Source organism: Heptranchias perlo, chromosome 11 (genome assembly GCF_035084215.1).
Source record: "Heptranchias perlo isolate sHepPer1 chromosome 11, sHepPer1.hap1, whole genome shotgun sequence".
NCBI lineage: Eukaryota > Metazoa > Chordata > Chondrichthyes > Hexanchiformes > Hexanchidae > Heptranchias > Heptranchias perlo.
In genome coordinates this window covers 39,357,262-39,501,440 of record NC_090335.1, presented here as the reverse complement: position 1 = coordinate 39,501,440, position 144,179 = coordinate 39,357,262, and the positions used below count along the sequence as shown (strand labels likewise).

General features: G+C 44.3%; 2 protein-coding genes across 2 annotated transcripts; both read left to right on the top strand.

Annotated features, from left to right (window-relative positions):
• Window positions 1-30,535: 30,535 nt before the first annotated feature.
• LOC137326833 (trans-Golgi network integral membrane protein 2-like) lies at window positions 30,536-31,279 on the top strand. The gene has a single exon (XM_067992213.1). It carries the CDS (start codon window positions 30,536-30,538, stop codon window positions 31,277-31,279), a length of 744 nt encoding a protein of 247 aa, XP_067848314.1.
• Window positions 31,280-48,516: 17,237 nt separating this feature from the next.
• On the top strand, window positions 48,517-102,427 carry si:ch211-213a13.1 (uncharacterized). The gene is made up of 6 exons (XM_067992316.1): window positions 48,517-48,589; window positions 55,782-56,126; window positions 73,981-74,046; window positions 75,432-75,524; window positions 82,496-82,571; window positions 102,126-102,427. Coding segments are annotated over exons 1-6 (630 nt in total). The 5' UTR covers window positions 48,517-48,540; the 3' UTR covers window positions 102,127-102,427.
• Window positions 102,428-144,179: the final 41,752 nt, after the last annotated feature.

The following is a 144,179-nucleotide window of genomic DNA, read 5'->3' as shown; positions in this document are numbered from 1 at the left end:
GTCTGTCTCCTGTTTGGAAGAGGTCTGGAATGTTGGACTGGCACAAAATTAACTCATCAGGACAGCTGACAGGGAATCTTGTGCACACCTGCAGGTATCTCGTCTTATAGTCGCATACCAGCTGTGCAATGATGGAGTGATTGCCCTTTTGGTTTATGAGGACTCCTGGCTCATGTGGTGGTCCTCAAATTGCCATGTATGTGCAATTGATTGCGCCTTGCACCCGTGGGAAGCCAGCCAGAGAGGCGTAACCCAATGCCCGCTCATTCTGGCTGTTGTGTCGCGGGAGAAGTTCGCATAATTGGACGCCCTGGCAGACAATCCATCAGTCACCTGCCTTATACACTTATGTGCAGACGATTAACACACCCTGGAGATGTCACCGGTAGCACCCTGGAAGGACGCAGGGGCAAAGAAACTGAGGGCAGTAGTTACTTTTACTGCGATGGGCAATGTGTGGCCACCAGATCCAGCAGGGAGCAGCTCTTCGTGAAGGAGACTGCAGATGTCTGCGACCACCAGCCAACTCAATCTGAGCCTGCGTAGGCACTGCTCCTCAGAGAGGCCCAGGAAACTCAGCTTCTGCCTGTTTACCCTCTCACATGGGTAGTGCCGCCTGCGACCTCGGCCCCTCTGTTGTTCTCCAGATCCTTGTTGCACACCTCTCTCTTGTGCACCTGCAGATTCTAACATAGCACGACGTGGCTGGTCATTTTCATCCTCCTCAGATGTCTTCTGGAATTCATCCATCGCGCACTCCCCCCCCCATCCTGATCTTGTCAGTTTGAGAGGCTTCAAAGTTTTGCTAAAGATGTTTCAACACAAAAACACTCAACCTCAACACAAGAACTCTCAGCCAAACGTTTGTCTGAGGGAACTGAGAGACCAGCTGCTATACCTGAGTTTTTATTGAGCTGTGTCAATCACAGGTTTAAAAGCCCAAAAGCTCCGTTTCGCTGGCAAGATTCAAAAGCCCCGGGAAACCCGTGCAGGAGAAGTTAAATTTGTTTCAGTTTCAGAATCAATTAAAAAATACCCATCTGAAGTACCTCAATGATCTTAATTGACACGCTAAGTGCCCACCCGCCGGCAATAATTGGGGACGCAGTTTCAGAATTGACTGCGCTCGCACATTCAAATGTATCCACGTTTAACCCGGAAGTGGGCGCGTTGGAGTTAGGTTGTAATCCCACTACAAAAAACAATGATTTTCACTACCTACCCGCCCCCAACCCACCCGTTCTTGGAGGTTAAAATTATCCACAAAGTTCCATAGTCATTGCCAGGTAGCTGAGCCAAGCCTGTAAATATAATGGATAACATAATGGCAGGTGCAGAAAGTACACCTCTGGTGCAATCTAACATCTTAGCCAGCCCTTTTCTGCTCCTCCTCATTCTTGTCTCAGTTGCCACTGATACGATGCTGTATACCAACAGCAATTTCTAGGCTTTGGTGACCAGAAAGCTTGATTGAATAACACGTTAAAAAGAAAATCTACCCTGACATAATGTTGTTGCATGTATGGACCACATCCATAATTCATAATATAAAATATGGAATATTAATAGCTCCATACAAAAAACACTAAAATGTTACACCCAAGAACTCCCCCGACGATAAACAAACTGTAAATATCTATAACTGCTGCGCCCTAACTTTCAGTGGTTACATTGAGGGCAGCAGTGTAATTGTCAAAGGATTCTCAATTGTGCTACTTACAACCAGTGAGAGTTCTTACACCTCTCTCCGTCTGAGAATCCAGCCACAAATATCCAATCATTTAAATACAACAGTTGCCTTGATTCCCAATATTGGAGGGCCTGGATAACCTTTACCACCTATTTCAAATAGTTTAGCGCAGTGCACTGTAAGAATGATGTGTTATGACTGTAATTTAGTGTGCTCTCCCCTCAAGTATGAATGGATTTGCATTGCAGGTAACCGCCCTCAGAGTCTGTGGGTGAAAGCACATCACCAGCTGAAAAACCCAGCAGGAATTTTCTGACCAGCGCTCAGCAGGTGCTTGTGTGAAACTCCAAGCTCTGAAAATTGTTGTCCAATACCCCTCAGTTGTTGCTGACATAATGCTTTACTCTGTCATCAATTCCCAGGTATGTGGAAGAAAGAGTAAGAAAAAAGACAGACTTGTATTTATATATCACCTTATTGCTTCTCTCAGAAATGTCTCAAAGTGCTTTACATATGATAATTTACTTATTATTGTTAAGTAGGCAAATGTGACAGCATGTTTTCCACACGAGATCTCACTAACAGTAATCAGGCAGATAACGAGTTAGTTTTGATGATGTTGGTCGAAGTAGAAATACCGTTTCATCATGCGAGGAGAATTCTCTGCTCTTTGAATAGTTCCATGGGATCGTTAACATCTCACCTAAAGGAATGTACCTCCAATAATGCACTGAACTGCACTGAGGTGTCAGCTTAGATTATGTGCTGAAGTCACAGAATGGGGCTTCAACCCACGACTTTCCAACTCCGAGGCGAGAGTGTTACTAGCTGAGCCACGCTGACACCATAAGGAGGTGGATTTCCGATGTAAGCATGTGCCTATGTTCATTAGAACTTCAAAATAAGATCATAAGTGCATGCGCGACCGATGCTTATGACTCATATTATAATTTTTAACCTACTTATATTTTCCACCATCAAATCTATGTTTAAATAGTAAATGTAATTCTCATTCAATTGAGTTTTTGTTTATACTTGTATTCCAAAAGCAATTCCATTCTAGTTTAATATAAATCTTTCTGATGGAGTTCTGATGAAAGGTCATCGACCTGAAATGTTAACTCTGTTTCTCTCTCCACAGATGCTGCCAGACCTACTGAATATTCCCAGCATTTTCACTTTTTATTTCAGATTTCCAGCATCTGCAGTATTTTGCTTTTGCGTTAATATGAATCTTAGTAATTATTGTAAAATTACATCATATCTAAAAGAACCTTTACCATGGACCCTTAAGACAGCAAAGCATTCTACTGAAGGTCTAACTAATATTCACCATGAACCATGTATCCTTTGCAGACAGAGGATAGGATAGGGAAGGAAGAAGTGGGGGGAGGGGGTGTACTAATTAGAGATAACATAATGGCAGCATAAAAAAGGGACGTAACTAACATAAGGATAGAAGCAGAATCCATATGGATTGAAATAAAAAAGAATGGGTGGATCACGCTAATAGGGGTATATTACAGACCATCTGATAGTGGAAAGGAGATGGAGGAAGAAATATGTAAAAGGAGTAAAGGACATAGATTAATAATAATGGGAGATTTTAACTATCCCCAAATAAACTGGCAAGAAGAGGTGGGTAAAGGGGTATAGGGAATAGAGTTTTTACAATGTGTGCAGGGCTCTTTTCTCACCCAGTATGTAAAAAGCCCAACAAGAGACAAAGCACTGCTGGATCTAGTAATGGGAAATGAACAGATCAGATAAGAGAAGTAAGCATTGGGGATCATCTGGGCAATAGCGATCACAACATAAGATTTAAGCTAACGATTAAGAAGGACATAAATAAGACAAAGACTAAAGTAATAAATTGGAAAAAAAGCTGATTTTCAGGGGATGAGAATGGAACTAGGGAAAATAAACTGGAAAAATTACTGATAAACAAAGAAATAGAACAGCAGTGGGAAACATTTAAAATGGTGATCAATAGAGTCCAGGAGAAATATATCCCAATAAAAAGCAAGAACAAGTTAGCCAGTAATGATACACCATGGATGAATAAAGAAATAAGGGCAAAATTGAAACTAAAGCAGAAGGCATATACTAAGTACAAAGACAACAAAGGAAAGGATGACAAATGGGAATATGAAAAGGCTAGGAAAGAAGTTTAAAAAAAAACATTTAGGAAGGCAAAGAGAAAGTATGAAATTAAACCAAGGAATATAAAAAAAGAAATAGTAAAGTGTTCTACAGACACATAAATAAGAAAAAAGAAAAAATCAGGATAAAGATAGGGCCACTAAGGGATACACATGATAAACTCACAGATAATGACAGCGAAATGGCAGAAATATTAAATGATTACTTTGCCTCAGTATTTACCAGGGAGATTAATATAGTGGGCATGACATTAGAAGAAGAGATCAAAAAAGATATACATTTAAGATAGAAAGGGGGAAGATAATTGATAAACTAATCAAACATAGAGAGGATAAAACACCTGGTCCAGATGGATTGCACTCATGCATATTAAAGAAGTTAGGGAAGAGATAGCAGAGGCACTGTTACACATATATAAAAATTCATTAGAAAAGGGAATAGTGTCAGAGGACTGGCGGACAGCTGATGTGATTCCCAGGTTTAAAAATGGAGATAGAACCAGTCCAGGGAACTATAATTCAATTAGCTTAATGTCGGTGGTAGGAAAGATAATTGAATCCTTATTCAAAGATGTAATAGAAAAACATCTAGAAACTGAAAATATAAGAATAGCCAGCACGGATTTCAAAAGGGAAGGAAATGCTTGACCAACCTTATTGCATTCTTTGAAGAAGTAACAGAAAGGGTAGATAAGGGTAATATAGTAGATGTAATATGTTTGGATTTTCAAAAGGTCTTTCATAAGATACCATATTGTAGACTCATGACTAAGGTCAGAGCATGTGGAGTAAAGGGATAAGTAGCAGAACAGATAGCAAGCTGGCTACAAAACAGAAAACAGAGAGTAGGGGTTAAAGGTCAGACTGGCAAAAGATGGGTAGTGGTGTTCCACAAGGATTGGTGCTGGGACCACTGTTGTTCACCATTTGCATAAATGATTTAGACTTGGGAATTGGAAGTACAATTTCAAAATTTGAGGACGACACCAAACTGGGGGGTGTAGTTAATACTGAGGAGGACTGCGACAAAATACAGGAAGACAGTAATAAACTTGCAGAATGGGTGTGTAATTGGCAAATGAATTTCAATATAAGTAAGTAAGAGGTATTTTGGTAGGAAGAATAGAATTGAAAAGCAAAGCAGTTATGTTAAACTTGTATAGAACCTTGGTTAGACCATACTTGGAGTACTATGAAGAGTTCTGGTCTCCATATTATAAAAAGGATAGAGAGGCACTGGGGAAGGTGCAAAAAAGATTGACTAGGATGATACCAGAACTGAGAGGTCCATATTTTTCAGGAAAGATTGAGCAGGCTGGGGCTCTTTTCTCTAGAAAGGAGAAAACTGTGGGGTTACCCAAAAGGTCTTTAAGATTATGAAAGGGTTTGATAGGGTAGACATAGAGAAGGTGTTTCCCCTTGTGGGAGAGACCAGAATTAGTGGCCATAAATATAAGATAGTTACTAATAAATCCAATAGGGAATTCAGGACACACATCTTTACTCAGAGTGGTTAGAATGTGGAACTGTCTACCACAAGGAGTAGCTGAGGTGACTAGCATAGATGCATTTAAGGGGAAGCTAGATAAATACATGAGGGAGAAAGGAATAAAAGGAATATGCTGATCGGGTTAGATGAAGTAGGGAGGAAGGAGGCTTGTGTAGAGCATAAGCACCAGCATGGACCAGTTGGGCCAAATGGCATGTTTTTGTGCTGTACATTCTATGTAATTCTATGTAATGTAAAGCTGCTGTTTCCACAGAACAATTAGTAGCTTCTTGGTGATGCCTTAGAGTACTTTTACTTAAGTCGGTTTGAGTTTCTGACCACATCAAAAAGCAACCTTTTGTTTTTTTGCTTGAAAGGAAATATTTACCCATAAAAGGGATCAATGAAGAAGTCTATTCTGTAACTGTTTTAAGTGAAGACCAAATGACGTGTGACTAGAACAATGAGAGAGAAATTCCATTTGTATCAGTGCTGGGTGAAATTAATACTTCAATGTGTGCTTAATTGGGACAAAGGGTCAAATAGCTATGAAGCTAAAGACCAATCCTGATTCCAGCAGGCTTCTTCATTAGACTTGAAACTGTCAGGAAACACAGACATATCACCAATAATGTACGGCTATAAAATATGGGGCCAGAAACCCAATGCTAGACTTCCAGAAAATGAACTAAGCTTGTAAATGTAAAATAAACTAAGCTCTGTTGTTGCTGCAGCTGCAGCCATTGGCAGTATCCCTTGCCTGCCAGCTGCCACAGTGGTAAAGAAATTTGTGGCAGTCAGATAAAATGGTGGTACACAAGCACAGAGACACATTGAAGTTGAACTTGTGGGGGGTTTCTGCCGATCGTCCGCCATGAATTCGGCGGAAGATCCGCAGAAACCCCCAAGAAACAGCATAAACATATGAAGGTTGTCCGTTTTGGTTTAGGTACTACAGGGCATCTGTTCCCATAATGCCATACCCCAGTAGGAATTAATGGCTGCGGAAAAGGAGAAAAGACATTGGAGCAGGAGAAAACAAAATCCCTTCCTCTTAGTGACAATATAATTTGGGCATCTCATCTGTGATTAAATTAATTCTTAGCTGCTCATCTATTTTCTCTCTCCAAACGCCCTCCTCCCCACTCCCTAAAAAAAAAGGATGGACAAACACTTTTTTCATGAAAGTGGAACTCTTCAATGTCAAAATCTTAAATGGATTTGAAGAAAATGTCGACAGAGAAGGCATTTGTTTGAAGATGAGATATGAGAAAACATTTCTCTGCATGCTGGTTGTAGTGAAATTATAAACCCAGTTACAAAGAATGACTTTATGATTTCACTACACTCTGCACACAGAGGAAATCTTTCCCTATTCAGCAATAGTATCACATCAATGCTGCAGTGGAAATTACTGCTACCCTCTGATGGCCAGATTCTTCTACTGCATTTGACATTAGTTTTACTGGTATCTTAAAATTGTTTTTGGATATGCATAGAAGGCTGACTTTGGATTCAATACAATCAAATGTAAAGATTAGGATTCTGACTTTGAAGTTTGCAAAAAAATCTGAATTTTCTACACATTTATTTCACTGTCCAAGTGCATTTTAATTGTTCCCGGACAAATCTATCTACCTGTTTCCTGGGTTGTCCTTTCCATCTGGTGGATCTTCAGGAGGGTTGACCCCGATGTCTGAGCAGCTGCAGGGCCTGAATTGGCTGAAGAACCTAGAAAAAAGGACTGAAGAACAAGGGTTTGCATGTAATGGCGTTTAAATCACACAGCAGGCCGAAGAGGCCGCCAGAGGTAGGTGGGACCCTCATGCAAATCGGGGTCCTATAATGCAATTAGGACCTCGACGCCATTTTAACGCAAATTCACAGATTCCAGCGCCCAACACAGCAGTAAAACCTAGTGGGATTGGTCTCTCTGAGCCGCTGAAGCAGTATTTAAAAGGGGCTCTCACCTACAGTAATAGGATCACAGGATCTTGGTGCCTTTATGCTGTTTGGATTGCCAAGAAAGTTTTCAGCTTCCGGATTGCTTCTTTCTGATATCTTTTGGCCTTACTTAACTCCAATAGGCTCTATCTGCTTATCATGGGTGCTATTACTACCAATCTTTGCAGAGGAGCACCCATGCCCCCTCTGGCCCCACAAAAAACAAACAAATTGGAGGCCCTTTTCTGGAGCAGCCACCATCAATCCCTTAAGAGGCAGCTGGTTAGACATGCTCATTGTCTTGTACATATGGGCTTTGCACGATTGTACTTCAGAGTTGTAATCGGGGCCTTACAATGGCATAGGACACTAATTTGCATATTTGAACAGCTTCCTGCCCAAAACAGGTGGACATGCTGTGTGCCCAAATTGCATCTGGTGGGCCTTGGGTTTCCAAGGTGGCCGAGATCATTCCATTCCCCCCACCAATTTTCAACTGTCAGATACCTATTTTTCAGGTGAGAAACCAACAGCTAGCAGTTGAAAATCACACCTTGGGGTAAATTTTAACATACTGGTGGGATCTCAGCGATGGTGGGGGTGGCGGGGGGGGGGGGAGTCAATATATGTATGGGAAACCCGGAAAAAATGTTCATGCGTTTTCTCGAGTGATCGCGCCTCAATTGAAGGCCCTTAATGTGACTTCCAGGTTTCGCGTCTCCAAGCTGCACAGCGGGTGTACTGCGCACCTGAATGATGTGCTGGGACCTGGATTATTTAAAGGGCCATTGCAAACATGGATTTTGAGGGAGAAAGGAGAAATCTTAAAATATAGAATCATAGAAGTTTACAACATGGAAACAGGCCCTTCGGCCCAACATGTCCATGTCGCCCAGTTTATACCACTAAGCTAGTCCCAATTGCCTGCACTTGGCCCATATCCCTCTATACCCATCTTACCCATGTAACTGTCCAAATGCTTCTTAAAAGACAAAATTGTACCCGCCTCTACTACTGCCTCTGGCAGCTCGTTCCAGACACTCACCACCCTTTGAGTGAAAAAACTGCCCCTCTGGACCCTTTTGTATCTCTCCCCTCTCACCTTAAATCTATGTCCCCTCGTTATAGACTCCCCGACCTTTGGGAAAAGATTTTGACTATCTACCTTATCTATGCCCCTCATTATTTTATAGACTTCTATAAGATCACCCCTTAACCTCCTACTCTCCAGGGAAAAAAGTCCCAATCTATCCAACCTCTCCCTATAAGTCAAACCATCAAGTCCTGGTAGCGTCCTAGTAAATCTTTTCTGCACTCTTTCTAGTTTAATAATATCCTTTCTATAATAGGGTGACCAGAACTGTACACAGTACTCCAAGTGTGGCCTTACTAATGTCTTGTACAACTTCAACAAAACATCCCAACTCCTGTATTCAATGTTCTGACCAATGAAACCAAGCATGCTGAATGCCTTCTTCACCACCCTATCCACCTGTGACATATGGTGCAGCAAAGGACGAGGCCAGCACTCCGGTTCAGTGATTCTTCACTGAAGTTGCTATTAGCTGGTGTGAGGAGCAAGAGGGAAACATTGTACCCGGCTGACAAGAAGAAGCGCTCTGCCTCTGCCACCAGGAAGGCCTGGCTCGGGGTGGCAGAGGAGGTGACCAGCAGGACCAACGTCTCAAGGGCCTGGTTGCAATGCCGGAAGCGCTTCAATGACCTAACTAGGTCAGGAAAAGTGAATACAGTTACTGATTCATCTACATTCTGTGTTGCACATTACCCCTCCTCAAACTCTGCCCTGCCAAGCTTACTCCATCACATCACTCCTCACACCCACTTAAGGTTCGGTGTCAAGTTACCTTCACTTTCTGTGTACTTCCTCACCTTCCCATTTATGAACCCACCACTCACCCCAATCCTGATGCAATGTGATAACTCTGTCTGATACTCACCCTCTAATGCATCTGTTTCATTGTCAGCCTGACCCAGAGCAATGCATCCATCGGGTGATCCCGTCACCCTCACTCACTCACGCATCTGTACTTTCTCCCCTTGTAGGAGAAGGGAGCGCAAAATGTGAGGGAGGAGAGTTGGACTGGAGGGGTCCACCACAAAAGTGGCCCTGACAGAGGTGGAGGAGGAGACTTTGGAGCTCAGCTGAACGGTCGAATGCCTGGCTGTTGGAGATTCTGAGACTGGCATCCCGCAAACGTCTGGTGATAGAACTTTAACATCCCTCACACACATGAATTAATGTTATCAATGATTAACCTGTTACACACCTCAGAATGCTTATCGCAACATTACTTCTATGATGATTCTTAATATTGCTCTATGTTTTCTTCTAGGGCCTTCAAGGATTGCTGAAGGACCACACGATCTGGACGAGGGCGATTCCTCAGGAGGAGCTCTATAACTCTGAGGGCATATCATAGCGAGCCATGCACCAGCGCAGATACTCACACCTCGGTGGGTCCTATTAGACAGTTAGTTGGGTTGTCACCTGATGATTCACCACTCACGAGTGAGCACGAGCAGACCCTGGTGGCAGGGGCAGCTGTGGAGAGTTCACGTTGGTAGGCGTACTCCTCTCCAAGCTCTGCTCAGCTGGACGTAGATGCAGAACCCCAGGGGTCATCCTTGAGAAAGAGAATAATCGAGGTAGAGATGCACCTTTGAGAGGTACTGGAAGACGTGCCATGCGCAGTCTCCACAACAGTGGAGAGGATGGAGGAGTTCATCTCCAGCATTAGTGGAATGGTGGCGCAGGTAAGTGTGGGAATGTGTGCGATAGAAAGAATGGCAGCCTCCATTGAGCTCCAAGCACGGTTCACAAATGAGTCCATTCAGGCCCTGACAATGGCCGTGTGGGAATCAGGGTGCTCAATATTCTGCCATCTTAAACAGACAGATACTTTAGCAGTGGCCTTACAAGACATCACACATGTCCTCCAAGCTGTTGTCTAGCAGAGGGTTAGAGTGATATGATGACGAAAGGGGACATGGAAGTGGGAACTCAACTCAATGCGCTCCCACGTCTCACCCATTGCCTCTCCCCCGCCCAACCAATACCTGCAGTCTTGCCTCCTCTCCAATGACAAGCCTGCTCCTGACTGAAACCATCTTTGGCGGGACCCTCGCGGGCTCCAAAACCCAGAGGGCGTAGGCTGAGAGTATCTCAGCAGTCAGGGTAGGGATCTGAATAACCTGCCACTACCTCTACTGAAGCTATAAGGAATGCACTCTGTATAAATAGTAGGAAGAGGAAGGCAAAGATTCTGTGATCACCAGGGTGTCTGATGTAATGTCATGTTTTTCTTTTATATCTGTCTTTTCTTACATGCACATTAAACCTTATAATTTTCACCACCACTGCCACGGCTTGTCCATTCTCGAGTCCCTTTCACGAAAGCGCCTTTGCACGTGCCTCATCATGAATGGCAAAACTGGATGCCACCCATTGGGCGCATTTACAACGGGTGTACGTCTGGTTGTAGGGTAGGATGCTAGTGTTGGTGGTCATTCCAGGCGGTTTGAGTACTTCACTATCTCCACTTTGCAGATCTCTATGAGAATCTCATATGAGTGACTCCCTGGCATCAGGAGCAGCCATATGTGCCGCTACTCTGCCGATGAGTTAGCAGTCGTCGTCTTCGTCGCCCGTCGCCTTCTTCAATGTTGCTGGCAGATGCTTCATGAGCATATGGTGAGAATCCCTACGTGGTCAGTTTTCGGTAAAATATTAAGATGCCTACGTGGCAAAGAAGCAGAATGCAAAATGGTTAGAAAGGGTTAATTAGTTAGTAACTGAGATTGGTACAGGTGGCCTGGCCTCCTGCTGGGCCATATGTTTGCATAGTCAGCAGGTTTGCATTGTCTTATCAATGTAGAGTCTTTGATGTGATTCAAGGACTGGTCTGAATGTCTCCATGTTTATGGAAGATCAATATAGGTAACGAGCTTAGCCAAAGTTGAAAGACATTCCAAGTTGGGAGATAAGGAACAGAAGGAACAGGAAAGAACATTCCAGGTTGAAAGGTGAGGAAGTATCCCCTTTGATGTCTAACAGCAGCATGATCAGCACATGGACGATCTATGATTGGCCGGCAATAATGTAACCTCGCATGGCAACCTATGCCCGGCTTATGATTGGTGTTGACCCTCGTTAAGTATGTTCCAACCCCTATTCATCTGTATAAAAACGTGTGGATTTCTGTATGTTTCTTGTTCTTGCTCTGCCAGCATAGAGGGACTCTATCAGGAGTCCAAATCAATGCTGCAGACTAAGAACCCTGCTATTAAAGTTGTGATGAACTTTAAAATGTATTCGACTTCAGTTTTTACTGAACCAGACTGAGGGGAAAGAATCCGGATCGTCAATGGGACCATCTCTGAGCGATGTTGTGCAGGATGCAACACATGACTATTATTCTGCACACCCTCACTGAAGGGATCCCCAGTTTGATCCAGGCAACTGAAGTGCATCTTGAACATTCCTAGGGCTTGTCCATTGACAGACCTGGTGGTGATGTGACTGTCATCGTACCGCTGCTGTGCCTCGTTGGTTGGGTTTCTCACAGGTGTCATGAACCACTTTTCCTGACCTAGTTAGGTCATTGAAGCGCTTCCGGCATTGCAACCAGGCCCTTGAGACGTTGGTTCTGCTGGTCACCTCCTCTGCCACCCCGAGCCAGGCCTTCCTGGTGGCAGAGGCAGAGCGCTTCCTCCTGTCAGCCGGGTACAATGTTTCCCTCTTGCTCCTCACACCGGCTAATAGCAACTTCAGTGAAGAATCACTGAACCGGAGTGCTGGCCTTGTCCTTTGCTGCACCATATTTTAAGATTTCTCCTTTCTCCCTCAAAAATCCATGGTTGCAATGGTCCTTTAAATAATCCAGGTCTCCAAGCAGCCATCCCTTGTGCGTGGAGGAGGACTGGGATGCTGGACTTATGTAAAGTGAAGGAATCATGGGAGCTGCCAGGGAATTTGGCACACACCTGCAGAAATCTCTTCCAGTGGTCACAAATCAGCTGCACATTGATGGAGTGATATCCCTTTCGGTTGATGAACAGTCCTGGCTCATGTGCAGGTCCTCAGATTGCTACGTCAATCAATTGCACCCTGTACCCATGGGAAGCCAGTCAGAGAATGGAAACCCACTGCCCTCTCATGTCATCACAGAGGAAGTTGGCATAGTCAGATGCCCTGGCAAACAAGCCATCCCTTACCTGTCGTATACACTTATGTGCAGACGACTGAGTGATCCTGGTGATGTCATCGGTGACGCCCTGGAAGGATCTGGAGGTGAAGAAATTGAGGGCAATGGTGACTTTAACTGTGAAGGGGAATCCGTGCCCACCAGGCCAAGCTGAGAGCAGCTCTGCAATGTCTGCGACTGCCTGGCGACTCAATCTGAGCCTTCGTAGGCACGTTCCTTTTTAAAAAGCGACAGATGAACCCAAACCTGAACTGAATACAAAGCTGGAGCCAAACCCAATATGATTTGAATTGTGTGAAACCCAGCCAATTGTGGATGAACTCTAAATGATCCAGTTAAAGTCACTTCAGGTCGTGAATTAGGTTCAGCTCTAAATGCAACACTACGATGTATTATAATGCAACTGCAAGAATGTTCAGCAGCCTTGCTTTATTTGTGACCGTGCTGATGTGCATTGAGAGAGCTCTAACATTTAACTCAACTGCAGCATTTGCAAAGAAACCAATATCACACAACATTGTTATATTGCGATACAAAGTTACCCAATAGACCATGGGTAATTGTAACCGACTGGCAAAGCTGCCCACACACAGCTTTGTTTCAAATTACAGCTATGTGTGTGGAGGAGGGACACTACAGGTAATTTCTTTTCTATACAATTTATTCTTAACCTTTGCCTGTTTATTAATGAGTGAAGAGACAACGTTAGCACAACAACTGGAACCTGTAAGCAGTGAGTGGACTGGTGTGTGAATGTATAAACAACAGATGGACTAGTGATAGGAGATGCAACGTGAAATCTGCCTCATGATTTGTTTGTTTTGGCATGTTTGCTTTGGTAATGCTGTGGAGGTCAAACAGAAATTTTGTGATGAGTACTGCTAGTCAATTAAGATTCTGAGCAAATGTATAGGGGTATTGGAGTTGAGGGTTGATGTGCACAGGCAGATTAATGAATGTTGACAATGTACTGATGACATATTACTGTTGTTGGACACAGTAGGTAAGACAAATGAAGGGGTGTACCAGCAAACAGTGCCTGTTAGAGAACTTATACAGGAGACAGAAGGGAAGTGGGTGCAAAAAAAGGGAAGTGATCAGAAAGATGAGAAAGTCAATAGATAATGCAAAGAATAGAAGTACTGAACAACCTCCAGGCACAAGCTGGAGGAGGTGACTGAGAGGGGGGGCTGAAGTTAATGAGGAGATAGTGCAGCCTACAATAATATTTTACATTATGTAGTACTCCTCAAGTAACAGAAAATGTCTCAAAACACTTAAAGCATAAAGGTGGACATCAACCAGGAAAGTGGAGGTAAAAGATTAACTGGGGGCAGAGAATGAAGCACAACCAAAAATGAGTTTTTAAATGAGGCTTTTGAAGGGAGGAGGGGAAGGAATTCCAGAAAACAGGAACATAGAGACTGAAGGGAAAATCTTTATTCATGGAGCCTAAGGGAATAAGGGAGAAATTATTAATGTGAGAAAGGAAGTAATGGAAGTAGTAAATTTACAGGTGTGATATAGGGACAGTTCTTTCTCAAGTAAAGAAATGGCTAGCAATTTACCTGCCAGGGTGAAGGTTAGGGACATTGAGAACCCAGTGGATAAGTTAGTACAAGGAACAGTGAGTGAATCAGTTGTAATTGTGCATATGTTAATTAGCATAAGGGTGATAACTAACCCAGGTTAAAAAGGCCCATTAGTCTAACATCAATAAAAAGGTAAAATAATGGCCAAATTAAGGAGCAACTGAAGAAATACCTGTGTAGTAAATAACTTAAGAAATAGCCAGCATGGATTTGAGAGGGGATGAACCTATCTGGCAAATTTCTTTGATAGATGCTGAGCCATATATCATGTAAACAAGATATAAATGCAAAACTAGGCAACACAATTTTAAAATTAACAACCTTCAAGTAAGGCTATAAGTTAGGAGGATTGCTTTCCCCCCTATGGGATAGTCGATATATGGTGCTGACTCAACAAAAATAGTTGATAGTTGTAACCAGCTGATGCAGGCCCAGGACCCAGTGGTCAAATAGACACACTGGATTCTAAAACGAGCGAGGTTTATTCACCCATGTTGTGTCTTTACTCACAGCAATGCACAACAGGTATTACTTTCCAGCCTACCATTTATTCCACTCCGTTCCTTCCTCTCCAAACTCCCCTCTTTAACGGAACTATTTCCCAGTCTTTTGTTCTATCAGGCTGGGAGTCATTTAAGAAATCATAGACCTTAATTGCCATCCCTATCTCAGATACAGAACTCTCAACATCCTAGGCCTTGCATATCATCCCTCTGACTCTTACATATCCCCCTCGCCAGCAAAGAGCCAGGAGCTTGAGCAATTCCTGTCGTAGGGCGCGACATTCAAGAGAAGTCATCCATATTTCCATGTGAAAAATCTGGTGTTCAGCTCCTTAGACTTCTATATTAAGGCTTTCTTCTGGGCCTTGTTGTACTGGTGCACCTGGAGATCCTGCCCGTCGCTCCTGGGGTCTGCCCTTCTCATATTCTGCTTTTCTCATCAACGCCTTGCTGTGCATGTTAAGGGACTCCGATCGTTTGTACGTTGCCACCTCCCTGGCCATCTGTTTGTCTCTAGAGACTGGGATGCTTTGGTTCTTTCCTAGGGGAGCCTTTGGCTTCTAACATTTCCTGAGCTTTCCTTTCCTTGTCAGCTGTCGAATCTGTCCCTATGGACAGGTCAGATGACCCTCCGTTTGCACGCCTCTTAAATGTTCCCACGCCCATGCCTATTTTTTGTTACCTTAGTAGAGGTTCATTCATCCAAGAACTCTGGATGCAACATCTGTGGCCCTAAGGAATGGTGCTTTGCCTGACCAAAACTCATTTAGATCCCAGACACACTCTGGCTGACTCGTCACCATGAATAGACATTGTTGGCCATCCATCTCTCCTCATTCACCTTGTAAGCTCATCACCTCTCAGTTTGGTCTACATCACAATTATCATTTTGTTTTCTTTTTCACTTATTCTTTCCTCCATCAGCCATAGCAACTTGCCACCTTTCTCAACTTCTTGGTACACATCAATAATCTGCAGGATGTTGTGATTGGCACTAAGTTCCAACGCTCTAATGTTGTATCTAGTTGTGCTTCTATTTGCACAGGTAGTATGCACCACTGCTCTCTGCAAATCCAATCTGCCTTGGCAAGAAGCTCATTTAGAAAAAGGTAGTAAGTAAACTTGCAATGTTCTCTCCCTCCAGAAGGGGGAAGCATCCGGGTTTGTCGATATAATAGTTTGCACCACTGTCAACTGAGTCACTGCATTCAATTGCCTTCATGTTTAAGCCTCGAGATGACGTCTGCTGAACCTTTAGAAGCTTTGCTCCAGAGGTAGTTGAGTTAGCCACTTGTACCTGCATTATGCATCTTTAACAGCAGCTTCTTCTCACGGTAAGGCTCCAGTTCCTGAAGCTTTAGTGCACCAATACCATTTGCCCTATCCACCTTCAGTTGTCTTATTTCTTCTAGACTGTAAGGTGTTTGCTTCTGCTTCGTCAGGGTACTAAAAGTCAGAGAAAGTTTGATAATGTCCTTCCATGGCTGCCGTCCCATACATCTCCTTGGCACTCCAATGCAGCTGTGGTGTGCTTACAAGGCCATAGTCTTGGCAAGATCCTCCCGAGGCACTCACCCCATCAACAGCTTGGGCAAGCTTTGTTTCACACTCTTACCCCTTCACTTAATAGCACTGGAGCGCAAACTGCATTAAAATTCGCTGCACCTCCCATAGCCTCTCCTCCTTGGAGAAGTCCTTCATGCCAGCCTGCAGGTCCCTGCGCAAGCAATTCAACAGAAATTCCTGCTGCTGAATTTCTTCCTCAATGCTCTCCTGTATCGCATCATTGGCTGGCATCATTGCCACACTAGACTAGAGAAGAGACTTCACTACTGACTTCAGCTTGATCTGCCCAAACAGCTCTCTGCAATGAGTAGAAAACAGGCACAGTACACGATTACTGATCTGAACAGAAGGGCTAAGGACCATGGAAATATTTTGGACTTTCATTTTTGTTTCACTTTCTCTCCCAATGACAGGGTCCATATGGATGATAAGCCTAGAAAAAAAAAAGAGGTGGTAATTGGATACAGGCAGTTCCTTTAGTAGGCACTGGCATTCCTGGACTTTTTCACATGCATCCTCAAACTGCAACACGAGTTCCTTGGTAAGAACATTTTCAAGCAGCTCACGGAGGTATTGTTTCAATAGGCTGGCCATCGTGATTGCCTCATAATTCTCCAAATTGGGAGACTCTTCACAATCATACACAACTTTCAGCTCATCAACTTTTGATTTGGTACCTGAGACCCATCAAATGCCTTCACACTTCATGCCATAATTCTCCATGTAATCAATGCACTCTTGAAAAACTGCAGGCAGCTGGATCTCATCATACAGCACAGTCCTCAGCAGCCTCAGCCAATAGACCAAAGATAGGCCTGATAGAACAAGGAATATCTACCTGAACTGCTTCCTGGTCTGGTGCAGGAGTCGTCTTTTTCAACTGCTTAACAACCTCTGTTGCTGTTATATCTCTAGGCTTTTTCTGTTTTTCTTCATTGGCTTCTCTTTGACCTTAAAGTCTGTCTTTCTTCCTGCGGGCGGATCTTCACCTTCCTGCTCCTAGTCTTTGGCCTCGATGGGCATCTCCTTATGGTCAAGCTCTATTTCCTCCAGCTCTTCCTCTTGGGGTATGCTTGGTGGCTCATCTTGCCCAGCTTCTCCAGGAACACCTTCCTCCTGGAGCCCGTTTAGCTGCTCCAAATTTCCATCGATTGCCTCTTGGTCCTTTGATTTCCCATGGATTCCTGAAATCTGGTCATTCTTCTAAACAGGCTTGTCGTGTGCCCCCCTCCGTGTGCTGCCTTTCCTGATCACACATGTCTAATGCTGGCTAGCTCTGCCATGTGTCTTCAAAGTCATCTCTCTCGATTTTCTTCCACTGTCTGAATGTCCAGGATTTCAGCAGCTTTATGTGAAGTGGAAGCCTGCTCTATAGTTGAAGGCTGTGCTTTAGCTCCATGGTCAAACAACTCACTGTTAGCAGCTCCAGTGGTATTGACCTGCTTCCCACTTTCTTTCTGCTCTCCACTTGCTTTGGTCTTGTTCTCGATGACAAACAGCTCAACTTTGGCCTTCTTGAAACTCAGCTTCCTTTTCAAATCCAAATTTAAAAAAAAATCTTAGAGGAGAATCCATAGTGGGCTTTTTACAGGACTGACCGCAGACTTCACCGGCATCTCCGTAGCTGTTGGTTTCGTTTCTGCCCAGCCAGTGCACTCTTCCACTTTTGCCCTCATGATCTGATTCATTTCAGGTTGGAGTCCCTGAATTTTGTTCATCCACTCCGGTTGTTCCAATGTGGACTGCGTGAATGCTCTCAGCAGTCCCTCCATGATAGTGGGTGTTGGCCCCTCAGAGTGCCAAGATCCCAACTTCTGACACCATGTGTAACCAGTTGATGCAGGCCTAGGACCAAGTGATCAATTAGACACACAGACTAGATTCTAAAACAAGTGAGGTTTATTCACCCACATTGTGTCTTTACTTACAGTACAAGACAGTGATAGGTATTACTTTCCAACCTACCATTTATCTCACTCAGTTCCTTCCTCTGAACTCCCCTCCAACCTCCTTCCTCTCTGAACTCCCCTACAAACGCCTCCTTAAAAACATAACAAATAGGAGAAGGATTAGGTCATAAGGCCCCTTGAGCCTGCTCCGCCATTCAGTCAGATCATGGCTGATCTCCAACCTCAACTCCACTTTCCTGCCCAATCCCATAACCCTTGATTCCCCTAGATTCCAGAAATCTATTTCTCAGTCTTGAATATACTCAATGACTCAGCATCATCAGCCCTCTGCACAGAGAATTCCAAAGATTCACAACCCTCTGAGTGAAGAAATTCCTCCTCATCTCAGACCTAAATGGCCGATCTATTATCCTGCAACTATGCCCTCTAGCTCTAGACTCTCCAGCCAGGGGAAACAACCTCTCAGCTTCGACCCTGTCAACCACCATCAGAATCATACATGGTTCAATGAGATCACCTATCTTTCTTCGAAATTCCAGAGAGTATAGGCCCATTCTACTCAATCTCTCCTCATAGGTCAACCCTCATCACAGGAATTAATCTAGTGGACCTTTGTTGCACCACCTCTAAGGCAAGTATATCCTTCCTTAGATAAGGAGACCAAAACTGTATGCAGAACTCCAGGTGAGGTCTCACCAAAACCCTGTACAATTGTAATAAGACTTCCTTACTCTTGTACTCCAACCCCCTTGCAATCAAGGCCAACATGTCATTTGCTTTCCTAATTGCTGGCTGTACTTGGATGCTAACTTTGTGTTTCTTGTACCAGGACACAAACATTTAATAGTTTCTCACCATTTAAAAAATATTCTGTTTTTCTATTCTTCCTACCAAAGTGAATAACCTCACATTTCCCCACATTATACTCCATCTACCACCTTTCAACCCACTCACTTAACCTGTCCATATCCCTTTGCAGACACTGTCCTCCTCACAGCTTACTTTCCCACCTAACATTGTATTGTCAGCAAACTTGGATACATTACACACGGTCCCTTCATCCAAGTCATTAACATAGATTGTAAATAGCTGAGGCCCAAGCAACGATCCTTGCGGTATCCCACTAGTTACAGCCTGCCAACCTGAAAATGACCCATTTATCCCCACTCTGTTTTCTGTCCGTTAGCCAATCCTCGATCCATGATAATATGTTACCCCCAACCCCATGAGCCCTTATCTTGTGTAACAATCTTTTATATGGCACCTTATCAAATGTCTTTTGAAAATCCAAATATTACATCCACTGGTTCCCCTTTATCTACCCTGCTAGTTACATCCTCAAAAAACACTAATACATTTGTCAAAAACAATTTCCCTTTCATAAAACCATGTTGACTCTGCATACCCATATTGTGATGTTCCAAGTGTCTTGTTACCACTTCCTTAATAATGGATTCTGGCATTTTCCCGATGGCTGATGTCAGGCTAACTGGCCTGTAGTTCCCTGTTTTCTCTCCCTCCTTTCTTGAATAGTAGAGTTACATTTGCTACCTTCCAATCCACTGGGACCCTTCCAGAATCTAGGGAATTTTGGAAGGTCATAACCAATGCATCCATTATCTCTGCAGCCACCTCTTTTAGAACCCTTGGATATAGGCCATCAGGTCCCAGGGGATTTATTGGCTTTTAGTCCCATTAGTTTCTCAAGTACTTTTTCACTACTGATAATTATTTTAAGTGCCTCACTCATTAACCCCTTGGTTCCCACTATTTCTGGTATACTTTTTATGTCTTCTACTGTGAAGACAAACAAATATTTTACTTGTAACAAATATGCCATTTCCAGATTCCCCATTATAATTTCTCCTGTCTCAGCCTTTAGGAGACCAACGTTTACTTTTGCTACTCTCTTACTTTTTACATACTTGTAGAAGCTCTGACAATTTGTTTTTATATTCCTTGTTAGTTTACTTCTATATTCTATTTTCTCCCTTTTTATCAAGTTTTTGGTTATCCTTTGACAGTTTCTAAAACTCTCCCAATCCTCAGGCTTACTACTCTTCCTGGCAACATTATAGGTCTCTTCTTTTAATCTAATACTATCCTTAACTTCTCTAGATTAGCCATGGACAGATTATTTTTCCCATGGAGTTTTTATTTCTCAATAGAATATTTGTTGAGAATATTGAAATATTTCTTTAAATGTTTGCCATTGCTTTTCAACCAAGATACACTTAAATTTAATTTCCCAATCTACTTTAGCCAACTCACCCCTCATAGCTATGTAATTGGCTTTATTTACATTTAAGACTCTAGTTTCAGACTTAAGTATGTCACTCTCAAACTCAATGTGAAATTCTATCATTATGATCACTCTTCCCCAGAGGATCCTTTACCGTGAGATTACTAATTAACTCTGTCATTACACAATACAAGATCTAAAATTGTCTGCTCCCTGGTTGGTTCCATGATGTATTGCTCTAGGAAACCATCTCGAATGCATTCCATGAACTTATCCTCCAAACTACCTTTGCCAATTTGATTTGCCCAGTGTATATGAAGATTAAAGTACCCCATGATTACTGCATTACCTTTGTTGCAAGCTCCTATTATTTCATGCTTAATACTCTGTCCAACAGTATAGCTACTATTAGGGGACCTATGAACTACTCCCATCTGTGTTTTCTGCCCCTTGTTATTTCTTATTTCCACCCATACTGATTCTACTTCCTGATCTTTCGAGCCAAGATCCTGTCTTACCACTGTACTTATGTCATCCTTTATTATGAGGGCTACAATCCCTCCTTTTCCATTTTGTCTGTCTTTTCAAAACTTCATATAACCTGGCCTATTTAGTTCCCAGTCTTGGTCATTTTGCAACCGTGTCTCTAATGGCTATTAGATCAAACCCATTTATCTCTATTTGTTCTTCTGTCCTTCCTCGACAAACTCCGAGCACCTTCCTCTCCAAGCTCCCCCTAGCGCCTTCCATAAGAGATAGGAGCAGGAGTAGTCCATTTGGCCCTTTGAGCCTGCTCCGCCATTTAATGAGATCATGGCTGATCTGATTTTTACCTCAACTCCACTGTCCCGCCTTTTCCCCATATTCTTTGACTCCCTTGCTGATCAAAAATGTGTCTAACTCAGCCTTGAATGTATTCAATGACTCAGCCTCCACAGCTTTGAGGTAAAGAATTCCAAAGATTCACAATCCTCTGGGAGAAGAAATTTCTCCTTATTTCCATCTTAAATGGGCGACCCCTTATTCTGAGATTATGCCCCCTAGTTTTAGATTCCCCCAAGAGGGGACACATCCTCTTAATATCTACCCTATCGAGTACCCTGAGAATCTTCTGTTTCAATAAGATCTCTTCATTCTTCTAAACTCTAATGAGTATTGACCCAACCTGTTCAATCTTTCCTCATAAGACAACCCTTCCATACCCAGAATCAACCTAGTGAACCTTCTCTGAACTGCCTCCAATGCAAGTATGTCCTTCCATAAATAAGGGCACCAGAACTGTACACAGTACTCCAGGTGTGGTCTCACCAGCACCCTGTACAGTTGCAGCATGACTTCCCTGCTTTTATACTCCATCCCCCTAGAAATAAAGACCAATATTCCGTTTGTTATCCAGGTTACCTGCTGCACCTGTATGTTGACTTTTGTGTAATGTACGAGGACACCCAGATCCCTCTGTACCGCAGCATTTTGTAGTATTTCTCCATTCAAATAATATTTTGCTTTTTTATTTTTCCTCCCAAAGTGGATGCCTTCATATTTTCCCACATTATATTCCATCTGCCAAATTTTTGCCCATTCGCTTAACCTGTCAATATCCCTTTGCAGACACTTTGTGTCCTCATCGCAACTTGCTTTTCCACCTATCGTTGTATCAGCAGCAAATTTGGCCACAATACATTCTGTTCCTTCATCCAAGTCATTGATATATATTGTAAATAGTTGAGGCCCCAGCACTGAGCCCTGTGGCAGCCTCTAGTTACAGATTGCTATTTTGAATATGATCCTTTTATCCAGACTCTGTTTTCTTAGTTAGCCAATCCTCTATCCATCCCAGTATATTACCCCAACATCATGAGCTCTTATCGTATGCAGTAACCTTTTATGTGGCATCTTATCAAATGCCTTTTGGAAATCCAAATATAATGCTTCCATTGGTTCCCCTTTATCCACCCTGCCCGTTACTTCCTCAAAGAACTCTAATAAATTTGTCAGACACAATTTCCCCTTCATAAAACCATGTTGACTCTCCTTGATTGTGTTATGAATCTCCAAATGTCCTGCTACTACTTCTTTAATAATGGATTCTAGCATTTTCCCAATGACAGATGTTAGGCTAACTGGTCTATAGTTACCTGCTTTCTATCTCACACCCTTCTTGAATAGGTATGTTACGTTTGCAGTTTTCCAATCCGCTGGGACCTTTCCAGAATCTATTGAATTCTGGAAGATTACAACCAATGCATCCACTATCCCTGTAGCCAATTCCTTTAAGGCCCTCAGAAGCAAGCCAGCAGGTCCAGGGGACTTGTCAGCCTTTAGACCCATTAGTTTACCTAGTACTTTTTTTTTCTAGTGATAGTGATTGTTTTTAGTTCCTCCCTCCCCTTTTCCCCTTGATTTTCTACTATTATTGGTATATTACTAGTGTCTTCTACTGTGAAGACAGATACAAAATATCTGTTCAATTTGTCTGTCAGTTCCTTGTTTTCCATTATTATTTCCCCAGTCTCATCCTCTAAGGGACCAATGTTTACTTTAGCTACCCTCTTTTTTATATACTTGTAGAAGCTTTTACTGTCAGTTTTTATATTTCTTGCTAGTTTACTCAATTTATTTTCTCCCTCTATTGTTCTTTTAGTCATCTTTGCTGGATTTTAAAGTTCTCCCAATCTTCAGTCTTACCAGTAATCTTTGCCACATTGAATGCTTTTTCTTTTAACCTGTGCCATCCTTAACTTCCTTAGTCAGTCATGGTTGGGTCACCCTTTTTGTGGAGTCTTTCTTCCTCACAGGGATATATTTTTATTGCAAGTCATAAAATATATTTTTAACTGTTTACCACTGCTTATCCACCATACCATTTAATCTGTTTACCCAGTTCACTTTAGCCAATTCCACCCTCATTTCTTTATAATTGCCCTTATTTAAGTTTAATGCAGTAGTTTCAGACCCAAGATCCTCACTCTCAAACTGGATGTGAAATTCTATCATGTTATGATCACTGCTTCCCAAGGGATCCTTTACTTTGAAATCATTAATTAATCCTGTTTCTTTACCCATTACCAGATCTAAAGTGGCCTGTTGCCTGGTTGGTTCCCTGACATATTTGTCTAAGAAACAGTCCCTAATACACTCTATGAACTCCTCTTCATGGCTACTTTTGCTAATTTGATTTGATTTGCCCAATCTATGTGAAAGTTAAAATCACCCATGATTATTGCATTACCTTTTTTACTAGCCCTCCTTATTTCCTGATTTATATTTTGCCCTACAGTGTGGCTACTGTTAGGGGGCCTATATACTACTCCCACCAGTGATTTCTTTCCCTTGCTATTTCTTACCTCCACCCAAATTGATGCAACATCTTGATCTTCTGAGCCAAGATCATTTTTCACTATTATACCAATTTCATCCTTTATTAAAAGAGCTACCCCACCACCTTTACCTTTTTTCTTGTCTTTCCAAAATGTTAAATAACCCTGAATATTTAGCTCCCAACCTTGGTCACCTTGCAGCCACATCTCTGTAATGCCCACAAGATCATACCCATTTGTTTCTATTTGTGCCATCAATTCATCTATCTTATTAGAAATGCTGTGCACATTCAGATAAAGAACCTTTGATTTTCTCTTTTAACCATTCTTTCCTACCCCAGCCCCATTTGCTAGTGCGCTCTTATGTTGGTACACTCTGTCTCTGTTTATCATTACCCCCATCACTTTCCTGTACTACTTCCTTGGGCTCTATTTTAGCACCCGCTATCGGGTGCGTTTCCCGCGGGGGGGCTCCGAAAATCGGAGAATCCCGGCGCGGTACCGGAGCCCGCCCCGAACCCGCGCACTTCCGGGTTCCCCGCTGACGCGCCGGCGTGCGTGCGCAGCCCCCACTGGTGGGAATCCCGCAGGCAATTAAAGCCAGCGGGATGCCACTTGACAGTATTTAGTTAGGTATTTCAGGTCATTAACTGACCTGATTAAGGGACTATGTGGGATTTTAGAACAAAATGGGACTGTTTCCCACACTGGGGGAACCACTCCCAGGTCGAATGGACGTGTTGCAGCTGTCAGCCTGTGGCAGCTGCAAAGGTCCATTTGACAGGTGGGTGGAGGGGGGGAGACCCTCACCCATTGCAGGAGGCCACTCCGTCACTTGGGACAAAGTTTGGCCTCCACCACCCTCCTCCTGACAGTCAAAGTCACCAACCTGCACACTTACCCCGGGGTCCGGAGACATGTACCTTCCTTGCAGACCCCCTCAGATGTACATCTTGCGGATGGGGGCCGCCTTAGCTGCAGTCATGACCCCCTCGGAGGGCGAACAGCATCACCAGCCTCACCAACCTCGCCATCCACGCCATACACCTCTGATACGTGGAGCTCCACAGCAGAGTGCTGTGACACATCCACCTGTACAGCAGGAGGGAGGGCTACCGCAGAGAGAGATGCGTCGCAGCGGGCACTACCCTCGCCACAGGGTCCACAGACCGTGGCTCAGCCTCCTGGACCTCTCTGAGCAGCAGTGCACACGGAGGCTCAGAGTCACTCGACATGTAGCTGTGGACATCTGCAGCCTCTTTCATGCCAAGCTGCTCCTGGCTGGCCCGAGCACCATCTTCTTACCTGCCGCTGTCGCTGTCACAGTCACCACTGCCCTCCACAACTTCTCCTCCGCATCCTTCCAGGGTGCAACCGGGGACATCGCCGATGTCTCTCAGTCGTCTGCACAGAAGAGCCCTGCAAATACACCTCCACCCACTCTGCAGTGACACAATGGGTGGCATCAGTGGTGGGTCCTCATAGTGATCCTCAGGAGCGGGCATTATTGCACAAACCAGACAGGATTCGCGAAGACATGGCAGTAGTGGTGCCAATATAATGTGTAATGTGAGTTGTTCTGAAATTCAATTTAAGTAACACCCATGACGAACCCTCAAACACCCTTGTGCATCCCCTTCATGCTCACGACACGTTTGCCTTACGCTGCCTACTGCACATATGTGATGCATGCCCTGTGGCTGCAGCACAGGTAGTGGCAGGTTGAGTGAGGCTGGCCGTGAACGAGATGCACGAGAGGGTGAGTATGAGATAGAGCCATGAGATTGTATGAGGATTGGGTTGCGTGGTAGTGGCAGGATGAGTACTGGCGAGGTGAGTAGGTGCAGGTAAGATGAGGATGGGGTTTGAGTGGGTATGAGGGGTGATGTGACAGAGTAGTGTTGGCAGTGCCGAAGGTGATGTGGGGTGGGGGCAGTGATGTGGCAGACGGAGTGTAGGGGAAAGACTACGTTTACTCACTTTGGCTGACCTACTAAGGTCATTGCAGCGCCTCCTGCACTGTATGCAGATGGGCGATATGTTGGTGGTGCTGGTGACCTCCTCTGCCACCTCGAGCCAAGCCTTCCTGGTGGCAGAGGCGGGCCGCTTCCTCCCGCCCGCCGGGTGGAAGATCTCTGTCCTCCTCCTCCTCCTCACCCTATGTATTGATACCTGGAGTGAGGCATCCTTAAACTCGGAGCAGCCTTCCCTCTGGGCTGCTCCATGCTGTCATTTTTGCTATTTGTTGCAGCATCTGTCAGTGGAGGACTGCCCCTTTAAATAGAGCGCCTCCAGCTGACAGATCTTACTGCGCATGCGCAGCCCGCCCGACGCGCAGATCAGCAGTGGGGAACCCGGAGGAGCAGGTAAGTGGCTCCAATTAGTGGATTGTCTGCTACGATCGCGCGGGAAACCCACTAATTTCACCGGGCGTGTTACCCACGCGCCCGATAACCCCCCCGCCAAGAACCCGCAGCCCTGCTAACATCGGGCCCCTTGTCTTTTCTCTATCGATCTAAACTTCACCCCATCCAAGCACCTTCCTCTCCAAACTCCACTCATTAACTGAACCATTTCAGGCTTATAGGCTGGAAGTCATTAAAGGCAATTAAAGTATATGATTTCTTAAAGTGGTATCCCTGTCTGAGATGTAGAGTTCTCAACATCCTAGGGCTTACATATCGTCCCTCTCTGTTACATGGTATATCAAATAACTTTTTCAAAAAGGAGTTGGATAAATATCTGGTTGAGAGCCCATGATCGTATAAATTGCACATGGTATATGCATCTGATTGGTCAAACTGCCTATTCTTGTTTCATGCTTACTTATGTTCTTAGCAAGAGGTCTGCAGGAGCAATTGCCACCAGATAACTTAAAAAGTGCAGATGAAATTCACTGATAGCATTCCTCTCAGATTCAAGGCATCATGGATAAAACATCAGAAATAATTATTTCCCTTAAATAGTCCTATTATGTCGAGTGTGTAAAGGAAGCTTAAAACAGCAGAGAAGTGTTTTTTTTACCTTATATAGTTCTGTATTATGTAGAATGCTTGGAGGTTTTCATCTCCCTCTGTAAGAAGCAGAAGAGCAGCATGAACTTTACTATCAACATAGAACAACCAAGTAAGTTGAGGAATGGAGCAATCCAAATTGGATAAGGACTCGGAGTTACGACTAAACTCAGATGTAAAGACTTGAGGAGGATGTGGAAAAACTATTAAAGATAACTGTAGGAAAGGAACTGGTTCTAAAAAATAGCAGAAAATCTTGATGAATAAGTCACTGGGTCTAATTCCATTGCACCTTAGGCTGTCAAAGGAAGTCAGAGAGGCGATAACAGATACTCTGATCACAATTTTCCAATCTTCCTTGGATATGCAAATTGTACCAGGGGACTAGAGGGTAGATAATATAACATCTCTTATCAAGAAGGAAGAGAAACTGAATTATTATAGACTGATTACTCTGATGCCAGCGTGAGCAAAGTTTTATAATCCAGAATTTGAGATCAAAGTAGTAAGCATTTGGAAATGTATAGGTTAGTCAAGGATAGCTGTGTTTGACAAATTGAATAGATTTTTTGAAGAAGTGACTCATTGATTAGACAAAGGGAATGCAGTAGATGGAAAGAACTGCATTTTTTTAAGTGACTTTCACACCTTCAGGGCATCCTAAAGCTCTTTATAGCCAATGAGTTACTTTTGAAGTGTAGTCACTGTAGTTTTGTAGGCAGACAGGACAGCTAATTTGCACACAGCAAGGTCTCACAAACAGCAATGAGACAAATAGCCAGTTAATGGTTTTGGTGATGTTAGTTGAAGGATGGATATTGGCCAGGACACCTCCCCTGCTGTTCTTCGCTTAGTGCCATGCGACCTTTTACGTCCACCTGGTAGGTTCTCGGTTTGACATCGCATATGAAAAATGGGATCTCCAACAAAGAAGTACTCCACTGAAGTGCCATCTTAGGTTATGTACTCAAGTCCTGTTTGTGGAGCTTGAACCCATGACTTTCTGACTCAGAGGCGATAGTGCCAGCACTGTGCCAAGACTGCCACTTACCATGTAGTGAATATAGATTTTCAGAAGGCGCTCAATAAGGTGTCTCACAAAAGACTTGTTAAAAAAATTTAGTCATATGGTACAAGAGGAAATGTAGCAGTACATATAGAAAGTTTGTTAATGGATAGGAAATAAGGGGTTAGGGCTAATGTGTGTTGCTTAGATTGGAAAAATATTGGAATTGGTGTGCTGCATGAGTCAGTCCTGGGTTCACTTTTGTTCTCAATCTTTATAGATGATTTAGATTTGGGCATAGAAAACACAGTATCATAGAATCATAGAATGGTCACAGTACAGATGGAGGCCATTCAGCCCATCGAGCCCATGCTGGCTCTTTGTAAATTTCTATGATTCTATACATTCGGGGCTGTAAACTTTTACAGTTCTAAGCCAGATGTAGTGGAAGGAATCAGAGTAAAACATGAGGCAGAGATGGCCCAGAATTTCCTCAGAGCTGCTCTCGTTCCACAGCTGCAATTTCGCCAGAGGTGCGGCAGATGTGGTTTGGGGTAAATGTTTTTTTTCCACTGCACTTCTGGTGAAGCTACAGTGGCAGAGCAGGAAACCCTGGGCTGGCTAATCAGAAGCAGGACATACATGGGAATCTGGAACAAATTCATGAGGGATTACAAATAGGACAATGATGTAATTGAGGGAAGAAATTATAGGTGGTGGAGAAGGGAGAACAATTATGAATCAACATTATTGCCTATTATTAATTTTCCCCAATAAGTTAAATCCCAGAGTTCAAATGCTGCCTCTTTCTGAAGTGCCACAGAGAGGTACATACACTGCGGTCCTATACTGAACGCTACTTCTGGCCCAACTAAAATCAGATTTTAAAAAACTGACTGTTACATTTTCCAAGCGGCCTCCTTCGATCTTTTTATGAGCCACTAGTCTGACCCTTTACATTCAGTTCCACTGGACGGGATTTGTGCAGCACACACCCCAACCAGTGGAAGCCCAAAATTATATCGGGGTCCTAAATACGTGCCAGAACCCCTGTTTAGATTACCTGAATTGGAATCAGAGTATTTCCAATTTCAGAAACAGAAGAGGAAAACGATTTGAAACAATTTGAATGCAGGATACTGCTTTGCATGACTGACATAATCCTCTAGATGGCACTACAACCGTAAACTATATTTGAACAATGGGATTTAATTGGAAAATGTAGAATAAATAATTGTGTTAATGCATACATTTCTGCAGGTAAAGCATTTTGGACAAGTATTCATAAAGCTAACATTGGGCCCTGGCAAGCAGCAAGGTATTTCCTCTAAAGCAACTATTTGTCCAAGCTGTTTCAATAAAAGCTTCAATTAGCAGTGAGTTTATTCAACTGACAAGTGCGTTTGTTCATCTTGTTTAAAGAATGGGGTTGTTTTGCATTCTACTGCTTCACTTTACACATTACAGATTCTGCAAACCGTAAACTACAGAAGACAAGCAGTCAAAGACTGTCTTATCTGTACTATTTTCTTTTAAAGGGAAGGTTAAATTGTAAATTAATGGAATTATTTCCATAAAACAAATAACCATTAATATAACTAGTCTTCTAACATCATGTCAATCATATTTTCCATAGTAACAGAAATTACAGAATAGAATATAAAGTCTATGAGCAACAGTGTTGAATCGTACTAGTAGATGCACAATAGGTACACTCAGTAGTGCAACAACGTGAATGAAGCAAGTCCTAAAGAAAGAAATTCTTTACCTCACAATCTCAGGATGTCCCAAAGCCCTTTACAGCCAGTGAAGTACTTTTGAAATGTGGTCACTGTTGCAATGTAGGGAAATATGGAAGCCAATTTGTGCACAGCAGTGTCCCACAAACAGCAATGAAATAATGACCAAATAATCTGTTTTTTAGTCATGTTAGTTAAGGGATACACTGAGAGAGCTCCCCTGCTTTTCTTTGAATAGTGCCATGGGATCTTTTACATCCACCTGAGAGGGCAAACAGGACCTCAATTTAACATCTCAGCTCTGGCATTGCAGGACTACCTCAGCACTGGACTGAAGCATCAGCCTAGATTGTGTGCTCAAATCTCTGGAGTGGGGTGTGAATCCATGATCTTCTGATTCAGAGGCACAACTGCTACTACTGGGCCAAGTCTTAAACATACAAAAAATATTGGAAGATAAAATCAACTGCCTATAATATCTCTACATCATTAATTTTTTTGATATGTGGTTGACGCAGTGCAGCAAAACGTTTACATACATGCAGACAACTGCAACTACACCTTAAATGCCACTTCCATCCCTTGTTCACTTCCTGTTCAATGTGGTTTCTTTGATCTAAAGATGCCTAGATTTAAAGGGGCCGATATTCATTTCGAGTGTACATTGGATGAGTGGTGCAAACTCAGCTTCAGCTATGCCCAGGCAGCCAAGAGCAAGACCGCGGAGGAGGAGGGGGCAACAAGCAAAGTTGCTCCAAAGAAGGCCAAGAACCCTCGCCCCACTGTGACCCCCTCTGAGGAGACCCCGAGCCAGAAAGACGAGGAGAGGGAAAAGGGTCAAGCATAAAAATGCCAGACCCTGACATCCAGCTTCAAGCCTTCCCACCAGCCGACAGAGTCCATGGAAGAGGAGGCAGCAGAGGAACAATGGCAGGTGGTGACCAGGAAGAACGGAAAGAGGAAGCCAGAGGAAAGAAAATGGGCTCCTGCCAAAACTGCAACCAAGGGAAAAAGAGCGCTCGAGTCACAGTCAGATTACAGTGACTACCCCGCGTCTGACGAGGAGGGGCGACAGGAGCGAAGCAGTCAGGCTTGCCAATGAAAGCGGCAAAACGTCGAAGGCGACAGCGAGGCAAATGACACTGCCTCCAGTACCCTCCAGCTCTGGCACGCCGGGTGCAGAGAAGTGCCCAGTGCACACCAGCTCTGGGACACCAGGAGCAGCACCGCAGAGAGCGAAGACCAGCTCTGGGACACCAGGAGCAGCAGCGCAGAGAGCGAAGACCAGCTCCGGGACATCGGGAACAGCACCGCAGAGAGCGAAGACCAGCTCCGGGACACCAGGAGCAGCACCGCAGAGAGCGAAGACCACCTCCGGGACACCGGGAACAGCAGCGCAGAGAGCGAAGACCAGCTCCGGGACACCGGGAACAGCAGCGCAGAGAGTGAAGACCAGCTCCGGGACACCAGGAGTAGCAGCGCAGAGAGCGAAGACCAGCTCCGGGACACCAGGAGCAGCAGCGCAGAGAGCGAAGACCACCTCCGGGACACCGGGAACAGCAGCGCAGAGAGCGAAGACCAGCTCCGGGACACCGGGAGCAGCAGCGCAGAGAGCGAAGACCAGCTCTGGGACGTCGGGAGCAGCACCGCAGAGAGCGAAGACCAACTCCGGGAAACATGGAGCAGCAGCGCAGAGAGCGAAGACCAGCTCCAGAAAACTGGGAGCAGAAGCGCAGAGAGCGAAGACCAGCTCCGGGACGTTGGGAACAGCACCGCAGAGTGCGAAGACCAGTTCTGGGAAACTGGGAGCAGCAACAACGAGGAGCCCCAACCGATCGAGGATCGCACGGACCCTCCCCCCGACACCATGCCTCCGATGACACCTCGGTGGAACAACGACCTCCCCCTCCGCCCGGGAGGCAGAACAGGACTCGTACCTCAGCTTAGGGAGTGTGGAACAGTTTGCACAGATCACCTGGATGCAGGGACACGCCCAAGAGCTGGAAACAGCAAATGGACTGTCAGGTGAGACTTTAAACTGTTGTTAAAATGGGTCTGAAAGTCACATCTATTAACTTGCCTAGTGTTAAATGCACTATGTGATGTGTGTCGACCTTGGACTACCTGGCCAAGGTCAAGAGCGACCTGCTGTTCTTGCAGGAATGTGCACCTCAGCAATTACCGGCAATGGTCGCAGAGGTGGGCCCACGATCTGGTCGGGGGGCAACGATTGCCGCGCCTCCGGCCTGGGGGTTCTGCTGCGAGGAGGCAACTTCACCATCACCGAAGTGAAGGAGGTGGTGGGGGGTCGCCTCCTCGTAGCAGATGTACTGTACAAAAATGCTCCGCTCCGGCTGATCAACGTGTACGCCCCGACTCTAAACAGTGAGCGGCTGGCCGTCTTCCAGCAGCTCCCACTGCTGCCGGCGATGTCCAGGCCGATCATTCTTGGCGGTGACTTCAACTGCATCATCGATGCGGCTGGACCATCTGGCAGAGCCGACAGCAAACTGGACGCCACGTCCAAACTCCTGATGGAAGCGGTGAAAGACGCCAAGCTGTGCGACGTCTTCAGCAACCCTGCAGACGGAGCGGCGCGTCAATACACCTGGTCCAGACCAGATGGGTCCATCAGTTCCAGGATAGACTTCCTGTTTGTGTCCCCGAAGCTCAAGGTCAGATCCACCAAGGTCACACCTGTGTTCTTCTCTGACCATTGCTTCCTACTGGCCGACTGTCACCTACAGGACGATCAAAAAGTGGGCAGGGGGACATGGAAGCTGAACATGAAACCGTTGACCCCGGGAAACATTGAGGAACTAAAAAGCGATTACAAGGTTGGAGAACCTTAAAACCCCTCTTTGATTCCCCAGTGCACTGGTGGGAAGCCATCAAGGCGAACATCAAGAGGTTCTTCATCCTCAAAAGTGTTCGGAAGGTGAGGGAGAGACAGAGGGAAACGTCCCGACTCTAGAAAAGCATGCAGAATCTGCTCCGACTGCAATCAATAGGGGTCGATGTCGGGGAGGAACTCAGAGAGGTGAAGGACCAGCAAGCCTCGCTCTTTGCCTCCGAGCTTCCAAGATCATCTTCCGGTCCAGAGTCCACTCAATGGAGCAGGGCGAGAAGTGCTTGTGTTTCTTCTCCCAAAAGGTGCACAGAGAGTGCTCTGTGATCAGGAGCCTGAAGGAAGAGGACGGCTCGGTCACATCCTCACAGCCTGACATACTGGCGATCTGCAAATTCTTTTATGCCAGACTGTACGACGCAAAGCCCACAGACAGCACGGCCTCCCAGTCCTTCTTGTCGTCTATCACAGAGGTTTTAGATGACAGCAAGCGGGAGAATCTGGATCACCCGTTAACTCTGGATGAATTAACAAAGGCCATCCGGTCCGTCGAGACGAGTAAAACTCCTGGACACAATGGTTTACCGGTGGAGCTGTACTCAGCTCTGTGGGACTGGATAGGACCAGACCTGCTGGAAGTGTACGGGGGTATGCTTCTCCAGGCAGCATATCAGACTCCATGAGGAAAGGCATCATCACCCTCATCTACAAGCAGAAGGGTGAACGGAAGAAATCAAAAATTGGCGACCCATCTGACTACTTAACGTGGACTACAAGATTCTGACCAAGGTCACCGCCAATCGGGTCAAGTCAGCCCTGGAGGTGGTGATCCACCCCGATCAGACCTGCACTGTACCCGGCAGGAAGATCTCTGATGGCTTGGTGCTACTCAGGGATTTAATCGCCTACATACAGGACAGAGGTTGAACACCTGCCTGATCAGAATGGACCAGGAGAATATCGCACATGTACATGATATATGTGGTCTCCAAAATGGGGTTTGGAGAGGGAATCAGCAATAGGATCCAACTGCTCTACACAGACATCAGTATTTTCAATCAATGGGTGGGAATCGGAAAGCTCTCCGATCAAATCTGGAATCAGGCAGGGCTGTCCTCTCTCCTCTGTCTTGTTCGTGTGTTGCATCGAACCCTTTGCCGAGTCCATCAGGAGGGATGCGGGCATAAAAGGGGTTACGATCCCAGGCAGCGGAGGCACTCAGGTCAAGGCCTCCTTGTACATGGACGACGTCGCTGTCTTTTGCTCGGATCAGCTGATTGATGAGCATCTGCGACCATTTCGAACTGGCCTTGGGGGCCAGCGTAAATCGCAGCAAGAGTGGGGCCATGTTCTTTGGGAACTGGACCTACCGATCCTTTGTCCCCTTCACGGTCAGGTCAGATTACCTAAAGGTGCTGGGGATCTGGTTCGGGGAGGCCGGGACGTGCACCAAGAACTGGAAGGAGCGTATTGCTAAAGTCAAGCAGAAACTGGGACTGTGGGATCGACGATCCCTCTCGATCGTGGGTAAGAACCTGGTCATCAGGTGCGAGGTGCGCTCGGTGTTGCTGTACGTGGCGCAGGTCTGGCCCATACCTCGCTCCTGGGCCGCAACAGTCACCCGAGCCATTTTCCACTTTAACTGGAGATCAAAAATGGACTGTGTCCACAGGGACACGATGTACAAATCTCCAGAGAAAGGGGGGAAGAAACGTGCCCAACGTCGCCCTCATCCTGATGGCCACCTTTGTGTGCGGCTGTATCAAGCTGTGCATAGACCCTCAGTACACAAACACAAACACATGTGCTGAGGTTCTATCGGTCCCCGGTGTTGCGAAGGATGGGCCTGGCCACGCTGCACAGTACGCTCCATCCAGTTGGACCATTCCACCCCACCTGTCCTTCGTAGAAAAGTTTGTACAGAAAAACACCTTTGACCACAAGGCGATCAGCAAGTGGTCTGCACGTAACGTCCTGTGGGAAAAGGAGATGGTGGATCCTTTCAGTTAGTTCCCTGAGCAGACTATCAAAGTCATTTGGCAGAACGCCTCATCGCCAGAGCTTTCAAACAAGCATCGAGACGTAGCTTGGCTGGTGGTGAGAAGGGCCCTTCTCGTCAGATCCTTCATGCACTCCCGACGTCTCAGTGCCACCGCCCGCTGTCCCCGAGGAGGCTGCGGTGGGGATGAGACTGTCACCCATCTCCTTCTGGAATGTGCCTTTGCAAAGAAGGTCTGGAGAGAGATGCAGTGGTATCTGTCCAGGTTCGTCCTGAGCAGTTCCATAGCACAGGACTCTGTGCTCTATGGCCTGTTCCTGGGGACGCACACTGAGACAGACGTCAACTGCTGCTGGAAGACCATCAACTCGGTGAAAGACGCCCTTTGGTCTGCCTGAAACTTGCTGGTCTTCCAGTGCAAGGAGCTGTCCTTGACTGAGTGTTGCAGATTGGCACATTCCAAGGTCCAGGACTACGTGCTCAGGGACGCAATGAAGCTAGGTGCGGCCGCCGCAAAGGCTCGGTGGGGAAAGGCAACCGTTTAGAGCCCTCCCACCATTGTATACCGAGGGGCTGGAATGAGGGAAAAACCCCCTCGGGCAGAATGTAAAATACAAATGCATGTAATGAAATGCAATGTGCTTGTAATGAATCTGTAATCAATAAGCTGTATTGATTGTAATGCAATGGGACACCCTAGAGTGTCATGAACTGTAATTATCATGTACGATATGTAATTGTATTGTTGCAATCATTTTTGAACTGTACTTTATGTATCTTGCATTTTGTATAAACTGTATTATGTACATTTGATATGTGATATGACAACTGTATTGTATGCATTGTTGCAAATTTTATGAATAAAGTATATTTTTTGAAAAAAAAATTGCACTGCCCACACCATGGCCCCGATATTAGTGGGGAGGCGGGACGCCCTATAAAATCTGTCCGTTTCCCACGCTATCACAGGTCAATTGGAGCCTCTTAACGTGGCTTAACGTGTCTGTACTTTCTCCCCTTATAGGAGAAGAGAGCTCAGAATGCACAGGAGAGGGCGAGGACCCAGGGGGGCAGCAACAGATCGTCATCCTCACAGATGCCGAGCAGGAGGCACTGGAGGCTGAGCTGAGCAGCACCCTTGAATGCCTGTCCGTCAGGCACCCGACAAATGTCTGGTGACAGATCTTTAACATTCAGCACACACAATATGAATTGATGTTAACATGCCTTGCCATCTTCAGCACCTCAGTATGCTCATTGCAACATGACACATCTGTGATCATGCTTAATAATACCTTCTGTTCTCTTACAGGGCTGTCAGCGACCGCTGTGACATCAGAGGACGATTCCTCAGAGGACCTTTCGGCCTCTGAGGGGGCACCGTCACATCTGAGCGAGCCATCCACCAGCGCAGATACACACACCTCGGTGGGTCCTAGTCTGTAGTTAGTTGGGATCGCACATGGTGAGTTACCACACACATGTGAGCACGAGCAGACACTGGTGGCTGGGGCAGCTGTGGAGACCCGCTTCGGTGGGAGAACTCCTCTCCAGGATATGCTCAGCTGGACACAGATACTGAACCCTGGAGGCCATCCTTTAAAAGAAGAATGATCGAGGAGCAGCAGCAGATTTGTGAGGTGCTGGAACAGGTGCCATGCGCACTCTCCACAATCGCGCAGATGATGGAGGAGTCCAACTCCTGTATGAGTGGAATGGTGGCACAGGTACGGGAGGGAATCTCTGAGATAATGTCACGGGTAAATGCGGGGATGTCTACGATGGAGGGAAGGCTAGCCTCTATGGAGCTTCAAGCACGGTTCACAAATGAGACCAGTCAGTCCCTGACAACGGCCGTTCAAACTCAGGGTGAACAACATTCTGCCGCCTTAAATAGGCAGGCAGATACACTAGCACTGGCCTTACAAGGCTTTACACATGTCCTCCAAACTGTCGTCCAGCAGAGTGGTAGGAGGGGAGGGATGATGGCAAAAGGGGACACGGAAGTGGGGATGCCACTCAAAGCGCTCCCACATCTCATCCGTTGCCCCCCTCTCACCCAGTACCCGCAATGCTGCCTCCTCTCCAGGTGGCCGAGTCTGCCTTGCACAGGTGCAGGTGGAGCAATCTTTGGAGGGGCCCTCACGGGCACCGAAACCCAGAGGGCAAAGCCCAAAGCATCTAATTGGTCAGGGCATGAACAAGAACAACCTGCCACTGCCTTAGCTGCAACCACAGGGGATGCAACACACACATGTAGTTGGAAGCGTAAGGCAAAGGTTTTAATCAGCACAAAGGGGATGCACAAGGGTGTTTGACGGTTGGTCATGTTTTTTATTTATATTAGCTTTTTGTTAAACTCACATTAAATATTATTATTGTCACCACTACTGCCACGTCCTGGCCATTCTTGACTGGCTTCTGTAATAAGGCCCTTTCATGAGATTCACCATGAACACCAACACTTGATGCCACCCATTGGTTCACTCTACAGTGGGTGTATGTGTGGTTGCAGGACTGTTTTATGAGGGGGTGGGGGGTGGGGTGGGTTGGGGTCTGGTGTGGGCGCTGCTCTATCCAGGTGGTGTGAGGACTGGACACTTCACACTGTCTGGTGTTAGGAGAACCGTTCACATATCAGTGACTCCCTGGCCTCACGAGCAGCCAGGTGACCTGCTGTTCGGCCCATGGGTTGCTCCTGCTCCACCTGCTCCTCCTCCTCCGCCTCCCCAATGTGGGTGGCAGATGTGGATGGGGCCTCCTGTTGTGCCATGTTGTGCAGGGTACAACACACAACTATAATACGTCCCACTCTGTTTGGTGCATATTGAAGCGCTCCCCCAGAACGATCAAGGCACCTGAAGCGCATCTTGAGCAGCCCTATAGCCTGCTCAATTGTAGACCTGCTAGCGATGTGGCTGTCGTTATATCGACGCTGTTACTCAGTGATGGGGTTCTTCAGAGCCATGTGTGCAGGGGGTATCCCTTGTCCCCAAGGAGCCAGCCCTTATGGGTGTTCGGTGCTTGGAAGAGGGGCAGGATGTCGGACTCCCGGAGGATGAAGGAATCGTGGCAGCTGCCAGGGTATCTGGCGCACACGTGAAGGAATCTTTTACAGTGGTCACAAACGAGCTGAGTGTTGATGGAGTGATATCCCTTCCTGTTGATGAACAGTCCTGGCTCGTGTGGAGGTACTCGTATTGCTATATGGATGCAATCGATTACACCCTGCACCCGTGGGAAGCCAGCCACAGCGTGGAATCCCACTGCCCTCTCCATCTGGCTGAAATCATCCATGGGGAAGTTGACGTAGTGCAAGGCCCTGCGAAACAAGCTGTCGGTGACCTACCTTATGGACTTGTGTGCAGACGGCTGAGAGACCCCGGCGATGTCCCCGGTGGCACCCTGTAATTATCTGGAGGCGAAGAAGTTGAGGGCAGTGGTGACCTTGACAGCGACAGGTAAGGAGATGCTGCTCGGCCAAGCCTGGAGCAGCTTGGCATGAAGGAGGCTGCAGATGTCTGCGGCAACCTGGCGACTGACTCTGAGTCTCCGTGTGCACTGTTCCTCAGTGAGGTCCTGGAAACTGAGCCTCGTCTGTAGACCCTGTGGTGAGGGTAGTGCCTCCTGCGATGTCATTGTTGCCCTCTGTGCTCTTGTGCAGGTGCCTTTGGCGCAGCACCGTGTTGTGGAGCTCCACATGGCGGAGATGGACGTTGTGCCTGGCGAGGCTGGTGATGTTGCTCGTCCTCAGATGTAGTGATGAATGCAGCCATGGCGCCGCCCATCCTGACGGTGTGAGTTTGAGGGGGTCCGCAAAGTAGTTAAATATGTTTGAACAGCAGAGTTTTGGGTGGAAAGTAAGAATTTTGAGTGAAAACACAAAGGTTTTGCAGCCAAAACTTTGCCTGAAGTGACAGAGTGCCCTGCTGCAATAAATGACGTTTTCTCCCCACTTGTCAAATTAGCATTTGCATCTCCCACTGGCTGCTGCTGAAACACTTCTGTTGCAACAGTGAGTGTTTCCCACAGCACGGGAAACACGCTGAAGATGCTTCAAGATCGCACCCTTGCCAAAATGTCAAGTCAATCAAGTAGTTCAAGTACTTCAATGATCTGACAAACTATGCACATGATCATCTCACCAGCTTTAATTGCCGTGGGACTTCCGTATTTGGGAGGTGCGTGTGCACCCGGACGCGTCACTGGGGAACCCGGAAGTCGGCGGGTTGGAGCCGGGCTCCGAACCCTCTCGGGGTTTCAGAGATTTTCGGAGACCCCCGTCCCCAACGCACCCGCTCCTTCACCCGAAAATCGAGCCCCATGTCACCAATGAGAGACCTGTTCGATTTTAGTGATTGGGTCTCATTTAAGTAAAATCGTCAAGGTGCCAGTGTTAAACGAGCAATGACAGGCAGCTCACCGACTGAGGTGGATGCTCCTCCTGGCCCCACAAAAAACAAATTTTAAAAAATTGACTGTCACTTTTTCCAAGCGGTCTCCTTTGATCTTTTTAGGAACCACTGGTTTGACCACTTTACTTTCAGTTCCACTGGATGGGACTTGTGCAGCACGCACTCCACCCAGTGGAAGGCCAAAATTATATCGGGTACTAAATACGTCACAGGAGCCCTATTTCCAGTAGCACATCTAAATGGAGACCTGCTCAAAAATTGCAATGAGAGGGCCTCGGGTAGAAACTTGGCAGTAAGTCTTTTTCCCCAAATTTTGGTTTGCTACCACCCTGAGCACACTGAAAAACAGAGCGTCAGTGAGACAAAACTTGATGGAAAGACATAACATTAACAGGCCTTAAAATAGTTATTTTTTATGTTCATAACTTATTTTTCCTCATGACTCTTAGTGAGAGTACCAATTTAATACCAATTAGTTCTGGACTCTGGGTAGGTTATGTTGTAGATTGGGTTTTAACTGCCCAAATTCATTTCATATACAACCCTTACACCTGAGAGAGAGGGAGGACACCTCCATCTATCTGGACTGGATTTGAATCCGTGTCTCACAGGTAAGAGGATGTACCACTTGGTCCTCATGCATACTATTAAAGAAAATAATTAGAGGAATATATGACATACACACAAGCATTACAATATAAAATTAATACTTAAGGTATGTACCTCCTTCATGGGATAATAAATGGATATTGTAATAAATGGATATTAAAAAGCTGGTATAGCCCAGCCTTGGATAAGGACCTCTTTACATAAATACCCATCGTGGACACTACTTCAGGCTGCTCACTCTGTCATGGAGTCCTGCTTTATGGGAGCGCAGATCAGAGAATTAGATGCAGAGGTCAGGATGGCCAGAAATCGCGAGTGCCGTGAATTCGGGCTGTCGATTTCCATGCCTGATTTTCTGATTTGTGCTTTCGTTAAACGAGACTCCATACTGGGAGCAGAGACTTACAATTTTTGAGCTTATAACTGATGCTTGCCAATGTCCTAATATTATGATCTGTTCTTTGCCATAAACAAATGATTTAATTTCCTATAGTTCCCTGACAGTTTGACTTTTGTCTTTTCCACTGCACTCACAGGAAGGAAAATGCATAAAGGCCTTATTAACTAGTAAAGATACGCAATAGTTACACATAGTTAAGACACAGTAAATATATAAATGCAACTTCCAAGCATTGAAAATTGTTGGTTTAGTGTTACCAAATTACATTCTTGCCTGTTTTATTCCTCACGCCTATATAATGCTCTTAAAGTCATAACATCGTAACGATTTATTGATGGTATATCAAGACACAACTCTGTCTGTATCTCACTTTCAGGCATTATTGCAATTCCCTTTCATGTTCAACATCATGAGGCCTGGAAGATTAATTACTGTTGAGACCAGTTTACAGCCACATCTGAATGGTGGTTTGAATGCAGATTTCATATTCATCAAATACTTTTGCTACAGAATGTAAACGAGGCCCGGCCGTTAATATCAGTCGGGCCTCCCATGGAGACTTCCGAGCAGACGGCCCGTGAGCCTTGCTGACTTCTCGTCTGGGAGTTAAATTTCCCCTTTAGTATTTTAAAGGGTGGGGATCATGGTGTTATTCTTATCCACCCTATGTTGTGTGCTTGCCCACCCCAAAACAACTTAAAATCAGGCGTAAAAATGTTGTAAAGTCAAGGCCCAACAATCGATGAAACAGCAAGTGTGCTGTAAGAAACACACCAAAACAAACCAGGTCTGTTTCTCTGTGATTTGCCCATTTTATATACATGAGGTGTGTGCTGGGGCAGAGCCACGCTAAAGCCATGAAATTCTTCATGGGATCTGATCTGCATCAAATTCCCTGCCATGTGGCCACCTCGCTTGTCCTAAAATCACCGCCTACACTCTCCGCCAGCGTAGTGCCACACCACTGGCAGAACCTCAGAAAACTGGGTCTTTAGTGCACAGAGGAAATCTTCACCTCGGATTTTAATCTTGTTAGCACCATAGGACTGTCATCTGATAAATGCAGGCTGTCAAGGCCATATAATGTACACTGTAATATTAGTTTGATATCCTGTTGTTCTTGCTCAATTACTTTTATTTCACATCGTTTTCTCAGAAGTTTTACCTGTGGTTAGTCACCTCCTCTATGAATTAAATAGACGGACGGCAGATCCTGACAGCGAAAATTGTACAAAGCCATTGGAAGGAAGCACTGTTCCAAATTTATTCAGTTCAAACTGGGCAACAAACTCCTTTCTGCAGAGAGAAGCATAAGCTAGCGTCTCGAACTTGCCAATAATCTTGTTTGTCCCACATTCTTTTTCGATGATGTTAAGATTATCTTTTGCCCTGCGCTAGTTATTTCACAAAAAGAAAATAAATGCATTTAAAGTACAATGTTATAGAATAATATTAAACATTAGAAGAGAACAAAATCCATCTTCAAGTTTCTTAAATCAAACAGTTTACCTTACTAACCAACTTAGCCAACATTTTTAAAGTTGGCAACTTCGGTAACTATTCAACATCAATGCATCAGTCTCTGTGGAGAACCTTCATTAGCAAAACAAGTTTGCCGATACCTCCATTTAGTCACAATTTGTAGACACTGTTGTTCAAGCAAATTTTTTAAAACGATGATCTCCTGTGAGGCTGTTCACGGGCAGAAGTTTTAAAAAATGGTGTCGCTCTTCCTGTAACTTTCTATTTACTTCCCTTCCACTTTCTAATTCTTTCTGCCTCCCTCTCTGTGTCTTTCTGTTTGTCATACACTCTTACATTGTTTTTGTTATCTTCTTCTCTCTCTAGCCCTGTATGGCTCTCACATACCTTCTTTTGTCATCCCTACCATCTCTGACTGTTTCTCTATAGGTCTCACCTCTCTCAGTATGCCTATTGGACATGTTTTCTACTTCTCCGTGTATGTCTATGTTTTCCTTCATCTCTCTCTCTCTCTCTCTCTTTCTTTCATTTGTCTTACTTTATCATTCCTCAATTGATGCCTTATAAAAAAATAAACGGGTACGTGAAACTCAGAAATAGGAATGCAAAATCATTTTTGTATAGGTGGCGGGTGTCAGTTTGGTTCAGCTAGTAACAAAACATAAATTCCCTTACTTGTCTGCCACCAAATACCATCAAGTCAGCAGGGAACCCAAGTGCCCTCCCAACCTCCCAGCTGATTTGCACAACTTTGCTGATTTACACATGCACAAATAACATTTCAGAGCAGACTTGGGCAACTTGTAAGAAGTTCCAAAATCTTAATTTGTGAGGGCTGCTTCTGACATGCTGAGATGGCTAAAGATATGCTGACAGTCAGCGTGAATCGCTGATAGTTGTCGCTGTGACATTATTGTTATTTACCTTTTTTTGACAGAGCGTGTCACATCAATGACTGACAGATGGCATCTACAATAAAATCATGTAATTTAAATTGTGATTTATTCACTGCATGTAACAAGAAAATATCACAGGTAGCATATATTATATACAGGACACTAGAGTCCAAAATACATTACAAGTCTTTAACATATCCAGAGATTAAAGGTGATAGAACCAAGAGTTGAAATATAGCAATTTATCTTTTAAAGTTTGTCTCTGTGAAGCATCTTGGGACTTTTTTTCTACCTTAAAGGCACTATATAAATGCAAGCTGTTGCTGTTGCTTTACTGTTTGTGATCAAAGCCCTGAAGCGTAATTCCCCGACTTGCTTGCAGTGTTGCTGAACTGCTGCCGGGCCAGCTCAGGACCTGTGTGTTCACAACTTTGCAGTTTTATAGCTGCACTGATTCACACATACTGAAAATCAGCAGAGTTCTGTGCATATATGAGTGCCGACAGTTTGTGTGGGGTTTCCCTCATGCACGTTGGCTGTCAACGTTTACACGTGTGCAGACGTCACAGATTCACACTTGCGCACAACAGTATTTCATGGCATTTTGGAGTAATTTGTAAAGATTCTGATTTTAAAGAGGCATCCCAGCATGCTGACAGGGCTGAACATTGCTGACTGTCGGTGTGAAAGACGGAAGTCAGAAGCCGGGAATCAGTGAAGCAAGAGGAGGCAATGAAGTTAAATGGATTAGCACCTCCATTCAAATAGAGGAGGGAGGAATTTTTGAAAACATTCATACAGTAACATCGCTATTAGTAATTTCTACCCTAAGATGTTAATATATCCCAGGGAGAAACTATGGTGACAGTTTTCATATGTAGCGTTAATCGGGCAGGCGGCAGGCAAGGTGTGCACTCCACCCACCCGAAGGAATTGGATTTGGGCCCATGCCACTTTCATGGACAGACCTAATTTAAATTGAATCAGTGAGCTGTTAGCGCTAATCGTGCTCTCCATTGGCAGCGTGCTGTTTGGGAAGATAGGAAATATGGCGGGGTGGCCATTACTTAAAGGCAGCCTGCAGCCCCTTGAAGGGGCGGGGCATTTTTCGATGATGGCTAGTGCACAGCGATTGTGTGGAGCAGCAGGCAGGATGACTTTGACCAGCACACCCAGGTTCTCGGATGCAGCAGTGGAGGTGAACATAGACCAAGTGAGCACCAGGGAGGAAGTTCTCTTTTCCAATGATGGGCAACCGGCATCGAGACAAATTAGTCAGTGGTGGCAAAGAATGTGAATGTCATCGGCATTGTCCCCAGGATCTGACTACAGTGCAGGAAAAAAATCGAAGGATCTGACCAGGACTACCAAAGTAAGATCCACTTTCACATCTATTGTATTCTCTGCTCAGGCCTGCACAACCCTACTTTAGCCCCAGCACCCATCAATCCTTCCATTCCCCGCTTCCCATGCCTCTCTTCAAGTCAGCATGAAGACTTCACTGTACCTCCTTTATGTTGCACTCACACCCTCAGCAGCAGGTGCTGCACTCATAACTATTTCTCCCTTTTGCAACTGGGACTCACAGGCCCGAGATACTGTAGGATACTGGCCACGAGCATCTCAAGCGCCCTTAACTGAGCCACAGCAGCCTTCCACTTCCCATTCTGAAGCCACTGGGGAAGCGCCTTGTGGGAGCACTAAAACAGGTAAGAAAGCACAAGATAGGCATTATGGGCTCATACCTGGGTGATTGCTAGTGATTATGCATTTGTTTAAGCCAGTAAAATGATAACCCTTATTGAAATCTTTGTGTGCAGAGTGTGCATCAGTAGCTGATGACCCTGCAATATTTGTTGATATGTATATCAATGTTAGCCTTTATTGAATTCAGTTTATTTGAGGTTGGAAAGACTGAGACAGATGTTGAACATGACTGATAATGATATTGAAACACTCTTCAGTGAGCTGCTGCCAAAAGCTCTGGCTGCAAGCAACTGTTGGAGCTCGGCCACTTCCTTACCATCCTCTATGTCATCAGTGCCTTCTTCCTCATCATGCTGAAGGTCTTTGCCCAGTGGTGGCTCTATGTGTTGCCCCCATTGCAGAGCGAAGTTATGCAACACACAGCAAACTACAATCATTTGGGACAATCTTTGTGGGCTGTATTGCAGGAAGACACTAGATCTGTCCAAGCATCAGAATCATTGCTTTAGGACTCCATTGGTCTGCTCAGTGATGGCTCTAGTAGATCCATGGATCAGATTCTTCTTTAGTTGGGCTGCCAAGCATGTGTTCCTGAGAGGAGTAATAAGCTAAGTGTGCAGAGGATAGCTTTTGTCCCCAAGCAACCATCCTCTCACTTGCTGTGCGGGGGCAAAGAGTCAGGGGTGGAGAATATAAAAGTACATTAATAGAGTGGAAGGCCTTGTGATTCACAAAGGTTATGTGAAGGAGCCAACGGGGTAACATGGATGCAGTCAGTGTTTCCCTGGACTTGAGAACAAGCCAGCAATGTGTGCAAACTCCAGATTCCTATCCTGCTCTTTCTAGATGTCCATGGGGAAAGTGATGCTTTAGCCAACATGGCATTTAATCTTGTGTCTGTGGCCCCTTGTTCTTGACCCCTCAACTACTGGAAACAATCTACCCCATCCCTTCCTTTCATAATTTGAAACACGTTATTGATATCCCCCGTGGTAGCCTGGAAAGGGCCAGAGGCAAAGAGGTGCTGGGCTGCAGCGACGTTGACCTTAACAGGCAATGCAGTGCTAGCTGTGGTTACTGGTTGTAGGTCTTGTTGTCGGAGGTGACACAATTCTGTTACAGCCTCCTTGGAGAAGCACAGCTGCCTTATACACTTTCAGAGAACTGTAGGTATGTGCTCCTGGGCCTAAACATTCTGTTGAGAGTGTGTAAGTGATCTTTTAAATGGTTCAGTCTTTAATGAAAAAGTCTAGGAGGTGTTTTAGTTCTTATAACGTTACAATGCTTCTCTTACATTGGGTAAGGATTCCTGTGAGCAGGCTTCCTTCTATTTGCTCTCCCTGCAGTACAGTCCAGTTTTCCCCTTCCTTCTGCTGTTCTCCCTCCTCCTCCTCCTTTGGCCTGAATGACCTCAATGAAGAAAAAGATGCGATGCTAGAATCCCTTTTAAGGTTCAGAACATCCTACAGCAACTACAAACACTTTGAAATCCCCTATGTACCAAAAGTCTACTACTTAACACAGCAAGAAGTCTCCCTTCTATCGTTTTACCAAAGAGCAACTGTGAATCCCTTTAAATGTCTCAGGAAATAGCAACCTCCCGATTTATACTGCCCACAGTTGTGCGTGGGATCAGGAGCTAACGGTAGCAATGGAGGCAGAGACACAAATGGCACTGGGGGTTGTAACTACGTTGTGTATTTATTAATGAGTCCTCTGGCTGTTTCCGGCAGGAGCTCCGGTCACCTACATCAACATCCGCCCCAAAATCAGAACAGGTGGACAATAAGTTGTAAGTCAGTGCCTCAATCCTACTTGCGATTTTGATTTGACTACCGCCTATTTTTAAGCAAAAGGGGCAGTGCTAACACAAAAAACATTCCCTAAGACTGCCAGCAGTAAAGTACTTGTGAGGTAACTGAGGTAACCAGTCTTACACATTAACATATCTAAATTATCAGATAAGAAATGCTCACATTGTGAAAAATGTCAAAAAATAAATGGTATGGGGCTTTCATTTTGCGACTATAATGGGTAATTATTTTCAAATGAATGGAAAAAGCAGTAACTTTGGTGGTGCATTGAGGTTATTCACAGTTATTATTTTGAAGAAGTTCCCAGTTGATAAAACAATACAACGAGGTACTTTCTTCATTTCTTCGCCATTAAAATGATTCACAATATTACACCTATGCTTGTGGTTGCTTAGCAACTAGTTTGTTGCTAAGTGAATAACTTAATTAGTGGTAGGAAGTGGATTGCTTTGTGGTTGGAACTTATGATAGGCTCATCCAGCAGCATTTAGGGTGGAACTCCCCAATATAACTTTAAGTAAGGTAATACCTACAGAATGTGCAAGCTATTAAGTTTTTCTTAATATAGCTATACAATAATAAAAATCAAAGTTTAATCATTATGTCAATACAACTTGGGAATTAAAAAAATACTAAGGATGGCCACCAAAACAATAATCAGCTGAAACGTGTCTTTTTAGTGGCCTAATTATCTCTCTCTCTTTTTTTAAATACTTTCCTTTCAATTTCTTGCTTCAGTTGCTGTTAAATTCTAGAAACCTTTACTCACCCTGCCATGAATTTGCTAAATTTCAACATGCCAAAATTCAGCCATAATGACTCAACATACTTTTTAAAACTTTCAAATAAATTCCTTTGTATTAGGGCTCATGGGATTGGGGGATTGGGCATAATATATTAGCATGGATTGAGGATTGGTTAACGGACAGAATGCAGAGGGTAGGAATAAACGGGTCATTTTCGGTTTGTAAGTAGTGGGGTGCCGCAAGGATCAGTGCTTGGGCCTCAGCTATTTACAATCTATATCAATGACTTGGATGAGGGGACCGAGTGTAACGTATCCAATATTGCTGATGATACAAAGCTAAGTGGGAAAGTAAGCTGTGAGGAGGTTGCAAAGAGGCTGCTAAGGGATATAGACAGGTTAAGTGATTGGACAAGAAGGTGGCAGATGGCGTATAAAGTGAGGAAATGTGAAATTATCCACTTTGGTAGGAAGAATAAAAAAGCACAATATTTTTTAAAAGGTGAGAGACTAGTAAATGTTGGTATTCAGAGGGATTTGGGTGTCCTTGTACATGAATCACAGAAACTTAACCTGCAGGTACAGCAAGCAATTAGGAAAACAAATGGTATGTTAGCCTTTATCGCAAGGGGGTTGGGTATTAGAGTAAGGAAGTCTTGCTGCAATTATATAGGGCTTTGGTGAGACCACACCTAGAGTACTGTGTACAGTTTTGGTCTCTTTACCTAAGGAAAGATATACTTGCCTTAGTGGGGATGCAACAAAGGTTCACTGGATTGATTCCTTGGATGAGAGAGTTGTCCTACGAGGAAATATTGAGTAGAATGGGCCTAAATTCTCTGGTGTTTATGATAATGAGAGGTGATCTCACTGAAATGTATAAAATTCTTAGAGGGTTTGACAGGGTAGACGCTGAGAGGTTCTTTTCCCTGGCTGGAGAGTCTAGAACGAGGGGTCATTGTCTCAGGATAAGAGGTCGGCCATTTAGGACTGAGATGAGGAGAAATTTCTTCACTCAGAGGCTTGTGAATCTTTAGAATTCTCTACTCCACTGTGGATGTTCAGTCGTTGAGTATATTCAAAACTAAGATTGATAGATTTTTGGACACTAAGGGAATCAAGGAATATGGGGATTGGGCGGGAAAGTGGAGTTGAGGTACAAGATCAGCTATGAACTTATTGAATGGCAAAGCAGGCTCGAGGGGCCGTACGGCCTACTCCTGCTCCTACTTTTTATGTTCTTATTTTGTATATATTTGCGTCTTTTGTTTAAATGTAAACCATATTTTTTTTAAAAATGAAATGATCATTTTAGCATTATCCATGATACCCGCCCCTACCAGTGGATAACAGAAATTGGTGAATAATTGAAGGTTCCTGAATTACATAAGAACATTTAGAAACGCTGGTTTCTAAAACTCTCCCAATCCTCAGGCTTACTACTCTTCTTGGCAACATTATAAGCCTCTTCTTATAACCTAATACTATCCTTAACTTCTTTGGTTAGCCACTAATGGATCACTTTTCCCATGGGGTTTTTATTTCTCAATGGAATGTATATTCGTTGAGAATTATGAAATATTTCTTTAAATGTTCACCATTGCTTATCTACCATCATATCTTTAAATCTAATTTCCCAATCAACCTTAGCCAACTCGCCCCTCATACCTGTGCAATTGGCTTTGTTTAAGTTTGTGACTCTAGTTGCAGACTTAAGTACGTCACTCTCAAACTCAATGTGAATTTAAGTCTTACACGCTACATCAGCAATACTGTGGGCAGGACAAGTAATGTAAAAATAGCATTAATTCAGTTTAATCCTTCTTGAGCAGTGAGGTCGATTTGGTATTAGACAAGAGGAAATTCATATTAGTGGGTTGTGCAATGAAGCAGCCACTTGTGCAAGGCTTTATTCTTTGAAATTTTGGTGGATAATCCAGAAGATGAACAACTGAAGCTTTGAAACTGGATGGATAGAAATAAGATGTAAAATGGTTAACATTTGTGAAAGTTGTACTTCAATTTGAAGTAAATATCATCTAAAAGGTGTAAATTAGGATAAGTGCGTGGGTGGTTTGGTGGTTAGCAGCAGATGTAATGATGACACCGGAGGTAACACCCATTTTATACTACCTTTCTGTAACATAACACTTACATTTGTAAAATTTACATAAAGTATAATGAGTCAAACAACGCTATGAAATACAACCGGTAGATACTGTCAAGATGGGTTTTATTCAGCATGCAACTGCTCTTTTGATTTTTTACATGAATGGTAAGTGTTTTATACGATTGGTTATATGTGTTTCCTATATTAAAATCACTAAGTAAAAGTAGAGAAAGATGCAAAAGTAAAACAATAATATATAGATAGTGCAAAAACTCTTGTCAAGGCTACATTGAGCAGAAATTGGAAAGGCACAATTATACTATTATCTTCTCATTATTGCAAAGTGGTTTCAGGTATGCATGAAGGTATAAGTGACAGGTCCCGATCTGACTCCCAAGTGCACTACAGAAGTGCTGTGGGATCATTTCCAATAGATATTGTCTCACATCAGACGTAATGCAAGTTCAGCACAGTGCAAAGCTACATTCTAAAAGTGCCCAGGCAGTCCATTGGACCACTTGGGTCATTTATAAACTGAGGGGTCATTTGGAAAGATAGGCCAGGTGGACCGAAGGTCTTCTCCTGCCCAAGACAACAACAACTTGCATTTATTTAGCACCTTAACATAGAAAAATATCCCAAGGCGCTTTACAGAGAAAATTAATGCCAGGTCAGAGAAGGAGATTAGGAGGGATGGCTAAAAGCTTGGTCAAGAGATGGGTTTTAATGAGGGTCTTAAAGGAAGAGGGGGAGGTGGAAGCACAAAGAAGCCTAGGGAGGGAATTCCAAAGATTGGGACCATAGTACTGAAGGCACAGCCACCAAATGGTGGGGTGAAGGCAGGGGAGATGCACTATTTATTCTAACATTATGCCACTATGTGCGTATGTTAGTGTTAACTGGTTGACGCTGACTCCTATACTCTTCTAATATTAAAAACTAGCTGCCCAGAGAATGGAGCTCTGCATATGCCTTCAAGCGCACATGCACAATGTGAGGTTCAGCCGGCAGTTTTGCTTGGGTCTTCCAGCTGAACATCACACTCTACAGATACTGGTCTGAGACCGGTATCTGGAATATAACTAGCAAAAGAATGGATGTGTGAGAAATATACAGAGAGAGTTGCTCTCATTGTGATAATCTTTTCATCAATCAGATCAGCTTTTAATCTCTATAAACCCATACATGCTGTTTTTTGTGTTGTAGGATGATGCTTTCTAGGGCTGGAAAATATACCTGAATAAATGCATTGCACAAATTCTATAGTATTTAATGCAAAATGGCTGCATGCACTGGAGTGATTTAAGGACGGTAATCTTCTCTGGGGTTCAAATGAAAGCTGTAATCTGCTCATACTTTATGACATTATCTGAGCCCCTCAAGTAGATTAGTCTCTGGAAATAAACCCCAGTACCCGTCATTCTCTTTACAGTTGCAATTATAAAGTGATTTCGTATCATGATATGTGATAGAATCAAATGACCACCTACAAACTAATTCTTCTAAAAATAAATTCATTATTGTCAAATAAAGAATGATAAATTCCACTGTGAGCCTGTGTAAATAATCTGAAGAATGTGACGTTATAAAACAAGTTACTGCAAAGCTAACACGTACCAGGCATTGAAGAGGAAGAGGCCCCTGAAAGGTAAGTGAAACATTATTTTTTTGTCGGCTGTCCGGGCGCCATAAGAATAACGAGAGTTGTTTCATTCTGAGCTACACCCCACCCTCCAACCCTCCATGATTGGTCCCCCCCGGACCTACCATCTTGCTGACCGGGTTAACCTTTGACTACCCAATATTGTGCGCCCAGAGCTGCTGAGTTGCAGTACACCGCCTGTTTGATGCATGCAGCTCGCCTGCAGCATGGCAATGAGGCCCAAACTAGATTTGGTTTGGGTCTCACGCCGGCACGAAAGGGCAGGTAGAGGAGCCACATTACCGACTTTGCTCCTGTTTTGGGTGGAAGTCGAATTTCTCCCCCTATGTTTAATGCCTCCACATTGGGTATTCTGCCTCTTCAGTCTCATCCATCACTTCTTCTCTACCCACCCCGTACAGCCTCTGCAAAGGCTGGAAATGTTTTACAATCATTTTTGGGGCATTAAAAAGGTTGTCACACGTTTTATCCTCACATGCGGCCACTTCCCTTTAAGTGGCCGCATTCTATTTAATTTTGAGCTGCAGCCCTTTAGGTGCTATGCGCGTGCATGATTCCCACCCCTCTCACATAGAATCAGTGGCACTGGAAGCTTACTAAAATGCTATTCATGGGCAATATCCATTCAGTCTAGCTCCCCGTTGTTCTAGCATGTATAATGGCCTGAACAATGGGATCTTGGCAGCTTTTTAGCTGGGATTCTGAAGCAGTTGAGGGTAGCTGGAAAGAGACATTGCCCATGAGGTTCCGTGATTACACCAATGCAGATGGAACCTGGTGAGATGAGGCCCTGTATTGGCTTTGCCACCATCTTTTCTCTCACTAGTTCCAGCAGCAGCAGTTTTGCATCTGAACAGATTGTGAAACCTTGTGCCTTTAAGAATACGAGCACATTGGCTTTTTATCCTTTTGTTATTACTAAGAGCTGTGCAATTAATGAATTTAATTCATTTTTCTTGGGATTGAGCTTTCTTGGCTTTAAAAGAGTCCTTAAAATCTGCTAAATTAAAATCCTCATAAAATGGCAGGATTTATAACATTGTACAGATGTTTGCTGCCAGTCAGTGTTGAATCTGAAAAGCTTTTGAATGAGTGCTAAAGCCTGATACAGTGTTAGTTCTAGTCTGGATTTTAATTAGTCAAATGTTCACATGTACTGGCAGAGTTCTGATTGCCATCACAACTGAAGCATTTTCACCCTTTCTGGTCAGATACAAAGGAACAATGGTAGTGTAGTGGTCAATGACAAAGTTGCCCAATTTATTTTATCAGTTAAGGAAGTCACCCACCCTGTATCAAGTCCTAGCTGTATTTATTTCAACTTTCTAACATAAGAGTTCCCTTAAGATCTTTCAGCAATAACATCAAATCCTACTAAAGACATTTTAGATCAGCATTTCAGTCCTTTGTTATTTAAAATTAGTACTCTGCTAAATTATTAATTATATATATTTTTAAAAGTCTAAGGCATTATTTTAGAATTTTATGACTGGCAAACTAACAAGTAAAATTGTGCAATTTTCTAAAACTGACTTCTAATTTCACTTATAATTAGATATATTTTTGCTCTGGTTAAACCCCAAGCTACCATTTTGTGTAAGTAGACTAACATGATGCAACTGTGGACTCTTACCTGCTTATAGCCCAAGATGTTCCCCAGGCAACATTTTGTACTGTCACAGGTGTGAGAAACTCGCCAGGGTTGATAATGAAATGCTTGGTACCATAGTGTTGATCTGCATTGGACACAGGCAACCTGCATCATCAGGCACCGAGGCCTGTGATCTGCTGTACACCCGTTATGCATAGAGTGGGATAATGCAATGAGGAAGTGCCGGTAGCACTGAGGGCTTGTACTCGGCTCATTAAGCCCTTAGAATAATGTTATTACAGTTCTCGTCCCATAATACATTCTTATCACCTGAACAGCACTGCTGGAGCCCAGCTCCCAAATAAAATGGGAGCTGGAAGATTTTTTTTTATTCGTTCATGGGATGTGGGCGTCGCTGGTGAGGCCAGCATTTATTGCCCATCCCTAATTGCCCTCGAGAAGGTGGTGGTGAGCCGCCTTCTTGAACCGCTGCAGTCCGTGTGGTGACGGTTCTCCCACAGTGCTGTTAGGAAGGGAGTTCCAGGATTTTGACCCAGCGACAATGAAGGAACGGCGATATATTTCCAAGTCGGGATGGTGTGTGACTTGAAGGGGAACGTGCAGGTGGTGTTGTTCCCATGTGCCTGCTGCTCTTGTCCTTCCAGGTGGTAGAGGTCGCGGGTTTGGGAGGTGCTGTCGAAGAAGCCTTGGCGAGTTGCTGCAGTGCATCCTGTGGATGGTACACATTGCAGCCACAGTGCGCCGGTGGTGAAGGGAGTGAATGTTTAGGGTGGTGGATGGGGTGCCAATCAAGCGGGCTGCTTTATCCCATTGATTAGCCCATTGAGCCTTGTTGGTTCCTGTTAATGAAAGAGGAGCTTTCTTGGTAGTTGGAACTAGCTGCATGTTGATCTAATAATTATTTATTTCATTGTGTCCTTGGGTTTCACTACTACAGCTAGTCACAAGTTTGTAAAGCTGCACCCCATTTGCCATCTGTAGGTCCTGAGCAGAACCTATGGGTATTTGGCTGGCCATCCCTTTCTATCTGGTGCTTTTGGGGGAAGAAAGGCATGTTCATTGGAGTCATACAGCACAAGCCAGCTTAGGTGTCCAAGTTGATTATAAACTGGTGCACTTTAACAACCTTCCCTGCAAAGTGCCATAAAACAAATGGGGAAAAAGTAAACCTGCCTCTACCAGTGGCAAAAGAGGACTGGCAACTTATGTGAGTTTGTGAACACACGTTCTCCCTACTTCACTCCTGAGTGCAACTTGCTGATAGAAGTGGGAGTTGCATTCCCAGCCCACTCACTAATATCCTCTAGCCCTACAACCTTCCAAGAACTCTATATTCCTGCAACTCAGGCATCTTGTGCACCCTCCACTTCCTTCACCCCACCATTGACAGCCGTGCCTTCAGCCATCTGGAATTCCATCCCTGAATGTCTCCGCCTCTCCACCTCTCCCTCCTCCTTTAAGACCCTCCTTAGAACCTACCTCTTTAACCAAGCTTTTGGTCACCCATCCTAATGTCTCCTTCTTTATCTGGATGGCAATTTTTGTCTGATTATGCTCCTGTGAAGCACCTTGGGACATTTTCCTACTTTAAAGGCACTATAGAAATGCAAATTGTTGTTGTTGTTGGAACATGCTAATGAGCTGATATGTGAATTACAGCAGGGTCAGTGATGCACCTGGTGCTGTCCCGCCCTGCCATTGTAAAAATGGTTCTGCAGGCCCCAAGTAAAATTAAGGGCCAATTATTCTCTATACAGAAATCTTTCCTCATTGTGTGACAGGATGGGTAAAATTCAACTTCAGTAGGGATCAGCCACTTGTGCACACCACCCAATTTTCCTTTGTATTGAAAATCGTGTGGGGTGTATGACAAGCGGATGATCCATTACCACTCGTTTTGTGCCCCACTGAAGTTGAATTTTGCCCCCAATATCTCAATTTCTTTGTTTTGTAAATGAACTTTGAAAGGTTTTATTGCTAAAGGGTCAGTCAGAAAGACTATGGGCCCGATATTAGGAGGGAGGCGGGTTGCCAGTGGGGGGGTCGACTGGGCGCGTGGGTAACCTGCCCAGTAAAATCGGTGGGTTCCCCACGTGATCGTAAGTAAATTGAAGCCACTTACCTTGGCTTCCGGGTTTCGTGCTGGAAAGCTGCGCAGCGGGCGGACTGCGCACCCGCATCATAGGCTGTCAGCTGGAGGAGCCCTATTTAAAGGGGCAGTCCCCCACTGACTGATGTTGCGGAAAGGAGCCAAAATTACAGCATTGAGCAGCCCCTGGGGAAGGCTGCTCCCAGGTTTAATGATGCCTCACTCCAGGTCTTACTGGATAGGGTGTGGAGGAGGGTGAGCAGGAGGGGGAGGACATAGATCTTCTCCCCAGCAGACGGGAGGAAGTGGCCTGCCTCTGCCACCACGAAGGCCTGGCTCGCGGTGGCAGAGGAGGTCACCAGCACCACCAACATATCACGCACCTGCATACAGTGCAGGAGGCACTTCAATGACCTAAGTAGGTCAGCCGAAGTGAGTACACTTACTCATTCCCCTACACTCCGTCTGCCACACCACCGCCCCCACCCCACATCTCCTTCTGCACTGCCAACACTACTCTGTCACATCACTCCTCACACCCACTCAAAGCTCATCCTCATCTTACCTGCACTTACTCACCTCGCCAGTACTCATCCCACCACTACCACTTAACCCAATCCTCATACAATCTCATGGCTCTGTCTCATACTCACCCTCTCGTGCATCTCTTTCACAGTCAGCCTCACCCCACCTGCCACTACCTGTGCTGAAGCCACAGGGCATGCATCACATATGTGTAGTAGGAAGCGTAAGGCAAACATGTCGTGAGCATGAAGGGGATGCACGAGGATGTTTGATGGTTTGTCATGGTTTTTAAATATATTTGATTTCTGATCAACTCACATTACATATTATATTGTCACCACTACTGCCACGTCTTGGCCATTCTTGACTGGCTTGTGCAATAATGCCCTTTCATGAAGTTCTCCATGAACACCCTTGATGCCACCCATTGGGTCACTCTACAGTGGGTGTATGTGTAGTTGCACGACTACTTTGTGCAGGTGCCTGTTGCGCAGCACTGTGTTGTGTAGCTCCACGTGGCGGAGGTGGACGGCATACCTGGCGAGGCTGGTGATGTTGCTCATCCTCCAATGGAGTGATGAATGCAGCAATGGACCCTCCCCCCCCCCATCCTGACTGTGTGAATGTGAGGGGGTCCACAAAGTAGGTAAATGTGTTTGGACAGCAGAGTTTAGGGTATGATTTAATAATTTTGGGTGTGGAGACAACGGTGTGGCAGGTAAAACTTTGTCTGAGGTGACAGAGTGCCCTGCTGCAATGAATGAGGGTTTACCCTGCACTTGTTAAATGGACCTTTGCAGCTGCCACTGGCTGCTGGCTGCAACATATCTGTTTAAACAGGAAGTGTTCCCCCAGCATGGGAAACATGCTCTGCGTAGTCCAAATTCCGAATCCTCCTAAAATCTCCAACTAATGAGGTCTGTAAATGATCTTAAGTGGGAACTCGCCGGGGGCTGCGCGCGCACCGACTCGCGTCATTGGGGAACCCGGACGTGGGCGGGTTGGAGCCGGGCTCTGGACCCGTTCCGGCAATCCCCAATTTTAGGAGCCCCCCCCGCCACAAATGCACCCGCTCGGCCATCCGAAAATTGATCCCTATACCTCAGAGATACACACAAAGGTGCGATTAACAAAATCTATGCTTTGTTTATAGTTAAAATTCCAAAACAATCACTGTTTCCAGGTCAGATGCTGTATGGATTAAATACAGAGTAAATCTCCCTGCCCAAACAGTTCACTTATGTTAATCTCAGAACAACACCAACTACTGCACCAGGATGAATGTTTCCAGTGCCCATGGACGCCATTTTGGTGGCCTTTTTGAGATTGCCAATTTGTTGCAAGTTATGGATATTTTTGCACTGTGGAGCAACAAGTACTAAGGAGGTGGTGGAAATGACTCAATTCACATGTGGTCCTTAACTCTGAATCCAACAATACCTAATTATTGCTGTTATGTTTGATCCAGGTTTACTCACTGTTCTTTCATGTGTGAACGAGTCAAGCAGAAATGCAACTCTTGGAGAAGACATCGTCCTGAATCCAAACTACACAGATTGTGAAACATGTTCAGTTGAATGGACATTTTCTTTGAACTCAACGAATCGCCGCATTTCTTCTTATATCAAAGCCAAAGAGTCGACTTCTGAAGCTATCTTTGGTGTATTTAAACGCAGTGTGATTATTCAAAAGAATGGCCTTTATTTACGGCTTCCATCTGTTCAGTTTAATGACACAGGAAAATATACCCGAACTTTGATAGCATTGAATGGAATGGAAACTTGTGTAAGCATACTTCTAAATGTACATGGAGGTAAGAACTGAGTACTGTGCTGGAAACTCTGAATCTACATAATATTTAAGGGCTTATTTTCACAAAGTAACAGTTGTTTTTATAATCAGCGCTTGTTTGGCAAATTGAGGTCTATGAAAATAACTGTGAAGCTAAAGGATTGCTCTGTCTAAAAAATATTTAGGGGGCAAATTTTCTCAGGGCTTCTCCTGTTCTGCCACCAGTAAGTTTGGTTCTGCTAAACTTCCACCAAAGTTATAGTCGCGAAACGGAAGAAGCCCCAAGGAAATTCATTCCCCTAAGCGTATTATTATTAGTCCATTCTGTAACTTACTCACTCTCCTTCTTTAGGTCATTTCCAAACCATATGCTATTTCCTGGCTAAGAAGGTCGCCAGTTGATCTGTCCCTGGACCTTTCACATTGCTGCTCCCCCATCACTTGTTAGAAGGTGCATGAGAGCAGTGCAGGTTGACTCATCTTCCAAAATATCTTTGCCTTCTGCGTACATTGGGAACTCCCCACATAGAAAATCTAGGTCACAATGCATAAGCATACTAGGCTACAAGTGTTTGATAGAGACATGAAGACTAACACTTTGACAGTGGTTAAAATGGTTTGTAATGATCTAGTGCAGCATCTAGCCATTAACAACATTAACAACCAAGTCTGTTGTATCTGAGTCCTTGTTTGCTGCTTCTTTTCACAGCTGCCCTGAATCTTGCTTATCTCTCCCTGACTGCCCCATTGTCCAAGTCTTACACTTCTCTCCCTGCATATTAGGTCCTGTGTTTCTCTCTCCACCCTTAGTGCCTCTGTCCCCATCAACCTTGTGCTCGCTGCCAGAGTTCCTGATTTTGCGTAACTTTGTAAGGCTCGATGCAGTGATTTTTAGTTTTGGTCCACTAATACACTTGTAACAATACCACTCAACATTCTGAAAAGAAGTTAAGTGGGAAAATTTCCTCAGGGCTTCTCCTGCTCCACTGCTGTAACTTTGGTGGAAGTTCAGCAGAATCCCCACATTATGTGTGTAAACAGAGTCCCACCCAACTTCCGTCAGTAATACAGTGGTGGAATGTGGGATATGCCCTGAGAAAACTCCCCCCCACCAATCTAGTAATGTATCTTCAGAGATGAAAATGGAGCTTTCTCTAAATTTCATCCAAGCACTTGAGTCCCCAATGTTGCTTGTTTGAAAAATAAATATGCATTTTTTAGAAAAAGCTGTGTTAATGCTTGTTAGGGTACATATTTATGTATTTTCAGGGATACAGTCTCTGTGACCATGGTGAATTATCCCTCCTCTTAAAACTTACTCTTGGCTGCAAACCTTTTCTTTTTCATTTTCTTTGGAAAAAGCATTTAGTGATATTTTTACAACATGATCATTACATTTATTCAAACAACCAACATTGCACATTAGAATTTGAAAACGATTGCTAACCTGTCTGTCTCTGATGTCATCCACAGAATTTTTACAGCATTGGGCCGGAATTTGCTGTCAAAATAATGGTGAGGCTAACGGCACTCACCGTTATTTATGCACAAATCACACAGCAACTTCAGGTGAGGGCAGATGCGCAGTTAAACGCGGAAATCCAAAAGTTGCTGTCCGAGATGCACTGCTCCGCCGTTAGATTCACGAAAATGGCATCTCGCCATCTGATTCACCATTCGAATGCATTGAACAGTGTGAAGTTGCTGTATTTGGTAGATATGAACTAAACTCACCACTGAAAGTTAGGACTTGCCCATTTCTGTCTAAGTACCCTTTTAACAGCGTGATAAGACTTAATTACTGCCAGTCAACCTCTCTGGCATTGAAAATTAACTATTACAAGTATGGAGTCTCATTCCTTCAAGTTTTAATTGTTGTTGGACATTTAAAAAAAAGTTAAAATTAATTTTTATTTACTTTTTCTTTCTGTCGCTTTATCTCTCTCTCTCTCTTAATCCAACCTTTCTTTCTCTCTCTTTCTTTCTCTTTCTGTACCTGATTTGACATTGAATTCACCCATTGTAACTTACACTTCCTTGTTCAGCCCTTAAGGTGTTCATTTAACAATCCTTTAATCTGATTGGTTAAGGAGATACACAGTTGCTTGCCCTGATCACTCAGATCCCAGATGCCCTGTAGAGGGCGTCGCACCGTTTCCCTCACCCACTTACAGCAACTTGCAGTGCAAAATATCATGGCGATTAAACGAGCAAGGGTAAGTCTAACTAACGGTGGGCGCTGTTCGTTGTCCGGGTACAGCAAATTCTGGGCCCATAAATTTTTGTGTCTTAAACAAAAGCAAAATACTGCAGATGCTGGAAATCTGAAATAAAAATAGAAAATTCTGGAAATACTCAGCAAATCAGGCAGCATCTGTGGAGAGAGAAACAGAGTTAACGTTTCAGGTCAAAGACCTTTTGTCAGAACTGGAAGAAGAAAAGATTTAACAGTTTTTAAGCAAGTACAAAGCCAGGAAAAGGGAGGGGGTAAGGGGAGGGATGGAAAGAACAAAAGGGAAGGTCTGTGATAGGGTGGAGAGCAGGATTAAATAACAAAAGGGATGATGGTGCAAGGCAAGGAGGGTGATAACGGGACAAGTAAAAAAACAAAAGATGGGTCTAGAGGAGCTGTAAATGGAACATCAGGACCATTACTTGCATCTGCTGTCCGAAGAAATGGGAGCAGTGGTTATATCTGAAGTTATTGAAATCAATGTTGAGTCCAGAAGGTTGTAAAGTGCCTAATCAAAAGATGAGGTGATGTTCCTTGAGCTTCTGTTGAGCTTCATTGGAACAGTGTAAGAGGCCGAGGGCAGAGCGGTCAGAGTGCGAGCGGGACGGAGAATTAAAATGACAAGTGACCGGAAGCTCAGGGTCACCGCTTGCCGACTGAACGGAACTGTTCAGCAAAGTGATCACCTATCTCCCTTTGAACGTGCAGCACTCCATTCTCTCAGGTCCAACCCTGACATTGTCATTAAACTCGCTGACAAAGGCAGTGCTGTTGTTGATTGGCGAACAGACCTCTACCTTGTGGAGGCTGAACATCAACTCTCTGACACCTTCTTCTAGCTTCCCGTGAACCATGACCCCACCACCAAACATCAAGCCATCATTTCCCAGCCTGTCACTGACCTCATCTCCTCTGGAGATCTTCCCCCATGGCCTCCAACTTTATAGTCTCCCAACCCTGCAGAGCCCGCTTCTACCTCCTTCCCAAGATCCACAAACCCGGTAGACCCATTGCTTCAGCCTGTTCTTGCTCCACGGAACTTATTTATTCCTATCTTGACTCTATCTTTTCTCCCCTTGTCCAGTATCTTCCGACTTACATCCGCGACTCTTCCGACGCCATCCACCACTTTAACAGTTTCCCGCTTCCTGGTCCTAACTGTCTTTTTTTCACCATGGACGTCCTATCTCTCTACACCTCCATCCCCCATCAGGATGGTCTGCTTCTTCCTTGATCGGAGGCTCAATCAGTCCCCATCCACCACCAACCTCCTCCACCTGGCTGAACTTATTCTTACATTGAACAACGTCTCCTTTTACTCCACTCACTTCCTCCAAATAAAAGTTGTTGCTATGGGAATCCGTATGGGTCCTAGCTTTGCCTGCCTTTTCATGGTCCATCTCCGACTCTTCCCTTCCCTTCCTCGACTTCTCTATCTCCACTCCTGGGGATAGGCTGTCAACCAATATCTATTATAAGCCCATCGACTCCCACATCTACCTTGATTACACTTGCTCTCATCCCGTTTCCTGTAAGGATTCTATTCCATTCTCCCAGTTTCTCTGTCTCCATTGAATCTGTTCTGACGATGCCACCTTCCACACCAGTGCTTCTGATATGTCTTCATTTTTCCTCAACCGAGGATTCCCCCCACTGTACTGGACAGGGCCCTTGACTGTGTCCATCCCATTTCCTGCACTTTGCCCTCATTCCTTCCCCTCCTTCCCAGAACCACGATAGGGTTCTCACCTTGTCCTCACCTTCCACCTCACCAGCCTTCACATTCAACAGATCATCCTCCGCCATTTCTGCCACCTCCAGCACGATGCCACCACCAAACACACAAGAACTTAAGAACGTTAGAACCAGAAGCAGGAGTAGGCCATGCAGCCCCTCAAGCCTGCTGCGCCATTCAATCAGATCATGGCTGATCTTTTACCTCAACTCCACTTTCCCGCCCTATCCCCATATCCCTTGATTCCCTTAGTGTCCAAAAATTTCCATTCTCCTCCCTTTTCAGCATTCCGAAGGGACCATTCCCTCCATGATACCTTGGCCACTCTTCCATCACCCTCAACACCCATTCCCCTTCCCACACCACCTTCTTGTGCAAGCGCAGGAGATGCAATCCCTGTCCTTTCACCTCTTCCCTTCTTACCATCCAGGGCCCCAAACTCTACTACCAGGTGAAATAGTGATTTACTTGTACTTCTTTCAATTTAAAATACTGTATTCGCTGCTCATGATGCAGTGTCCTCTACATTGGGGAGACCAAATGCAGATTGGGCGATCGCTTTGCTGAACACCTCCGTTCAATCCGCAAGTGTGACCCTGAGCTTCCGGTCGCTTGCCATTTTAATTCCCCGTCCCACTCCCACTCTGACCACTCAGCCTCTTACACTGTTCCAATGAAGCTCACGTAAGCTCGAGGAACAGCACCACATCTTTCGTTTAGACACTTTACAACCTTCCGCACACAACACTGATTTTAATAACTTCAGATCATAACCACTGCTCCCATTTTTTCAGACAGCAGGAGTTGGTAATGGATCTGCTGCTGCCATTTACAGCTCCTCTTGATCTATCTTTTGTTTCTTTACTTGTCCCATTACCACCCTCCTTGCCTTGCACCATCTTCTTTTTGTTCTTTCCTCCCCTCCTCTTTCCACCCCCCACCCCCCCTTTCCCGGGCTCTGTACCTGCTTAAAAACTGTTAAATCTTTTCTTCTTCCACTTCTGATGAAAGGTCATCGACCTGAAATGTTAACTTTATTCCTCTCTCCACAGATGCTGCCTGACCTGCTGAGTATTTCCAGCATTTTCTGTTTTTATTTTTGTGTCTTATTTGTTTCAAAATTTCTCCTGAACTACATGCACTATTAAACAAAACAAAGTCACTATTGGACAGCTCAAACTGTGCAGCACAATGTCGCTTTTCACTGCTTTTCTCTGTTATTTAAAATTTCAGATATATGTGCATTGAATAAAGTAAACAGCCTTTCTCACTGATCTTACAGCTCTCGGCATCATTAGCAAGATAGACTGATCTTTGTTTTCAGCATTCTAATTGTGGCATTTGGAAAAAAAATAATCTGATCTAATACACGTTGGAGGCTTAATTCCCTTATAATATGATGTTATTTTCTGGTAATCAACAGCAAATTATCGTTCCATAAACTGCAGTAATTATTTCATGATCATTCATTCTTCATTCTTCAATGAGGATCTCATCACACATCAATTGCACAGAGCGAATCCACCAGCACCAGAATAAAAAACAAAAATGAAATTAAACTGCTCTCACAAGTACCTCTCCTAATGCGTCCGTCGGGTAAATATATCATGCATCCTAAATATCCATATCTGGCCAGCTTCAGGAAAAAGAGAGGAAGCATCACACAAGCTTGGAAAGTTCCAGATTCCCTCTCCAGTCTGTTCTGGGATATCTCATCATCCATCCGGTCAATGCTGGGGCAACTCCATTGGCCTGAGTGTCCTTGAGGAGGGATGAGGAAATAAAAATAGCCACAGGGGTATAAATTCATGATATGCAGTTATGCAAAATGGGCGATAGCAAAACAGCAGCTCGTTTTTCCATTAGAAAAGAAAATGGGGCGGAGCGCAAAATAGGCTACCGACTCTCTGTCACCCATTTTGCGCTCCCGATCAAGACAAATTTATATCCCATAGTTCCCACTCGACCCGCTACAGAGATCCCCCCTGGGAATACATTAGGTGGGCATTAGAGTGCTAATTGTATCCATGTTATTTATATCAATTAGTGTTAATTGTATTCAGGTGGTGCGTATCAATTGGGAACTCTCTTGTATCCATTTATATGAGAGCTTATCTAGGGGGTGCACAGTGGGTAATGTGGATCTCTGTGAATAAAGGCTTGGAAGCAACTGAAGACCAGACTCTAGTATTCTATCATTCATCGCCTGACTATCCAATTTATTACATAAAGGAGATAAGATCAAGCTTGAAGGAGATCTACAGTCATATAATCTACTGACACTCATCTTGGGCTTTAGATGACAGTTATGAACTGCCTGAATTTCACTCTTGTAGTTAATGATTTCATCAGAACTCATCAGTGAGATCCCTGTCTGCTGACCACACCCGATTATCCTTTATTCTGTATTTAATACTGCTTTAGAATTGCAGATTATTTGACCTGGTGTGAATCATATTGTTCCGTACTGTCCTCTATCAAAATGGCTTCTCAGAGTCTTCAACCAAAGTGATTGCACTTTGATCGCTCCATTAACTTTCTAAATGGTAAAAAGTTAAAAACAGTGGATGTCCAAAGGGACCTAGGGGTTCAGGTACATAGATCATTGAAGTGTCCTGAACAGGTGCAGAAAATAATCAAGAAGGCAAATGGAATGCTGGCCTTTATATCTAGAGGACTAGAGTACAAGGGGGCAGAAGTTACACTGCAGCTACACAAAACCCTGGTTAGACCGCACCTGGAGTACTGTGAGCAGTTCTGGGCCCCGCACCTTCGGAAGGACATATCCTCCTTGGAGGGAGTGCAGCGTAGGTTTACTAGAATGATACCCGGACTTCAAGGGTTAAGTCACGAGGAGAGATTACACAAATTGGGATTGTATTCTCTAGAGTTTCGAAGGTTAAGGGGTGATCTGATCGAAGTTTATAAGATATTAAGGGGAATACATAGGGTGGATAGAGAGAAACTATTTCCGCTGGTTGGGGATTTTAGGAGTAGGGGGCACAGTCTAAAAATTAGAGCCAGACCTTTCAGGAGCGAGATTAGAAAACATTTCTACACACAAAGGGTGGTAGAAGTTTGGAACTCTCTTCCGCAAACGGCAATTGATATTAGCTCAATTGCTAAATTTAAATCTGAGATAGATAGCTTTTTGGCAATCAAAGGTATTAAGGGATATGGGCCAAAGGTGGGTATATGGAGTTAGATCACATTTCAGCCATGATCTTATCAAATGGCGGAGCAGGCACGAGGGGCTGAATGGCCTACTCCTGTTCCTATGTTCCTATGTTCCTAACACTGGCTTAATTTTAATAAGACTTTCTATTATATGTTAAAAATGCTCAGTGGATTACGGTGGCTCAGTGGTTTTGAAGAATAGAGAGACATGAATGTAAGTTCACAGAATATTAAACGCAGCACCTCAGGTTGATAAGACTAAAAAAAGCTAACAGAATTTTGGGTTTTATCTCAAGAGATGTAGAATATAAAAGCTAAGAGGTAATGATGAGCCTATATTAAACCTTATTAGGACCTCAGTTAGAGTACTGTGTGCAGCATTGGGCTCCACACTATAGGAAGGATATTGAGGTTTTGGAGAGGGAACAATGTAGATTCACTAGGATGCTGTCTGGTATGAGGAAATACTCGAAAAACTGGGGCTTTTTTCATTAGAACAATGCAGATTTTGGGGTGATATAATAGAAGTGTTTAATATTAAGAAGGGATGGGACAGGATAGATAGAAGCAAACTACTTCCAGTAGTTGAGGGGTCAAGAACAAGGGGCCATAACCAGAAGATTAAATGTAAAAGATTTAGAATAGAGTAGCTTTCCTCATTTTAATTTGATTTTTTTTTAAATCAAGTAAGTTGAGTTTTCAACGCAAATAAAGCCTCTTGGAGGGAAGCAAATTAGAAGTGAGGGTTGGAGAGGGGAGAGGAGAGAAATTGATTGCAAGTGAGGAGCTCTATGGCCTCTCACCACCCACCCTTGGGAGGAGCGAGTGGGAGTGGAGCAATCACTGGAGGGTTAGGGGCAAGGTGTTTGACAGTGAGTGTGGAGAGGATACCGGGTTGAGTTAAAACAAAAGGTAAAAGAGAGACCGTATTCTTTGACTTTCCATGTGCAATGCCACAGGAGATTGACTAGTATATATTATAAATATTGAGGGTAAAGAATAAGTGTAAAGCTTTAATTTAGCTTAAGGCTTTATACAATATCCACAAACTTTGCTTTTTTGGTCAAATTAATTACAGTCTAATTGCTGTCAATCATCCATAATTCTAAATATTGTGGCCCAAAATAGTTTAGAAGCAAATTTTAAGCAAATAAGTAAAAATTGGATTTGTGTCTCCTAATTAAAAATGATATATTTTGCTGTAGATATTCTTTATCCACTAATATACAATGCACACCATTTTAAAGACATTCAATATAATGCTTTCAGGTATGGTTCAGAATTCTTAATGCTTAAAGGTTTTTAGAACATGCAAGACTGTTATTGATTATGTTCTTAGTGTGAATAACTTTTCAGCATGCATCAAAATATCTGATCAGAAAAATCCCGTTTAAGTGTTATAATTCTCCAGTTGATGCAGTATGGACTTCTTTCCATCGTTCTCTGTGTGTCTTCCTGCATGAGGTGTGCTTCTCCGTGGTGAGGTGGGTGGACAGCCCACTTTTCTTTAGGCCCAGTTAGCAATGCCCACCAACTCTACAGTTATTCAAATTACAAAACTCTGCTAAAACATTGTGCATGTTCATAGAGTAGAGGGGCTGCAGCCAAGAGGGAGTTAGAAGCAGGTAGACATGGAGCTGCATGTGCAGTGGAATGTCCTAATCTTTGAGTTAATTAAAAACTCCATATTTGTGTTTGATTAAAAGAATCCATAACACCAACTGTAGATTAATATTTCCTAAATTGGCATGCAGATTGAGCCACTGAACTCCTGCAGTGCCTGAAACCACACCGGTGTAAAGGCAAGTTGCTTTGGAGTTAGATAAGTATATAATTAATTTTGAAAGGATGTGGAACTGCAGCAATAGGATTTTATAGGGGAAAAAACAGCTTGGAAAAGTGGAGCAGCCATGTGCAATTGATTAGTAGCAATCTATTTCATTTAAACATGCAATGCTGTAGTTTTTCATAATTTTCTTCCTATTTATTTTTATGTCCCCTGTTAACTAAATCTAATAAGACCCATTTTAGCCTGATGATATAGACAAGAGCCTATTATATACAAATTATTTTTAGCTAATACTAATCTGTGTTAAAGAAAATTATGGTGAGAAGCAGGTTTTAAAAATACTGGTACATTTCATGGACACTGTGTGCAAGTTTCTCCTGTAATAAGATTAAATGCTTCAGGTGAAAGATAGCATTGGAGGGATGTCAAACAGCTGGTGTAACAGATCAGCTGGTATTACCCTGAGGAAGGACTTTAAAGCTTCTGCATACATGTAATTCCCGTTCGGAAAGATGGAAACACATTTGTAAGATACAGAGTTAGTGAAGCCCTTAACTACATTGCAGTGTGAAGGGTAACTTATGCAGCTAATAATTTTAGAGAGTAAACAGTGTGTTCGTGTTCGAGGCACTCAAGGAAGGAAAGGGAGAGTGGCCAGTCTGCTACTTTTCCTGAACTCATCGGGATATTGAATTTTTCCAAGCACACCGGTTTGTAGTTTTAAGGGCAAGAAAGGTGGCACTCAGTGCCATTTTCCTTCACATGGGATGTGATATACTTCTCTGAGGTGTCTTCCCATGAGCATGGTGAGAAAAAATACAGTAACTGAAAGCAAGACAAAAAATGATTGATAAAGAAAAATGACCAGTGAGCTATTCAATGGTTAAAAGGAGGGCAGAGGAAACAATGGACCCTAAATTTTCATAGGGCATTTTGCACTGATATTACACTGCTGAGCCAGGACTTCCTGGGTTTTGGTAGCACTGGGAGATGGATTGTCTCCAGTGCTACTAAAGCGCAGAACTGCCCCCCATAGTTTTGCCCACCACCACCAGCCCCCTCACCCCGCCCCATCCCATTAAATAAAAATAGAATTTGACTTATTCAACAACAATAATATTCAGTCACTATAAATCAGTGGTGCTGATGTTATCCCCTACATAACAGTCCTATTGTCATAAAAGATCAAATCTTCCGATTCACCATGAGATCTCTGCAAATAGGTTATTTTATATATTCACCACTTACAAGCTTTAAGTACAGTCATTATTTTCTTTTCACCCCAGGTGGCAGTATAACTGTTCTTAGCTTAGTTTCTCCATATATCCATCCTGTTCAAAGTTACCGCTTGGGATTAAAATATATTCCTCCAGGTGGCAGTATGTCTGTTTTGATGGTTCAGAGATGTGGAAAGGTTGTGAAAATGTTTTAAACTCTGTTTATCTGTATTTACCTTTGAAAAAACTTGCTTATCCACTTGATTTGTATTTTCTGGGCTCTCAGTCATTTGTACTTTTTCTTTCTCTGTTAATTGGATTGGATGATACTGGTTGTAGCTCCCTGTTGCCATCGATTGGGGTTTATTGAGAAGATTAAAGCTGTAGCTTTGTAAGAGAGTCATGGATTCCATTATTCTAGTTTCTTTTTGCAAAAGATTTAATGGAGAGCCATTGAAAAAAAGTGCTCTAAATAGTAATTTTCTTACTTTGGTTACATTTCTGCATTTTCAGCGAACCTGCTGGACCCTTTTCCCCATTCAATGAGGTCCAATGTGGGCCTGCCAAGCCCCAATGCATCCTTCCTTCCTGCTCCCAGTACAGAGCCAGAGATGAGTGAGGTGAGCACTCTTAATGAAAAGAGCTCACTTTAAAAAAAAACAGCCAGCAGAGGCAGCAGATCTGCCAGTCAGAAGTAATATAAATAAACAAGTAGCCCTGCCAAGTTTGTCAGCTGAAATGTGTCTTTTGCTTCCAACAACTCCTGCCTTCAACAACCCTCTATTTTGGTCCCCATCAGATATCTACACCACTGCTAAATCTACCCTTAGCAACAACTGACTCCTGTCAATTAGAAAAATGTATCACACTTTTTTTTAAAAATGGATGCAAATAAAAAGATATTGGGGTCAATTTTAACTCCCTCCAGTTGGTGGAAGCAAGGCAGAGGGCAATTAAAATGAAGCGGGTGACTTATGCATTCCTTTCCCATCCTGAGCTGGCTGACTGCTGCCTCATGTTGCTTGCAATGTTCTCCTGTAAGAAAGAAGGGAGTGTGTTAGTGACAGCCTTGTGAGCTGTTTTGAAACTGTGCATGTGATGGTCTAATAGTGCAGATGTTCTGCAAAATGTGAGGTATGGGGAAGTGAGGGTTTCAATAGTGCTGAGAGTAGGAGATGCAGCATGGTATGACTAGGAGAAGAAGGATGTAGAGTGAAGTTTGGTGCAGTGATTGTAGGAGAGGGGAAGAGAAGCGGGGGAGGGGAATCTTGTGAGTTGTGAGGTTGCAGGTGTGAGGAGAGAGTAGTTAAGCTGAGGGATAGGATTCTTATCTTGACAACTCTGGTGAGGTCATTAAATATGTCCTGGCAGCTGATTTCCTGGCAATCTCCTCAGCCACCTCTTCTGCCTAGTAGCAGAGGCATTGCCCAGAGGACTTTCTGCCCCCTGGGGGGGAAGGATCCCCCTCCTCCTGTGCACCGCCTGTACCAGGGCCTCCAAAGCGATATTTGAACCTAGGAACTCGATCTACAGGTCCTGCAGCAATTTCTCTCTTCACAAGCATTTCCTCCTGTCTGGAGCCAGAGTGCACCTCCCCTTTAAGAGGTGCATCACCTTTAAGAAGTGGCATCAGAGAAGCCCGATTTCTCACCCACCCCCCAAAACAGATGCACACCCAATAAGCAGCATGGGTAGTGCTGGTGCGATGTCTGTTTATGGATGTGACTGGTGATGCTGAACCAGAGAGAATATCTAATGCAGACACATGATATTTGTAACAGTAGTTTGTCCAGTAGGGCATGCCGTTTGCTGGCATAATATTAAATTATAGCACCTGACCAAGCAACATGGTCACTTTGATTTGTGTTTTTTGTACTTAGCTAGCCGAGAGATGTCAGCGGTGGAAGTCGAACACCTTTCAATTTTAGACATCAAGTACCTCCATGTCAGGTATAACATGATCCAATACAGGTTAATGGTCCCTCTTTGCTGCCTCTGTAATTTGCCTTATCCTAACTCCAAAAGACTACTTCCTCCTGCGCCGGTGTGATTTTAAAAAATATTTCCTTAAATGGCCATTCTTAGCGAGATTGCTGATTTCATGCCTGTTTGTGTTGAATTGTAAGTAGTTTTATGGTGTGGGCACGTGCCTACTAACAATTATGTTGAGACTGTTCAAATTCATTCCCACCTATACCCTTACAGCCAGCAGACAGAGGAGTCTTTTGACTCATTAGTTTAGACTGGCTCAAAACTAAGTCTAAAGGTGAATGGACAGAACCTAAACCAGTTCTCATGTTTCCTTTTTCCCAATGTTAGGCTCTTATTCTAGCTTAATGATGATCTCCTGCTTCATATCCGGGATAAGCACAAGGTCACGTGTGCTACTATTGTTTTGAAATATGATTAAGTAATTCTGGACCCTTTATATTTGCCAGAAATTTTGACTCAAGTGTGAATTTGATATAAACTCGACTTTGTACTTGCACGGTTATTCTTGGTAACTTGGTACTGTTGCTAACCACAGTTTGAATGCACTAAACTTCAGTTTCATTCTGCATCAGCATTGCTAAATTTATCTATATATTTATTAAGTTATATGCATTCTTAGTTTGTTTTCACCTTGAAAATCCTCAAATTAAAACTGTGTGACATGGTGCAAGTGAAAACCACAAAACAGCTTCAAAACGCCACATAAGCCACCAGGAACCCTGTTCTTGCATCTAGAAGAACAAATTTAAATTTGGGGTGTTTTCTGCCAGTAGTTGCCAGGCAGTTGTGCTCCTCAGAGGCAGCATGTCAGTGATACAGAGCATAGGGCCACTGAAAAATCTCCCAAGCATCACCCACCCTTCACCCCACTATTGCCGATTGTGCCTTCAGTCATCTAGACCCCACCCTCTGAAATTCCCTCCCTAAACCCTTCTGCCTCTCTACCTCCCTCTCCTTCTTTAAAAAGGGAGATAGAAAAAGCCCAGGGAATTATAAACCAATTAGCTTAACGTTGGTGGTAGGAAAGATAATGGAATCCTTACTCTAAGATGTAATAGGAAAACATCTAGAAACCAAAAATATAATAAAAAATTGTCAGCACGGATTTCAAAAGGCACGGTCGTGCTTGACCAAACTTATTTAATTCTTTGAAGAAGTGATAGAAAGGGTAGACAAGGGTAATGTAGTAGATGTAATATATTTGGATTTTCAATAGGTCTTTGATAAGGTACCACATAGTAGATTCATGACTAAGGTCAGAGCATGTGGAGTCAGGGGAAAAGTAGCAGAATGGATAGCAAGCTGACTACAAAACAGAAAACAGAGAGTAGGGATTAAAGGTAGTTACTCAGATTGGCAAAAGGTGGGAAGTGGTGTTCCACAAGGAATGGTGCTAGGACCACTTTTGTTCACCATTCACACAAATGATTTGGACTCAGGAATCGAAAGTACAATTTCAAAATTTGAGGACGACACCAAATTGGGAGGGGTATAGTTAATACTGAGGAGGACTGCGACAAAATATAGGAAGATAGTAATAAACTTGCAGAATGAGCATGTAATTGGCAAATGAATTTCAATATAGGTAAGTGTGAGGTGGTACATTTTGGTAGAAAGACTAGGAAGACTTCTTGGAAAATAAGAGTCTAAATGGGGTTGCAGCAGAGGGATATGGGGGTACAGGTACAAAAATCACTAAAAATAGCGAAGCAGGTTAATAAGGCCATTGAAAAAAGCAAACAAAGCACTGGGGTTCATTTCTAGAGGGATAGAATTGAAAAGCAGAGGCGTTATATTAAACTTGTGTCGAACCTTGGTTAGACCACACCTGGAGTACTGTGAACAGTTCTGGTCACCATATTATAAAAAGGATATAGAGACACTGGACAAGGTGCAAAAAAGATTTACCAGGATGATACCAGAGCTGAGAGGTTATACCATCAGGAAAGATTGAACAGGCTGGGGCTTTTTTCTCTAGAAAAGAGACGACTAAGGGGTGATCTGATAGAGGTCTTTAAGATTATGAAAGGGTTTGCAAGGGTAGACGTAGAGAAGATGTTTCCATTTGCAGGGAGACCAGAAGTAGAAGCCATAAATATAAGACAATCACTAATAATTCCAATAGGGAATTCAGGAGAAGCTTCTTTACCCAGAGTGTGGTTAGATTGTGGAACTCGCTACCACAAGGAATAGCTAAGGCGACTAGCATAGATGCATTTAAGGGGAAGATAGATAAACATATGAGGGAGAAAGGAATTAAATGATATATTGATGGGGTTAGATGAAGAAGGGTGGGAGGATACTCGTGTGGAGCATAAGCTCCGGAATGGACCTGTTGGGCCAAATGGCTTGTTTCTGTGCAATACATTCTAAGTAATTCTATGTAATTTAAGCACCTTCTTAAAACAAACCTCTTTACCCAAGCTTTTGGTCATCTCTCCTGATGTGTCCTTCTTTAGCTTGGCGTCCATTTCTGTCCGATTACACCTTTGTGAAGTGCCTTGGGATATTTTTCTACTTTAAAGGCACTATATAAATGCGCTGAGTTGGTGTTGATATTGTTGTTATTGCATGCATCTAAATCACATTGTTACTTGGATCACTGCAATGTTTAATAGTACCACAGCAATAATATTTATTCCTGCTGTTTTCAGGTTTTCAATTAGGTTATAGGTTTGTGAACATTTGCCTTGGTCTTCCTAATCTTTTGCTATCATAGCAGCTTCTAACCAATCATAATACTTTTTCAATTGCTGCCTACTAAACACCTAGCTACTGTTGTGTTGTCAAGGGAACCACATAAAAACAAATAGCTATGTCGTGGGAATGTCAGACAACAAGCAGCTGTAGTGTTAATGCAAATGGTCTTTTTTGGTATTTGATTGTAATTAGAATGCACCAAAATGGTTTATTTTACTAACTAAAGAAGGATAAAATGTAAACAGGAAATTATTTATTGGTTAAAAAAATGTTCTGACACTGAGTGAAGTCAGGTGTGAAAAGCATTGGGAAGAATGCCATTGGATGTACTTGCCAGTTGACTCCTTCTTATATGTGTTGAATAGAAATGTTTACTTTTGCGAGAGACAAATGAGCAGTGTTCCTGCACTCCTGATAAAATATTGAATAATCTGTAATAAAGCAAAGTATAAAATGGTGTTTGCCAGAAAACATTTTTAGGGTGACCAATTTCTCAGAGCTATGCCCTACGTCCCATATTGGCCTCGGATGATTTTCAAGCATTGGGGCGGCTGCCCAAAACCAGTGTTAGGCCCCCCCTTGCCTATACTAACGAGGGGCTTAAACGCCAATTTTAGGTCCCTTCAGGGGAATTGGGCTGCCCTGAGCAGAGCAGGTGCTGGGCCTGTGCTACTATTTTAATCTTAATATAATAGTCATCCCTTACCTTCATATTCTTCTACAAGTTGTGCACCTTCTTCCAGACTAGTTGTCAGGTCCTCCGAGTCATGAAGACTCAGTTGACATTGTCTGCAACATATTGTCACAAACTTGCATGTCTGTCTCCTACTCCACTGAAAAAGTGCTTGTGTTACTCCATTACTGTGCTTAAAGCACTTGTAGGGCTTCCTTGGTAAACTGGCCTTTTCTGTATTGACATTCATACTAATACAGTTGAATACTTCATAGCTCTATTGATCTTTTAGACACTTATGATGGTTAGCTCCTTGAGCAGTGTTAAAGGATCATTATTATGGTACATTGTCATTGGCTGCTACATTTTTGTTGCTGTTAACAAAATCATTCCCACAAATCTCATATTAAAAATCTCCACCTTTCCACAATTTTGCCAGCATTTTATTAATATTGGAGGAAGAAATGCTTTTTTCCCATTTTTAGCAAAAGAAGGAATGTCAGGTTCCTAAGAACCGATTTTAACCCTGCCTGGCGGTTTCTGCTGGGCAGTTAAAATGGCCCATGCGACTTACCCACACCAATCCTGCTGCCTTCACATGGGTTGCACTCTTAACCTGCTCTTCTGAGTGGTGATAGGGATACCTGCCTGAAGGCCTTCATGCCCCACAAGAAAACCTTGGGCCTCCCCCTGCCCTGATCTATTCCCCCCCTCCCTCACCTGCTGACTGCAAGGCTCTCCTGACCCACCTACTAGCCACTTACCTGAGTGCCGGCGTCCGCTCCTTCGGGTCCCTGGCTGCGTCCTCTTGCCACCCGACATCCCACTCCAGCCTGCTGGCCAGGTACTGTTCCCTGTCAGGTTTTGGTGGGAGATTGATGTGGTGTATGCAGATGAAGCCCATCTCTCAGACCTCGCACTGCGGAGGCCCGGACAGTTTGCCATCCACCTCGGTCCCCGCCCGCACAAGCCCCGCTCCGAATTAAAATCGGTCCTCTAATATTTTGAATTTTGATTGAGATGATCAGCAAAATTATCCTGTGAGACTCAAAATGTGGAATAAAAAATTATTTGTGCCAAATATGGAAACAATCAAACATTCATGGGTTAAAATGAATGCTACCTTGTGAGAAAAAAAATCCAGTAATTTCTTTTCAGTCATAGAGACCCTTCTCTTTTCCATTTTAACTGAACTGTTAAATTCGGAAAGACTGTCTCCAATATTAACACTCATGTTTATATGGATTGAATCTCAACCCTTCTGAAGTGTACTGTTCCTAATTAACAGTACCATTGTGCTGTAAAATCCTATCCACTTGGAACAAAACACTCAGAATTCATTTCACAAGAGACCTTCATGATAGCCTTCAGTAAATGTTTAAGTTTTAAAACTTAACCCGAGACTAGACTCCTCCTCAGGCCTCCACTGGATTTTAATATATATGAGACCTAATTAAAAGAAATACAAGCATCATGGAATCTAAGAACAAAGATATCTACTTCACTAATATTAAACTCATGCAGTTCGATCAGTTGACAAGGATGCAACCACCTTCAGTAATTTCAACCCCAAGTTGTCTTGTGACAATGTGAAAATTGTGTTTTTGCCAAAAGAAGTTCTTTTCTCTTTAAAAATGATGGGATTGTTACAGGTTTCTCCAATAAATCCTATGGGGGAGAAACAATTTTGGATTTTCTTGTGTTCCATACCATATCTTAGAATATCTCATAATTTCAAGCTCCTACAGCAATTTAGAATTGTCAGTAAGCATAGCCAGCATTTTCCATTGCAAAAGAGCAAAAGTGGTAAAAGATTTCCTTAATTTCTTCCCCTCTTCTCCTGAAGGCAATGACCCATGCTAGGGTACAGTACTACCACTGTCCCAAAGAAACATGCCTGCAGTGATGGGGAACTACCAGTAGGGTATAACTATGATTGTGGTTAGGCCTGTCTTGGCACATGCTCCCTGCACCATGGAACTGACTGTGCCTCAAATAGTGAATTAATGAATGTTAGTCAGGGAAGGAGAATAGTGAACATTTTTTGTTTATTAGATCACAACACCACAATGTAATAGGCGAGGGAAGCCACAATGCCATCTGATGGCAGGAAAACAGTATTAAAGAAACAAAACGCCACAGTCTGTGGTTAAACAAACGTAAACAGGATGTAAAAGTCTACACTTTGCCCTTAAATTAGAGTGAATATTTTCTTTTGTTCATTCCTTGTCTGTGGAAGTGGACTGAACCATTTCTTCATTCCATTTCCCCTTCTTGGTTAGCTTTCTCTTTATAATGACTAAAGAGATTTCAGTCTGAACCTAACAATTACATTTTTGTTTGTTCTTGATATATTTTAGAACCCAAAAAGATAAACCAGTCGAATGCAGAAGTCCATAGCTCAAGAACAATAACGTACCTCTCAGGTAACACTACAAACTGTACATATGTTTGAGGTTTAGTTTCCTTTCAGTGTTATTCACAAAGCTTCAGACTGAAGCTTCAATGTTCTGTTTATTGTCATTGTACACTACAGAATCTTTTTTTTAAGTTCTGGGGCCAGCCGGACAAAAGTGGTCCTAAAAAAATAACTCCAGCTGGTCTGGGAGCTCTAGCAGTGCCAGATTGGATTCTAATTCTGAGTCTGAGTCTGAGCCTAGATTTTCACTAGGTTTACTGCCCATTCTCAGACAGTTTCTGAATGGATGGGAGTGGGATATGTGGCGAGGAACCTTCCACTAGCTCCCAACTTCCAGTGCCAGAGCGTTGTTGAATATGCCCATCTGCATTTGAACGGGTGTATGCAGATTATGGGTTAATGGTGGGAATACGTTATCCTACATATTTCCTGTCATTAACACCTTAGCAATTCTGGGCATCAGGAATGTCTTTGCGTTCCTGGCATCCAGTATTGCCAAGGAAGCTGGGGCTGGGGTATTGTTCAAGGGCCGCATTACCTAATCTAATTGATCATTTTGGAGGTCTAAAATTACATTATTAAAGATTATTTATTTTTTAAAAATTATTACTGAATACAACAAATTTATGAATGAAACTATCAGTTGCAAGATAAGCTCTACCCTATTCCTCACTATTGTATATCCTCTGCATATTTATATAATTCAGTGTATTTTAATATATTTGAAATACATCAATTTATAGAACAAATGTACATATTATGACTCCATTCAGTTCTGCAAAAGAGGAACCAGCTCTAGACTGTAGAGCTGGAAAAAGCAGGACAAAATTATTGCCTAACTGTCAAGTCAGATCTACAGTGGTTTCAGCCCCCAGACTTCCCAGCCAATTCTTCCCACTAGTCAGCTTACCCACAAGCCTGACTACACCAAGCTTTATATAGTCTGTGGTATTGAGCATTCAAAACTTACTCACACGCATTGACAGAAGGATCACATAAACAATTATACTCAAGGGAGCTTTACTTTCTCGTCTTGTCATAAACAGTTACAACTTTAATGGTTTCCTGTATTGTGCGCCATCACCCTTCATCTTTGGTCTTTCAATAATAATATTCAGGAGCCCTATAATAGATCAGTTTATATTAGAGCAGCTATTGATATTACCCCCAGCTACAGTAAACACCACCAATACGCAGTTTATTACAGTGTGAACACTTTTTGAATATGCTCTTAATTATAAGTTGAGAATCTATTACAAACTAATTATTAAAAGTATCTTTTTGAACATAATTTGCTGAATAAGGTGCCTTTTCTTTATATGAGTTTTGTTTGTTAATTAATAAATGAGCAGTATTATTTATAACTATAATATCTGTTGTTTATAATAATAGTATCAATCATTGGAGCCATATTGGGAGTGATAATAATACTTGCTTTGATTACTTGGATTGTAAGGAAAGCAGCTGGAACAGCATCATCATCAGGTGAGCAAATGAAATTCTATAAAAGAGAAATGCACTGATTTGCTTTGTCAAATAATCCTGAATTTTAACAAGTGTTAGATCTTATTCCTTAGTCACTAATGTGTCATAGTCATTCCTTGTTCCTGTGAATTTTGCCTTAAAACTATAGACAGAGGCCGTCAGAGAATATACATTTCACTTAGAAATCTCCTTGAAGTGATGAATTGAGGAAGAAATATAAAGAAAAAACTTCTTGCATGTGTACTTTTCTGTGGAAGAGTGAGGTTAATTTTTGTGATAAATGAGGTTAGGGATTTTAATGTTTCATAATGGAATGTTTCCATTTTGGATAACATAGGAGAAGAGCAAAATCATAATTAATACACATGTAAAGAAAGTAGTTACGATTTTGTTATCAATGATGAAGAGCGAAAATCTTAGTGTCAGCACCAGGCACTCCCAGGTTAGGTGCAACATAAAGCTCCCTCTATCCTGTCCCAACAATGAAGAAAGATTTCCTCTGGTCGCTATGGGCTCGATTTTAGGGTCGGGTTACCTGCGGGTTTCCAGCGGGGGGGCCCCGAAAATCCCGATCTCCGATCACGTGACCGGATTCGGACGAAATCCCGGCCACTTCCGGGTACCGCGCTGACGTGCGGGGCTGCGCGCGCAAGCCCCGCTGGTGGGAATCCCGCAGGCAATTAAAGCCAGCGGGGTTCCACTTGAGAGCACTTAACTTGCTCGTTGTGGTCAGTTAATGAGCTGAAGCAGCTGTCAAAAGAGGAAGTGTGGGATTTTACGGTCAAAGCAGTCAGTTTCCCACACTGGGGGAAACAGGACCCTTCAAACCAGGCGTGTTGCAGCCAGCAGCCTGTGGCAGGTGCCAAGGTGCGCTCCACGGGGGAGCGCCCTCACCCACGCAGGAGGCCACCGCGTCACATAGGGCAACCCCTGCCCCCTACCACCCCCCGGCCAAGCCAGAGGACAGACCGACACGAAACCGCAGCCCCAGTCCGAGGACCCACACACCTACCCTGCACAACCCCTCAGATCAACACCTGCCAGTTGGGTGGTGTGTGGACACCCTCGGAGGACGAAGAGCATGACCACCACCAGCAGCCTCGCAGTCCACGCCGTCCGCCGCAGAGACGTGGATCCCCCCAACACGGTGTGGTTGCACGCCGACCTGCACAGCAGGAGGGAGGGCTACCGCAGAGAGAGACGCGTCGCAGAGGGCACTACCCTCGCCACAGGGTCCACAGACCGAGGCGCAGCTCCCCGGACCTCTCCGAGCAGCAGTGCACAGGGAGGCGCAGATTCGCTCGACATGTAGTCGTGGAGATCTGCAGCCTCTTTCATGCCGAGCTGCTCCTGGCTGGCCCCAGCACCAACTGCTTACCTGTCGCTGGCAAAGTCACCACTGTCCTCCACACCTTCTCCTCCGCATCCTTCCAGGGTGCAGCCGGCAACACCGCCGATGTCTCTCAGTTGTCTGCGCAGACGAGCCCTGCAAATACACCTGCACCTACTCTGCAGTAACACGATGGGTGGCATCAGTGGTGGGTCCTCATAGTGATACCCAGGAGCGGGCATTATTGGACACAATGGACAGGATTCGCGGAGACATGGCAGTGGTGGTGTCAATATAATGTGTGCTGTTTGTGGCTCTGAAATTCAATATGGGTAACACCCATGACAAACCCTCAGACACCCTTGTGCACCCCCTTCATGCTGACGAGACGTTTGCCTTACCCTGCCTACTGCACATATGTGATGCATGCCCTGTGGCTGCAGCACAGGTGGTGGCAGGTTGAGTGAGGCTGGCCGTGAGGGAGATGCACGAGAGGGTGAGTATGGGATGGAGCCATGAGATTGTATGAGGATTGGGTCGCGTGTTAGTGGCAGGATGAGTACTGGCGAGGTGAGTAGGTGGAGGTAAGATGAGGATGGGGTGTGAGTGGGCATGAAGGGTGATGTGACAGAATAGTGTTGGCGGTGCCGAAGGAGATTTGGGGTGGGGGCAGTGTTGTGGCAGACGGAGTGTAGGGGAAAGACTTCGTGTTCTCACTGTGGCTGACCTACTGCGGTCATTGCAGCGCCTCCTGCACTGTATGCAGGTGGGCGATATGTTGGTGGCGCAGGTGACCCCCTCTGCCACCTCGAGCCAGGCCTTCTTGGTGGCAGAGGCAGGCCGCTTCCTCCCGCCCGCCGGGGGGAAGATCTGTGTCCTCCCCCTCCTCCTCACCCCATCTGATGATACCTGGGGTGAGGCATCATTAAACTGGGAGCAGCCTTCCCCCTGGGCTGCTCCATGCTGCAATTTGTCCCATTGGTTGCAGCATCTGTCAGTGGAGGACTGCCCCTTTAACTAGAGAGCCTCCAGCTGACAGATCGTACTGCGCATGCGCAGCCCGCCCGACGCGCAGGCCAGCGCCGTGGACCCCGGAGGAGCAGGTAATTGGATCCTATTAGTGGATTGCCTGCTACGATCGCGTGGGCAACCCACTAATTTCGCCGTTCGCGTTTTCGACGCTCCCGGACGACCACCCGCTGGGAACCCGCAGGCCTGCTAAATTCGAGCCCTATGTGTTAGTAATGTAGGAAAACATAGTGGGATGATTTCCTATGATAACTATGTATTAGTGACATTGTAAACAGAGTGGAAAGATTGCCTCTGATCACGATCCGTAATAACATCTTAAACCAGTTTTTTTTAATGCTTTTACAATTTCCTGAAAAAATAGAAACCATAGAAAATTTTCCCAGTATGGTTTTTTTGTATTCATTCATGGGATGTGGGCATCGCTGGCAAGGCCAGCATTTATTGTCCATCCCTAATTGCCCTTGAGAAGATGGTGGTGAGCCACCTTCATGAACCGCTGCAGTCCGTGTGGTGAAGGTTCTCCCACAGTGCTGTTAGGAAGGGAGTTCCAGGATTTTGACCCAGTGCCGATGAAGGAACGGCGATATATTTCCAAGTCAGGATGGTGTGTGACTTGAAGGGGAACGTGCAAGTGGTGTTGTTCCCATGCGCCTGCTGCCCTTGTCCTTCTAGGTGGTAGAGCTCCTGGGCTTGGGAGGTGCTGTCGAAGAAGCCTTGGCGAGTTGCTGCAGTGCATCCTGTGGATGGTACACACTGCAGCCACAGTGCGCCGGTGGTGGAGGGAGTGAATGTTTAAGGTGGTGGATGGGGTGCCAATCAAGCGGGCTGCTTTGTCCTGGATGGTGTTGAGCTTCTTGAGTGTTGTTGGAGCTGCACTCATCCAGGCAAGTAGAGAGTATTCCATCATACTCCTGACTTGTGCCTTGTAGATGGTGGAAAAGCTTTGGGGAGTCAGGGGATGAGTTATTTGCTGCGGAATACCCAGCCTCTGACCTGCTCTAGTAGTCACAGTATTTATGTGGCTAGTCCAGTTAAGTTTCTGGTCAATGGTGACCCCCAGGATGTTGATGGTGGGGGATTCGGCGATGGTAATGCCGTTGAATGTCAAGGGGAGGTGGTTAGACTCTCTCTTGTTGGAGATGGTCAATGCCTGGCAGTTGTCTGGCGCGAATGTTACTTGCCACTTATGAGCCCAAGCCTGGATGTTGTCCAGGTCTTGCTGCATGCGGGCTCGGATAGCTTCATTATTTGAGCGGTTGCGAATGGAACTGAACACTGTGCAATCATCAGCAAACATCCCCATTTCTGACCTTATGATGGAGGGAAGGTCATTGATGAAGCAGCTGAAGATGGTTGGGCCCAGGACACTGCCCTGAGGAACTCCTGCAGCAATGCTCTGGGGATGAGATGATTGGCCTCCAACAACCACTACCATCTTCCTTTGTGCTAGGTATGACTCCAGCCACTGGAGAGTTTTCCCCCTGATTCCCATTGACTTCAATTTTACTAGGGCTCCTTGTTGCCTCACTTGGTCAAATGCTGCCTTGATGTCAAGGGCAGTCACTCTCACCTCACCTCTGGAATTCAGTTCTTTTGTCCATGTTTGGACCAAGGTTATAATGAGGTCTGGAGCCGAGTGGTCCTGGCGAAACCCAAACTGAGCATCGGTGAGCAGGATATTGGTGAGTAAGTGCCGCTTGATAGCACTGTCGACGACACCTTCCATCACTTTGCTGATGATTGAGAGTAGACTGATGGGGTGGTAATTGGCCGGATTGGATTTGTCCTGCTTTTGGTGGACAGGACATACCTGGGCAATTTTCCACTTTGTCGGGTAGATGCCAGTGTTGTAGCTGTACTGGAACAGCTTGGCTAGAGGTGCAGCTAGTTCTGGAGCACAAGTCTTCAGCACTACAGCCAGGATGTTGTCGGGGCCCATAGCCTTTGCTGTATATAGTGCACTCAGCCAGTTCTTGAGATCACATGGAGTGAATCGAATTGGCTGAAGACTGGCTTCTTAGTGTTCCATATTTAATCATCTATGTCTAAATTTATCTTTACAACTTCCATTCCTTTTCTAGTCAGATAATTATCCGATAATTTTTTGAAGGAGTTAATTGATTTGGCACTAACTAACTTTGATGAAACTCAATTCCACACATCAGCACCTCCATGGGGGGAGAAAACAATTGAATCTCTAGCCTCATGTGAGACTTGACTAGTTTGTATTTATGTTCTATAGTTTTGTGATCACAGTTAAACTAAAAAAAAAATTAGATTAATATTATGTATTATTTTCATCATTTTAAAGACTTGAATCATGCTGCTTCTCAATTTCCATGAAAACAATTTTGGTTATGTTAATTTATCATTATAATTTAGAATATGAGTCCTGAAAACATTCTTATCATTCTTTTCTGAATCCTCTTCAGTGCATTTATGTCGCTTCTTCTTTTAATTATTTAATGCCCAAATGCAAAAGAGGAAGATCTGCTCCAAGATGATCAAAATTACACCTATTCCAAATGTGGCTTTGCCAATGTTATAAAGAGTTAAAATAATATGCTTAAATTTGTAATTAAATGCTTCTGAGATGCATCTGTGGATCCAACTTACTTTGCTAACAACAAAGCCGCATTGACTGGATACATTTTAGTTGCTTTTATACTGTTGCTGTTTTAGTTCAGATTCCGGGACACTGGTATCCATGAACCAGCTCCTTATTCTGGGAGGTAGACTCTTAGACCAAGTTTTTCTGCCAAAGGGATAAGCCAGCCAGATTTAGCAGTGTAAATGTTGGGAGCTTGCACGTAGATAAAGAGTTCCTGAAATCTGAACTAAACAGCTTCAGTATAAAAATGATTTGAGTGTCAGATGCACAATCATACCTTTTTTTTCTTTTTTACTGTTGTCATTGGAAATCCATCCATTGTATAAAAAAAGAATCTTGGTTTCTGTACCAATATGCATTACCTTACGTTAATTCACACTTATAAAGATTATTCCTTATTGTTATTTTATTAAGCAATATCGATTGAGGGCATTTTTTTGCTCCATGCAATGTCAAAACATGGAGGAAAATTGGGCCGGCTCTATTATGAGTGTGCACTCTTCCCCATCTGATTTGTTTTCATGGGAGAAAAGTGAGAAGCAGCATAATCTAGTCAAGTCTTGATTTTCCAGTTGGTGTTATCATGACCCTGTTATTAACCCATTTAAAATAAACGGGTAAACACTGCCAATAAAATAACACTGATGAGAAAATGTTTCTGTTTTATATATGGCAAAAATCTTTTTGGGGGAATTGGATGGCAAAATAGGATAGATCACTAACTTTCACCTCCAGTCCAAATTGATGGAATATAAAGTTTTCTTAGTTATCTAATATGATCCTATTTCAAACACATTTGGGACAGCATCAACACTCTTCCTAATGGGCACCGGTCCACAGCATAAAAGTGCTTGGATTTCAGTGCATAGTAACACTAAATATACATGTTTGTGGGTCATTGGTGTTATAGAATGACTGCTATATTTGCTAACATAACAGTCACTGCACTTCAAAAGTAATATGCAGGACTTTGAGGGATTAAACATGATAAGGTACTATTTAAATGCAAGTAATATATTTATTATATACATATACATTTGACAATTTCAGAGAACCATAGGGATGACTTGTGTAGGAAATGAAGAAACCAAAAATCACATGGGTGTAATCTGAAGTTAAAGTAAATTGGGGGAAGATTTCCTTTGTGCCCTTTCTGTTAACAACACCATCCAGGACAAAGCAGCCTGCTTGATTGGTACCCCATCCACCACCCTAAACATTCACTCCCTTCACCACCGGCGCACTGTGGCTGCAGTGTGTACCATCCACAGGATGCACTGCAGCAACTCGCCAAGGCTTCTTCGACAGCACTTCCCAAACCCGCAACCTCTACCACCTAGAAGGACAAGAGCAGCAAGTACATGGGAACAACACCGCCTGCACGTTCCCCTCCAAATCACACACCATCCCGACTTGGAAATATATCATCGCTGGGTCAAAATCCTGGAACACCCTTCCTAACAGCACAGTGGGAGAACCTTCACCACACGGACTGCAGCGGTTCAAGAAGGCAGCTCACCACCACCTTCTCAAGGGCAATTAGGGATGGGCAATAAATGCCGGCCTCGCCAGCGACGCCCACATCCCATGAACAAATAAAAAAAAGGACATAATAATCTGGAGGAAATTCACAGTTTTGGCTTCTTGAAAATGTTTCCTATGTTCAGAACACCTTCTTTAAGAAATTTAAATAAATTAAGAATGGGTTGGATAGCCTTTACCTCTTACAAACTTTCCTCTGTTCTTAAATGTCCTGAGCAGATTGAAATTGAACTTGGGTGGTAGCTCAAAATGGGCGATAGTAAATTGGCAGCTCGTTTTACACGCCTCCCTCAATTTTCTTTTCCATTGAAGTCAGTGATATGTTGACTATCTATAAAATGTGCACTGTACTACAGGTAAGAGATAATCATAAAGTTTTACATTGTTTGTGTTTAGTTATGACCTGTTCTTTTACAGTGTGCTGGTAATATACTAGTTTTGTTTTTTTTCTTAAAGGAAATAGAAGTTCACAGTCAATCCAGACTATGACAGATCCAATTTATGGTAATTGGAAAAACCGAAGAGGTGTCTGGTACGTATTTTGTCTTATAACATGATTTTATAACTGGATGTTGGAGTGAGATTACTGTAAACCAGAAGTCAGAAGGACAATGTGGATTAGTTGATAGTAATGGATACAATGAGTTGGGGCATCAACAGAATTGAGGTACATGTTTAAAGTATCCCGAGAGTGTACGGATCAAAAATAGATGTATGCTTGCAAATTTCCAGTTCCTGTTATAATAGCCCAAAGAATCCAACTTAAATTTCACATAGAAATAAAAGAGACATAATTAGATGTGCAGTTATTGTGAATCAGGAGGGTTTTATAACATAGAAGTAACATACAAAAGTTGTTTATGAATTTCTTACTCCTAAGTGGAATATTTTCAGTATCACACCATTGCCTACTGTATATTACACTTTAACTACAGGAAGGCATTTATGGGATTGATGTTTATTCTACTCTCCACTTAGCACAGAGTAAAAATTGGCACTTTGGTCAATAAGGATAGCTTTGGTGGTATTACTGCAAGTCTGCATTTTCATACCAATATTTAAAATAGTAATAATAAGTTGATGCACCCAGACTAAAAACACTAACATAGCCAATTATTAATGTAAGATTTTTTTTTTCATATTTGCCACCCTAGCTCCCTGTAAAAAATAATGGAATTGGTGCACTAATAAACCTTGAAAGGAATATTTATAAAAGGGCATCTGATGAATCCTTAACCTTATCTATTTAACTCTTCATCAAGCAACCATCTGGGGTTTACCACCCAATCTCTGCCTAGGAGTGAATAATGCCTAAATTTGTCTCACTGAATTGCCTTACATCAATCAGTTTGAGTTATATCAACATTTACACTACCAACCTCCCATTAGGATATGCACAAGCTACTGAGTAAATGAATTAACCCTCTCCTGCCAAATCATCGAAGAAGTCAGACTATAAAGTCATGAACTAACATTTATTTATTAGCACCTTATAATCACAGTTAGCAATATTTAAATCTTCAACATTAAAATATGCAAATTATTTGGCAGGTATAGTCAACTGACAGAATGAATAATGGAGATTACAAAGGCAGTTCAGCCACATCACAGTAATTCAGCATTAACTGGCTTGCTGATTATAAATTGATACTATGCTCAGTGACCGAGGTTAATATAGCCAGTGAGTTTAGTTTATCATTGAACTTCTGACATTGTTGACAAGTTAAAAGCTTAGATAGCAAGTCTATTGGATATCTTAAAAGTCTAATTAGTTCAGCTTATTACTGATATGCTCATAGCTTTAGCAATGATTCCAGGAATTTATACAATCTCATCCTTCTGACGTAAAGAAGTTGGTTGCCTCTTCTTCCTCTGAGATGATGGTGTTAACTTCCTGGGATGTGAAAATAATGATCCTTTGTGGATGTGATAGCCGATTCCTGTTCCTGGGTAGATGTGAAAGGGAAATCGTGTTTGACTAATTTATTAGAGTTCTTTGAGGAAGTAACAAGCAAAGTGGATAAAGGGGATCCTGTGGATGTGGTGTACTTGGATTTCCAGATGGCTTTTGACAAGGTGCCACATCAAAGGCTACTACACAAAATAAAAGCTCATGGTATAGGTGGTAACATATTAGCATGGATAAAGGATTGGTTAGCTAACAGGAAACAGAGAGTAGGCATAAATGGGTCATTTTCAGGTTGACAAGATGTAACAAGTGGAGTGCCACAGGCATCAATGCTTGGGCCTCAACTATTTACAATCTATATCAATGACTTGGATGAAGGGACCGAATGTATAGTTGCTAAATTTGCTGAGGACACAAAGGTAGGTAGGAAAGTAAGTTGTGAAGAGGACATAAGGGGCTCGATTTTACCAGCGGGTTTCATGTGCGTTTCCAGCGGGGGGGCCCTGAAAATCCCGATATCCTGGCATGTGACCGGATCGCGCCACGATCCCGCCCACTTCTGGGTTCCCCGATGACGTGCGGGGGTGCGTGCGCAGCCCCCGCTGGTGGGAATCCCGCAGGCAATTAAAGCCAGCAGGATGCCACTTGAGTGTATTTATTTTGCTTGTTCAGGTCATTAACTGACCTGATTAAGGGACTGTGTGTGATTTTGGAGAAACATGGGACTGTTTCACACACTGGGGGAAACAGTCCTAGTTGAACTGGACGTGTTGCAGCCGTCAGCCTGTGGCAGCTGCAAAGGTCCATTTGACAGGTGGGGGGGGGGGGGGGAGACCCTCACTCATTGCAGGAGGCCGCTCTGTCATTTGGGACAAAGTGTGGCCTCCACCAGCCCCCTCTTGACGGTCAAAGTCACCAACCTGCACACTCACCCCAGGGTCCGGAGACATGTGCCTACCTTGCGGACCCCCTCAGATGTACATATGGCGGATGGGGGCCGCCGTAGCTGCAGTCATGACCTCCTCGGAGGGCGCACAACATCGCCAGCCTCGCCATCCACGCCGTCCACCTCTGACACGTGGAGCTCCACAACAGAGTGCTGTGACACATCCACCTGTACAGCAGGAGGGAGGGCTACCGCAGAGAGAGACGCGTCGCAGAGGGCACTACCCTCGCCACAGGGTCCACAGACCGAGGCGTAGCTCCCCGGACCTCTCTGAGCAGCAGTGCACACGGAGGCGCAGATTCACTCGACATGTAGTCGTGGACATCTGCAGCCTCTTTCATGCCGAGCTGCTCCTGGCTGGCCCCAGCACCATCTGCTTACCTGTCGCTGCCAAAGTCACCACTGCCCTCCACAACTTCTCCTCCGCATCCTTCCAGGGTGCAGCCGGGTACACCGCCGATGTCTCTCAGTCGTCTGCGCGGAAGAGCCCTGCAAATACACCTACACCCACTCTGCAGTAACACAATGGGTGGCATCAGTGGTGGGTCCTCATAGTGATACCCAGGAGCGGGCATTATTGCACAAAACAGACAGATTCGCGGAGACATGGCAGTGGTGGTGCCAATATAATGTGTGATGTGAGTTGTTCTGAAATTCAATATAGGTAACACCCATGACAAACCCTCAAACACCCTTGTGTATCCCCTTCATGCTCACGACACGTTTGCCTTATGCTGCCTACTGCACATATGTGATGCATGCCCTGTGGATGCAGCACAGGTGGTGGCAGGTTGAGTGAGGCTGGCCGTGAGGGAGATGCACGAGAGGGTGCGTATGGGATAGAGCCATGAGATTATATGAGGATTGGGATGCGTGTTAGTGGCGGGGTGAGTACTGGCGAGGTGAGTAGGTGCAGGTAAGATGAGGATGGGGTTTGAGTGGGTATGAGGGGTGATGTGACAGAGTGGTGTTGGCGGTGCCGAAGGAGATGTGGGGTGGGGGCAGTGTTGTGGCAGACGGAGTGTAGGGGAAAGACTATGTGTTCTCACTGTGGCTGACCTACTGCGGTCATTGGAGCGCCTCCTGCACTGTATGCAGGTGGGCGATATGTTGGTGGTGCAGGTGACCTCCTCTGCCACCTCGAGCCAGGCCTTCTTGGTGGCAGAGGCAGGCCGCTTCCTCTCGCCCACCGGGTGGAAGAGCTCTGTCCTCCCCCTCCTCCTCACCCCATCTGATGATACCTGGGGTGAGGCATCATTAAACTGGGAGCAGCCTTCCCCCTGGGCTGCTCCATGCTGTAATGTGTTCTATTGGTTGCAGCATCTGTCAGTGGAGGACTGCCCCTTTAACTAGAGAGCCTCCAGCTGACAGATCGTACTGCGCATGTGCAGCCCGCCCGACGCGCAGACCAGTAGCGCGGAGCCCGGAAGACCAGCTAAGTGGATCCAATTAGTGTGTTGCCTGCTACGATCGCGCGGGCAACCCACTAATTTCACCGAGCGTGTTGACCACGCTCCCGAAACCCAACCCGCCGGAAACCCGCAGGCCTGGTAAAATCGGCCCCAAGGAGTCTGCAAAGGGATATAGATAGGTTAAGCGAGTGGGCAAAAATTTGGTAGATGGAGTATAATGTGGGAAAATGTGAACTTGTCCACTTTGTCAGGAGTAATAGAAAAGCAGGATATTATTTAAATGGAGAGAGATTGCAGAACTCTGAGGTACAGAGGGATCTGGGTGTCCTAGTACATGAATCACCAAAAGTTAGTATGCAGGTGCAGCAGTGAATAGGAAGGCAAATGGAATGTTGTCATTAATTGCAAGAGGAATGGAATATAAAAGTAGAGATGTTTTGCTACAGTTGTACAGGGCATTGGTGAGACCACATCTAGAATACTGTGTGCAGTTTTGGTCTTCTTATTTAAGAAAGGACATAATTGCTTTGGAGACGGATCGGAGAAGGTTCACTCGACTGATTCCTGGGATGAGCGGGCTATCTTATAAGGAAAGGTTGGACAAGTTGGGCCTGTATACATTGAAGCTTAGAAGAATGAGAGGTGATCTTATTGAAACATATAAGATCCTGAGGGGATTTGAAGAGGTAGATTCTGAGAGAATGTTTCCCCTTGTGGGAGTGACTAGAACTAGGGGCCACAGTTTAAAATTAAGGGGTCTCCCATTTAAGACGGAGATGAGGAGAAATTTTTTCTCTGAGGGTCGTGAGTCTGTGGAACTCCCTTCCCCAGAGAGCGGTGGAGGCAGGGTCATTGAATATTTTTAAGGCTGAGTTAGATAGATTCCTGATTAACAAGGGAGTCAAAGGTTATAGTAGGTAGACGGGAAAGTAGGGTTGAGGTCACAATCAGATCAGCCATGATCTTATGAAATGGCAGAGCAGGCTCGAGGGGCCAAATGGCTACTCCTGCTCTTAATTCGTATGTTCATATGTTTGGATGTTCATATGATCCATTTTATCTGCTGGACTGATTGGCTCGAATCTCACTTCCCTTAATCTGAGAGGGACTACTTGCACATCTAAGTGACACACTTAATGTCTGCCGGTATCTGCCTTGTACAGCTATAAATCTTTTAGCCTGTAATCTCTTTCTCTCTCTCTCTACCCTATCCTCTTGGAAAATGAGAGCTAGCTTTGCCCTAAGATGCACTTTCCACCCTTTTAAACAGACACTTAAACATTCACTGGACAGAGAACTCTTACAGTATAACGCTTCATCCAAGAATTCAATTCTACATTTTAATTTTAACTGACTGGTGTAAAACAATTGTTCTCAAATAAACCTCCTCAATTCATCATTAACCAATCTGAGTGACACGTGTATTACAGGAATTCACTCTTTCAGTGTCAATCACTTCAAACAGCCATGTTAGAGAATTGTGATGATCTCAAGTTAAACTATGAGAAAAAGAGCCAGACTTCACGTGGCATTTTCACTCCTTTAAATTCTCAACCTTGCTCTTAAGCTGCGGGTGGATTCACTGTGGAGCATCCGCGATGCTGAGACTATCGTGGATAGCACGTTCAGTGAGGTGGTCACACTGCAGGTAAAGATTACGTAGGCAGAAAGGAAATGGGTGACCGCCAGGCAGAGTAAAAGGACTAGGCAAGTAGAGCAGGAGTCCCCTGGGGCCATCTCCCTCTCAAACAGATATTCTGCTTTAGATACTGTTGGGGGAGATGGCTTATCAGGGGAAAGCAGCAAGAGCCAGGTTCGGGGCACCACGGGTGGCTCTGCTGCACAGGAGGGGAGGAAGAAGAGTGGCAGGGCTATAGTGATAGGGAATTCAATTGTAAGGGGAACAGATAGGCGTTTCTGCGGCCGCAAACGTGACTCCAGGATGGTATGTTGCCTCCCTGGTGCTAGGGTCAAGGATGTCACGGAGCGGCTGCAGGTCATTCTGGAGGGGGAGGGTGAACAGCCAGTCGTCGTGGTCCATATTGGTACCAACGATATAGGTAAAAAAAGGGATGGGGTCCTGCAAGGTGAATTTAAGGAGTTAGGAGATAAATTAAAAAGCAGGACTTCAAAGGTAGTGATCTCAGGATTACTATCAGTGCCACGTGCTAGTGAGTATAGGAACAGGAGAATAGACAGGATGAATGCGTGGCTGCAGGGATGGTGGAGGAGGGAGGGATTTAGATTCCTGGGACATTGGGACCGGTTCTGGGGAAGGTGGGATCTGTACAAGCGTGACGGGTTACACCCGAGCAGGACTGGGACCAATGTCCTCGCGGGGGTGTTTGCTAGTGCTGTTGGGGAAGGTTTAAACTAGAGTGGCAGGGGGATGGGAACCTGAGTGGGGAGTCAGAAGGGAATAAAGTTGAGAGCAGCAAGAGAGGGGAAGACCCAGGGGAAATCTACAATACAAATAGTACAAACAGTTGTTCAAGAACAAGTGAAAGGGAAAAGCGTAGAGCAGCGGAAAGAAAGTGTACTTTAGGCACGACAGATAAAATAAAAACTAGAAGGCGTAAGGCGATTAACGCAGCATCAAAGCTGTGGCAGGGGGTTGGGAACCTGAGCAGGTTAGACAGAGGAAAGCGTGTCAGGAAGGGATAGAAGGTATGGAGTAAAAGGTAAAGTGTTAAAAAAGGAAAAAGCAGGAACTAAGTGTCACAAAACATATTTGAAAGTTCTTTATCTGAATGCACGTAGCATTCGTAACAAAATGTACGAGTTAACGGCACAAATAACTACGTATGGGTATGATCTTGTGGCCATTACAGAAACATGGCTGCAGGGTGACAACGACTGGGAATTAAATATGCCAGGGTATTTAACAATCAGGAAGGACAGGCAGGAAGGAAGGGGAGGTGGGGTGGCTATGTTAATAAAGGAAGGAATCACTGTAATACAGAAAAATGATATTGGGACAAAGGATCAGGATAATGAAACAGTTTGGGTAGAGATAAGGAATAATAAGGGGAAAAAACACTAGTGGGCGTAGTATATAGGCCTTCTAATAGTTGCAACACTGCTGGAAGAAGTATTAATCAGGAAATAGTTGGGGCATGTAATAAGGGAACAGCTATAATTATGGGGGATTTTAACTATCATATTAACTGGACAAATCAAATTGGGCAGGGCAGCCTTGAGAAAGAGTTTATTGAGTGTATTAGGGATGGATTTCTTGAGCAGTATGTAACTGATCCTACAAGGGGGCAATCAACCTTGGACCTGGTCCTGTGTAATGAGCCAGGATTAATTAATAATGTCCTAGTTAAGGATCCCCTTGGAATGAGTGACCATAACATGGTTACATTCCATATCCAATTAGAGGGTGAGAAGGTTGGTTCTCACACAAGCGTACTGAGCTTGAATAAAGGAGACTATGATGGTATGAGAGCGGAATTGATTAAAGTGGACTGGGAAAATAGATTAAAGGGTAAGACGGTACATGAGCAGTGGTGTTCATTCAAGGAGTTATTTTACAACTTTCAAAAAAAAATATTCCACTGAGGAAAAAAGGGTGTAAAAGAAATGACAGCCATCTGTGGCTAAGTAAAGAAATTAAGGATAGTATCCGACTAAAAACAAAGACATATAAGGTAGCCAAACTTAATGGGAGGATAGAAGATTGGGAAGTCTTCAAAAGACAGCAAAAAGTAACGAAAGGATTGATTAAGAAAGGGAAGATAGATTATGAAAATAAATTAGCAAAAAATATAAAAACAGATAGCAAGAGTTTCTACAGTTATATAAAAAGAAAAAGGGTGGCTAAGGCAAACGTAGGTCCTTTAGAGGATGAGACTGGGAAATTAATGGTGGGAAACATGGAGATGGCAAAAATGCTGAACAAATATTTTGTTTCAGTCTTTACGGTAGAGGACACTAAGAATATCCCAACACTGGACAAACAGTGGGCTCGAGGGAGGGGGAGGAGCTAAATACGATTAAAATCACTAAGGAATTGGTACTCAGTAAATTAATGGGACTCAAGGCGGATAAATCCCCTGGACCTGATGGCTTACATCCGAGGGTCTTGAGGGAAGTGGCAGTAGGGATTGTGGATGCTTTGGTGGTAATTTTCCAAAATTCTCTGGACTCGGCAAAGGTCCCGGCAGATTGGAAAACTGCTAATGTAACACCCTTATTTAAAAAGGGTAGTAGGCAGAAGGCTGGAAATTATAGACCAGTTAGCCTAAAATCTGTGGTGGGTAAAATTTTGGAGTCTATTATTAAGGAGACAGTAGCGGAACATTTGGATAAACATAATTTAATAGGACAAAGTCAGCATGGCTTTACGAAGGGGAAGTCATGTCTGACAAATTTGCTTGAGTTCTTTGAGGACATAACCTACAGGGTGGATAAAGGGGAACCAGTGGATGTAGTGTATTTAGACTTCCAGAAGGCATTCGACAAGGTGCCACATAAAAGATTATTGCTCAAGATAAAGAATCACTGGATTGGGGGTAATATTCTGGCATGGGTGGAGGATTGGTTATCTAACAGGAAGCAGAGAGTTGGGATAAATGGTTCATTCTCAGATTGGCAACCAGTGGCCAGTGGTGTTCCGCAGGGGTCGGTGCTGGGTCCCCAACTCTTTACAATCTATATTAACGATTTGGAGGAGGGGACCAAGTGTAACATATCAAAGTTTGCAGATGATACAAAGATGGGAGGGAAAGTAGAGAGTGAGGAGGTCATAAAAACCTACAAGGGGATATAGAAAGGCTGGGTGAGTGGGCGGAGATTTGGCAGATGCAATACAATATTGGAAAATGTGAGGTTATGCACTTTGTCAGGAAAAATCAGAGAGCAAGTTATTATCTTAAAGGCGAGAAACTGGAAAGTACTGCAGTACAAAGGGATCTGGGGGTCCTAGTGCAAGAAAATCAAAAAGTTAGTATGCAGGTGCAGCAGGTGATCAAGAAGGCCAACGGAATGTTGGCTTTTATTGCTAGGGGGATAGAATATAAAAACAGGGAGGTATTGCTGCAGTTATATAAGGTATTGGTGAGACCGCACCTGGAATACTGCATACAGTTTTGGTCTCCATACTTAAGAAAAGACATACTTGCTCTCGAGGCAGTACAAAGAAGGTTCACTCGCAAAATCCTGGGGATGAGGGGGCAGACATATGAGGAGAGGTTGAGTAGATTGGGACTCTACTCATTGGAGTTCAGAAGAATGAGAGGCGATCTTATCGAAACATATAAGATTGTGAAGGGGCTTGATCGGGTGGATGCGGTGAGGATGTTCCCAAGGATGGGTGAAACTAAAAGATCAGCCATGATCTTATTGAATGGCGGAGCAGGCTCGAGGGGCCGATTGGCCTACTCCTGCTCCTATTTCTTATGTTCTTATGTTCTTAACAAAGAAACTACATAAATTCAGATAAAGTGACATATTTGTAGTACATACTATCTGAGTTTGACAGTTTAGGCCTACCAGTTCTTGTGAAGAATGCTTTATTTCACATAAACATCTGTGATTCTTTTTTAGCATTAGCTCATACAGATTCTCAGAGTCCAGACTGACTATGGACAATTCATTTTAGGACACATTGAAGGCAATTTTAGGACATTTTCCTGTCAGCCTTCCATACTCACCACTAACAACAAGTGTAAGGTACTCGTGGATTTCTTCATCACCAAGATAGAAACCATCCATTCAGCTATCTCTGCTGCTTCCCCCTTCCCCTTGCTCATTCAGCTTTCATCTTTGGCCCTTGCCACAATCTCCATACCCTTGCCACTAATTCCATCTTCCCCTCTGGCCACCTTCTTAGACTGAACTAAATTGTTTAAAGCTCAATGTCCTGTTAACAGACTTGAGTTTCTAATCTCATATCCTCACCATCACAAAGATTGCCTACTTCCACCTCTGTAACATTACCGAGTCACCATCCCTACCCCAACCTACCTGCTGCTGAAATCCTCATCCATGCCTTTGACACCTCCAGACTTGATTAATACCAAAGGTCTTCTGGACGCCCTCCCATTCTCTACACTCTGTAATCTTCAGTTCATCCAAAACTTTGCTGCCTGCATCCTATCCCACATCAAGTTCCACTCACCCATTACCCCTGTCCTTACTGACCTACATTGGCTTCTAATTCCCCCAATGCCTCAGGTATATTATTTTTATTATTGTGATTAAATCTTTCCATGGCCTCACTGCCCCCTATCTCTGTAACTTCTGTAGCCTTATAACTCTCTGTTCCTCTGACTCGGGCTTCTTGTGTCCCTTCCCACCTTTACCCCACCTTTGGTAGCTGTGCCTTCAGCCACTTAGGCCCCTAACCCCCTCTGCCTCTCAACCCTCCGCTCTCCCTTTAAAACCTACTAAGAATCCATTCTTTGATCAATCTTTTAGTCACTCTACCTAATCTCGCCTTCTTTGGCTTGGTGTCTGTTTTTCCTTACACCTCTTTGAAGCGCTTTGGGGCTTTTTTGTACATTAAAGGTGCTGTATAAATACACATTGCTGTTACTTCAAAGTATCAAAAAGACAGAGTGGAAGAAAGACAAGAAGAAAAGCAAGGCAGTAGAGAAGACAGCAGAATGCCAGAGATATTTGAAGAGAATAACAAAGTAGAAAGGAGCAACAGAATATTCATAAGGAGAGACAAGACAAAGGAGGGAAAGAGAGAATCAGCAGGAAGGAAGGATCAGACAAGGAAAGAGAAAGAGGGATCTGTCATGGAATGGGTGAATGAATACCCAACAGTGGCACGTGATGCTCATAAACTACTAGTCATTGACCATTGCTAGAACTGGTACAAACTTACACAGAAGGGATCATTTTCTAACTTTGCACTTCAGTTGAGGAGCCCTGTCCACCAGAAGCACATATTGGAAATGCAGGCATGTGCTGAAAATCATTTTCCAACCCAGCTTGGCTCAATTGGTAGCATTCTTGGGACTGAGTCCAAAGATTGTAGATTCAAGCCTAACTCTAGGACTTGTGCACGTAATCTCCTCCTTCATCCCCTTCTCTCCTTCCCTGTCCTTGTCCTTTTCTCCCTTCCCCTCCCTTCCCCTCTTTCCTCTATCCTGCTTCTCGTGTTGCATCATTCTTCCGATGGATCAGAGCTCCGGGCCGCTGCCAACGTCATATTTGATAATATCAGTTGTTGGTGTGCATCTCAGGTCGGAACTGCAGGGCACAGCGATCACTTCACGTCATGAGGTTGGGATTTTGGAAATTATAACCAATGCTTTAACTTTCGATTCTCACAAGAAAATCCTACTTTTCCTTTAGCCAGCAGTTAGTTCAAGAAATTCACTCAGGGCTATTTGCTTCACAAACGAGGGGATTGCGTTGGAAAGTGTTAGGCGGGCTCAAAACAATAGAGTTTAAAAATCTGTTTCTGTTCTTTAATTTTAAAGTGGAGACAGGAGGCTGAAGTATAAGGGACCATGGGGGGAATTTAACCCTACTCACCCAGCAGAAGCTGCATGGATGGGCAGTTAAAATGGCCTGGGTTACTTAACCACCCGGATCCTGCCATTTCCAATTTTAATGGACACTACTGGACAGGCAGCTAAGCCGCTTGTCGAAAACTGGCAGGGTCCTAATTCACAAATGCTAATCAGTGTCCGATGATGTCATTGGCCCCCTACAGCAATCTTAACTTTGACCAGAGTGGTGGAGGACGATAACGTTACGGGGAAGCCCACTCCAACATTCCTGCCGGGCAGGCTAGGTTAACCTTTTAGTTTCATTACTGCCTGTTAATCTCTCGTTCTCTGTGTTATGCATGGTATACATGCCTTCAGTTAATGATACTCCAGAAAGCTACCCATGGTATTAAATCAGTGTCTATGGGCTCGATATTGTCAGGGCTGTGGGTTCGCGGCGGCGGGGCTATTGGGCGCGTGGGTAACGCGACTGGCGAAATCAGTCTGCCCCACGCGCGATCGCAGGCTAATTGGATCCACTTACCTGGTCTTCCAGGTTCCCCACTGCTGATCTGCGTGTCGGGCAGCCTGCGCATGCGCAGTAAGGTCTGTCAGCTGGAGGAGCTCTATTTAAAGGGACAGTCCTCCACTGACAGATGCTGCAACAAATGGGAAAAATTACAGCATGGAGAAGCCCAGGGGGAAGGCTGCTCCCAGTTTAATGATGCCTCACTCCAGGTATCATTAGATGGGGTGAGGAGGAAGGGGAGAACAGAGATCTTCCCCCCGGCGGGCGGGAGGAAGCGGCCTGCCTCTGCCACCAGGAAGGCCTGTCTCGAGGTGGCAGAGGAGGTCACCAGCACCACCAACATATCGCCCATCTGCATACAGTGCAGGAGGCGCTGCAATGACCTAAGTAGGTCAGCCAAAGTGAGTACACTTGCTCATTCCCCTACACTCCGTCTGTCACATCATCGCCCCCACCCCACATCTCCTTCTGCACTGCCAACACTACTCTGTCACATCACCCCTCACACCCACTCAAACCTCATCCTCATCTTACCTGCACTTACTCACCTCGCCAGTACTCATCCCGCCACTACCACTCAACCCAATCCTCATACAGTCTCATGACTCTATCTCATACTCACCCTCTCATGCATCTCTTTCACTGTCAGCCTCACTCAACCTGCCACTACCTGTGCTGCAGCCACAGGGCATGCATCACATATGTGCAGTAGGAAGCGTAAGGCAAACATGTGAGCACAAGGGTGTTTGAGGGTTTGTCATGGTTTTTACTTATATTTAATTTCTGATCAACTCACATCACATATTATATTGGAACCACTACTGCCACGTCTTTGCGAATCTTGTCTGGTTTGTGCAATAATGCCCTTTCCTGAGGATCACAATGAAGACCCACACCTGATGCCACCCATTGTGTCACTGCAAAGTGGGTGTAGGTGTATTTGCAGGGCTCTTTTGTGCAGACGACTGAGAGACGTCGGCGATGTCCCCGGTGGCACCCTGGAAGGATGCGGAGGAGAAGTTGTTGAGGGCAGTGGTGACTTTGACAGCGACAGGTAAGAAGATAGTGCTGGGGCCAGCCGGGAGCAGCTCGGCATGAAGGAGGCTGCAGATGTCCACGACTACATGTCGAGTGACTCTGAGCCTCCGTGTGCACTGCTGCTCAGAGAGGTCCAGGAAACTGAGCCTTGGTCTGTGGACCCTGTGGCGAGGGTAGTGCCCTCTACGACGCATCTCTCTCTGCGGTTGCCCTCCCTCTTGCTGTACAGGTGGATGTGTCACAGCACTGTTTTGTGGAGCTCCACATGTCAGAGGTGGACGGCTTGGCCGGCGAGGCTGGTGAGGCTGGTGATGCTGTTTGCCCTCCGAGGAGGCCATGACTGCAGCTACGGCGGCCCCCATCCGGAAGATGTACATCTGAGGGGGTCCGCAAGTTAGGTACATGTGTCTGGACCCCGGGGTAAGTGTGCAAGTTGGTGAATTTGATTGTCAGGAGGAGGGTGGTGGAGGCCAAACTTTGTCCAAAGTGACAGAGTGGCCTCCTGCAATGAGTGAGGGTCTCCCCACCCCCCCCCACCCCCCACCTGTCAAATGGACCTTTGCAGCTGCCACAGGCTGATGGCTGCAACACGTCCATTTCAACTGGGAGTGTTTCCCCCAGTATGGGAAACAGTCCCAGTTGTTTCTAAAATCCCACCCCTCCTCACATATTTCCTTAATCAGGTCTGTTAATGACATGAAATGGCACAATAAATACTCTCAAGTGGCACCCCGCTGGCTTTAATTGCCTGCGGGAGTCCCACACGCGGGGGCTGCGTGCGCACGCCGGCGCCTCTGTGGGGAACCCAGAAGTGGGCGAGTTGGAGCCGGGCTCCCGACCGGCTCCGGGATTCCCTGATTTTCGGAGCCCCCCCCGCCAGGAACGCACCCGATAGCGGGTGCTAAAATGGAGCCCTATGAGTAGCTTTTTTGAAAAAGTAGCTTTTGCTGTGGGCAAAATGACAAAATCAACAGTGAAGAAAACTTCTAATGTAAACAACAATAATAGGAGTTTGGTCATATCTAGTTCACCCTGTCATTAGAACTGGAACAAAGGGAGGGTGTCAAGATGGTCAACATAGCACATTTCCAAAATGAGAGTGACTCACATTTTGATGTGGGCTGAAAGTCAGAGTGGTAAGAGCCAAATTATTCACAATTCATAATTTAGTACTGAGTATGATTTATACCCTGATGTACATGGTGGAGGAGTTGTCTGAAGAGGCACTTTTTCACCTATTCAGAGTAGATTTTAAAATGGTTTTAAATTTTTGATTATTCTCTCTGTTTAAACCTAAATTGGTTCTTTAGATTTGAATTGGCTTGCTTATCATTTTTGGTTTGTTGCTATACTACAGTGTTATTAGCTTAGCTGCTCCTGTAAAAGGTTGTGCTTTGAATGTGAAACATGTCTGAGGCAGACATTCTCTCTTTTCATATTTAACATAGCAGATGTATCCCTTGGTTTGTACCTTGAGGGGTCTTTTAGCTTTGCCAACATACTGTACCACTTTCAAAAGAGGTGATGTAAATACCCCTTTGTTCTCCTGTGGAATGCGCCTTTTGAGGAGCTAAGAACATTCTGAAATCTGAAGCCACAGGAAAAACAACAAATTCCAGTATTATGCTTGTTAAGATGTTTGCTTAGTCTGTTGGGGATTCATTGAATATATGGCAGGACTGAATGAGCTATGTGCATTGTTCCTTTGAATGTTCAGGAAGGGCTCAATTCCAGTGCCTTTATATTACCTTGATAAGCATCATAAATTAGTCTCAAGCTAGTTCTTATATGCTGTAGTTTCTGTTTAGCTGCTTTTGGACTGCCATCTGTTTTGTTTAGATTTCAGGAGACTGGCATCCATGAGGCAGCTCCTTGTATTTGGATGACAAAATCTGGCTTCCTTATCCCAGCAGCAGGAACATAAACTGATGAAAAACTTGGTCTAATTTTCTAGCCACCAGGATAACAGAGCCTGGTTTAGTAGTGTAAACATAGGCAGCCAGTTCATGGATCCTGATCATCCAGAATTTGAACTAAACGCACCTCAGTGCCACAGCAGCTTTGCAGAGTACTTATTGGTTTGTCACAAACGGAAAGGGTTTGGACCTATGTTTACCAAAACTCTCCACCACTAGGGTTTTCCTCACATCATGTCTGGGTCTGTTGTAGACTATTAATTGAGATTGATTGCTATGATTAGTCAACAACTCCATCATCATTGTATCATGTGACTACCAGAATGGTAGAAGGCGAACGAAATGGATCTTGGTCTTATTTTGTCTAGTAATTCCTACGTTCCTATGTTCCCCCATTGCTGTCCACTTTCCCATTTGTCTTCTACTCTGAATTTGTTTCTACTGCCTAACTTGTCACCCTGCCACTTTGTATCTTCACCCCTTTTACCATAAAGTTCCTTTGCTGCCCACTACGCCAATACTTATGTTGCTGTAGTGCCTTAACTCGAATCCCTTTTGCCACATTGACTACCAGTCTCCCCGTACGCTGGATCCTATTTGCCTGTTTCATACCATAGAGCTGTAAATGGGTGATGCTGGTGGGAGCAGACGACAATCCCACGTGGGAGTCTTCATCAGAGGCCTGGCAATTTTAATTGTCGGGCCTCACTGGATACTGCCATTCTGCTGACTGGAGAAAGAGAGGGGAGATTGAGGGGCGGGGGAAAGGAACAATTGGGTGGCCTCAAGCCTGCCTGCTGGCACCAAGAGAAGGCTGTGGTAGCAAGATGAGTCTGGGGGGAGGTGTTGCGAGAGGCTCGCGACTGAAGAGGAAGGACACCCAGGTCAGCAGAGGACCAAACTTTCCTTGTGGGACACAGAGAAGCACTCCTGCTCCTCCTGGCCACTCTAAGGATATTTTTTAAACATACCTTAGAAGGCCTCACTGGCTTCCTGACAGCTTTACCTTGCGGACTGGCCGCGGTAGGCACCCTGTTCAGTAGTGGGTTAAAATTACATCGGGGTCAAATGTACCTCATGGAAATCCAATTTGCATTTATTAATGAAGCTCCGGTCAGGAGTCCGGTGGGAGCCTCAATCTCTGCCAAAACCAGCAGCGTTAAAATGGAGATTTGGTGGGAATGGAGTGGGAAATGGAACCGTTCCATTTTAACAGCTCCTCCACTCCATTCCTGTGGATCGGGAAGAGTTAAAATTCCCTCTCAAGTAACTTGATTTTTTACATAGAATTACATAGAAACAGGCGGAATGCAGCACAGAAGCAGACCATTCGGCCCAACTAGTCTATGCTGCCGTTTATGCTCCATGCGAGCTTCCACCCACCCTTCTTCATCTAACCCCATCAGCATACCCTTCTATTCCTTTCTCCTTCATGTGCTTATCCAGCTTCCCCTTAAATGCATCCATGCTATTTGCCTCAACTACTCCTTGTGGTAGCGAGTTCCACATTCTTATGACTCTTTGGGTAAAGAAATTTCTCCTGAATTCCCTATTGAATTTATTAGTGACTATCTTATATTTATGGCCCTTAGTTTTGGTCTTCCCTACAAGTGGAAACACCTTTACATCTACCCTATCAAACCCTTTCATAATCTTAAAGACCTCTATCAGGTCACCCCATAGCCTTCTCTTTTCCAGAGAAAAGACCCCCAGCCTGTTCAGCTGTTTCTGATTAGTATATCCTCTCAGTTCTGGTGTCATTTTTGTGAATCGTTTTTGCACCTTCTCCAGTGCCTCCTCATCCTTTTTGGTTTGATTGGGCAGGGAAGCCCTATCAGAAGCAATGGCGGAAGCAGCATCCATAATAGCTTTTAAAAAAGAAGTGGAAAAATATTTGAAAAAGAGAAACTTAAAAGGTGTAGAGAAAAGGCAGGGGTATGGTACTTAATGGATAACTCTTTTAAAGAGCTGGTGCAGTTGCAATGAACCAAATGACCTTCTTCTGCTTCAGGGCCACCAGGCACTAAGAAATAAATTTTCATATGAGTGCCAGGGTGGCCTACTTCTTAAATCTACAATCCAAATCTGCAAACTCACCTTCACAAAATCACCTCCACGTACACTTTCCTGTGCAGTTCTTCAAAGGACATCTATTTCCAGCTTTATTCTACCCAATGCCACATAAATACTCAGTAGAATGTTCAAATTCAGTGCAATATATTTATTTAATTGCCAGTGTGTTGTGTGACTTTTGTTAGTGACTTTTGTGATGGTGGAGTGTGTGTGACATGTAACACGTAATCTTGTACTTCTCCTAAGTGATTTGCATGTTAAGTCTGCTGACTGGTTGCAGGGTTTCACTGGCAGTCTGGTAGGACTCTGGTGGCCCCTAGACCTCTTGTTTGCATTACAATGGCCCTACATCTTAGTTAGCCACGTTTGGCGTCATTATGGTTAGCTGATCCTACCTGTTTTCTAGTACACATACTGTCACTTGCGCAGGGATGCTTGATGGACTGGGTGTGGCTAAAACCTATTCAATATAGACATGGCACTGCTGCTGAGAACTCTCTCAACATGTCCAATGATCTGGCTAAGAACTAAACTTTGGGCAATTATGAGGTCGGTGTGACCCTACCTCAAGATTGTCTCTATCTAATCTCTCAGCCTGTTGAAACTGGCCAGGAGAGCATCTTTACTCGTACACTGTAGCTCAATCTGTGCTTCTTCCTGAACCTCACCATCTACATTCCCAGGTTGTAAATGGCCATGTTGGTACTCGGCAGAAGTGATGTTTATGACACAGCATATTGCAAGATGTGGACTTGCTTGAAGATACTGCCTGTTGCCTGACTCTCCTCCCATTAGTATCGTGAATTAGCACTTCAGATGTATGGACCGATCAGGAGGTGCTTTACAGTACAGCCCTCTTCACCCCCAGATCAAAATTATGTGCTGCATACTCCACAACATTGCTCTGCGAAGAGGCCTAACCGCGAAAAAAGATGAGGACAATCCAGAAACATGCGAGCACAGGTGGGAGGTAGTGAAAATGAGGAAGTAGCTCTTGAAACATTAGTGCAGCCAGGAAGACTGGTCCACAAGGCAATAATGCATTTGGCTAAGTGCCTTAGCTGCCCTTTTAAGGAACCCTCTTGTCCAAAGAAAGTGGACCATCTTCTAGTATTATTCTGCACAATCACCAAGACATTTTCAACAGAATGTACAGATCAAATGCGCCAAATTTATTGAAGAAATTGAGTAATGTGTGAATGATGTCAGTGCATTTTACCATAGCTTCCACTTTGTGCTGGTGGATGTTACGGATTCCATGGCACTCAACCTACAACTCCTTCTAAGTGATTCCCTTGTGGAAGAAGTAAGCGAGCTGGCATTCATTGATGACCTGTTGGGTTTCTGGTGACTGCAGTCTTCTCTGCATTGTACACTGCAAGGGCCTTGTATTTAAGTCATGTCTGAGACTGTGGTGGCTGATAGGTTTTGCCTGCTTTAAGCTAACTCCTCCTGTTCCCAGTGCACCAGGCACATAAATTGTATACCTTCTTTCCCTGAGACCTTGCAGAATGGTTTGCAGCTCTTGGCCTGTAAAATTGTCTTTCCTCATTCGGTAATACTGAGTTCTACAACAATTTTGATGGGCAAACAGCTGGCTTTGCATTCTCAGTCCTACTTCAAGTGCGTAACTGCTTCCTGTTTACAGTTCGCAACTGATTTAGAGGATTAATGCTGCTCCGTTTTCATTGGTTGGCCAACTGCCTGCAATAAGAAGTCCACATTTTAGCCCACGGACTGAAAACTGCAATATTGTGGGTAAATCAGCAAGAGTAAATTTTTCCAGAAAATTTTAGTGACCCACCGTTTTCCATGAATAGCAGATCAACAGCAATTTCTAGGGGTGAAATTCGACTTTGGCAGGGATGCAAAACGGGCTGTAGTGGATCAGACACCCATTATAAAGGGCTCCCGCCGAAGTTAAATTTTACCCACCTAGGCAGGAACGGAGATTATTAGGTCAAACAATAAATGACTTACGAAATTTTATCTAATTTATGGGCAAATTCAAACATCCCAGAATAGTACAGGAATGTTCATAGCGCACAACTAGTTGTTTTCATGGAAGAAGTCAAATTTCTGTGCTGTACAATTTTACCTAGGCATTCTCAGATGATTAATAAAATTAACCCATAGGATAAAATAAAAAAACTAATTCATTTGTGCACAAGTTTACAGTCTTTTCAAGAACTGAACTCTTGACTTTATGGGGTAGATTTTCACCTTGCCCCTTGGGTGTAAAACTGGCATTGCGGATCGGTCGCCCATTATGGAAATCGTCCAATTTTCATCTCCATGGAAAGGAAGATCGGGCAGTGACTATAACAGGTGAAAGATCTGCAACGCCAGTTTTACGCTCAAGTGGCAAGTTGTAAACCTACCCCTATAAGTCCACATGTTTACACATAGACTCTACAGTATTATCTCTGATATTGGCATAATCTACTGACTAAGAACCTGGGGAACATTACGTTCCAATATAGCTGCTGTAAAGTAGGTCAGCTACATGCGTTGTTAATAACAGAACTAGATAGAGACAGTCCTCAGACACTAAAATTGCATTGAAGGTGTCAAGAAGTTCATCTGAAATTCTGTTATCCAATGTTTTAACAAAGACTTTGACCCATTTAAGATAAGTGGAGTAGGTAAAAGAAGCCGTGTGATTTCACTCCACCAGTGTTTTAGTTTGTGTTTTGTTTATGAAGTGCAGAAATATACTAAGAATAAAGTGGTACTAAGTGTGCTGTGAATAGCAGACGTCATTACATTGGGTGCACAAAAAATTAAATGTTATAACACTATATTTTCACAGAAAGGAAGAATCAAGAAGATGCCTCGTTAATGTGTCTGATGATGCCACTTACCAAAATGCCTCAAATGACAAGGACATACATTGCCAGGAAATTTTGCAGACTAAACTTATTGTCTGATGAAACACTCAGAACATGCTTTCTTAGTAATTATGTTTGTAACCTCCCTTAGCTGGTATTTTACCTCATTGCTAAATCTAAATTAAGGAACTTGCTGAAAACCACTGAAATTTAGAAGTAATTTATTGAATTTGAAATGTTTCTAAGTGATATTTAAGAATAATCTGAAAACTGAATTGATGACTGAGTAATCTGATTGACTCACAATATCTGCATTTTGCCCAATTCAGACCATTTCATATTCAGTTTAGCTTGTCTTTTCATATATGCACCACCCCTTTATATCTCACCATCAGAGTGTATAATGATAAACTACTCATGTCTGTTGCTGGAATCACAGTAAGATGTTTTTATTTCTAGGGTTGTTTTATTTCTGATTTCTTGGCAGTCTAGTGGTGGCTGTTTATCTGCATCGTGCTTTCTGGTAGTCTATGTAACCATTAGACATCTGGGGGAGGGTACATGCCTGAAACTTGTTCCTAACAGTAATTTTAGGGCCGATTTTAACTCGGGAAGGGAATCGGGGATACAGGGGCCGAAGCGGGTATCGAACAGTCTAGCTCCCCGGACCATGAGGCCTGGAAATTTTGACTCTCAGGCTTTATTTACATGCCCTGACTCTGACTCCCACCCAAAGCCGGTGGGAATGATGTCAGTACCGATAGGTAGGAGTCAAAATTCATAGGGTATTCAGGTGAGCTGAGCAATATAGGAGTGATGGTGACAGCAGCAGAGATCAGAAGGTGCGGGCTAAAAATCTGACTGTAAATTGTGCCGGGCCTTAATGATAATGTGCAGTATGTTTCAAATGTAACATATGGCAATTCATCCATATTCAGATTGATGAATAGAATAAATTGTGGAATGAGAAAAGGGCATACAACTCATCAGCCCACTTATTCCTCCAATATTATAAAAATTTGTCCTCGCTGGACTTTACTCCACTTTATGAGTTGAAATTGCTCTCAGTTATATTTGTAACAAATAAGTTAGTATGTTAAATAAAATTGTATACCATTTTAAAACATTAATTAATCCATTTACTTTAAGCAGGTTAACAAATGCACTAAAATAGTCCACAGGCAAATGCACACTGGTGTATTCATCACATTTCCTGCAGAAAGCAGTTCCAACCCTTTGGTTTTCCAAGAGAAAGTTTTGCAAAGTTTTCATTCATCTCCCTCAAATTAGGTAAAATTGCCAAGCCATCATAAAATGTACAACATCAATGGTCCCAAAATTCTTGGGGCCCTGCTCTGCAGGTGCACCTGCAGCAAAGGAGAACCCCCATGCCAAAAGGCCCAAACCTCATCCCAAATTGTGGGGATAGGTCATTTACATGGACAAGGCAGGTATATTGTACCTACAAGAGTGCTTCAGTGGCATCTGCCTTGAGCCACCGGCTCGAATGTTGGAGTGGCACCTCTTGGGTAAAGTAATCAATCCCCCCCTAGGAATGATTATCTTTCCATAGTAAACGCTTGGAGCCCTCATAAGGTCCTCAAGAAAACTCACATAACTTCTCAGTTGGCATGAGTTCTCCCAAGGCCTTAGATTGGCACAATGAGTGAAATTTCCTGGGTTCAAGAATTACCCCAGATATGCCCCTTGATGTTGAGCAGAAAATCAACCCAAGGGGTACTGTAAAAAATGCTGAATCTTCTTTTCCATTACCTCTATTGCCTGCCTTACACAGGGGAACAAGGGGAGACCAAATGGGGTCTCCGAGGTGAGTGCGACCTGGTCCTGCCCACCTCCCCAGATAGCTGGTAGGCACTGGAATTTCTGGCAGCATTGGGTAGGCATGTTCCTGGGATGTATCTGTATAGTGGCATGCATGCCCAAAGGCTCTATGTAAATGAAGTGCTCTGCACTGATCTTGCAAACTCTGGTGGGATCAGCACTGGAGGTCTTCGGCAGTTACAATCTCGGCATGACTGCTGGAATTGCAGATGGTGGATTTTCAGCAACTTCATGTTTATGGACTCTAAAGCTTTATTCAATCTCCCGCCCCAAAATAAAATGTGTATCCCTAGTGATAACTAGATAAATGGCGTGTCAATTTATATGGTGTTAAACATATTGGTCAATTGCAACGAAGTAGCCAATTTTCATAGCATTCCTTGTTCTTTCTTCAATATTCACTAAAATAAAATGCGATGCAAATCTTATGTGCATTCTTTTCTGTTTTTATTTGTTAAATTTGCATCTTTACGCTAAATAAAAACTGAAGGTATTTGGGTACCTGTATACAAATTGTTGTTTGTAGATTTGAAGAAATAAACACCTCTGCAAGATGTGGTTAGAAGATGCTTTGTTCATGTTGTGCTGGTCCTGTAGTTTCAGGGTCTTAGAAAAGCAATGGAAATTGAAATGTCTGCCTAAAATTGTGAAATCTATGCAAGTCAAACACACATTGATTTTTTTGGCACATTTAGTATTATCTGTTCAATTAGGGTGCAGAAAATGAAGTACTCTCCTCTCCCCTGTGTAAAATAAAATATATGATTCAAGCTGCCATGTGCACAACCACAATTGCTAATGAACCAAGAAGTGTCTTCCTCCCCTCCCGAGAAACAAAATCATAAAAATCATTTCAATATTCAAATCTATTCAAAGACAAATAAATTATGTCATTCGCCACTGAACCACAGAAGGAGTCCATTCAGCCCATCTTGTGTCTGCTGGCTCTTAGCTAGACCAATCCAGAACTAATTCTATTGCCTACACTTTCCCCAAGCTCTATATCTTCCTCCACTTCAAATATTTATCCAATTTTCCCTTAAAGAATGCAAATGTCTCTGCCTCAACCACTTCCTGTGGCAAAGCTCCATCATGCCTCAACAACCCTCTGTTGATCCTAACCTCGGTCTCTCAATGATAATTTTAAATTGATGACCGTCGTGACTAATTCCTCAGCCAGAGCAAATAGCCTTTCCGCATTCTCTCTATTAAAATCATTCATAATTTTAAAAACTTCATTTAAATCTCCTCTAAGTTTTTTTTGGCCAGTGGAAATAGTCCCAGTATGTCAAGTCTCTCCTCGTGACATTTGTCAACCTTTGCGCCATTCTGGTGAATCTGCACTGTATGCTTTCTATTGCTTTAATGTCCTCTCTATAATTGATCACCCAAATCCGCACATAGTACTCTAAGTGGGATGGAACATAATCTGAAAGGTAAGAATTATGGAAAATGTTACACTGTAGGTTCATTTTCATTTTCTACAAGAAAGTGTTAATACGAAATAGCATATTCTCAAAAGTTCTTTCTAGTTTTTTGCCATAATAATGAAAATAAACAAATGTTGGTGTAGAATCTTTCTGCCATTATATCTCTTTGGTTCACTTAATAAATATTACATTGAATAGCATCTTCAAGCTGTGCTAAAGATATCAACTGGAAGTTGAAGAATAGTCTGTTAATTAATAAATCAGAGTGTTACTGGACATCAGAGATGTGGGGGGTTAAACTGGATAACCCCCGAAAACGGGCGTTGGAACCGCGGTACGTGATTAACCCACGCCAGTTTGTTGCGATGCAGGCAGCACATAACATTCATGCTGCCTGCTGTTTTAAATGATTGCTGCGTGCAGCCAGCACTAGCTGTGCTGTTGATTGGCTGCATGCATCAGCAGGGGTCCCCAATATTGCAAGTGGCTAGCACTACTTAAAAGCAGCCTGCACGTCTTAAAGGGGAGGTGCACTGTGGTGCAAGAAGTGGTGTGAGTCGTTTCCACACATGATTCTTAGGTTGTGATACTTTGAAGAACGGCTGTTCCTGCAAGGGAACATGCACCAAGGTTCTCTGATGATGCACTAGAGGCCTTGGTGCAAGAGGCGGAGAGAAGGAGGGGCATCCTGTATCCACAGGGGAGCAAGAGGCCCTCCAGACTTATGTTCAAGAGTCAATGGGAGGAATTGGCGGTCGAGGTAAATGCCAGGAGCATAGTTCCAAGAACATGGGAGGAATTGGCGGTCGAGGTAAATGCCAGGAGCATAGTTCCAAGAACATGGATGCAGTGATGGAAGAAGTTCAACGATTTAACATGAGTTGTCAAGGTGAGTGAGCTCAAGTTTCAAGTGACATTTCGTACCAACTGTACCTCTAGCCTCATCCACTGCTCAATGCACTACACTCCCCATCACCCACCTACCAACAATCTCTTTCAATCAGTATTCAACCGTTCAAATCAGATGCTTCATCTCACACTCACACGTTACCACTGTTGCAAGCCACATACCCACAATTCACAGGTCACACACACATGACAGCCACATCATCCAAATATCTTGCAGGACACTCACTGACACACTTCCCTCTTTCTTGCAGGAGAAGGTGGTGCATAACAGTAGGCAGTAGGAAAGAACTAGAGGAGGACAAGCATGCCTACATGTCTTAACTCCCATGGAGGAGACAGTGTGCTGGCTATCATTGGCAGGGCCACCACTGAAGCCATGGTCACTGGCAGTGCTGGAGGGATTGATGATGACCTAATCTTCCTTCTTCTCACTTCTCCCTCATCTCACAATCTTTTCTAACTCACGTGCTGCAGGTGGTGTAAGCACGCACTTCTTACTTTCTCCTCTCCCCTCACCACAACTCAACCCGTGTCCCTGAATCATTTCAGATACCCAAGAATTGGAACCTGCCCAGTCAGAGGAGACATTGTCACTCGATCTTACACTCGCAGCCACCAGCTCAGAGACTGACACTATGCATACTTTAGAGGTTAGAATAGAGGAGGGATCTGCATGTGGTGAGACACGGGGGGACAAGATCGCAGGAGCTGTGGTGGGGAGAAAGGATACCGCAGGTGCCAGCTCGCCGGAAAGTGAGATCGCACACTAGTTCTGCTGCAGATGAGTTAGATGATGACTTCAATGGGCCAGGCTACAGAAGTCGTCTGATAGGCGTACACAACCAAATGTTTGGTGCACTGAGAGCCTGCCAGAAAGCCTAGGCACAATATTAAGGAGCACGGAAGAGCCCAGCTCAAACTTGATGCAGGGCTTTGCACAGACCTTGGAGCCCATCCTTTCCAATATGGAATGGGTGGTCATCTCCATGAGCACACCTGTGGAACCCACCATGATGCAGAGTCTGATGACTGATGTCACAGCTTCCGTTGCAGCACAAACATCTACCATCAAAGGTCTGACTGCTGCATTTGGAGCTTAGACTGCTGCTATCGTGGCTCTGGGGACCACTGTTGAAATGGGCTTCCAGGGCCTCACAGCAGTACTGCAATCTGTTCTCCAACAGATCACCAGGATTGCTGAGGCGTCGCCCCGGGAGAGTGGCAGTGGCTCCATGGAAGATGAAACTGCTGTCCTCTCTCAGGATGACAGCATTCCTACTCCCACTCCTGCCACTCCACCAGTGCCCTTGCTGTTGCCTGTCAGTCAGCCAGCCCAGATCGCTGCAACCCAAGGCAAGATGATGCAGTCTGAAACCGGGCCCTCTCGGCCCTGAGCTGCTCGAGGTCGTCCTCCAAGGCCATCTGCAGTCTCATCAATTAAAGGTCAGCAACCTTCGACCATCTATGCTCCAGCCACTGGGGATGCACCTCATTGGAGCACTAAGAAAGATAAAAGCACACGAAAGACAGGCATTAAGGGAATGTACAAGGGTGAATAGTCTAATTTTGTTTGCATAATTTAATGTGTTAATTTATAAATGTAGATTTGAATTTGCATTTGGTGGTGGTTTTTATTTCTGCGATGAGCTGAGGGAGGAACCAATGTGTGATCATGAGGACGATTTGATGGTCATGTGGGAGGGGAAGGGTTAGGAGTGTGGGACTGTTGGTGAATGGGGAGGTGTCGTCGAGGTTATTGGTATCGCTCATTAATAATCTCATCACACAGAGCCCTGACAGACAGGGCCTGTCTACCTTGTAGCCTCCCTGCCTCTTCATCCACTCCTGCTGCACTACCTCATCCTCCTCCTCTGCCTCTTCCTCCTCGTCCTCTGCCTCTTCCTTTTGCTCAGCTTCTCTCCTGATAGGTGGTGGCAGCGGCTGTTCCCTCATAAAGGCCAGGTTGTGCAGCATGCAGCATACAATGACAAATCTTGATATCCGCTCAGCTGAGTACTGCAGGACTCCTCCACAGCAGTCCATGCAGCAGAAGCGTTGCTTGAGGATGCCTATGGTGTGCTCTACAATGTTCCACGTGGCAGCATGGATCTCGTTGTAGGCCTGCCGTGCACATGTACGTATGTTCCAGACTGGAGTCATGAGCCATTTCGTGAGGGGATAACCCTTGTTGCCCAGTAGCCAGCCTTTGACTTGTTGTGCTGGTTGAAATATAGGTGGAACAGGAGACTGCTGCAGGATGAAATAATTATGACTGCTGCCAGGATAGTGGGCATTCACCTGCATGATGCGCTGTGTGTGGTCACACACCAGCTGCACTTTGAGGGAGTGGAATCCCTTTCTGTTCATCAATATGGCCGAGTTCAGATGAGGAACTTGCAAGGCAATGTGCGTGCAGTCAATGGCACCCTGCACCATGGGGAAGCTTGCAATCTGAGCAAAACCTCATGCCTGCTTGTTTCTGGCAAGAGGGAATGAAATGAATGTGTTTCTCATTGTATAGAGACTCAGTGACCTCCCTTACACAGCAGTGCACTGCAAACTGTGAGATGTTGCTTATATCTCCAGCAGCAGCCTGAAAGGAGCCAGAGCAGAAAAAATTAAGAGCCATGGTCACCTTGACAGCCACAGGCAATGCTGTCCTTGAACTGCTTTGAGGCTGCAGCAATTGAAAAATTTCAGTCACGACCTGTTTTGTGAATCGTAGATGTCTGATGCATTGGTCGCCACTAAAGTTGGGGTAATAGAATTGGTCTCTGAAGACCCTCCTTGGATATGGCCTCCTGCTGAGTGCCCTGCTCCTCCTCTTCCTCCTCCTTCCTCTTCTGGCAACTTGCCCTGCTCTGAGTGGCCTCTCTTCATTCCACCAGTCATGTTCAATTCCCGGAGGAAGCCCTAGCAGGCCACCCATGTCTGAAAACAACTTTTTTCAGTACTATATTTTAAATGCCACTAAAAATACTGCAAGACCTACCAGGCCACTCTCTATAGAATATTGAAACTTTAGCCAAGTATACGAAACGTCCAAAAATGCGTACAATTGCAACAGCAGGCAGAGTTAATAATCCAGCAACTAACCTGTAAGTAGTTCACGTTCCCTTTAAATAGCTTTAGTCAGGGGTCCTTCATGCCATTTAACTCCTGTTCAGCTGTGTGAGGTTAAGACAGTCCGTTGGCTGGAGTGTGGCATTCCAAAATTTCACCAGTTGCTTCAAATCAGCGTTGCAACCGCTATCGGGTGCGTTCCTGGCGGGGGGGCTCCAAAAATCGGGGAATCCCGGAGCGGGTCGGGAGCCCGGCTCCAACCCGCCCACTTCCGGGTTCCCCATATGGGACTCCCGCAGGCAAGGCCCTGCAAAACTGGTCACTTTTGCTCCCTTTTTCCATTTGGAAAACGGGTGTGATGACGATAAACTTCTACCCCAGTTTCTCTCACAAGCGCTGTGACTGGGGCTATTCAGAACTTTGGTTCCATTTTGCAGGAGTCTCTCTGTGCCAGATTGGATAGGCTGAAGCATCAGCCTAAGAGACCCTTGAAGTGCCAGTTAGTGGCCAGGCACTGGTAACCACTGCCTTATGACATTAGCCTCCAGCATTTGCAGACGCCAAGAGCGCCACCTCGAGCCTGTGAGAAAAATGAAGTATTTTTACTTTGTTCAATCATTCATCAGATTCTTTCTTGGCAAAAACAAGCTAAATGCTGCATTAAAATGCTTTATAGCCTGAGTTGCAAAAGTATCACTTTTGATGCATTATTCCTAAAAGGCAATTGTTGACACTTTTCTGCTTTGATGTCATTCTATTTGATTGGTCAGCTTGACACTTTGGCCGGGTACAGAAAAACAGGCTGAGAGATGTCTTTGAACTTTACTGTAAAGTCCTGGTTGTATATGTGTGTGCAAACATCTTATGCAATTTACAACCTGTAAATGGCTGTTAACTAATGTAATTATGAAAGTTACAGTTTTTTAATTACCTTTTGATCAATATATCTTCAAAGAAGTTTGAATAGTATAACTGTGGCTGACTTTATTCTAGTTAACAGTCACTCTGAACCCACCGGGAATATGAAGCTATTCAGCGACACTGTGGTAACATTTTGCTACGTATGAAGAGAGCAATCGTGTTTCAAGAATTACATTTATGTTGATGATTAGTGCAGGAGAATATATTTGAGCCTGAAATTGACTCTTGGTGCATTCCCAGTGCAGGGGCACTTTATGCAGTTCACTTTGCACCACCAGTGCACTGAGGGGACCTCTCAGGATGTTGTACAGCCCCCTTATTAGCACATGGGTTCCGCTGTGGGAGTGCAGAGACAGGGGGAGGGGGATTTCCAGAGAAGAGCCTTAAAAGTGCAGGTGCAGTAAAGTTGTACTTGTACTTTTTGTGAGGCAGAAAAGGGTTAGTTTGGAAAGCAGCTTTGGTGAAAATATTAGAAAATGAGTAGGCAAAAAGCCTGGCAATTCCCAGGTTGCAGGCAGAATTACTCTCATTACTAAGAGGGCCTTGGAAGTCACGTTGAAGAAAATGCAGACAAGGAGGCACACCCTCCTCAACAAAGTGATGGATGAAAAAGATGGCAGAACAGGCGGATGCAGTCTCTGAATTGAAGAAGACATCCCTCCAGATGAGGAAGTAAAAGCCACAAGAAGTATTAGGTAGAGTCAAAAGTATTTGAAACTGTTTACATCTATCTTTTAATCAAAAGGAGATATTTTCTGGAATGGTCATCACCAGCCATCCATTTTGATTTGGAATTTTTTTAACTGGCTTAATTACGTGACATTATTCTGATGTTTTGACAAAGGCTAGCCTTATAAAGACATATATATCCCATGGGTGATAGACCACCAATATAGTGTGATATATTTTTGTTGCATCAACAAGTGTCAATGAATTTAAATTTTAAAATGCCCTTCTTCGGTCCCATTTTGCTCACACAAATAAAATAATAATCAAACGAGCCCTCCCTCATCACGTTTCATCTTTTGTGAAATGTTTTGCCCTAACTGAAACTGAAATTTATAAATATTTGATGTTCTTTTATAACAAGAGGCTAACCTCCTTTTAAAAGTCAGGAATTTAAATTAACTGAGTTCTGCTTTTTTACATAAGGCTCCTGTGTAACTTTCTTCCAACTGTTAATGAGAAACACATTTCCATACTACTTATGTGGTTCTCCTGATGCGTGTGTGAGGAGTCCAAACTTCTTGTTGTATAAATTGTTACAAGTGCTTCTATTTGTCACTACGCAAGTATCAGCCACGTAACCATCAAAAGGCCTGAAGAATATCGCACAAATATTTCAGAGTTTAAAATGGCATTAGTTTCAATATAGTTATTCCAATATGAGCTCAATCTAGTTATTAATTATGGTAATACATGCATAAAATATTATGGAAGTGAAACAGGTCTTCAGCAATAGCTCAATTATGGAAAAGAAAGTGGGGCCCATTGTGAAATGGGCTGTTGATTTGCTTCGCTAAAAAACGTTTTCACCCCCTACAAGTTTTACTTTTTATTGAAATTTTCAAAACTATATGGACAATAAGGTACGATTTCTGAAATGAACAACATTTTTAGCTAAACAATATTTTTGGCTAGCTTTAGGACCCTGGTTTAGTCTGATTTTTCATTACGTTTTCAAGTCAGAAGTCATCATTTCCCATTAGTAAAAAACAGTACAAACACACAGAATGGATTACAGGCAACTTTAAACTGCAGTTGCTTGCTTTATTTGTGATGCAATAACCTCACATGACCCAGCTGAATATTCCATGATTTCTGTAGGTGTAGGTGCAGATGTGTGCAAGCTGCTCTACAGAGACTGCAATAGAATCAAAAACGAGCCAGACACAGACCACAAAGAGAAGCAATGGACAGACATGGCTGTGTACTACCTCTGCTGTTCCTTCAGTAGGTTTTTTGTTGCCTGTTGGTTGGTTTCTGTGTCGCAATACTGGTGAAAAGGATTGGTGTGCCAACACAGGAGCCAAATCACATCATTTGTTATCACTGACCAGCTGCTTAACCTACTTCTTGTTCTTAATTTTAAATTTGGTTAAAAAGCACAAAACCCAGAAAAGGGGACACTTTGGGATAAATTTTAACCCCCAAGAACGGGTGGGTTCGGGGCAGGTTGGTAGTAAAAATACTCACTTTTCAGAGTGTAACGCGCCCACTTCCAGGTTTGACCCAGATGGGTTTGGATGCGCGCATGCTTTGGACACCCGAAAGTCCCAATGGCACTTAAAGCCAGCGGCCGATATTTAAAGGGCCAAATTAGGTCTTTGAAGTACTTAATCCTATTACCTTTTTGTCTATTGACTTACACAAACCATTTTAACTTTCCCTGAATGTGTCTCCCGTGGTCTCTGAAACTCGCCATGGAAACGGAGGCGAGTTGCAGCCGACCCTCATTTGGATCTTTAAACATTGACATCTGAATAAAAGGTACGTTTTTGCAGCAGGGCAATCAGTTCTCTCAGACAAACCTTTGGCTGGGAGTTCATTGTGTTTAGACTGAGATTTCTTTGTTCATACTCGGAATTCTTGTGTTCAGACATAGTCACCTCAAACTGAACATCAGGATGTGGGGGCTCAATGGATTTATTCTACAGTACATCTGAGGAGGAGGCACATCACCATCCACGGCAGGCATGGCGTGCAGTTCTGGGAGTTGCAGCTGCACAAGACAGAGGTGCACCACAAGGACCTGCAGAAGAGCAGAAAGGGGAGCAATGGAGGGGCTGACCTCGCAGGAGGCACTACCGACGTGAGTGGGTCTACAGGCAAAGACTGAGCTTCCTGAACTCTCTGAGGAGCAGTGTGTACGAAGGCTCAGATTGAGTCGCCAGGTGGTCGCAGGCATCTGCACGCTCCTTCATACAGAGCTGCTCCCGGCTGGACCTGGTGGCCACCCATTGCCCATAGCAGTTAAAGTCACCACTGCCCTCAATTTCTCCACCTCCAAATCCTTCCAGGGCACCACCAGTGACATCTCCAGGGTCTCTCAGTCGTCTGCACATAAGTATATACGACAGGTCACGGATGGCTTGTTTGCCAGGACATCCGGCTATGTCAACTTCCCCATCGATGACATCAGCCAGACTGAGAGGGCATGGGTTTCAACTCTCTGGCTGACTTCCCATGGATGCAGGGTGCAATTGATTGCACACACATAGCATTCTGAGGTCCTGCACATGAGCCAGGACTGTTCATCAACTGAAAGGGATATCACTCCATCAATGTGAGGCTGGTTTGCGACCACCAGAGGAGGTTTCTGTAGGTGTGTGCCAAATTCCCTGGCAGCTGCCATGATTCCTTCATTTTGTGCGAGTCCAACATCCCGGCCCTCTTCCACGCACAAGACAGACTTAAGAGCTGGCTCCTGGGAGACAAGGGATGCCCTCTGCAGATGTGGCTCATGACACCTCTGAGAAACCCCACCAACGAGGCACAGCAGCAGTGCAACGACAGTCAAATCACCACCAGGTCTGTCATTGAACAAGCCATTGGAATACTCAAGATGCGCTTCAGGTGGCTGGATTGACCTGGAGGAGCCCTTCAGTACTCGCCAACGAGGGTGTGTAAAATAATAGTCGTGTGTTGGGTCTTGCACAACATCGCCCAGCAGAGAGGGTTACAGGTGGAGGAGCTCCAATGCGCTCACAAAGCATCCTCATCTGGCGGCAACATTGAAGAAGACGAGGAGGAGGAGTACGAGGAGAACAATGATGAAGATGGGCAACACATCGCCAGAGCAGCGGTGCACATAGCTGCTCATGATGCCAGGGAGTCAGTCACATCTGATAGGTTCTCATAAGGAGATCTGCAAAATGAAGCTAGTGAACTACTCAGGCCACCTGGAACCAGCACTACCACCAACACCAGCAGCAACCCCCCCCCCCCACCCAACCCTGCAAAAAACAGTCCTTCAACCATGCATAAACCATTGTAAATGCGCCTAATGAGTGGCATCGAGTCTTGGCATTCACGATGAAGCACATGAAAGGGCGCTTTCACAAAAGGGTCCCAAGAATGGACAAGTCGTGGCAGTGGTGGTGACAATGATAACATTCAATGTGCATGTAAGAAAAATCAAATATAAATGAAAAACATGACATTGTGTCTGACACCCTTGTGCATACTCTTGGTGATTACAAAACCTTAGCTTTCCCCTCCTTACCGCTTCTACATGGTGCATCTCCATGTAGAAGTGGCTTCAGCAGAGGTAGTGGCAGGTTACTCAGGTCCTTGCCCAGACTGTTGAGATGCTCTCAGCCTATGCTCTCTGGGTTTTGGAGTCCAAACACTGCCCCACCTGCACCTGTACAGGGCAGACTTGGCCACCGGGAGAGGAGGCAGGACTGCGGGTACTGGTTGTGGGGGGGCGGGGTGCGCAATGGGTGAGGCGTGGGAGTGCTTTGAATGGAGTCCCCACTTACATGTCCCTCTTCGCCATCATCCCTCTCCTGGGCCGGGGCCACAAGACTCCTACCACTCTGCTGGACAACAGCTTGGAGCACATCTGTGACGCATTCTAAGGCCACGGCTAAAGTATCTGTCTGCCTGTTTAAGGCAGCAGAAAAGTTGGCATCCTGAGTCCGCTCGGCCGTTGTCATGGCTTGAATGGATTCATTTGTGAGCCGTGCTTGAGGCTCAATGGAGGCTGCCATTCCCTCAATCACAGACATTCCTACACTTACCTGTGCCACCATTCCACTAATGCTGGAGGTGGACTCCTCCGTCCTCTCCGCTATTGTGGAGAGTGTGCGTGGCACGTCTTTCAGTAAATTGCAAGGTGTAGCTTGACCTCTATCATTCTCAATCTCAACCCTGGCCCCTGGGGTTCAGCATCTGCGCCCAGCCGAGCAGAGTTTGGAGAGGAGTGCGCTCCCAGGTGTGGACTCTCCACAGCTACTCCCACCACCAGTGTCTGCTTGTGCTCACTTGTGAATTGTGAATCACCAGGTGACAACCCAACTATCTGCCTAACAGGACCCACCGAAGTGCCAGTATCTGCACTGGTGCAAGGCTGGATATGATTTGATGGTGTGCCCTCAGAGGATGGGGCAGAATAAGATAGCAGAAGAGGAATGGATTTGTACCTATGGTAGTCGAGGTAAAGAAGGGGGCAATGGTGGAGATAGTGTTTTTCTCAACTTTATAGTGCATATGTAGACAGGACTGTTGGTGCAATGGGCAGAACAGGTACTTAAGCGAAGAGCTTGTTAACTAGAATGTGCCTTAAGAATCTTCAGCTTAGATTTCCCTCTGTATTGGGCTTAGTGCTAAAATAACACCAACCCACCCAATTTCCCTGGGTCATATAAAGTTGCCAGAAAAAGTAGCAAGCCTGAGGATTGGAAGCAGTTCAGAATCCAGCAAAAAAGGACCAAGAGATTGATTAAGAGGGGAAAATAGAGTATGAGAGTAAACTTGCAAGGAACATAAAAGCTTCTACAAATATGTAAAAAGAAAAAGATTAGTGAAGACAAATGTAGGTCCCTTAGAGGCAGAAATGGGACAATTTATAATGGGGAACAAGGAAATGGTAGAGCAATTAAACAAATACTTTGGTTCTGTCTTCATGGAAGAGGACACAAATAACTTCCCAGAAATGCTAGGGAACCAAGGGTCTAGTGAGAAGGAGGAATTGAAGGAAATTAGTATTAGTAAAAAAATAGTGCTGGAGAAATTAATGGGACTGAAAGCCAATAAATCCTCAGGGCCTGATAATCTGCATCCCAGAGTACTAAAAGAGGTAGCCATGGAAATAGTGGATGCATTGGTTGTCATCTTCCAAAATTCTATAGATTATGGAACAGTTCCTGCAGATTGCAGGGTAGCAAATGTAACCCCACTATTTAAAAAAAGGAGGGAGAAAACAGGGAACTATAGACCGGTTAGCCTAACATCAGTAGTAGGGAAAATGCTAGAGTCTATTATAGAGGATGAGATCACAGGACACTTAGAAAATATCAATGGGATTAGACAAAGTCAACATGGATTTATGAAAGGGAAATCATGTTTGACAAACCTACTGGAGTTTTTTGAGGAGAACCAGTGGATGTGGTGCATTTGGATTTTCAGAAGGCCTTTGATAAAGTCCCACATAAGAGGTTAGTGTGCAAAATTAAAGCACATGGGATTGGTGATAATGCACTGGCATGGATTGAAAATTGGTTAACAGACAGGGAACAGCGAGTAGGAATAAATGGGTCTTTTTTGGGGTGGCAGGTGGTGACTAGTAGGGTACTGCAGGGAACGTGCTTGGGCTCCAGTTATTCACAATATATATATCAATGATTTGGATGAGGGAACCAAATGTAATATTTCCAAGTTTGCTGACGGCACAAAATTAGTTGGGATTGTGAGTTGTGAGGAGGATGCAAAGAGACTTCAAGGCGATTTAGACAAGTTGAGTGAGCGGGCAAATACATGGCAGATGCAGTATAACATGGATAAATGTGAAGTTATCCACTTCGGAAGGAAAAACAGAAAGGCAGGGTGTTATTTAAATGGTGATAGATTGGGAAATGTTGATGTACAAAGGGACCTGGGTGTCCTTGTACACCAGTCACTGAAAGCAAACATGCAGGTGCAGCAAGGAGTTAGGAAGGCAAATGGTATGTTGACCTTCATTGCAAGAGGATTTGAGTACAGGAGCAAGGATGTTTTACTGCAGTTATACAGGGCCTTGGTGAGACCACACCTGGAGTATTGTGTGCAGTTTTGGTCTCCTTACCTAAGAAAGGATATACTTGCCATAGAGGGAGTTCAGCGAAGGTTCACCAGACTGATTCCTGGGATGGCAGGACTGTCGTATGAGGAGAGATTGGGTCGACTAGGCCTGTATTCACTAGAGTTTAGAAGAATGAAAGGGGATCTCATTTAAACATATAAAATTCTGACAGGACTAGATAGACTGGATGCAGGGAGGATGTTTCCTCTGGCTGGAGGGTCTAGGACGAGGGGTCACAGTCTCAGGACACGGGGTAGGGCATTTAGGACTGAGATGAGGGTGGTGAACCTGTGGAATTCTCTACCACAGAAGGCTGTGGAGGCCAGTCACTGAATATATTTAAGAAGGAGATAGATAGATTTCTAGACACAAAAGGTATCAGGGGGTATGGGGGAGAGAGCGGGAATATGGTATTAGGTAGAAGATCAGTTATGATCATATTGAATGGCGGAGCAGGCTCGAAGGGCCGAATGGCCTACTCCTGCTCCTATTTTCTATGTTTCTATGTTTCTATGTCCTATCCTTTGCACAGTTGTGGGCGAGTTCTCAGCACTCTTTTAGCCTTTTGTTGATGATCAGCCTCTGAATGGGAGGGAAGTCTGCAGCAGTTTCGCAAATTAGGTGGCTGCATCAGCTGGAAGTCCTAGGGCATCCATCTTGGAAAAGGCCAACTATCGGAAGAAAAAGAGGAAGAAAAGAACTTAAAGAAATATTATAGGCCTCCAGGTAAAGGGGACCATTATAATGAGACACTCTGAGCACAAATTACAAGAACAACTGAATTGACAAATGTTTTTGTAATGGGGGATTTTTGTTTCCCAGGTATCCATTGGTCCAGTGGTGCTCTATCTAGTATTGAGGGTAGCATGGCTGCAAGGTTTGTAGATATTAATGATAAATGTTACTCCTCTTACCTAATTAATAATTCCATGGAGCATAGTAGTGCCAACCTTGCATTCCCAGTGTTCCTAACCATGTCTTACTTCCCACAAATATCCCTGAGGAACCATACCCTTACATGTGCAGAAGATTTGAAAATCTCACGGATGTGTCAGATGCAATCCTTCACCTCTAATCTCATCCATTAAGGAATACCCTCTGACACCTGGGTTGCACTGCTCATGAATGGCAGACAGAGTGCATTCACTTTCTTCTTGAAGGAGAAAATTGCATACAATGTGAGGGAAAGGAGTGTCTCTATGGGAGGCAGATCCCCCTGTGGGATATCACCCCTTTAAGAAGGAAGCCATTTTGCTGCTGGGCAGATGGCGCAATCAGTGGGGAAAGGAGAAACTGCAGGCAACGTAGCAGATGTAGATTTATCAGGAAAGCCTTCATCTCAGGTATTATCATCAGTTCCTGCCAATCACTTGAAATCTCTCTGCCTAAATATCTGTCAGATTTAAATGCTTCATCTTACTTAGAAAGTAGTTTTAACATTTACCATTTACATTATACATGTCAATCTGTTTTTTTATTTCCTTCCAGATCAACTTTAGCAATGCCAAGAGGAGCAGCATCCACAGGACCAGGACTCTCATCCGCCTGTCCCCCCATAATGATCTCACTCATTGTGCCTCCCTCTATCAAGCACCCAAAAGGAATTAGTGTTAATAAGGGCAGCTCACATGTGGGGCACAGAGCACAAGTGGAGAGAAGGATGTTGAGGCTGTTGATGAGTTACTTTAACTGTCTGGAGGAACCACAGATGCCTGTGCTTGGCTGAGGAGCCACAGGACTATAATCTCAGAGGTCCTGCATTTAAAAGACAGGTTATTGCAGAGCATTCAAACCATGTTGATGCTGTAAATGTATTGCCCTGGAATATGCATCAGATGGAGGAGTCTACGAGCTGCATCCTTGGTGCCATGATGGATATTCAGATTGATCTGAAGTTGAGATTGAAGCAAATGGCAGTTTCAGTACAAAATGCAGCAAAGAGCCCTGAGCCAGAGGACCTACAGGCAGTTACTGCCATAACTGCTGTCATTGAGGTTTTGGGCACTCATGCTGATTTTTATAACTGTCATATGAGTGAATTCTTCGGGTTGGAGTGCACTAGTTTATAGTACGTTCACTGTTTCTTTCTAATTCTATGTACCTCAAAAGTATACCACCCTGCTCCCAGTGTGGAGCTTCCTGTGAGGTGAGCATGCCCTCGATGATTTTCCATTCATTAATATTAATAACCATTAATTTTAAATTTCCGATACACGTTCCCACTGAACAAAACTGCACTGGGAATGTTAATTTGTAAAATCTACCCATAGTATTTTCTTCGATACAAGCGATCAAAATGGCAGATTTTCAGTTAAGATTTTAGTAAAGGCCATTCCTGGAACCTGTAGTGTGCAATATCAGCAAATTAATATTTCTATGCCATTACTTTGCTGTTTTAACAGACAGTTAACCCAATAATATTTGGGCTCAAGAATTTAGCTCCCTTGTAAAATTTTCCAGTACAACAATAATACCCAGTTCCAATTCAAGACTGTCCTTCAGTATAACATTGTGCCATTTTCTAAATTTAAAGTTGTGATTTCCCCATCCTGACCCCCTTTCCACTTTTTCCATCTGCCACTAGGTCATTCTATTCATTCAGAAAAAAATATTCTTGGCTATGGATATCTCCAAGGATGGATCAGTGCTGCTCCATATGGAATGATAGGATCTGAGCTTGCAACAGATGGATATTTCCTACTGCTGTTTACCTTTCGTGTTCAGATGAAGTGGCCCGTTACTATGAGACATTCCATCTACCAGCCTGAATAAAAGCAAGCAATCCACACCATGAAGGGTAGTAGAGTTCAAGCGTCACCAAAGACTGGGCTTTATCTCATGCTGTCTGATTGAGCCTCTGAATTCTAATCAAAAACTTATCTGTTATTTCCTTGGCTGGTAGTGCTGATAATTAACAAACTTACTAATAGCAGCTATACAATGCAAGAGACAATCAGTAAATGGGATGTAAAACAGGATTTATTATTGCTGTACGACAAGTCCTGATTCTCCCCATTAAGAAGTACTTTTTTTTTGCAGTTGCCATAGCTCCAATAAATTCTCAGCACATTTCACCTCATGATATGCAAATACATCATGCATCATGAAATGTGAAGATGCCATGGGTAACAACAATTTGGCAGATGCCCTAGTACTATCCCCTGTGAAATCAAGAGCAATGAAAATATATTTTAAATTCTTTTCACTTTTCATATGGCTGGATCTGCATAATTATATTCGTCTTTGGAGTTGGCATTAGAGTTATGAATCATGGCTTCAGATCTTAGCCCCTGTCACCCAAGAATAAAACTATGATATAAGACACAAAGACTAGAGACCATTTTGCAATGCGTACTTACACTAAGTAGCGAGTCACCACACACTCTTCCCTTCTGAAACTTCTCCCACAGAGACTGATTACACAAAAAATGGACAAGTCACATCTGGAAGCTGGGGAATTATTTAAATCGTAGAGTTTTTTTTGTTACTTATCAAGTGGAGATTTTTCCTATTGCAGGAAACAACTCCAGCAGATACAGATAGCTATTCAGCTAGTTAATAGAACCCAGAATGATAGAGAAGCCAGAAATAGCAAACTGGTTTCCATCTGCTGTTGGTAGGACACTGGGAATAGATGCAATGGTGAAACTTCCTGAGCAAGGCTATGATGACTTGAGAAGTACAGTTGGACATTGCTATCTCACTGATATCCACAGCTTCACAGGCTGGAGCCCAAGTTCTTCCACAGAAGGTGAGTGCTGCTGTCATCATCACTGGCAATGGCAGAACACATGATCCAAATCTTCAGAGTTCATAAATCATCTATTTATAAAATGTGTCCTCTGAAACCTGAGGGTAAATTTTAACCTAGTGGCGAGATCTCAGTGGTGGGGTCAATAAGCGGGTGGGAGACCGGGAAAAAATTTTGCGTGCATTTTCTCGAGTGATCGCAACTAAATTGAAGGCCCTTAATGTTACTTCCGGGTTTCGCATCTCCAAGCTGCTCAGCGGGCGTACTGCGCACCCGAATGACGTGCTGGGAGCTGGAGTATTTAAAGGGCCATTGCAAGTGTGAATCTTGAGGGAGAAAGAAGGATTGTGCAGAGATGCAGCAACACAGGTGTAAAGCAATACCCTGCTTTAGCGACTCATCTCTGGACTTGTTACTGGCTGGTGTCAGGAGCAGGAGGGAGATACTATATCCGGCTGACCAGAGAAAGAGACCCCTCCCCGCCCACTCTGCCACCATGAAGGCATGGCTGAAAGTGGCAGAGGAGCTGAGCAGCAGGAGCACGGTGGCCAGGTCATGGGTACAATGTGGGAAGTGCTTTAATGACCTAACCAGGTCAGGAAAAGTGAGTACAGTTAATGATTCACCTACATCCTATGGCATACGTTACCTGCCCCCCTCACTCTGTCTTGCCAAGTCTACTCCATCACATCACTCCTCACACTCACTTAAGTCTTATCATCAACTTACCTTCACTTTCTGTGCACTTCCTCACCTCCCCATTTATTTACCCACCTCTCCCACTCACCCCAATCCTGATGTAATGTGATGAATCTGTCTGATACTCACCCTCTGATGCTTCTGCTTCATTGTCAGCCTCACCCAAAGCACTGTATCCATCGGGTGACCACATCACCTTCACTCACCCACACGTTTGTTCTTTCTCCCCTTGTAGAAGAGAGCGCAAAATGTACGGGAAAGGAGTAGAACTGCAAATAGTGGCCCTGACAGAGGCGGAGGAGGAGGTGTTAAATCTCAGCCGCATGGTTGAATGTCTTGCTGTTGGAGATGGCAAGACTGGCAACCCACAAACGGCTGGTGACAGAACTTTAACATCCTTCACACATATCATGAATTGATGTTATCAATGATTGACCTGTTACACACCTCAGGATGCTTGTCGCAACATCACTTCTGCGATGATTCTTAATATTGCTTTATGTTCTTTTGCAGGGCCTTCAAGAAGTGCTGAAGAGGCACAAAACATGGACGAGGACGATTCCTTAGAGGAGCTCCATGCCTCTGAGGGTGCACCATCACAGCACCAGTACAGATACTCACACCTCAGTGGGTCCTATTAGAGAGTTAGTTGGATTGTCACCTGGTGATTCACCGCACATAAAAGAGCATGAGCTAACACTGGTGGCAGGGGCAGCTGTGGAGAGTCTGCAACTGTGGCCACACTCCTCTCCAAGCTCTGATCAGCTGGACACAGAAGCTGAACCCCGGGGGCCATTCTTGAAAAGGAGAATGATCGAGGTACAGATGCACCTTTGTGAGGTACTGGAAGATGTGCCACACTCTCTCTCCACAATAGCAGAGAGGATGGAGTCCACCTCCAGCATTAGTAAACTGGTAGTGCAGAGAAGTGTGGGAATATCTGCGATGGAGAGAATGGCAGCCTCCATTGAGCTTCAAGCACAGCTCACAAATGAGTCCATTCAGGCTCTGACAATGGCGGTGCGGACTCAGGGTGACCAACATGCTGTGGCCTTAAACAGGCAGACAGATACATTACCAGTGACCTTATAAGGCATCACAGATGTCCTCCAAGCTGTTGTCCAGCAGAGAGATAGGAGTGATGCAGCCTTGGCCCAGGAGAGGGATGATGGCGAAAGGGACATGGAAATGGGGACTCCACGCAAAGCGCTCCCACATCTCACCCATTGCCCTCCCCCTCCTTCAACCGGTACCAGCAATGCTGCCTCCTCTCCAGATGGCTGAATCTGCCCCTGCACAGGTGCAGGTGGAGCAGTCTTTGGCTGGGGCCTTCACGGGCTCCGAAACCCAGAGGTCGTAGGCTGAGAGCATCTCATTAGTCAGGGCAGAGACCTGAGCAACCTGCCATTTATTCTGCTGAAGCCACAAGCAATGCACGCCATAGAAGTAGTAGGAAGAGGAAGGCGAAGGTTCTGTGGTCAACAATGTATGAACAAGGGTGTCTGACGCAATGTCATGTTTTTCATTTCTCGTTTTTTTTATATTCACAATAAATGTCTTACTTGTCACCACCACTGCCACGTCTTGTCCATTCTTGAGTCCCTTTCATGAGAGCGCCCTTGCATGTCCCTCATCTTGAACGGCAAGACTTGATGCCACCCATTGGGCGCGTTTACAATGGATGTACGTGTGGTTGTAGGACTGCTTTGTGCAAGTGGAGGGGGGAAAGAGCTGGTGTTGTTGGTGGTGGTGGTGGTCGTTCCAGGTGGTCTGAGTAGTTCACTATCTTCACTTTGCAGATCTCCTTATGAGAATCTGTCAAATATGAGTGACTCCCTCGCATCATGAGCAGCCAGATGTGCCACTACTCTGCTGATGGGTTGCCCATCGTCCTCCTCCTCCTCCTCCTCATTCTTCTCGTCGTCTTCAATGTTGATGGCAGGTGTGGATGATTCATGAGCGAATGGGACCTCATCCACCTGTAACCCTCTCTGTTGAGCGATGTTGTGCAGGACGCAACACACGAGTATTATTCTACACACCCTCACCAGTGAGTACTGAAGGGCTCCCCCAGATCAATCGAGGCACTGGAAGCGTATCTTGAGCATTCCTACGGCTTGTTCAATAACAGACCTGGTGGTGATGTGACTGTCGTTGTACCATTGCTGTGTCTCATTGGTGGGGTTTCTCACAGGTGTCATGAACCACATCTGCAGGGGGTATCCCTTGACTCCAAGGAGCCAATCCTTAAGTTCCTCTTGTGCGTGGAAGAGGGCCGGGATGTTGGATTCACACAAAATGAAGGAACCATGGCAGCTGCCTGGGAATTTGGCACACACCTGCAGAAACCTCTTCTGGTGGTCATAAACCAGCTACGCATTGACAGAGTGATATCCCACTCAGTTGATGAACTGTCATGGATCATGTGGAAGCCCTCGGATTGCTACGTGTGTGTAATCAATTGTGCCCTATACCCGTGGGAAGCCAGCCAGAGAGTGGAAACGCAGTGCCCACTTAGCCTGGCTGATGTCGTCGATGAGGAAGTTGACACAGTCGGATGCCCTGCAAAGCCATCCGTGACCTGTCCTATACATTTATGTGCAGATGACTGGGAGATCCTGTTGATGTTACCGGTGGCACCCTGGAAGGATCCGGATACAAAGAAATTGAGGGCAGTGGTGACTTTAACTGCGACAGGCAATGCATGGCCACCAGGCCCAGCTGGGAGCAGCTGTGCATGAAGGAGCCTGCAGATGTCTGCGACCACCTGACAATTCAATCTGGGCCTTCATAGGCACTGCTGCTTAGAAAGGTCCAGGAAGTTCAACCTCTGTCTGTAAACCCCCTCACGTGGGTAATGCCTCCTGCGATCTCAGCCCCTCCGTTGATGTCCTCTCTGATTTTCTGCAGGTCCTTGTGGCGCACCTCTGTCTTGTGGAGCTGCAACTCCCAGAACTCCACGCTGTGCCTGGCGTGGATGGGGATGCCTCCTCCTCAGATGTACTGTTGAGTAAATCCATTTCGGCTCCCCCATCCTAATGGCGTCAGTTTGACGGGGTCCAAAATGTGTATAAATATGTCTGAATACAAGAATTCTGAGTAAGAATAAAAAAATCTCAGTCTAAACACAAAGAACTCCCAGTCTAAGGTTTGTCTGAGAGAACTGATTGTCCTGCTGCAAAAACTCACCTTTTCTTCACATGTGTTAATCACCGGTTTAAAGATCCAAATGAGGGCTGGCTGCAACTTGCCTCTGTTTCCATGGAGTGTTTCAGAGGCCACGAGAGACACGTTCAGAAGCAGTTAAAATGGCTTGTGTGGTTCAAACCACAAATATTTAACATCTTTAACTAGCTGAAGCACCTCAATTGGCTCATTAAATATCGTCCTGCCGGCATTTACGGGTTTCAGAAGTGCGCGTGCACCCGGATGCATCTGGGTCAAACCTGGAAGTCAGCAGGTTGGAGCCACGATGCAGTCCCGCTGCCAAAACTGACAATTTTCATTACCCACCCGCCCCCAATCCACCCATTCTTCGGAGTTAAAATTTACCCCCTGGTAGTCTAATAGGTAAGGTACATTCAGCCTCGTGGTAGGTACCTGTTCACCTTCTTCCCACTGATCTAGAGAGAGTAGGGAGATGTGATGTTGAACACATGTCAATGGCAGTCTGTATGTGCAGGGGTAAGATTTTGTTCATCGGTATTTGGATCACCTTTTTTGTTTTTTTAAAGGGCAGCCCAAATCAAATCTGCAAGGTCAAATTCAGACAATCTGGAAGGAAAATTGACAAGGACTTATGTTTGAGTATTCCACTGCACAGACCCTAGTAGCCTTTTTGGGGAAGGGCACCAGACACTTGGTGATAATGAGAATGTCTAATGTCTGGAATGCAAGTCAAACAATAGAAGATCTGCAGAACAGTTTCACCTATATGAGGCATGGATAAAAACACAGCCAGGTAGAAATCATCTGGCCCCATTTCCATGCCCGAACCTGGAGGACCGAGGCCCGTCCAAAATTGGGCCTTGGGCCTCCTCTCAATAACTCAAAATAACTTTATTTGGAAAAACATGTAGGGAGGCAGTGTGAAATGTTGCTTGCCTAACCACAGGTTGCTTCCAAATCCATAGGTTACAGATTTCGCTGTATTTTCTCTCGCTCTCAGCCGGCACCTACAGCTCACCCATTTCAGACAACCAATTCTGGGCCGCTTGCCCCGCAGGAGGGGACCGATCATAGCCGGTAGTGACAGTCAGGAGTTCTGTGAAGCCAGGAGGAGCACTCCTGCTTCTCCTGGCTCCCCATGATTTTAATTAAACTTACCTTTTTTGTGGCGGTCACTTGCTCAGTTGCATCAATGTGAGGAAATACTGATTAGAGCAGGCCCAAAGCCTGCTCCACTCATGGTGGCCCAATTTCTCTCTGGGTCCTAAAACAGGCTTTATGCCCCACAGTAGCACATGCAAGGAACCTAATGCTTGTTTAGGTGGCTGACCCAGACACCTAAAAATTGTCCAGATGGCTGCGCAAAGACAGTTTGTGCCACAGCTGCCTTGGGTCCCCACTTTCTGCATTCATGAACCCCTCCCCCCATGACTTACCTGAGTGCCAGCCAGGTGGCCTCTGGTCCGGCTGATATTTGCCGGCTGGTGAGCTGCCTCTGGATTCCCATTTCGGGCGGGCAGCTCGTCACACCTATGTTAATGAGGGTCAACCATTAAAATGGACCAGGCTTCTCTTAGCACCTCCCGAGTGGCTGGCCCATATATTCTGCCGGTTGACTGCCTGGAAGTGAAATTTCCCCTCAAGTGTTCATAAATGTTTTGAGATGAACAGATGAACACATCAGGGGAAGATTTCCTATGTGCTGCTTGAAATCACAAATGTTTGCATGAAGGACACATTTCTTATTTTGCTATACTTAATGCACAGATTAAATCATTCCCCATTGCATTTATAAACAGACTATATAGGCAAACGCTATTGATGGTGTCTGTAATTTAAATTAATGACATTGAAATGCCTGCGTGTTTATTGGACTTTACCCAGCACTGTGATATTTTGTAAAGAAGTTGTCATTAATATACATAATATAAATATTCCAGCAAACCTTGTTCGCTGTCTGTTAGGTGTAATGGAAGAATGAATTAAGAACTCCCACCTGAAATGAATTTATAGTTTTATGTTGATCACCATCAAACTCCACTGGAAAGTAAACAGCCCCGGAGCATTTGGCATATTATCAAGTCTTCACTGGGAAACAATGGCTCTGGAGAAACTCTCCCACAGGCAGTGGTTGTAAGATCCGCTTAAAAAGGGCGGCCTTTGAATAAACAAAGGGCATTTCTTACGTGCAACTACTACATGATGATAAATCTCCAATTATAATGTGCCCATTTGATGGGATTAACAAGTCTTACAAGTTTTGATCTGTCAATGGGCCAAATTTACTACATTTATTTATTGGTTTGATTTGTCCTTTACAGATTTTATGTACAAGTACATGAGAAAAAAATTACAGTATTCCTTTATAAATTTATGTATCCTTGTTTTCTTTACAATTATACATAAAAAATTGATCATCTTTTCAAAAAAGAACTTGTTTATTCATCTCACACCTCTGAGATGGAATAGCAGAAAATGTGTAGTTTCAACATACGAGTAAATATTGCAATTGTGTGCTTCTCGTGTACAGCCTTGCACACCAGGAGCACAAATCAGCAAATCATGCACTAGCAGTCCATGATTTCCCATTCAAATGAATTACCTGATATACACGTGTAAGGAATCTTACAACACCAGGTTATAGTCCAACTGTTTTATTTGAAAATCACAAGCTTTCGGAGGCTTTCTCCTTCGTCAGGTGAGCAAGTGACACTTGCTCACCTGACGAAGGAGAAAGCCTCCGAAAGCTTGTGATTTTCAAATAAAACAGTTGGACTATAACCTGGTGTTGTAAGATTCCTTACATTTGTCAACCCCAGTCCATCACCGGCATCTCCACATCATGGCTGATATACACGCTCAGTGGGCAAGATCCCACATTAGGAGTGAACAAACAGAAAATGTGCCTGTACAGTCTCTGACACTTAACATTTTCAAAAGTAGATAGGTTGCAAAGGGTCTTCCTAAGACTTACTGGTTAACTACTTCCACCACTGCACAGTGGGTTTACTCAGTAGTAGCTGAAGATCCCAGATTGGATCCCTGGACTGGGCTGAGTTAGCTAATCTCAATCAAGGTAGCAGTGCTTCAATTGGCGTCAGCACCTATGAGTTACACAGGAACATAGGAATATAGGATCAGGTGTAGGCCATTTAGCCCCTCAAGCCTGTTTCACCATTCAATGACATCATGGCTGATCTGTGACCTAACTTCGTATACACGCCTTAGCCCCATATCCCTTAATACCTTTGGTTAACAAAAGTTTATCAATTTCAGATTTAAAATTAACAATTGAGCTAGCATCAACTGCCATATGCAGAAGAAAGTTCCAAACTTCTACCACCCTTTGTGTGTAGAAGTGTTTCCTAACTTCACTCCTGAAAGTCCTGGCTCTAATTTTTAGGCTATGTCCCCTAGTCCTAGACTCCCCAACCAGCGGAAATAGTTTCTCACTATCTACCCAATCAGTTCCCCTTGATATCTTGAAAACTTAGATCAAATCACCCCTTAATCTTCTAAATTCCACGGAATATAACTCTAGTTTGTGTAATCGCTCCTCGTAATTTAACCCTTGGAGACCAGGGGCTCGATGTTACCAGGGCTGCGGGTTCATGGCGGGGGGGCTATTGGGCGCGTGGGTAACGCGCCCGGTGAAATCAGTCTGCCGCCCGCGCGATCGCAGCCTAATTGGAGCCACTTACCTGATCTTCCGGGTTCCCCACTGCTGATCTGCGCGTCGGGCGGACTGCGCATGCACAGTAAGGTCTGTCAGCTGGAGGAGCTCTATTTAAAGGGGCAGTCCTCCACTGACTGATGCTGCAAGAAATAGGAAAAATTACAGCATGGAGCAGCCCAGGTGGAAGGCTGCTCCCAGTTTAATGATGCCTCACTCCAGGTATCATTAGATGGGGTGAGGAGGAGGGGGAGGACAGAGATCTTCCCCCCGGCGGGCGGGAGGAAGTGACCTGCCTCTGCCACCAGGAAGGCCTGGCTCGAGGTGGCAGAGGAGGTCACCTGCACCACCAACATATCGCCCACCTGCATACAGTGCAGGAGGCGCTCCAATGACCTAAGTAGGTCAGCCAAAGTGAGTGCACTTACTCATTCCCCTACACTCCGTCTGCCACATCTCCGCCCCCACCCCACATCTCCTTCTGCACTGCCAACACTACTCTGTCACATCACCTCTCATACCCACTCAAAGCTCATCCTCATCTTACCTGCACTTACTCACCTCGCCAGTACTCATCCCGCCACTACCACTCAACCAAATCCTCATACAATCTCATGGCTCTATCTCATACTCACCCTCTCGTGCATCTCTTTCACAGTCAGCCTCACTCAACCTGCCACTACCTGTGCTGCAGCCACAGGGCATGCATCAGAATAGTGGCATGAAGGGGATGCACAAGGGTGTTTGAGGGTTTGTCATGGTTTTTACTTATATTGAATTTCTGACCAACTCACATTACATATTATATTGGCACCACTGCTGCCACGTCTTTGCGAATCTTGTCTGGTTTGTGCAATAATGCCCTTTCCTGAAAATCACAATGAAGACCCACAACTGATGCCACCCATTGTGTCACTGCAGAGTGGGTGTAGGTGTATTTGCAGGGCTCTTTTGTGGAGACGTCGGTGATGTCCCCGGTGACACCCTGGAAGGATGCGGAGGAGAAGTTGTTGAGGGCAGTGGTGACTTTGACAGTGACAGGTAAGAAGATGGTGTTCGGGCCAACCGGGAGCAGCTCGGCATGAAGGGTGGTTGCAGATGTCCACGACTACATGTCGAGTGACTCTGAGCCTCCATGTGCACTGCTGCTCAGAGAGGTCCAGGAAGCTGAGCCTCGGTCTGTGGACCCTGTGGCGAGGGTAGTGCCCTCTGCGACGCATCTCTCTCTGCGGTTGCCCTCCCTCCTGCTGTGCAGGTGGATGTGTCACAGCACTGTGTGGTGGAGCTCCACGTGTCAGAGGTGGACGGCGTGACCGGCGAGGCTGGTGATGCTTTTCGCCCTCCGAGGAGGTCATGACTGCAGCTATGGCGGCCCCCATCCGGAAGATGTACATCTGAGGGGGTCCGCAAGGTAGGTACATGTCTCTGGACCCCGGGGTAAATGTGCAAGTTGGTGAATTTTCTTGTCAGGAGGAGGGTGGTGGAGGCCAAACTTTGTCCCAAGTGACAGAGTGGCCTCCTGCAATGAGTGAGGGTCTGCCCCCCACCCCCCACCTGTCAAATGGACCTTTGCAGCTGCCACAGGCTGATGGCTGCAACACGTCCATTTCAACTGGGTAATGTTTCCCCCAGTATGGGAAACAGTCCCAGTTGTCTATAAAATCCCACCCCTCCTCACATAATCCCTTAATCAGGTCAGTTAATGACCTGAAATAGCACAATAAATACTTTCAAGTGGCATCCCGCTGGCTTTAATTGCCTGCGGGATCCCCACATGCGGGCATTTCGGAGCCCCCCCGCCAGGAACCCACCCGATAGCGGGTGCTAAAATGAAGCCCCAGGTATCATTTTAGTAAATCTATGCTGCACTCTCTCCAAGGTCAATATATCCTTCCTAAGGTGCAATGCCCAGAACTGAACACAGTATTCCAGGTGTGATCTAACCAGGGCTTTGTGTAACTGTAGCAAAACTTCTACCCCCTTGCATTCTAGTCCTCTAGATATAAAGGCCAGCATTCCATTAGCCTTTTTGTTTATTTTCTGTACCTGTCCATGACATTTTAATGATCTATGTACATGGACCCCTAAGTCTCTTTGGAACTCCACTGTTTCGAGTTTTTCACCATTTAGAAAGTACTCTGATCTATCTTTTCAGGTCCAAAGTAGATGACCTCACACTTGCCTATATTGTAATCCATTTGCCACAGTTTTGCCCATTCACTTAATCTATTAATATCTCTCTGTAATTTTATGCTTCCATCTACACGGCTTACAATGCTGCTGATCTTTGTGTCATCGGCAAACTTGGATATGTGGCTCTCTATCTCGTCATTTAAGTCATTAATAAATACAGTGAATAGTTGAGGCCCCAACACAGATCCCTGTGGGACACCACTAGCCACATCCTGCCAATTTGAGTACCTGCCCATTATCCCTATTCTCTGTCTCCTGCCACTCAGCCAATTTCCTAACCAGGTCAATAATTTGCCCTCAATTCCATGTCCACTATTTTAGTCACCTTTTCAAAAAATTCAATCAAGATTATAGTTAGGGCATTTGTATTGTTCTCACCTACTTCCTTTAAATCCCTGAGATGGAAACCAACTGGTCCTGTGGATTTGTCACTCTTTAGTGCCATTATTTTCTTAATTACTGTTAATTTACTTCCATTAATTATGGTGACTCCCCTTCCCTGATTCAAAATTTGTTTCCTTGGGATGTCCGGCATGCTATCCTCTTCCTCTACTGTAAATACTGACACAAAGTAATTATTTAACATGTCTTTCATTTCCTTACTTTCATTTACAATATCACCATTATCAGTTTTTAAGGGGCCCACATTGCTCTTGACCACCCTCTCTTTCCTAATATAATTGTAAAAAATGTTTGTATTGATTTTGATATCTCTTGCAAGTTTCTTTTCATACTCCCTTTTTGTAGCTCTTATTATCTGTTTTGTTACCCTTTGCTGTTCTTTGTATCTTTCCCAGTCACCAGGATCTGTGCTATTTTTTGCATTATTGTATGCTTTTTCTTTTAGTTTTATGTTGTCCCTTACCTCTTTTGTTGCCCATGGCTGTTTTTTTTGGCAAGTAGAGCTCTTGCCCCTTAGGGGTATAAATTGGTTCTGAATTACATTAAAGGTTAGGGAGGATCCGGGACCTAATTGCTGGGCTCAGTTGGTAGCACACTCACCCCTAAGTCAGAAGATTGTGGGTTCAAGCCCCACTCCAGACTCTTAAGTATATCATCTGAATTGACACTTCAATGCAGTACTGAGGGAGTGCTGCACTGTCAGAGGTGCTGCCTTTCAGATGAGACATCAAATCGAGGCTCTATCAGCCTTCTCAGTCGGACGTAAAAAAAAATCCCATCACACTATTCAAAGAGCAGAGGTGTTGTCCTGGCCAACATTTATTCCTCAGTCAACATCACTAAAAGCAGATTATCTGGTTATTTATCTCATTGCTGTTTACGGGACCTCGCTGTGTGAAAACTAGCTGTCGCATTTCTCTACAGTGACTATATTTCGAAAGTACTTAATTGGCTGTGAAGCATTCTGAGATGTACTGAGATCAAGGAAGTTACTATATAAATGCAAGTTCTTTATTTTCTTTCTTTGACTGGGTTCAAGCCCTACTCCAGAACACTTTAGTGCACTTCTGGAAGAGTGCCGCATTGTTAAAGGTGCAGTCCTTCAGATAACTTGTTAAATTGAGGCCCCATTTGCCTGTTCCTGTGGGTCAGGTGGATGTTAAAAATCTCATGGAACTCTTCAAAATAAAGTTTTCGTGGTGTCCTAATCAATATTCTGCCCCAACCAGCACCACCAGTAAAGATTAATTGGTCCATTATCTTATTGTTTGTGAGAATTTTGTTTTGTGCAAAATGACTGCCACAGTTGCCAGTATAATACCAGTCACTACACATCAAAGTAATCTATTGCATATGAACCACTTTGAGATGTTTCTAAGAGACATGAGAGGTCTTTTAACCTCTGCAAGCCTTTTTTTACCCAATGATCCCTGCCAGAAATGTGTGTGGCGTGTGTGTGTGGTCAACAACTTAAACCAGGATTTGACTTTTGCTGTGATATTCCCATATTTAAATAGCCATTTGACAGTCATTATCTAGCCTGATGTATGAAGAGTGGCTACTTTGGCCAGATACTGGAAGGTGACTGGCACCTGTGAAACTGGACCCCAGCAAGGACTCAATACCTACAGGAGAGAAAGGAAGGAGAGAAAATTAAGAAGGAAAACAATTTATTTTTGCAGAACAGTGGTTAAATCTGTTTCTTTTTAAAGTCCCTGGCTGATGGAGCAAGAAATATTGCAAACCTCTTAGAGCCTAAGAATTAAAGCCTGCTCCAGATGTAGTTTATGGAACAGATGGCATAAAGGCTTACTACAACAACAGTAACAACAACTTGCATTTATATAGCACCTTTAATGTAGAAAATTTCCTAATTTAAAAAATAATGTGGTCGATTTTGACTCTTGGGGGAACGGTTAGTGCAGCGCACTGACAGATTGCCCATACCTGTGGCAAAGAGGCGGCTGAAATTTTGAAGTACTGGCCTCATTAACATTGGCCCAGTGAGTTGCACTTCGCCAAACAGGTGTCCCGATGCAGCTTGCCGGATTAAGGCCTCCCAATATCAGGCTGCTCTGGCCGCCAGCAAGGTATGAGCGGGGAAGGGGGTTGGGGTCGCGATCGCGGAGTGTAGGGCCTTGGGGCTGTGGTGGCCAAGATTATTTTTGTGGGCCCCGGAGGAGCAGGAGTGGCCCCACAAAAATAATTCCTAACTTACCTTGGCTGGGCTTATTCGGCTCCATCACCCTTGGAACTGGTCAGTTTGTAAATGGTACATCCTGCGACCAGTTCTGACCCACAATGGCAATTGGGGCCCTGGGACTCTGATTTGCATATTAAAAGGGGCCTACCACCTGAAACAGGCAGACACTTTGGACGCCCAGTGGTAGGCCCTTTTCAAAATGTCGCTGACCTCTTCTTCGATATTAATGGGGCAGTAAGGCTACTGAACCCATTTTGAGGACATTAACCCCCCCCTCCCCATTAATGGCATTCGATAGAACATAAAATTGACCCCAATGTGTGGCTTTGGTATTTGCATAGGACTTGGCTCAAATCTTAACTGTAATTTTTTTTTAAAAATGTGTTATAGCAACATATGGGTCATTACACCCTGTATCAATGTTCAGCCAGATCTTTGAATTATCCAGAAAAATATATTTCAGAAAAAAATCCTGAGAGTAAAACGACACAGATAACTATGGAATATGGAAAATAAAGTGACAGGAAGGGAAATCTATCACATTTCAAACCACAAGAATGCCTCTTTACTTTTTATGTCATTTTTTGAGATGTTGCTGGTTACTTTAAATTGTGTTTATTCCAACAAGCAGTCGAACTGAAATGTACACCAAACCATTTCCATAGTCTTTCATACTCACTTGGAAGCAAAGGATTATTCAAATGCAAATACGTTTTGAATGCAATACAAATAGAAAGCAGTTAACATAGGCTTCCTTCTTTGTCTTGGTAACACAATTCGTGTCTAGCATCTAGATGAGATTCAAAAACCATTACTTTAATTTGATGAGCTTTGTTCAGCGATGGAAGAAATAATTTAATATCCTGTATCCCTGTGACAACGATATCACCTCACGAATGGCGATTCTGTGTCAGAAACATTTTAATGACCTCACCAGGCTAGCCAAGGTAAGTGAAGGCGCAAGAGCTAATGTGGATGTTGAGAAGCACAATTCACCGCCACACCATCCAGGGACAAAGGAAAATTGTGAATTTCCCTCCACCTGCCTGCTGCATGTAAATAACGCACACATCCCCAGTGAATTTCCTTCTCATCCGCCTATGTTACTGTCGCTAACTCAGCTGCAATGGGGAAGGGAGTGGCAGGTCCCAGGAGGGTGGTACTCCCAAACCATTCCACCTCCAGCAATTATCTGCTGAAGGCCCCGGTCTCATTCAAGGCCTTTAGTGGGACATTTGATCCAATCTTCAGGGCACTTCTACCCCTTTAACAGCATTCCTGACTTCTGGTGCTGCAGGAGCAGTCTCACTGCAGCACTAATAGAATTTTACTCTTCTGCAGGGTGGGTTAATGAAACCAATTCAATATAATAGGTGTGACCCTCTTTGGAATGTGCTGATGACCCACCCCATTATCTCAAAATGATAAGGCTTTGTAAGTATACACAATTCTATCAACTACTCACCTAGTACCCCATGGTTCAAATCAATAACATAAAAGAATGAAAGAAAGACTTGCATTTATATAGCACCTTTCATGACCTCAGGATATCCCAAAGAACTTTACAGGCAATGAAGTACTTTTGAAGTGTAGTCGCTGTTGTAATGTAGGAAACACGTCATCCAATTTGCGCACAGCAAGGTCCTACAAATAGCAATGTGGTATTGACCAGATAACGGGGGAAAAAAAAAATTGGATAAGGGCCGTTTTTGGGCACGCATAGCGTGATGCGCTATTACCTCGCGCCCAATGACCCCTGTGCAGGCAGAATGCGAGTTTCAGCTTGAGGACTCACCTGTCGGCGTTCCATTCCAGGCCTTGCACATGGAATCAATGCAATTTGCACATTCCACCACCAGGGGGAGTGCAAAATCTTAAAGGGAGGATGTTTCTTAGAAGTCTCTTAAAGGTACCTGGTACTTGTTATTTGCTGAAAATAACAGTGTACTGTCTGCACGGAGATCAGATATTGCACACGTAAAACACAAATGCAGATCCCATCTCTATGTTTACACACTGATGAGTTAAGTTAAAACATTGAAAAAAGGTTGCGCACTTCTAAATCCCACATCCTCCAATTTGCATGCCAGACCTCATCAATCTGCCGATCTGAGTTGGTACCAGGCCTGCGAGAGTGCATGCACCAAGATTCTCTGCTGATGCACTAGGGACCTTGGTGCAAGAGGTGGACAAAAGGAGGGACATCCTATATCCGCAGCGGGGGGTGGGGGGGACGACAAGAGGCCCTCCAGACATATATCCAAAAGGCAGTGGGAGGCAGCTGGAGACAAAGTCAATGCCAGGCGCACAGCATCATGAACATAGATGCAGTACGGGAAGAAGTTCAATGCTTTGACATGAGTGGTCAAGGTGAGTGAGGTCAACTGTCAAGTGGCATCTCCTACCAACTGCACCATGCACTACCCACCCACCCCCCCATCACCCACGTACCAACAAACTCACTCTTTCCATCAGTACTCAATTCTTCCAACCAGATGCTTCCTCTCACCCTTACACATTGCCAATGTTTCAAGCTGCCCACCCACAACTCACAGGCCACACACACTGGCAGCTATTCAACCCGAACAAGCACATGCCGCATATCAGGAGGCAGCAAGTGGCAGTGGCATTTAGCCCTTTGAGCCTGTTCCACCATTCATGAGATCATGGTGGACCTGTGACCTAACTCCATATACCCGCCTTAGCCCCCATATCCCTTAATACCCTTGGTTCACAGAAATTTATCAATCTCAGCTTTAACATTCACAAGTGAGCTAGCATCAACTGCTGTCTGCAGAAGAGCGTTCCAAATGTCTCCCATCCTTTGCATGTAGAAGCATTTCCTAACTTCACTCCTGCATGTCCTGGCTCTAAATGTTAGGCTATGTCCCGTGTCCTAGTATTCAAGTCTAGGAGACCTCCAAAAAAGTTACAAATGTCTCAGCAGCCAGAAGCAATAATCCAGCCACTAACCTGTTAATCCTGCATGGTCCCTTTAAATAGCGCAGGTGAGTAGTCCTCCAGGCACTCTAAGACACGTTAAGATGGTCGGGGTTAAGACTGTACGTTGAGTTGAGCATTAAGTCCCAAAATGGTGTCTATCACTTTAAATCAGCGTTGCACACTGATTGAAGCCATTATACACATTTCCAGCGTTCGTTACCTGCGCCTGCGCTAACTCCTGTACCAAGATGGCATCCAGCGCATATCACATTGGAAACATACGTACTCATCCAATACACCATCTTGGATGTCAGGGAGGCTAAGTAGCGCTGAAACAACGGGCGGTACAAGGCCCAATTTAGCGCCCAATATGTTCTAAGTGATGTTGTTTGAGGGATAAATATTGGCCAGGACACTGGGGAGAATTCCTCTACTCTTCTTCAAATAGTGCCACGGGATCTTTTGTATCGACCTGAGAGGGCAGACAAGGCCTCTGTTTAATGTCTCATCCAAAAGACGAAATCTCACCTCAAGCAGTGCAGAGCTGCCTCAGTACTGGACTGGAGTGTTAGCCTAGATTTTGTACTCAAGTCTTTAGAGTGGGACTTAAACCCACAACCTTCTGACCCAGAGGCAAAAGTGCTGAGCTACAGTTGACATACCAATAACTTGTGTGTTTCTTGTAAACAATTTTACAACACCAAGTTATAGTCCAGCAATTTTATTTTAAATTCACAAGCTTTCGGAGGCTTCCTCCTTCGTCAGGTGAACGATGTGAAAATGAAATCCTCGAAATGAAATCGCATTTATAATTCACAGAACAATGCTTGGTGAGTACAGACAGTTTTTTCAACTGCCCGTTGCCAAGGCAATCAGTGTGCAAACAGATAGGTGTTACCTGCCAGGTCTCACAGAATATACAAATCACCAAAAAAAAACAACAAACAAAAAAAAACAGAGATAGAGAGGTACCTCTCTATCTCTGTTTTTTTTTGTTTGTTGTTTTTTTTTGGTGATTTGTATATTCTGTGAGACCTGGCAGGTAACACCTATCTGTTTGCACACTGATTGCCTTGGCAACGGGCAGTTGAAAAAACTGTCTGTACTCACCAAGCATTGTTCTGTGAATTATAAATGCGATTTCATTTCGAGGATTTCATTTTCACATCGTTCACCTGACGAAGGAGGAAGCCTCCGAAAGCTTGTGAATTTAAAATAAAATTGCTGGACTATAACTTGGTGTTGTAAAATTGTTTACAATTGTCAACCCCAGTCCATCACCGGCATCTCCACATTGTGTGTTTCTGGTAGTGAACCCCCGTGTAAGCTGAAGTTGATTTCATAGCAACAACATAACAGAAATTAACTCAAAAAATCCTTCTGACCAAATAAGCAAAAATCTTGAAACATGACAAGCACTTTCAATATACCCAAACATTCCAAGGTGTTTCACGAGGGCAGATTAGGGGATGTGACCAAAGGTGAAGTTGAAGAGATAGGTTTTGAGGAGCCGTTTTAAGGTGGGCACAGGTGAATCTAGGTAAAGGAGTATTGCAAGAGATTTCTAGAAACAGGGCCATGATGGCTGAAGGTCTTTCTGCTGATGGAGGAGCAGATGGAGGGAAAACAAGAAGTAGTCCTGACTCAGAAAAGTGCAGGGTGCAAATTGTGATGTAGAGCTGGAGGAAGTTACAAATGAAGGGAAAGAGATCGTGGAAGGAATGTTTGTGTCTTTGCATTAGTCCATCACTTCTTGCGGGACAAAACATGTCATGGGGAACACTTGGCTTATAATGAAAGCATTATTAACATTCATCTGCATAACAATCGCTTGACAATTACTCATCTGCCCCTGTGAGTCTGATATGGAGTACTGTCATTTTTCCTCAAGGTATCTGTCCAGCATGTAGAAGGCAATTTCACATGAGTTTTTATCCTAAGTCAGACATACCTTGCTGTTACTGGATCCAAGCTGTGGCTTTGGCATTGCAATGGAAGTAATAGCAGATGCTTCTGGCAATGGATACAATGCTTGACTAATAGAGTTAAATACTATCAGATTGAGAGTTTACAAAACAACTAATATGGTTATAGCCTCCATCCGTCATGGCATTAATGATATTAGGTCTGTTGCTTGTGATGATGGTTTCTGGTTACATGTTGAAATATATCAATTTACTGAAAAAAATCTGTCTCATTTGATATTCACTGTTGACTACCGTTTACTGGCAAACCGCTTACAGGAGTGCAACAGCATTTCACATAGCATCTTTCAAGGCTTGGATCACCCTTAAAAATCAGTCAGTATGCTGTCATCGAGACATGTCTTTAATGCACTAATGATGCTCCATATGTAGATGGTGATCGTTATGTTTTTGGGCTTTTACTCTAAGGCCTGGAGTTTCCGCTTTGAATGCAATTAACACTTGGGCGCAAATTGTGCCCGAAAACTGCACTGCTGCATTTTACACTGAGTTTCCACTAAAATGCATTAACGTAATCACAAACGTAATATTTGCCATGGAGCAGTGCAATTTGGCAGCTTAACATAGCATAATTTTTTATTTTTTATTGCAATCAAAAATATTCATAGATGTATTTAAGAGTGGTAACCTGGTGCAATTTTACTAATAAAGCTGAAAATGGGTTTAGCATTAAAAATAAGCATTTTTAATAAAAGTGCCCTGTCCTCAAACGGCCTCAAACTGGTGTAATTGGCGAAAACTCACCATCCTTGTTGTTTCGATCGGGGGGTGTGGCCAGTTTTGTGGGCGGAGCTAGCTTCAGCGTGATTTTTTTTTAGCCACTGCAAAACATTGCACAAACTCGAATTACACTGGCCGCAAATTACGCCGAGTATAAATCAAAATTCCGCAATGTTTTGCGCTGATTCGGCCAGATTGTTTTGAAAAGGCAGTGCAATCTAGTGGAAACTCTGGGCCACGATATTTTTCTCAAGTTCAGCATCTCAGAACATCCCCAATAGGTGAGCCCCTATTAATGTGCAGGTAAAGTGTGCCTTTACTTGCACATTAATACCTCAGTAATTTGTAGCAGGCCCAGGGTCAAACAGAAAATTCTAGTTACAGTATTTTGGACAGGGTAGAGGCTGGCGGACTGGGGAAAGAGAAAGGTAGAGCAGGGTTATAGAGTGGGGGAGGGTAGATTGTCATCAGAGGCCAGGGGAGGAGAGTTAGAGGTCTGTGGGAGGGGGAGGGGGCCAGAGAATCGAAGATCACCAGAGGCTGTCAGCGCAAGATTACATCGAGTTACATCGAGTCTACAGCACAGAAACAGGCCATTCGGCCCAACTGGTCTATGCTGGCATTTATGCTCCACACAAGCCTCCTCCCTCCCTACTGTATCTAACCCTATCAGCATACCCTTCTATTCCTTTCTCCCTCATGTGCTTATCTAGCTTTTCCTTAAATTTATCTGTGCTATTTGCCTCAACTACTCCGTATGGTAGCGCATTCCACATTCTTACCACTCTTTGGGTAAAGAAGTTTCTCCTGAATTCCCTATTGGATTTATTTGTGACTATTTTATATTTATGACCTCTAGTTTTGGACTCCCCACAAGTGGAAATATTTTCTCTATGCCTACCCTATCAAGCCCTTTCATTAACTTAAAGACCTCTATCAGGTTACCCCTCTGTCTTCTCTTTTCTAAAGAAAAGAGCCCCAGCCTGTTCAGCCTTTCCTGATAATGATATCCTCTCAGTTCTGGTATCATCCTTGTGAATCTTCTTTGCTCCTTCTCCAGTGCCTCTATATCCTTTTTATAACATGGAGATTAATGATTTGGACTCGGGAATCAGAAATACAATTTCAGAATTTGCGAATTACACCAAATTGGGGGGTATAGCTAATATAAAGGAAGAATGCTTCAAAATGCAAGAAGACATTAGTAAACTTGCAGAATGGGCGTGAAATTGGCAAATGAATTTCAATATAAATAAGTGTGAGGTGGTCCATTTTGGTAGGAAGAATAAAGAGGCCACATACTGCTTGGAGACCAGGACTGTGCACTGTACTCCAAGTGTGGTCTAACCAAGATTCTACACAAGTTTAAAATAACTTCTCTGCTTTTCAATTCTATTCCTCTAGAAATAAACCCCAGTGCTTGGTTTGCCATTTTTATGGCCTTATTAACCTGCATCGCTACTTTTAGTGATTTGTGTATCTGTATCCCGAGATCCCATTACTCCTCTACCCCATTTAGACTGTTATTATCCAAGCAGTATGTGGCCTCTTTATTCTTCCTACCAAAATGCACCACCTCACACTTATTTATATTGAAATTCATTTGCCAATTACACACTCATTCTGCAAGTTTATTAATGTCTTGTTCATTTTGACGCATTCCTCCTTTGTATTAACTATACCCCCTAATTTGGTGTCTTTCACAAATTCTGAAATTGTACGTCTGATTCCCGAGTCCAAACCATTAACATAAATTGTGAACAACAGTAGTCCCAGCACCGATCCCTGTGGAACAGCACATCCCACTGTAGTAGCTACCCTTAACCCCTATTGTCTTTTTTCCATTTTGTGGCCAGCTTGCTATCCATTCTGTTATCTGCCCCTGACTCCACATGCTCTGATCTTAGTCATGAGTCTACAATGCGGTGCCTTATCGAAGGCTTTTTGAAAATCCAAATATATTACATCTATTACATTGCCCTCTTTCTGTTACTTCTTCAAAGAATTCAATAAGGCTGGTCAAGCATGACTTTCCCTTCTGAAATCCGTGCTGACTATTCTTTATTATATTTTGGTTTTCTAGATGTTTTTCTATTACATCGTTGAGTAAAGATTCCATTATCTTTCCTACCACTAACATTAAGCATATTGGTCTACAGTTCCCTGGACGTGTTCTATCCCCCTTTTTAAATATAGGAATAAAATTAGTTCTCCGCCAGTCGTCTGGCACTATTCCCTTTTCTAATGAATTATTATATATACATAACAATGCCTCGGCTATCTCTTCCCTAACTTCTTTTAATGTGCGTGGATTCAATCTATCGGACCAGAGGTTTTATCTTCTCTAAGTTTGATTAGTTTACCAATTATCTTCCCCCTTTCTTTCTTAAATGTCTTTATATCCTTTTTAATTTCTTCTTGTAATGTTGTGCCCACCTTGTTAGATTAGAACTAAAGGAAGCAGCTTCATTACTTGAATTGGTGACACAAGTACTTTAAGGAGGGTGAAATGGGGAGATCAGAAGGGAAGGTGGATCGGGGAAGAAATGGAGAAGGAGAAGAGATGCGGAGCATGGAGAGAGTAGGGTATGGGGAGGAGGAGGAGAGAGTTTGGGGAGGAGGAAGAGGATGATAGAGAGGGGAAGACTATGAAGGGGGAAGAGGATGGGGAATGGGAGATGTCAGGGAGGGGAAGAGGGGCGAGGGCAGTCAGAGAGGTCAGGGACAGAGGGAAGAGAATAGGGTACAGAGAGACAGGGAGGGGAAGAGGATGAGGTAGTTGAAAATAAAAATGCAAGTGAGAAAAATGAATTGAATGTAGATGGATGATTTATGAGTTTAAAGCAACTTTATGCAGAATGGGAGAAATGGCACCAAATACGTAAAATAAAGTTGCCAATGGTGGGGATGAATGAATGAATGAATTGGGCATAAAATTAACGAAATAAAGATGTGGGGGGTAATTTCAACCTAACCCACCCAGCGGGAATGAGTTTGGGTTGATCATTTGTTTTACACCCTGCCCGAAATTGGTGGAAATGGGGCGGGTTAGGTTAAAATCGGGGCTGAGGTGTTAGTAAATTGAAAGGGCTGTTACACATTAGTAACACTAATTAAATAAGTACCAGGGCTTCAGTCAACAAAATTAATTTAAGATTGGGGCTTCACTGGGGAAAATGATTTAAATAAAGGTCAGGACATCTCTAAGGAAAATTAATTAAATGTAAGGCCATTGAGACGCTGATCAGCGGGGACACAGGAAAACAACGCAGACAACCAGCTTTATCCCACTGATTACCACAGGGCTATTGGGGGCAGCAGCAGTGAGGAATAAGGCTGCAGTACCGCAAGACCAGTGAGGCAGGTGGGCAGGCAAACAATTGAGGGAGGGCAGCTAAGGAGCCAACAGCGGTAGGCAGAATGGCTCAGTGGTTGGGGCAGCCATTTAACAAATGTTGGGGGAAGGGAGACACAGAAACAGTGGCAATATTGCCATAAAACAGGCTGAGTAGGCCTCGGGAGCTGTTCTCATGCTACTTAGCAAAAACAGGAGTGAGGAGAAACACAGAAACACCAATTTATGTAGGCTCCAAGCTGAGTACATTGGACTTGCTTTTACTTATCTTTAGCAAGATGTCTACTGTTCTCCAGGACATGTATTGCTACAGTGACACTCTGTGACAGATGTTAAAAGCTGCAGTTAGAATTGGCATAAAAGGCTTGAGTTCAGTTGATTGATGGTCACCTAATGTTAGGTACAATACTGTTCCACTCACAGGCACAATACCATTAAATTATTAAGACCACTCACTGCTTTTAACTATATAGTAGATAGTAAATGGATAAGTGAACAAATGCAATGACACAATGTAGATTTTCAGTAGTTACAGGCTAACCTATCCCTCTTTGGAAGATAGAAAATAACAGTGTGTCTGCCATGTTAAACTGCAATGTAAATAGGACCAAAGGTCCCTGAACATTAATCTTTACATGACAATTTATTTCTGGCCTTCCATGGAGTGTCTCTAGTCTATCTGTCTGTCTATCTATTTCAGATGGACAACCCAGTATGAACAAGACAGGCTGAAAAATACTTTTCAAAAACAGCAAGAACAAAGGAAATTTAAATACATGTCTCTTAAACTCAAAAGAGCTCCAATCAAACAGATATACAAACAAAATCCAAAAGATTCTTGTATTTAAATTGAATGACTTGGCCCGCTCTAGGATACCTGGTCAGACATAAAGGGGTCAACTATTCTCTACCTAACACCATAGGAGTATCTAGATGTGGAGTGTTAGGCAGAAGAAATTGTGGTGGAGGCCCATTACACCAAGTCTTCTCCTCCTTTGTGCATGATGTGCATTTCCTGGGGCATCCCCCGGTGTGTGTTATATTAATAACCTAAGACCACTGTCAAAATCTCTCCTGCATGATTTTTCCGGCTTTCCTCTTGGTAGATCATTTCCTCTATGGCCATTCGCCTGCACATTTTGTCTGCCACACCGGCCCCAAGCCCATTACTTCTAACTCCCTATTTTTGCTCTTTACTTGACCCATATTGGTCTTTTCACTCCTATCTCCTGCCCTTCCTGTCACCCAGTCATGGCACTTTTCATTTCTCTGCTCCTGGGTACCTTGCCCCCACCACCCCCCTCCATCCCTAACCCAACCCGTCACAAATCCTGTTCCTTCTTACTCTCCTGTCACTGTCTCAGGCTTGATTGTCCCTTTGATAAGCTCACAGCTACACTCTGTGTCTCTCTTGACATTCTCCAAAGGGTCCATTGATGCACACATCACTGCCTCCTTAAGAGAGACAACCCCAGCTGCCCCATTCTCCTCCGTCGATGACTTTTCTGTCCAGTGCGCCACTTGGGGACTAAAGTCGCCAACATCCTTCCCATCTTACTCACCCCATCCAGTGCTGCCCCATTGGACTCTGCCAGTGGATCAACAATCAAAGCCCTTTTCTGCACTGCCCTCCAGAATATCCATTCACTCACAAACAAGGCCCTTGCCAATCATGACTTTATTCTGGATGATTGGATTGACATCATGGTCTTGAAGAAAACTTGGCTCCAGCTGAAGATACCTTGTCCTTTACTGAAGCCTCCCTGCCTTGCTATACATTCCATCAGCTGCCCACCCAAACCACCTGTGGCCCATGTTACCAAATCACACCTGGGTCTCTCCCCCAACTTCTCTGGCACCTCACTTTGTTCCATGCCTCTTCCTACTCCATTAGGGAATTCTCTACCACGCCCCCTCCCATCTCAAGCCCTTTCCCGAGTTTCTCACCGAGATATCCTCCTATCTTTCCTTACTCAGCCTCTGCACTGAAAGAC

What these genes read in the sequence shown, in the direction of transcription:
- si:ch211-213a13.1 (XM_067992316.1), top strand. Translation starts at nt 48,541, where the DNA reads ATGGGTTTTATTCAGCATGCAACTGCTCTTTTGATTTTTTACATGAAT. An exon ending in TTTGATTTTTTACATGAATG is followed by an intron (nt 48,590 to 55,781) that starts GTAAGTGTTTTA and finishes TGTTTGATCCAG; the next exon opens with GTTTACTCACTGTTCTTTCA. An exon ending in TGGAACAGCATCATCATCAG is followed by an intron (nt 75,525 to 82,495) that starts GTGAGCAAATGA and finishes TTTTTCTTAAAG; the next exon opens with GAAATAGAAGTTCACAGTCA.
- LOC137326833 (XM_067992213.1), top strand. Translation starts at nt 30,536, where the DNA reads ATGACACTGCCTCCAGTACCCTCCAGCTCTGGCACGCCGGGTGCAGAG.